The sequence below is a fragment of the Marmota monax genome, unplaced genomic scaffold (assembly GCF_021218885.2).
Source record: "Marmota monax isolate L192 unplaced genomic scaffold, Marmota_monax_Labrador192_F-V1.1 WCK01_AAM20220418_F8-fsc00038, whole genome shotgun sequence".
Lineage (NCBI taxonomy): Eukaryota > Metazoa > Chordata > Mammalia > Rodentia > Sciuridae > Marmota > Marmota monax.
This window is the reverse complement of record NW_026692498.1, coordinates 879,765-1,008,760: the sequence shown is the minus strand read 5'-3', so window position 1 is coordinate 1,008,760 and position 128,996 is coordinate 879,765. Positions and strand designations below refer to the sequence as shown.

Sequence of the window (128,996 nt, the reverse complement as noted above, 5' to 3'; positions counted from 1 at the left end):
CCTCTGGGAAGGCACGAGGCTTCACTCTGCTGGGGAGAGAGGCTCAAGGCTGGCTGGCCAAGGCAGGCCAGAAGCGCCTGCATCCCGCACCTCCTCCGGAGCCAGCTTGTCACACCTGTGTGGGGGTGAAGCAGTGTGCACTCCCGGGGTCCTGGACAGGCAAGGGTGCTGCACACAGGCTGGGGAGTGGTGGCAATGAGGGCCGCTGGGGTTTCCTGGCCCCACTGCCCACCCTGCCCAAGCAGGGGCCTCTAGGCCCCAGCCTTTAAATGTGCTTGTCAAGCTTCCCAGGCACAGGGTGGCCACTGCTGGACCGTGAACAGCCTCTACCAGCACCCTCTACAGGATGCATACGCGGATGCCCTGGCTTAGCGCTTCTTCCCTGTTTGACGGACACTGGGCTTTCCGTTCCCTGTCTTGCAGTCTGAGAATCTGCCCTGGGGTGGACCCCAGGTCAGGGAGCACCAGGGCCTGTGGCTCAGCCAGCTGCTGGAGCACTCGGGAGTTTTCTAGGTCTGCTTGTTTTGTTTGCTGCAAGGTCAGCATCTCGGTAGCCACACCCTGCTCCCCTGGGTCTGTATCTGAGGATGAATTTGTAGAGGTGGAATTACTGGGAAAATGGTAACCCATCTTAAAACCGGAACCACTCCATGCCCACTAGGCTGGCTGTGATGAGAGAGAGAGAGAGAGAGAGAGAGAGAGAGAGAGAGAGAGGACAGCGAGGGCTGTCAAGGACGTGGAGAAAGCAGAAGCCTGCATGCTGAGGGTGGGCTGGAGAAGGGCGTGGCCGCGTGAAGAACAGCCCTCAAAAAGGGGTACGCCCCGTGGTTCCTCAAAAAGATGAAACTAAAATCTCTGTGTGATCCAGTATCCCTCTCCTAGGTACTTGCCTCAAAGAATCAAAAGCAGGGACTCAGATCCTTGCACCTGTAGTCCTCACAGCATCCTCCCCAGCTCCTGAGAGGTGGAGCAGCCCACGGTGAATGAGTGGCAAACAAAATGTGGTCCACCTGCACAGGGGAGCACGCAGCTTTCCAAGGGCATTCTGATGTATCCTGCAAACTTGAGGGCCGAGCTGGGTGAGATGATAAGAGGATCACAGAAGGACACTCACATGAGGTCCCTTCTGTGGTCAATCACAGACACGGAGGAGGAGGAGAGGGACTGGGAGAGGGAGTGGTGCTCAACGGCGCAGCGCTCCAGCTTGGAGGTGACGAAGCTCTGACAGCCGCGCAGTGTGAGTGCCTAAGGCCCCATGCACTAAATGTGGTCAGGATGGGGACTTCTGGGTCTTGGGCATGGTACCGTAATCATGATTTCAAAAGTTTTTGACACATTTTGCTGACTATCACCCCTTGCTTGACCAATGGCCCCACAGACTGCCCCTGGGCTCAAGAGGGCTGCTGGCCAAGCCGGGACCTGTCTTCCCCTTTGTCCACTGTTCCTTTAATGAAGGCCTGCTGTGGGGAGGCCTCAGGATCCCACATGGCGGACCGCCTGGTCCTGGGCTGTCCCTAGTGAGCCTGGGTTCTGACCTCAGGATCCCAGGCTAGTGTTCCAACTGGCTCGTCCCCACCCCGTCATTCCCCAAGTTGCAGGTTCCCAGGGATAAGGTTTTCATGGTCTCCAAAGTTTTCTTTCATATCCAGCCCATTGCTGCAGGGCTGGAAGGACCCCCACCCTGGCGTGGGGTGGGCTGGTACCCTGGCCTGGACCCTCTGTGCTCATGGGCTGCTCACTTGCTGGACCCCATGCTCCTCGGTCTTCCCACAGGTTGGGCAAAAAGCTGGTGGCAAGAACACCTGGGCACCACCCCGGATGTTGCTAGGTGTGGGTCCACTGCCTGGGTGGCCACCTCTCCCCTGCTCCAGCAGCCCTGAGGCCTCTGTCCTTGCTGACCTGGGGTCCGGCGTACTCCAGCCCTTTGTTGAGTCAGGGTGTCCTGCCTGTCCTTGCCCACCTTCTCCTAGATGGAGCTCCTCAGGGGTGGGCTCAGCCCTGTGTTCACTCAGCGCTCAACAAAGGCTTGTGGTAAGGGGGGCAGCTGCAGCCCCAACCCAGGTCCTGCCCTTGGACTGCCTGGGCACCCTCCCATGGACAGGGCAGGACAGGCCCAGTGTGGCCGGTCAGGGTCACGGCTATTGAGACACCCGGATGTGGCCAGCCACCCAGCCTGTTTGCTCAGCCTGCGGGGCCAGTTTACCTCTTCACAGTTGAAGGAGCAGGGAGCAGGGGTAAGGAGGAAGGGACACGGCTGTTCCTGCTGGGAAGGGGGAGCTGGCCAGCGGCCCCCCGGGCTGTGCCAGGAACCTGCCCTGTGGCTCTGACGGTGGAGCCTGGCCCAGCCTGGGGCGAGTCCCTGTCCATCATTCTAGCCTCTGAGCCCAGACAAAGGGGACTGCACAGAGCCTCGGGAGGGCACATCGCCCTGGACGAGTCATCCCATGAGGAGTGAGGGCCTGCCTTGACCCTGTGGGCCATGACACCTTCCCCAGTCCCCTCCAGAGGCCGTCTCCACATCTGCCACCTCTTGCCACAGCTGCTACCAGCCCAAGCCACCGCCCACTGTCTCCAACTGCCCAGCCCTGCTCACCCTCAGCCCTGGTGGACGGCCCTGAGGGCTCAGCCCTGACATAGGGTTGTCCACATGGCCAATGGCCCTTGTGCTGTGGCCAATGCTGTGGCGACAGCCTGCAAGAGTCCCCAGCTCTCCGTCCCTGGCCGAGCCAGGAGTGGGCTGGCAGGGCCATGTGGTGGCTTTGAGGAGCTGTCCCTCTGCCACGGCAGCTGCTCCATTTTACAGTCACACCACAGGGACGCCGTTCGAGTCCCCAGCTGGCTGTCTTCTGGCTTGGGTGAGAGGCAGCCTCTGGTTTTGGTGTTCATTCCCTAAGCCTCTCCCTGTGGTGCTCTTTCCATGAGCCCACTGCCCATCCACATGTCTTCTTTGGGATAGTGCCTGCCATGTCCTCTGTCCACTGATGAGTGGGTTTTCTGCTGTTTGGGGCATTAGTTGTTTAGTTCTTTCTGTGTCTCCGGTGCCGGTCCTTCTCAGGTAAGTGATTTAAAGGCATTTTCTTCGGTCCTCACCTTTTTGCGTTTTTAGTGCTGATGTCCCACTTACCGATTGTCTTGTGTGGCTTGTGTTCTGTTGTCATGTCTGATGAGTCACTGCCAGGTTCAATGACACGAGCGCCCTCGGTTCTCATCTAGGAGTTTCATGGTTCAGCTCTTGTGTCTGCCTCTGGGCTGTTTGGTGCACTCCTGAGCTCGTGGGTGTGAGGCAAGGGTCTAGCTGCCCTCTTGCACCTGCACATCTAGTGTTTCCAGAACTGCGTGTGTGTTGGAAAGACCGCGAGCTCTTGCACACAAGTCTGGACCCAGTTGGCCATGTGGAGTGTTCATTCCCAGCTGCTGTATGCCAGCACCACAGCGGTTTCCTTTGTTGAAGTTTTGTATTAATTAAGTTTTGAAATCAGCAGGTTGGAGTCCTCCAAGTTCATTCTTCTTCCTTGAGAATATTTTGGCTACTCAGGGTCCTATGAGATCGCACATGAATTTTTGGATGGATTTTTCTGGTCCTATTAAGTGCACCACTGGAATTTCTTTCCAGATGCATGGACTCTGTAGATTCTTTGGGTAACATCACCATCTCGTCCATACCAAGTCTTGAGATCCATGAATACAGGTTGTTTCCCATTTTTTTGTGTCTTCAAAATGCTTCTCCAACCACATTCGGTAGTTTTTGGAGTGCAGATCTTTTGCCTGCTTGGTCAGACATACGAATGTCTCCCCTTGTTGGTGCTCTGTGAGTGGAGCCATTTCCTTATGTGTCCCTTGCCAATGCCTGGCAGCTTATAGGGCTTCTATTAGCAGCACAGCCCTCTGTGGAGGTTTCAGGGTGTTCTGCCTGAGGCTGACATCGCCTGTGACGGTAGTTTCACTTCTTCCTTCCCAATCTGGGTGGCTCATGCCTTCCTCCTGCCTCGTTGCTCTGGCTAAAGCTTCCACTTCTGCCTTGAACAATGATCAATGGGGAACCTGCATCTTGCCTGACCCTGGAGGAAGGCTCTGTCATATTCAGTGCTTCCCTCCCAGGTCACGTTCCCTGTGTGTGGTTGCCATGTGAGGATGTTAATGTGGTGCACTTCATTGGTTGATCTCCAAATCTCAAGCCATCCTTGCCTCCCAGGGATAGAAAGCCCTTGGCCGGGGGTGGGGGTTAATGCTTTAAAATCCCACTGCATTAGTCCATTAGCACTTTTCTGGGGTCTTTGCGTAAATGTGCTGGGGGTGCTGGTCTCTCTTCTCCCTTCCTGCAGTGCCCTAGGATGGCTTCACAGACGAGCATCTCTTCCTCCCCAGTATTTTGGAAGGATTTGAGAAGCACTGGTGTCACTCTTTGGTAAATATTTGAAGGCATTCCTGGGAAGTCTGTGGGGTCCTGGGACCTCTCCTGGAACGTTCTGGCTTTGCCCCCTGAGAATTGTGCTTTTGCTATTGGTCACTCCTCAGAACTGACTGTCGGGTGGTGTCCTGGGAGTGGGCATCGTGGCCTGTGCTGCTCACGGTGCCCTCTTGGGATAGTTTTATCTCTGTAGAGTTGCAGTAGTGTCCCTTTTTGCTGCAACTTGTACAGCCGATCCCAAGAAACCAGCGAGAGTTGACGGGAGATAAGAAAATCACACACAGGTACAGAGAGAAAGCTGGGATCGGGGAACGTGCACTCTGGTGGAGACACAGGGACTCAGGAGCTGGCCAGCAAGTCTACTGATATAGGGGCTCAGAATCAGAGGGTCAAAGGCTATGGCGGCGTGGTTCTTTGTGCACCAGAAAGTTCAGGGCTAGAGACACACGTGTTGCCACTTCACAGCTGCAGTGTGTGGGGCTTCCTGTGGCACCCAGGAAGCCCTTGTTAAGAGCATCTGCTGAGCGGGCAGGCTTGAGGATCTCACCGGGGGAACATGCGGTCATCTTGCTGTGCCAGACTCCTCCGTCCCTGCCTCTGTCCCGGGAGCTGGCGTGGAACTCAAAGCCATGAACTACAGAATTCCACGGCAGGCACACACCTCTCCCTCTTGACAGAGCCCACCATCAAGTGGGCAGTCTTCAGTCGGTGAGCTCCACTGGGGAATTCCCAGGAGTGGCATCAGCTCTGTCCAGGGATCAGTTCAAGCCAGGGATCACTCACTGCTCCCAACATCTCTCCCCTTTTTATTTTTTAAGTGTAAGCAATGGGCTATTTTTTGAAGTTCTTAGATGTCTTTTTAACATATTTCAGGGATTAAAATCATTTAAGTAGTTAAGTATTTGATTAGCAAGCCATGTGGGACTTACACAATCAATTTGACTTTCTTGACTATCTTGAATATGATGGTGTGACTCCATAAGGTCCAGACTATCATTCGTCTGCCAAATGCCCATAAGATGATTCTTAACTTTCTCCCAATCCCATTGAGAAGTGTCATATTTTGCTGCTGTGACACAGACATATTTGTAGTTATCATTGCAGTGAAGCTTCTGTTTAAATTTTAGGGCAGCCAGTTCATTACCTATATTAATAACTGCAGCTTCTAAGGCATTTGATTTAATCCCCGACTTGTCTTCAATATCTGCCTGGCTTTGTAAAGCTTTGGAAGTATTCTGAGCTAAATCATCAAGAAAGTGAGCATCTTGAATGCCTTTGGATAAGGTGTAGCAGAGGTCATGAAGGAGACTAAAGCAGATGTCAAAGTGACTATTCCAAATACAACAAAACGAGAGACACTATGTCATCCTGGCCACATGTTGGCACACTCCACCCATTTAGGGAACATACCACTGTAGTAGTATGTTTAGGACAGTAAGGTATTGGCGGGTGCTCTGTAGGAAACATGGTCATTGGGGCGTCCCATTTTTTATAACTCTGGAAATATTTAGTTACATTCCAAGGGCCAGTGACTGGCTACTGGGCTCCCCCATATACTGTCCCATCATTTGGGGACACTTTTTTTAAATACTTTGTTTTATTTATTCATTTTTATGTGGTGTGGTGCTGAGGATCGAACTCGGAGCCTTGCACACACTAGGCAAGCGCTCTACCACTGAGCCCCAGCCCCAGCCCTTGGGACCACTTTTAAACATCCAGTATGTGACTGTGGGACCAACATCTAGGTAGACTCCCACGGCATCCAGTATCATTAAATCCAGCTGAATGAACAGGGGTAATATGTTTTTCTAAAAGGCCTCCCATCGTGTGTGTATCATTAGTAAATATTGGCCACACAGCTGGATGTACTAAAGGTGGATTGGGAAATAAATCCGATAGGTTTCCCCATGAACCCTACTTACCTGAGAGTTTAAAAAGCCAGCATAGCCACAAACGGCGGCTGGGGACTGGGACCTCCCCGCTGGCTGACCACTGCTCAGCCTGATGCACGGGTTCTTCTCTACTCCCATGCTGGCAGGGTGGTATTCCGGGTCTGGTGAGTCCTCTTCCACTTCTTCTTCTTCAACTTCTTGTTCCCCATGGATGTTGGGATCAACATGTCCTGAACGAGCTTCAGTCATTTGAACTGCGGCTCAAGAACCTTCATGATGATGACTAACAGCATGTTCAGGTACCCAAATAGGATGAGCTGCTGTTTCTGACTTCTACCCCACACGATGGCTGGATCTGGCCTGTCCCACTGTTGTGCCTGTGAGTCTCTCCCCAGACCAGACCTGCGGGCCTACTGACGTCAGAGCCGTGTGTCGCTGAGCTGCACTGCGACCCTTGGCATCACAATTTAAAACCAAGAGAGCATAAAAGGGACTTCACAGAGAGCAATGACTTAATGTGTATATTTTACTGATCAGAAAAATTAGCAAATTCACCTCCGAGGCCTGTAGGGATTGTCAAAGTCAACGTTGTTGTTCAACAGAAAAGGGCACCGCAATGAAGGAAGGCTCGGCTTCTGTCTTTTATAGTAAGTTGAGCAACCAAGTTCTGAAAGGGGGTTGAAGGTTTTGGAGGAGCGTGAGCAAGGCTGTTCAAGAACTCCTGAAGATGGCCATATGGCCCCTGGAGGATAGGAGACGTAGGAAGCATCAACAGGCGTATAGGCTCCTGTGAATTGATTCTAGTAAGTCTTGCAGCCTTGAGGGCAGTTTCAACCTTTGTGAATGTAGCCTTGCTCCTGTAGTAAGCCGTCCAGGAGAGGCCAGAGCGGGAACGCCATACACGGTGGCGAATAAAGGTCTTAAATCTCTAGTGGATACATGTGAGCCAGGCCATAACCAGGTGATATCTCCCAATGACTTGAAATTCACTGAGAACATGTGAAACATCAGTTTTAGTTTTAAAATTTTGTGGACAAATCACATGTCTTATAATTAGGCTGCTCAAATATTAGGAAGAAGAGGACTTGTAATCAAAACCTTTATTTAGCTACTTATTATATTTACTGTTTATTTTAAGATCACAGTCATCTTTGTACTCTCTTCTGAACTTAACTTTAAGTGAACTTGAGAGGTTATCTTAACAGGGAACAAGGTGAGAGGCAGAGTCTTAACTCAGGTGAAGTGACCTCTTGATACATCTTAGGTGTTTTACTTATGAAACTGACCTTGATCTCTTTCTCAAATATTATTTTATAAAATTTTTAAATATAATTTTTTGAGTCCATATGAATCAGTTAACATAATTCAGCATTACATGAATCAAACAAGAGAGGTTTTAACCTCCTTTTTTTGGAAAGTGGCAAAATATCTTTACATCCCATATTGTTAACTTTTAAATAAATAATGAAACTTTAAATGAACCTATAAGGCTCTCCTTATTGCCTTTTAAAAATGCACTCAAATTCCCATCTTAGTGTAGAGAGTGACACAAAATTTTATGACTTACATTATTCTTATCTAATTTCAAAATGTTCAATGACATAAAATAAATTTCCATCTGAATTTGATATTTTTATATAAGTCTGTAAGAGACCACTGTTACAGAGAACTTCAGTTTGGAGAACACCAGCTTGGTGAAGTGTTCTCTTAAACCTTATATTTTGAAAACTTGTATAGGAATACGTTTAGAATACAAAGAAGCTGGTAACAGTACCACAATCACACTGATGTTTTTATATTGACTAGGTTTAGCTTTTGAAGAAGAATTTTGGCTTAGCAATGTGGTATAATCCTCCAAATAACAGTGGTTGTTTAACCAGAGTTGGACAAATTTTATTGATTAGAAAAAAATAAGACTATTTTTTTCTAATTAATAAAATTTAACAGACATAAGAAATTATCTTGATAAGTAAGAGCAAATTAATATTTTCAGAAATTCTTATGAGGACCACAGACAAGTCAAGATGGCGCCTGGCACTTTGCCAGAGGGAGTGGTTTGAGAAGTAATGCCAGCGAGCCATTAAGATGATAGAGATTCCTTAATGACTGACTGCTGTGTCTAGATTATGTCAATTAAGTTAAGCTGTGTGTAATCATTAAGATGATGAGGATTCCTTATTGGTTGACTGCTGTATCTAGTTTATGTTAATTAAGTTAAGCTGTGTATTCAGTTATGTATATATACCCCTCCTGTCCTACAATAAACGGCTCCCACTCCTCCACTCCTGCTGTATCAGCTTTCACAAGTTCCTCGTCACTCACCCCCCCCCCTTTATTTCGCCCAGCCAGCCGGGCTGCGGCAACAAATGTCTGTGAAAATGTCAGTTTTTTCTTATTCATTTTTGTAAGCATGTTCCATCCCAGAGACCTGTTCAAGGCCTTCAGCCTTGTAGATTAGGAATTTTCCTTTTAAAAGAGGAAAAGTCTTTAAATTGCATATTATGTTAAGTATATATACCAATTTAATTACAATTTTTTTTAGATTTACCCTTCACAAACCCTTTGTGTCTTACTTAGACATTTTTTTAACTTTTTCACTTTTTTCACACAAAAGACTTTTTTATTTAGAAATATATATATTTTTTACTTTTTATCCCCGAATATGTTTTTATACCTAGAATCTTTAAAACAGACAAACTGGTACAGACAAATTTAATTTTTTTTTTAGCCTGGACAGTGAAGGATACAGGGCAGGTGGAGGAGTGGGAATCACTGTAATTGGCTCAGACTCTTCTTTCCCTCATTGCTGACCTCACTCCAGAGAGCACTGGCCTTGAGGGGTCCCAAAGCCCGAGTCTGAAAACTGAAGGCTTTTTAGGTCCAAATAAAATAGTAGTATTTTATCATCCTTTGAGGATATTTTCTTAATCCTTGTTTCTAGTACAATACATGAAAGTAGAAGTTTAGTCCTTAATCATTTTGTTTTTAGTAAAGACCAGAAACAAAGCAATCTTACTTTTTTCATTTACCAATTTATGAAAACATATTTAATGTTTAAATATCTTAAGGAATTTAAGAAGTTAACAGTGCTTGATTTTATATTTAGCAGTTGATGTTTTTGCATTTTAATTTTGTAAATTAATCAGATGTCTCCTTTAACAAACACATTTATGAAAATTAATCTAATTTATGTGAAGTCTAATTTTCTTATTTTTAACTGTAAAAGCCAAAATATCAGACAAATGTAGTTAACATTATTAATCATCTCTTTCTTGTTGAAGAAAAATTCTAGAAGCAATGAATATTACATTACATTTTATACAAATCAACCCTTTATTGTCTGACCACCAAGAAAGACTTTTTTAAGACATCTTTATTTTTATCTCTTTACCCAATTTATACTGCACTTCTTTTTTAAGTCACGCAAACTAAAAAATATGTGGATCCATTTCTTATTTAAATTTTAATTTATGAGCATTCCTTTATCTATATGCCAATTTTGATGCCATGTATATAATATATAGACACAAGTACATTTATAAACACAATACACAGGTGTGCACACATACACAAAACAAAAAGTTCTTTGTAACTTTTTGTAAGGGGAGCTCCACAGGTAGCAGGCAATTTTATAGATGTTTATAAAAGTTTCTATTATATTTAACCTATTATAAATTAAAATAAAGTCCATCAGACTTATATTATGACTTAAATATAGGACAGGCCTATACAATTGGAAATGCTAGGTGTAAAATCTAACAGCCATTATTGACACTGAAATTAAGCATTCAGATAGCTGGCCATTTGTCCTTGATGGCTATCAGATCCACTCCCAACACCACCATCCCTAGAAAAATTGGCCTCCAAACAAAGACAGAGTGTAAAACCTCCATAATTAGATAAAGTGGAAGTTATCAGAAAAAAATGCATTATTTTAGACTCACAAGATCAAATGTGAATTTACCATAAAATCACGAGCTCAAAAGTATAGATTTTTTAAAAAATAAAAGTCATTTTAAAAATTACATGGTTGTATTTTAGTAAAAGAACATGGAGAACATCTTTCTTTTAGTAAAAGAACCCAGAGAACATCTTTATCAAGCCAGAGTATACTTTATCTGAGATTAGGATCAGTTCCCGTATTTAAAGAATGTGGGAGCCTGTGAAATCCTCAGGAAAAATGTTTTAAGAAAAAGAGTTTATAAATTTGGAATCTTTCCTTTTTTTCTCTCTTTCTGTGCTGTAGCATTAGGGAGGAACTGGTTAGGAGAGCAGGCTGGTAGAGTGTGAAAGCAGATAAGACACCCAGTCCAGGCCAAGCAGCTTACATTTTTTTCCTTTTGTCTTAACTGGTTTTCCATAAACTTTGTAAATCTTGCAGGCTGTGTAATTCATATGATCTAACAGAAACCAAGAAGCAAGGAAGGCTGTTGTTCTTCAACTGTTCATTCTTTTATAAAACCATTCTCCTAAAGCGTGGTGTATGGTCTGTGTCTCCTCTGGAGAGCCCCTTTTCTCTTTTTTCTTCCGCCAGCCTTAAGCATTACTTTAAGTAGGGTGTCAATTGCTCATGTCTCTGCATTACTGCTTCCTCTTTAGGGGACCAGGGGCAAGTAACAAATTTTAAAGACTTTTAACAACTGTGCCTTCTTTGATTTAAGCATAGTCTTAAGCAAAGTAACATAGAGATCCCTTTTATGGGTCCCAGCTGACCCCTATTTCACACCTGACGACACACTTGGGCTCCTTACCTTTTCTGTCTGACGTGTATCCTTGGAAGCATCCTCTCATCTAATCATCAAAATTCCCATGTCCAATTCTCCATATGGGCCACCAAATGCCACAGCCTTCACGGCTGAACCCGAGAAACCAGCGAGAGTTGACGGGAGATTAAGAAAAACCACACACAGGTACAGAGAGAAAGCTGGGATCGGGGAACGTGAACTCTGGTGGAGACACAGGGACTCAGGAGCTGGCCAGCAAGTCTACTGATATAGGGGCTCAGAATCAGAGGGTCAAAGGCTATGGCGGCGTGGTTCTTTGTGCACCAGAAAGTTCAGGGCTAGAGACACACGTGTTGCCACTTCACAGCTGCAGTGTGTGGGGCTTCCTGTGGCACCCAGGAAGCCCTTGTTAAGAGCATCTGCTGAGCGGGCAGGCTTGAGGATCTCACCGGGGGAACATGCGGTCATCTTGCTGTGCCAGACTCCTCCGTCCCTGCCTCTGTCCCGGGAGCTGGCGTGGAACTCAAAGCCATGAACTACAGAATTCCACGGCAGGCACACACCTCTCCCTCTTGACAGAGCCCACCATCAAGTGGGCAGTCTTCAGTCGGTGAGCTCCACTGGGGAATTCCCAGGAGTGGCATCAGCTCTGTCCAGGGATCAGTTCAAGCCAGGGGTCACTCACTGCCCTGCCACCGTCCTTTTCCATTTCAGCCATCGAACCTGCTCCTTTGTCCCTGGCCCTTCCATCACAGGCTTGTCCTTTCCCGGATCTTTCCAGAGAGCCCGTAGGTTCTGCTGGCTTCCCGTGCTGCTTTCCTGTCTCTGCTGTCTCGTCACTGCTCCGACCTTGGTTACCCCGCTCTGCCGGCCTTAGGTCTGGTTTCCCTTCCCCTCCTGGCTCCCGCAGACGCAGGGTCAGCTGCCATGAGAGGTCTTTCCTTCCCACTGCCCGCACAGGCTGCGCACCTTCCCACTCTGAACCCCAGTGTTCTGGGGCCGCGTTGTTTCCCTTGCCTTAGGAATGGTCCGCCGTCCCTTCCGACCCCTCTTCCCACTGCCTGGGTGCTTAAGAGTGCCATGTTTTATCTCCACGCATTTGTAACAGTCCATTTTCCTCCTCTTGTTGATCTGTTGCTTCATGCCTTTGTGGTTGCAAAGCCCACTCCGTATGATTTCAGGCTTTAATTTCACTCTGGCTCCTGGGGCTCAGAGCCCGTGGCTTGTCATGAGTGTGTTGCTCGTTGCTTGAGCCGTGTGTTCTGCCGTTGGGTTGTGTGTGCATCTTGGCTGTGGTGGTGCACCAGGCCTCTGCTGGGCATCTATCTTGTCCCCTTTCTCCATCTGCTGCTGAAAATGAGGTACCAGAGGCCTGCTAGCGTCTGACCCTCCGGTTCTGCCCAGGTTAGGGCTGGGCGGCTTGGAGCCCGGTGCCTGGTGCACACACATTCACAGGTTGAGCGACTCTTCCTGTGTCCCACGTAAGGTCTTTCTTGGTCTCTTGTAGCCTGAGTGTGGATTCTCTTCCCATAGTGCAGCCTCCCCAGCTCTCTTCTGGTGACAGTCTGCAGGGGAACATCGTCCTTCCCTCTGTCCTGTTGCTCTCTGCCTATTTGGAACCTCGGTTCTGGGAATTCTTGTGGATAGCACGGAGGTCAACGGTGGGCTCTGGTCACAAGTCTGCCAATCACTCTTTCCAGGGGCAAGGTCAACATCTTCATCACAGGGTTGTGAAGCGGGTGCTGCTTGTCTTTTTGAGCCTCATTCCCTTCAACATTCCTTTTGTGTCTATTTGAATTTTTGAAGTGACAAATTTCAATTCCCACCTCATTTTATTTGTGGGTATTCTATAGATTTTTTTGAGGTTAGTGTGGGGATTACATATAACCTCCTGAAGCTATAATAGTCTAATCTGAATTGATAACAACTTCAATTGCCTACAGAACTCTACTTCTACACTGCCCTGTCACCTCCCCTTGCATCTCACACATTTAAAACTTGGGTTTATAATTATTTTTATGCATGTGCCTTTTTTGTTGAGGGGGGGTACTGGGGATTGAACTCAGGGGCACTCAACCACTAGCTACATCCCCAGCCTCTTTTTAAATTTTATTTAGAGAGACAGAGTCTCACTGAGTTGCTTAGGACCTTGCTAAGTTGTTGAGGCTGGCTTTGAACTCACAACCCTCCTGCCTCAGCCTCCTGAGCCTCTGGGATTACAGGTGTGCACCACTGTACCCAGCTGCATTTGCCTTTTAAAGCCTATAGAAAATAAAAGTGGGGCTATAAACCAAAATGACAATAATGCTGGCCTTTCATGTTTTCCCATGCATTAAGTTTCCTGGAGGTATTTCTCCAGGTACCCGAGTTACTCTCTAGTATCCTTTCATTCCAGCCTGGAGGACTTTCTTTGGCATTTCTTGTAGGGTGTGTCCAGGGGCCATGCACTCGACAGCCGTTGCTTATCTGAGAATGTTGTACCTTCCCCCTGGTTTCTGGAGAACACTTTTAGATAGGGAATTCCTGGCAGGTGGTTCCTCTCCTGGCAATTTAAACATGCTCCACTGCCCTTCTGGCCTCCCAGGTTCCGGATGGCAAATCTGGTGCTAATTCTGCAGCCCTCAAATGGCACATGTCACTCCCTCCCGGTTGCTTTCAAGATTCTTTCTTTGTTTTCATCTTTTGACAGTCTATCACGTGTCTCAAGGTGGATCTTTTTGAGTCTATCCTACTTGGAGGTCGCCACCTTCTTGGATTTGCAGATCTGTGTGTTTCATTAGATTTAGGAAGTTGTTGGCTCTTGTCTCCTTGGATGATTTTTCTCCCTTTGTCTTCTCCTCTGGACTCTGGTGTGGCCCTGGGTGCTGCGCCACCGTCACTCAGGCTCGATTCACTCTTCTCCAGCCTTTAATTCTTCTCTTCAGGCTTGATCCTTCCAATTCATGTTCAGCTTCTCTGAGTCCCTTCTGCCTGCTCACATCTGCTTTTGAACACTTTAGCCATGATTTCATTTCAGAGTTTTTGGCCCCAGAATTTCTGTTTGGTTCTACGGTCCCTATCTTTTTGTTGATTTTCTGGCTTTATGCAAGCTTTGTCTTGCTGATTTCCTTTGTTTCTTTATTTATGTTTTCCTTTAGCCCTTTGAGCATACTTAACACAGTTGTCCTAGAGTCTTTATCCTGATGTCTGAATTTGCTCAAGGATGATTTATGTCAGTTAATTTTGTTCCTTTGAATGGGTCATGTTTTCCTGTTTCTTTATAAGCCATGTGATTTTGTTTTTGTTGAAAAATCAGGGATTTGACTATTATGTGATAACCCTGGAAATTGGATTCTGCCACCTCTCCAGTGTTTGCTATTCTTATTTTTCTTTCTTATTGTTGGAAGTTGTAAAAACCCACTGTTTTTCAGATGTTTCCAAACTAGTTTTGCAAGGACTACTCTTTGTCATGAGTGATTGCTAAAGATGCAGTTCCTTTAGCTTGTGTTCCACTAATTTTCTAAAACATTTTCATTGGTGCATTATAGCTGTATGTTATTATGGGATTTGTTCTTACGTATTTATACAGGCACACAACATAATTATATAATTTGGCCAATATCACTCCCCAGCACTCCACTCCCGTCTTCACTAATGTTTTAAAAGAGATTTCCTTGATTGACAGAAGTGTCCCCAGAGTTTGCACCCTGGCTGTGGGTTGAAGCCGTCCTTTGACACTGAGGTCAGCTCATTCCAAGCCCAGGGATCAGCGTGTGATGAGGTCTTGCCTGGCATGACTGTGGCCTCCTACATTCCCCTGTATACAGGCTGCTTTGGATGTCCTGATTTCCCAGATTCTCCCTCAGCTCATCTAGGCCTGTGGTCTGTTGGATGTCTTCACCCTTAATCTCTTGTTCCAGGAGTCTGTGAAGCCTCTTGAAGCTTTTCCCACTGGAGTTCCAGATGGAGCCCAACAGAACCGGAGCTGGGCATGTCACACCAGTCTTCCAAGAGTTCCTGTAGCATGTTGGACCAACTGGCCTTGGGCAGGGGGCGACTCTTCAAGACCGACTCATCGATGTCTGGGGAGGCTACGGGTGTGTGAGTCAAGTGCGGCGAACACTCCTCCTCTCCTCAAGTGGCTTCTGCATGTTGGGCGTTTGCTAGTTGCTCAATTTGACTCTCAGCTCTTCTCCAGAGCCCTGGCAAAGGTGGTCGGGCAGATTCTTCTTGCTTTGGGGGTTGTTGTTGGTGGTGGTGTGAATGTTTCCGTAAAGGAGGAAACTTAGAGCTTTCTAGCCCACTACTTCGCTAGCTAATGTATAGCTTTAAAAATATCCATTCTGAAATAGGAGTCTATACTGATAAGTGAAAAATAAATAAATGGATGAGAGGAGAAAGCCCTTTCTATGGCAGAATGTCTCCTAAGAAAAGTGGAGGGAAAAGGGAGATCCTGGCAGACACGAAGAGTAGCAAAGGCAGGCTGAGGGAGCAGGAGGTCGCATGGTCCCCAGTGTCTCCCACAGGCTCTTACTAATTCCAAGGGTTGGGCAGCTTCCCCAGGAAGCGCTGCACCAAGTGGTGACGTGGCCCTCCCATTGGCGGGTCTGATGGGCCGCCCTGGGAGGGCCTGTCTTCACCGAGTCTCTGCCCCAGGGGCTCCCAACCTAAGTGTGGCAGGCCAGGGGTGGTGCTGTGCGCCAAGACCAGCCCACACGCCACACGAGCGACAAGGTCGAGAGACAGGAGGGCTAGGTCAGGTTCCAGAGAGGAGACTAAAGAGGCCACTCCTGTGCCATGTGGCCTTGGATCAGCCTGCGTGGGAGGTGAGCAGCTGTGAGGGACATGGCTGGCTCGTGGGGTCCCTCGTCAGGTCTCTGGTGCTGTGGACACTCCTGCCTCTTTGGAGTGAAGTGGTATATTTCTTACACTCAAGAAGTTCAGAAAAAAACATGTAGGTACAAATAGTGGCACACGGAGCAAAGTGTGTGCTGGCCCATCGGGGCAGGGGGCACGGGGCACGGGGGGCCCCTGGTTCTGTTTTCACAACTAACCTGTAAATTCAAAATTGTATCAAGATAAAAAGTCCCGGGGGTGGAGCTGTCGCTCAGCGGTAGAGCGCGTGCCTCCTGCGTGTGAGGCACTGGGTTTGATTCCGGGCACCACATGTAAATAAGCAGATACAATAAAGGTCCATCAACAACCAAAAAATAAAGTCCCATAAACTCTGTGTGATTTGAAGAATGAGCCATGGGAGGCCAAGAGGGGCCACTGCCATAGCCTCCTGTGGACAGGGACCCCAGTGTGAGGTGGGGAGGGCAAAGGGGAAAGGGGTGAACTGGAGGGTGGGGGGGCGGCTGTCTTGGGGCAGAGCCAACCTGAGCAGGTAGCAGAGGGGCCAGATGCCAGGCCCACCCCGCACTTGGTGTGCCCTCCTCTCCCCTGTCCCACCAGCACCCTGTGGAGGGCTGTGGCCTTGGGCTGCCTCTCGGCAGTGGGCAGGCAGGGCACAGGGGCCGAGAAGTGGGAGCGGATGCGGCGGGTGTGCGTGCAGGACAAAGCCAGAGGCAGGCCCTGCGGCCAACACATTTGCTCAGGATTAGACAACAAGAGGGAAGCAAACATGAGCGGGGGCCCCGTGTCCTGTCCCTGGACAGAGGTGCCAAGTGTCAGTCGGCAAACAGGCCCTCCCTTCTCTGCAGGCACCTGGTGTTGACTCAGTGACTGTGGGGTTTGCAGAGGGCCTGGGGCAGTCGAGGCCGCCTTCCCCAAAGGCCTGGTGCTGAGAGGAGCTGGTACCCAGGCTGGCTGGGCATCCACACCCAGGCTGCTGGCCCCGCTCCCCCGTTACCTGCCTGGGCCCCTGGGGTCAGGGAGACCTTGGCCCAGCCCAAGAGATAGACCCCAGTCCTGGTCTGGACCCGGGGAAGGGGAGACACAGCCCTACCCACAGGCCCAACCCTTGCAGGGGCCCAGGCCCAGGTGTGGCTCCTCGGCCCTGCTTTTGTGCCTGGCTGGGTGTCTTCATGTCCCTGTATTCTGGCCTCCCAGGGCCACATCACCACATGACAAATGTGGATGCTTGGAAAGAAATTCTCAGATGGCTGGAGGTGAGTGTATGCTCCTGAGGGTCACGGGGTCAGGGCTGCCCAAGGTCAGTGGCCAGGAAACAACACTGAACGGTACCCTGGGGTGATCAGGAAGCATGAAGGGTATGGTGAGGACTGGCTTGGGGGTGGCTGCGGTGAGGTCACAGGGCCTCTCCTCCAGCACTGCTCAGCCCCCAGCTGCTGGGGACACAGAGGAGCTGCCACCAGGTCCCCCTCAGGATGCATTGTGGTTTGGAAGAAGGGTCCCAGCCAGGGAGAGCCCCCTTCCTGTAGGTCCACACCCCTGGGTGAACCCTGAGTGTGCACATCCAGGAGCTGGAGACCTGCAGCACAGGACTGCACGTACACACCCACGTGCCGACAGCCAAGGCGTCACCGGCCTCTCCAGAAACAGTTTGGGAAAGTGGTCCAGCCATTGCTGCTGCGGTCCCAGTCGGAGGTATGGACATCGCCCTGGGGACATCACTCTGGGAACAGCTGCCCGTGACATCCTGAAGAAGAGGCTGGGTCTCTATGGAGTTGTGCAGGGGCTTCCCGAGCCTGGCTCAGGTGCCCAGTCCATGGCAGACATGTGTAAGGAGCAGGGGACTTAAGGCACGACCTGCCACTAAGGTTCAGCCCCACCGTTTCCATACAGAACCATCCACATGGGACCGCCTGCAGGCCTGCTCTGAGCAGAACCAGAACCCTCAGTGTTTGTTCATGGTTCCTTTCATGGAAGGCCCAAGAGCACAGCCCTCAGACAAGACAGAACTCATTCAGTAGGAAATACAGACCCCTAAAGATGGAGCCGGAGGGACGGAGAGGAACTGCCCCATCCCGGTCCCATTGGAGGCTGAGGCTGACCGAGGGTGCAGGAAGAGGCCGGGTGTGGGGACAGTAGGGAGCCCCGCCTCACAGCCTCCTCTTGGGTGATTGGGAGAGTTGGGTCTTGAGATGGAGGCACAGGCTCTGCCCTCGTCTGGGGACAGTTAAGGCTCCAGGCTCCTGGGAGCCCGCCTGGCTCCCTGCTCAGATGTCCCTGGGCCTGAAGGGGGACTCCTCTGGGTGGAAACTGAAAGATTGCGAGCCAAAGTGCAAGAGTCGTGGGAGGGGCCAGTGGGTGGGAAGGGCTACCCTGCCGAGTGCCCAGAGGTCCACTCCTCACAGCCCAGGTTGGGGTCTTTGGAAATTGGGCCTCTGAGGCTGTGGCGGGCCTGCTCCTCAATTTGGAAGCACCAAGACACTCACAGAACAAGTCCTGGCTTGGCACGGGCCAGGGGCCCATTGATGGCATAAGCCTGGCTATTCTGGAATGTCACGGAGTCTCGGTTGTTTGCCTTGGAGGAAGAACAGGTCTGCATTGGGCTGTGGCAGCTGTGATCTGTTTTAGGGACCCTTCTGGGCACCCTCCTGTGGCCCAGCTCAGCCCACAAGGCCCCACGTCGGGTGCTGGGGCTGGCAAGGCAGCAGCTGGCACGGGCTCCTTCCTGGGACGACGGCTGGTCCCCTCCCCCAGCAGGGAGTGAGCACAGCCAGAGACCCAGGTCCTGGGCCATCCTCACTCGCCAGGGCAGCTGGGAGAAGCAGGGGGCGGGTGTCTGTGCTGGGACAGTGCCACCCCAGTTTGGGATACAGGACATCAAGTTCCCCCCCGACAGCCACGGATGGGCCTGGGGCTTAGGGGTGGACTGTGGGGACAGTGGTGATGAGGAAAGCACCCGGAGGGACAGGGCTCAGCCAGGGCTCAGCCAGGGCTCAGGAGGCCTGACCTTGCTTGGCCATTTGTGCCAGGTGGAGGCTGAGCCAGGGGGAGTCCAGCGCAGGATACCCTACCCCAGGGTCACAGGTAAGGCCACCGAGGCTGGGACCCCTGGGGTAGGGCTCTGAGCTGAGGGCATGCAGGTTGGGACAGTGGTGGCAGGCAGAGGTGGGTGAGATGGCAGCAGGGCCGTCACCAGCAGGTGAACTGAGTCACTCTGTGACGGAAGAGACAGCAGAGCACGCGCTGGACCTGCCCCGGCAGCTGCTCCGACCCTTGCCAGCCCCCTGCCCAGCCCTGGTGACCACCCACAGGACACGCTAGGGGTGGCCCTCCACGGCCTCAGTTTTGCTTTGTCTGTGAAAAGGTGAAGTCCTGGGCGCAGCCCACTAGCTGGGCTTTAGGAGTAGAGCATTCTCCTCTGAGGGGAGAGAGGAAGCTACCAGCGAGAGCGGCCTGCTGGGGTCTCGTGTCCCGGCCACCCTGTCCTGGGACCCTGTGGGCAGAACCCCTCTGCGTTTGCCCATCAAAGCCCTGAGAGACCTCCCTGCTTCTGCGTGGCTGCCCCTCCTCCCTGCTCCAGGGCTTTGTCACCTTGACCTCTAGGGGGTGGCAGGGGTCTGGAGGCCCCTTCTCCTCCGCCCCCAGACCATTCTCCCTTCCCCCCTGTCCCTGCTTTGCTCTGCCCCTCCGACCTGTGCCACCCCACCCTGCCCTGCCAGGATGACTGCGGGGGCCTCAGTGCCCTGGCTCTGACCCCTGGGGGCCAGGGCTGGGTCAGGTCTGCCAGGCTCCAAGAAGCCCTGGGACAGAGGGTCTTCCCCAGCATGGGTCCCAAGCATGAAGGAGGTGGAACTCAAGTCTGTGGGCCCCTGCGGCAGCCCCCACAGCGGGCCCAGCCCCAGGGCCAGGCTTCATGGGGCCTCAGGGGCACCTAGCAGCTGCCCAAGCCAGCCTGGGCCCACAGCCTCTTCCTGCTCATTTCAAGCGTGACCGGTCATTCCACCCCTTCGCGTGTTCAGGAGGAATGGGAAAGAGGGGCCGCACTGCGGGCAGAGCAAATGGCCCCACCACACTATTGGGACATGTCCTGCTTCTGTGTCTCTTTCTGGAAACAGTGACTTGCATAACCTGGCCTGGACTGTGGGGGCCAGGGTGGGCGGGTGCTGCCACCCAGGGACGTGTGATCCGGTTACTTCCTGCTACCATGCCATGGTTCCAGGCAGGGAGGTGACGCAGGCCTCTGAGGGCTCCGGGGGGTGGAGAGTTAGTCACTGCAGTGCCCACCCCACCCTGAGAGGAAGAGGTGGCTTGCTGGGACACCTGATCCTCTCCAGGGGGCAGCATCACCAATTAGGGTGATGGGAGGTCAGTGGGGTCAGCAGGGCACCCAGAGCAGACCTGCAGGACTGGCCAAGCTCCCAGGCTGTGCTTTGCCCTGCCACCAGTGGTCATGCCTGGAAGGCCCCTCTGCTGCCCCCACCTGGTCACTAACAGAGTTGACCCCCCAAATCAACTCTGTGGCCCACACAGCTGGGAGCAGATAGCCCAAATCAGGTGAGGCAGATGGGGGACAAGATCCCGGGGAGAACACTGGGCACCCTCAACCTCCATGCTGTCAGGCCCTACCAGAGTGACCCCCCACACCCATGGAGGCCGCCTGTCATTAGGCCAGCTGTCAGGGTGAACCCCTTGTAAACCCAAAGCCCAGAGAGGACTGGGTCCAGCTGCACTCCCTGACCTCTCAGAGCAGGAGGAGCTTGGGGGGCCTTGGGGGCCACAGGGCAGAAGGGGTGGGAGGGCCGTGGTCCTCCAGCCAGTCCCTGCCCAGGGGGTCGCTATGTGAACCCTAAGAAGCCAACCTCACCCCCTCCAGGGGCCACACCTCTGAGATTCCAGGCGGTCTGCGTCCCCACTCGGGGCTGCCTCAAGGGACAAGGCCTGCCAAGAACCTAAGTCCAGCCCCAGGACCTGAGCCCTCGACCTGACCTGTCCCCCGTGTGGCAGGCTCAGGACATGCAGCCACACTCCTGCCAACAAAGTGTGCCAGCACGGCTCTGACCTCAGACCAAGCAGCCTAGCCCTGGGGGTCAGGGCAGAGTCAGGGCTGGGTCAGGGCTGGGCCCCTAGCCCCTCCCCAGCTGGGCCTGGTTCTGATAACTGAGGCAGCAGGTGATCGAAACAGTGACATCAAGTTCCAGGAGTTGGGACCAGGGAAACTGCCCACACAAACAAGGGACTGGAGACCAGCTTCCCACGTCCATGCTGCTGATGGCCAGCATGCAGCCTCTCTGGGCCTCATATTTCCCTTTGTGAGACAAGAAACAGACATGAGGACAATGTCCCTGCCCTCCTGATGTCACAGGGACATCTAGATGATGTCTGACCTCGCCCTGCCCAATGTCCACAGGTCAGAGGACTTTCTGCCTAGACAGAGGGGCTCTGGGACCCCTTAGATGTTAGGAGGCCTAGGCAGGACCCTTAGCCCCAGGAGGTGCCCAGGTGTCAGCCCCCATCCTCTAAGGTCCAGCCCAGGTCTCCCCACATGTGGCCAGGACCCAGCCAGCTGACACCTTGCTCTTTGGCATCTGCTCTGACTGCACTCCCCCTGCCCCACCTGTCCTGGGCTGGGGCTGGGCCAGGTCTGAACCCGCTGGGCACTGATGTAAGATGTGGCCCCTGGGCTGACAGGTTCCCTGCCCATTCCAGGCCTGTCTGGATCCCTCCACCAGCTCTGGAGCCTGGGGCCAGCAGTGCCTACCACCTCCACCCCTGGTGTAACTGGTGCTGAGTGACTAAGGCCAGGTGTCTCAGGTGTGCCAGGTGTCACTCGTTCACTGACTCATTCCCTGGGTCTTCACAGAAGAGGGATCCACTAAGATCATGGCAGTTCTGGAGGGTGGATGGCGGGCACAGGGAGGAGCAGGAGCTAGGTGGATTTCCAGGACTCTGTCCACACTCTGCAAAGTGTCACTGGGTCCTCTGTGGAGTTGCTGAGCTCCCTGTGCCCTTGGAGGTACCACACATGCACACACACCAAGCTGGGTACTAGGCAACAGCATCTAGAGGCTCTCTATGGAGCCTACCCCGGGAGTGTGGGTTCACCAGCTGAAGCCACAGCTCAGAGGTCATCTCCTGGGCGCATGGACATGTCCTGATGCCACTTGTGGGGCTGCCTGGATTCAGTTCCTCACCCACTGAGTCATTCATCCATGCCCTAATGCTCATTCATCACTCACTCAATTACTCACTCATCCACTAATTCAATCACTCATTCACTGATTCATTCACTCATTCACTGATTCATTCACTCATTCACTGATTCATTCACTGATTCATTCAATCACTCATTCACTGATCATCCACTGATTCATTCAATCACTCATCCACTGATTCATTCACTGATTCATTCACTCACTCATTCACTCACTCATTCACTGATTATTCACTCACTCATTCACTGATTATTCACTCACTCATTCACTGATCATTCACTCATTCACTGATCATTCAATCAATCATTCACTGATTATTCACTCATTCATTCACTGTTCATTCACTCACTCATTCACTGATTCATTCACTCACTCATTCACTGTTCATTCACTCACTCATTCACTGATCATTCAATCACTCATTCACTGTTCATTCACTCACTCATTCACTGATTCATTCACTCACTCATTCACTGATTCATTCACTCACTCATTCACTGTTCATTCACTCACTCATTCACTGATTCATTCAATCACTCATTCACTCACTCATTCACTCACTCATTCATTGATCATTCAATCACTCATTCATTCATATACTCATTCTCATTTCCTTGCCCATTTATTCATTCATTCACTCATTAGCTCATTCATTCACTGATTTTTTTCACTCACTTCATTTGTTCCTTCATTCATGAGGCACTCTCTGACCCTCCCTGTGCTGTGACCAGATGCCTCTTTGACTCTGGGCAGTAGCTGGACTGTCAATGGCCTCTGCACAGTGACCATCACCTCTGGACAAACCTAAAGTCACTTCCTGTCTTCCTTTTGAAACAGATGGGCACCCCAAGGAGCTGGAGGCAGCAGGGTTCCCCAGGTAGCCCTCACTAGGCCCCTCAGCCCCTAGTGTCCAGCCTGGGGTATGAGCTCCGGGGTCTGGGGCTGACCCCACCCTATTCCTGGGTTTATGTCCAAGTTCAAGAATTCACATGGTCCACAAATTGCAAAATGCTCCAAGTGTATTTATGAAACAGATTGGTCATTTCCTGAGGAGGGGGACATGGGCCCATGGCTGAGGTAGGAGGGCAGCCAATACCCACATCCCATGTTAGTGAGAGCTTTGTGTGATGCTGAAGTCCCAAGGAGCAGGTCAGAGTCATACCAGAAGAGCCCCACTGACCCCACATTCCTGAACAGGGGGGCACAGGTGGATGAGGGCCTCCCCACCTCCATGGACATCTCAAGGGTCAGATCTCCCTTGAAAAGAACATGGTGGGTGGACAGCATGTCCTAGACGGCAGCCACCTTGACGAAGGTGCATGTTCTACTGGCCTTGGAGGATTCAAAGGACGTTTTCCTTGGTGTGTCCCAGAGGACACAGCAGCACTGGCCAGCTCACTGGGGAGGCCTGAGCAGTCCCTCCCAGCTACTGCTCTCTGACTCCTGGCTCTGCTCTTTGCTCTTCTTGGACTCAGACTCCGATGAACCTAGTGGCTGGTGTCAGCTGGTGAGTGGCACTGCTGGCCCAGGCAGCCACAGGCCTCTGCCTGGGTGTAGCTGAAGGTCCGGCTGGAACCGTCGGCACAGGTCAGGCTCACCTTCTTCTGTGAGGTCCGCAGCTCCTGGCAGCACTGGCACTTGCGTTCCACTGTGTAGGAGTCCAGGGAGTACCTGCGGGCAGAGTCTGCTCAGCACCAGGTGCCCTGCCACAGGTGCCACAGTGGCAGCTGCTGCCACGGGCCACCCAGGCCAAGACCCTGACACAACCAGGCTGCACATGCCCCGTGGCCAGTGTCGAGCTTCCAGTTCTCATTCGCCAATTACTTGGGGGCAGATGCTCCCATCAGGGCTGATTCCAGCCATCACTGTGTGTCCCAGGTCCCAGGGTCAGGAGGGACCCACGGACGGCTGGCTGCAGCAAATTACAAAGGGGAGCTGGGATGGGGTCTCAGCAAACACAAGAGCTGATTCCAAACAGGCCAGGCCTGTGGGTCTCAGAATCCTGCTGCCCCACCCCAACTCCCAGTGGCCCTCATGGTATCCCTCTGGGGGCCTCCAGCCCTCTTCCTCTCCCTTCATGGTCCTGCCTATCTGCCCCACCCCAGCTGGGTGGACCTAACTGCACCCCACTGCTGATCACATCTGTGAACACTGCCCCAAGGGACTCCCTGTGGATCGGGGAGGGCGCCACGGACAGGGGTCCCGTACATGGAGGTGCTGTTCCCGCAGTTCCCCTGGCAGTACGAGAGGCGCACGGGCCCGGCCGAGCTGCAGCTGCCCTGCCGGATGGTCTGGTTCCTGTGGTGCAGCATGCAGGACGTCTCTGGGGACAGACAGACACAGGAGGTGAGGCAGTGTCAACACCACCCACTTGTTTCCTGGACCCCCATGGCTGGAGTCAGACCTGCCAGCAGACCCGCCCTCTTACCAACGTGTGGGCAGATGAAGCAGCAGCCGTCGGAGCTCAGCCGGGCCTGGTCCTGTGCCAAAAAGGGACAGCTGTTAGTACCAGGGAGGCCACTCAGCAGCCTACCCAGAAATGGAGGTGCAGAGACGCAGGCCGAGGGCCACAGGCCCGCTGGCCCCACAGAACTCCCGTCACTGGGTGAGCCGCGGCTGGGCGGGGCCTGGAGCTCACCCGAGCGCAGCTGAGTGCTGCACACTGCTTCTCCACGGTCACCACCTCAAGCCTGTCTTGGTGCTTCTCACACCGGTAGGTCACACAGCGGTTCTCGGGGTCTGACCAGGACTCACCAGGCTGAAAGGAGGCAGGGTAAGTGCCCCTCACAGGGAGATCATGGCCTTGCCAGGCACCTGCCTTGGAGAGAACTCCCGAGTGCCCCAGTGCCCCAGGACCCTGCCTGCTCAGTGCCAAGTGCCCCCCAGGACCTGCCCATTCAGTGCTCAGTAACCCCCAGGACCCTGCCCACTTAGTGCCTAGAACCCCTAGGACCTGCCCCCCAAGACCTGCCCATTCAGTGTCCAGTATCCCCCAGACCCTGTCCACTCAGTGTCCAGTGCCCCCATTACCCTTCACTCAGTGCCCAATGCCCCAGGACATTGCCTTCTCAATGCCCAGTGCCCCCCAGACCCTGTCCATTCAGTGCCAAGGACCCTGCCCACTTAGAGCCTGGAACCCCCAGACCCTGTCCACTCAGTGCCCAGTGCCCAGGACCCTGCCTGCTCAGGACACAATGCTTTCTCTGCCTTCATATCCATGGGCAGGGCCTTGCCTGGGCCTTCCTGGAGCTCCCACGGGGGTGTGGCAGCTTTGCCCCCCGCCCACCAGGAGCCCAAGACCTGCTTCTCCAGGCTCCCAGCCCCCCGCCCTGAGGCCCCAGGTGCAGCAGCTACGCACGTGGAGGAAGTGGCCATGGCCTCTGCTGGTGTTCACGACGCAGCTCACTGCCACACACTTCCCACAGCACCGCCCCATCTGAGCTTGGTATTCGAAGCCCTGCAGGGACAGTGGATGTACGGCCTGAGCTCGCGCTGTCTGCCCAGGGGACGAGGGCAGTGGTGGGGCCAGCACTCACCAGGGGGCAGTGGGTGTTGCAGATCTGGGTCTCACAGCTGACCAGGAAACTGCCCGATGGGGGGCTGCCGGTTGCCTCGCACCAGCACCTTTCACACAGGCTGGAGGAGACCATGGCGCCAGGCTGGGGAGTTAGGCCAGGTGTCAGTGCCCTTGGACTGGGCCCAGGGACAGGCCCCAGCCCTCACAGGTCAGCTTCCCCAGCCTTCCCACAGGCCAACCCACACCCCTGGGGTGGCCCTGGTGCAGAGCCCTGTCACAAGGATGAGCCCTCCATAGGGGCTCTGGGGTCACACACTTTGGGGGCCCGGCTAGAGGCCTGGTGTACTCAGGAGGATACCAAGGAGTGGCCAGCTGCTGGGACCCAGTGAGGCCAAGCACCCAGTATCAGCACCTCTGGGGGCCTGGGGCCAGGCTTGGGCCTCAGCCACACCAAGCTGCAGATTGGGTCCATGAAGACTCGTTCCCTGGTCCGGGCAGGGTTCTGAGACATGGTCTGCGGGGGGTCTGCTCTGAACTCTACTTCTACCCCGAGGGGCCGTCAGGGAGCCCAGGAGTGGGAGACCCAGTCCCTGTGGCTGTGGGGTGTCCGAATGCTGGACGGGCCTTACCTGGTAGACGGTCCCGTTGACATTGCAGCCGATTCCGCCTGTCCAGGAGATACACAGGCTGTAACCCTGGCAGGCAGGGACCCAGCCCACCCCACCATGCCACCCGAGACCTCCCCTGTTTGGCCACCTTGGCCTCCTGGGCACCAGCAAGTTCTGATGCTCATTGCTGGAGTCATCAGATCAGATCTGTGCCAACATTCAGCCCCAACAAACCACGGCTTCGTCCAGTTATGCCCTCAGGAATCCCTGGCCAGAGTCCCCAGCCTGCAGCGTCCAGCATGCATGTGCAAGGGTCAAGGACACTCACGGCAGATTTGGCTTGGGCAGCAGGCCCCCTCCTCGTGGGTCAGGACCAGGCGGGAGCCCTTGGGGCAGTGCTGGGGCTCCGGGCAGTAGCTGGTGTTGCAGGCTGCAGGTGAGCGAGGGAGTCAGGGATGGCCCCCTCTGCACCCGTTCCCACCAGCCTCAGGGCCTGCTCCCCAGGGCTCCCAGGAGAGCTGGCAGACCCCACCCTCCCCACACCCCTGCTGGGATCCCCAGAGGGGCTGGAGGGAGGGATCTCCCTACCCCAGCAGTGGATTGCCCTGGCCCCTCCAGCCATCCCCACCAGGCAAGGGCTCACCGCAGACGAACTGGGGACAGCACTGGCCAGCCTTTGGGGCAGTGGGCACAGGCACTAAGCCGGGCAAGGGGCAGGCGGGGGGCAGGGGACAGGGCTTCCTGTGGCAGGTCATGTTCTGGGAGCTGTCCTTGCAGGTGCACTCCTGGCAGTCGGTGCTGATGGTGTGGCCCGGCTGTGGAGGAGGCTTGTGTGAGCCTGCCACAGGTCAGCCTTGGCCCAGGCTGGCTCACAAGGTGGGGCCCGCGGGGGACACCTGGGGCAGCACTCAGAAGTGACAGGAGCTCAGGTTGGCACTGGTACTGGAGACCCCAGGAGGGCCGGAGATGAGGTGGAAAGGGCTTTGTGGGGTGGCCTGCCCCGTGAGGATGGAAGGGGTCCCAAGAAGACAGGACATGGCCAGGCAGGGGCTCAGTACCCACAAAGCAGCTCCAGTGTCACCCCAAGTTGGGCAGGGAAGACCCTTAAGAAGAGGGGCCTCCTCCTCCTGTCGGGCCACTGGCCAATCTCCTTGCCCTTCCTCTGGGCCTCTGGGACTGAGAGGAAGCCCCCAACCCAAGCCCACACTGGCCATTCCAGGGCTTGCATTTCAGGGACCTCCTGCCTCAGCTTCCTGGGGCTCAGGGTCAGGCCACCCATCCACACTCACCTCCACTGGCTCCCCATGGGGCCCCAGGCACCCTGCAGAGAGAGAGAGATCAGAGGTTGCCACCAGGCAGGCACGGTCACTCTGCCACCCCCACCAAGCCCTTGGGGACGTACAGCTGCAGTTGGCAGGCACACAGACTTGGGCGTCGCTGCTGAAAAGCATCGTGTTCTCGGGACAGAAGCAGCCCTCTGTGATGGGACCGGCCTCCGGGAGGGCCCTGCAGGAAGGCAGAGTGGGCTGCAGCCCCTGCTCCCCAGGGCAGCAGTGCCCTGGCCAGGGAGGGGGCCCCCAGGGGGGCTCTGGGGTTTGTTGGACCCACGGTGGGTGGGGTGAGGGTGCACGTACAGGGAGCTGGTGCTGTCCTTCCCATAGCAGTAGGGGAGGCTGGACGGGCCACAGGGCAGGTACACCTTGCCAGCCGAGCAGGTGAACGCTGTAGGGAGAGAAGCCACCCTGAGGGCCAGCTCGAGGTTGTGCCTCTGGGCTCTTGACCCCAACTTCCGGCTGAGCACCACCACTCAGGAGCACTCAGTAACTGTCAGTGGTACCCATCCATCCAGGCTCTGGGCCCCTCAGGCTCTGCTGCTGCCCACCCATGACCACCTGCATCCAGCCCTCCAGAGGCTATAGGACCCTGACTTGGGCTTCCCCTCTTCCTCCAGGAAGCCCTGCCTGACCCCCTGAGCCCACCCAGATCATCTGCCGGACACTCACGGCATGCATGGTTGGTGTGGCCCCTCCAGTCGATGCACACGCCTTCCGAGGCACACAGCGCCGCATACAGCTGCAGTCCAGAGCACACCACGTCCAGGGGGGTCATGTGGCAGTAATCGAAGACACAGCCTTCATAGAAGGACTGCGGGGAGATGACGTGGTGGCAGGGCTGGAAGACCCTGCAGGCAGATGGGGCAGATGTGGTGTGGGCCACCAGGCCACAGCGGGGTCTTCCCGACACAGGACGCCCCAGAGAGCACCAGGTGAGGACAGTGGCCTTCCTCAGCTCTGCACGCACGAGGGAGGGTGTCGGGCCCCCACCCCCTTCCTGCAAGTGCCTCTCCACCAGGCTCCCCATCACCAGGTGTTGGGGAGGTGACCAAGGCCTGCATTCGCGACAGCGGACAGCAAAGGCCCTCGGAGGTTGACCAGCCTGGCTGCAGCCAAGCCCTGTGGTGGCATTCTGGCAGTGACCACCCTACCCAGAGCTCCAGGACAGCATTCTAGGCCTGTGACAGGGCAGCTCTGGGCCTTCCCAGGAGCCTCCTGAAGGCCCTCTTGCCCTTGGCAGGGGGCCCAGCGGGCTGCCCACCCCTGACAGACCCTTACTTGCTCAGGATCAGCTCACAGAGTGGCGATGGGGGGCACTGGACAGGAGTTGTCTGGGGTGTGGTTGAGGGGGGTGTCGGGGTAGGCCCGTGGCAGTATGGCTGGCCAGGGACGTCCACCTTCCAGTGGCCTGACATTGCAGAGCAGGAGGGGGCCACTGTGCCTCCAGGCAGGCGGCACTCGTCCCTCTTGTCATTGGTGCAGGTACCTGGCCAGACGGAGGTGGTCAGAGCTGGACCACGGAGACTGTGCCCTGCAGCACCCAGTGTGTCCTTGCTGGGTCTGGCCGGACATCTCCACCCTCACCTGTGGGACCAGCCCAGGCCCCTCCCCTTCCCGGGCTGCACTGTCCCTCTGAGAAGCCAACCCTAGGTGGTTCCCTCGGGGTGAATGGGTGTGGCCCAGCGACCCGACGCGGGGGCCCATGCAGCCCGGCCAGGTGCCCCAGCCCACGAGCCTGCTGCCCAGGTGCCCAGGCAGGCTCACCACACTGGCCCTCGGTGTTGTTGGCGAAGGTGCTGAAAGGCACTTCCACAGAGAAGATGAGGCCAGAGAACATGACCTGGACACCAATCTCCCGGATGGTCACGTACATCTTAATGCCCACGCGGGAGACAGCAATGCCGTTGCTCTGGAAACCAGGGCTGACCACCTTGTTGTTGAATATGATCTGGACATGGGGACAGCCACCAGGAAGTCAGCACGTGGGCAGGGGTGGGCAGCTGCAGGCCGACCTCCCTCCTGCATGTCAGGGCAGCCCCACCTGGTTGGTCATGACCCCGCCAACGGACGTGCGGGTCAGCACCACGCGGTCCTGGTGGTACTCCACGATGATGGCCTGTGGGCAGGACAACTGGTCCTTGGGGTCACAGAAGTCATTGTTGATGAGCACGCGGAAGTGGCCGTACACGGGTACCACCTGCTGCACCAGCACGTAGGTGCAGTTGTCCAGGAACGTGTAGTAGGTGCCGTCGAACGTGATGTAGTGGGGGTCGCCCCAGCCGCTGCACACACCTGCGGGTGCCGGGGGCTCACCAGAGGCTCCAGGCCTCCTGCATGCCTGGCCCCCCACCGCCCCCACACAGGCAGCTTGGGAGCCCGTCCTCACCGTCCAGAGGCCGGTGGCCAGCAGGAGCTGGTGAGGCCTCAGAGTAGCAGGAGTGGATGCCCTCCCCTTATCCCGGCGGGCAGGGCCCAGAGGCTCTGCAGGCTTCCCTGGACACCCCAAGGTGCGGGTCAACTACACCCATCCCAGCCTCGGGGCTGACATGTTCTGCCTGAAGTCTGACCCAATTCCGCCCTCTCTCCTGGCCCCCCTCCGGGTCCCCAGCTCACACTGGCACTGGTAGTGCTGGCAACAGCCGTCCTGGTCAGCCACCTTCAGGGCTGGGTAGCCATTGGCACAAGTGGGTTCCTTCACCTCTGGACACTTGCGTGGACGCAGGGAGATGATGCTGCTGCCCTCGCAGGTGGCCTGGGTGCAGTTTGGCATGGCCCAGGACTCGCCTTTCTGCAGAAGCATGGGCAGCTGCAGGGTCTGATCCCTGGGGTGGGCCCTCCCCTCAGTGCCCAGGGGGACAGTCCCTGAGGTCCTCATGGGAACAGGGAATGGCCACCATGCTGTCTGCGACTCTCTGAGCCCCATCCTCCCAGCCTCGTGCCCATACCCACCATGTGCCCCGCCACAGCACCAAGCTGCCCCGAGGGGAGGTGCTGTGTGCAGGAGCCCATCCCCAGCCACCGGCCCTGGGTGTGCTGCCCGGTCCACAGTGATGGCCACCTGCCTGGCCCCCACTTCACCCTCAGCAAGTGGTGTTTCAGCCTCAGACCCCATAGGCTCAACTGACCTGCAAGCCCACCCATCCAAAATCCTGGGGGAAGGACCCCCTAGTGCACAGCAGGGTTAGCTCCCAATGGTCAGCATGACCCTCATGAGGACTTGGGGTGAGGAGGCTCTGCAGTAGCCACAGGGCCCTGCTGGGCAGGAGGTGGGCTTACCTCTCTTGGGGGAAGCACATTTGGGCACCCTGTCTCAGGGGTAGACATGGACAGGGACGAAACTGAGGTAGGGGGCGGCGTAGTGGAGGGACAGTCGTGGTCAACCCCTTTGATCACCTCGCAGTCCTGGCTACACAGGGCATAATAGCAATGGCCAGAGAGGTCTCTCTGGCGGTATATGATGGACCCTGCCGACAGGAGACACGGTAGGTTAGCAGAGCTAGGTTGCAAAACAGCAGCACCCTAGGCAAACTGGCCGACCCCCAGGGGGGCAGGGAGCCCCCACCTGAATGCGGTGGCCAAGAGTGCACAGGGGCTCTGGCTACAGGCCATGGCAAGAGTTAGCCCTGGCCACAAGAAAGGCCCACTCGACTCCGGAACAGCACGGCCTTGGCCAGAAGGGAGTCAAGAGTGGGCCTCCAAGGCCTGCCCGAGGGACACTCACCTGCAGGGTACAGCTGGTCCAGCACGCTGCAGAAGCACGGAAGGGTGGATGATGGCGCAGAGCTGGGCGACCACGGGGAGGCCACAGCTGAGGTGGAGGGCACTGAAGAGGAGGGCTCGGGGGGTACAGTCCAGGCAGGTGTCCCAGTGGTCTGGCAGCCGTTGGGGGTGTGGCAGCACAGGACACGCACCTCGTAGTTGAGGCACATCCCCAAGGGCCCCCGCTGCTCCTGGTTGCGGCACACCAGGCCCATGTGGGGCTCGCACTGCACCACCTGGCCCAGGGCCTCAATGCTGACCTCGGGGTGGTTCTCGGCTCGGCACTCCAGCCGGGTGATGTCCTCAGGTTGGAGACAGATCCTCTCTCCCTTGCTCAGGATGTTGCTGTAGGTTTCCGTGTCTCCGCCATGCGGCCCGGGGTCTGGGAAGTCCACGTCGAACCACTTGGTCCAGGTGCACTGTGGCTGGCAGTCGGTGGTCTGGGGTGTGGAGTGGGTGCTCTCAGGTGCTGGAGTGTGGCTGCTGCTGCTTGTAGGGACAGGGGTGGAGCTAATCTTCCCCGTGGAGCTTGGGCTGACTGTGTGCACAGAGGTGGAGCTGGTCTCCCTCGTGGAGCTTGGGCTGACTGTGTGCACAGAGGTGGAGCTGGTCTCCCTCGTGGAGCTGGGGCTGACTGTGTGCACAGAGGAGGAGCTGGTCTTCCCCGTGGAGCTTGGGCTGACTGTGTGCACAGAGGTGGAGCTGGTCTTCCCCGTGGAGCTTGGGCTGACTGTGTGCACAGAGGTGGAGCTGGTCTCCCTCGTGGAGCTTGTCTCCCTCATGGAGCTTGGGCTGACTGTGTGCACAGAGGTGGAGCTGGTCTCCCTCGTGGAGCTGGGGCTGACTGTGTGCACAGAGGTGGAGCTGGTCTCCCTCGTGGAGCTGGTCTCCCTCGTGGAGCTTGGGCTGACTGTGTGCACAGAGGTGGAGCTGGTCTCCCTCGTGGAGCTGGGGCTGACTGTGTGCACAGAGGTGGAGCTGGTCTCCCTCGTGGAGCTTGGGCTGACTGTGTGCACAGAGGAGGAGCTGGTCTTCCCCGTGGAGCTTGGGCTGACTGTGTGCACAGAGGTGGAGCTAGTCTTCCCCGTGGAGCTTGGGCTGACTGTGTGCACAGAGGTGGAGCTGGTCTCCCTCGTGGAGCTTGGGCTGACTGTGTGCACAGAGGTGGAGCTGGTCTCCCTCGTGGAGCTGGGGCTGACTGTGTGCACAGAGGAGGAGCTGGTCTTCCCCGTGGAGCTTGGGCTGACTGTGTGCACAGAGGTGGAGCTGGTCTTCCCCGTGGAGCTTGGGCTGACTGTGTGCACAGAGGTGGAGCTGGTCTCCCTCGTGGAGCTGGTCTCCCTCGTGGAGCTTGGGCTGACTGTGTGCACAGAGGTGGAGCTGGTCTCCCTCGTGGAGCTGGGGCTGACTGTGTGCACAGAGGTGGAGCTGGTCTTCCCCGTGGAGCTTGGGCTGACTGTGTGCACAGAGGAGGAGCTGGTCTTCCCCGTGGAGCTTGGGCTGACTGTGTGCACAGAGGTGGAGCTGGTCTTCCCCGTGGAGCTTGGGCTGACTGTGTGCACAGAGGAGGAGCTGGTCTTCCCCGTGGAGCTTGGGCTGACTGTGTGCACAGAGGTGGAGCTGGTCTTCCCCGTGGAGCTTGGGCTGACTGTGTGCACAGAGGTGGAGCTGGTCTCCCTCGTGGAGCTTGGGCTGACTGTGTGCACAGAGGTGGAGCTGGTCTCCCTCGTGGAGCTTGGGCTGACTGTGTGCACAGAGGTGGAGCTGGTCTTCCCCGTGGAGCTTGGGCTGACTGTGTGCACAGAGGTGGAGCTAGTCTTCCCCGTGGAGCTTGGGCTGACTGTGTGCACAGAGGTGGAGCTGGTCTCCCTCGTGGAGCTTGGGCTGACTGTGTGCACAGAGGTGGAGCTGGTCTCCCTCGTGGAGCTTGGGCTGACTGTGTGCACAGGGGTGGAGCTGGTCTTCTGCTTGGAGCTTGGGCTGACTGTGTGCACAGAGGTGGAGCTGGTCTTCTGCTTGGAGCTTGGGCTGACTGTGTGCACAGAGGTGGAGCTGGTCTCCCTCATGGAGCTTGGGCTGACTGTGTGCACAGGGGTGGAGCTGGTCTCCCTCGTGGAGCTTGGGCTGACTGTGTACACAGAGGTGGAGCTGGTCTTCTGCTTGGAGCTTGGGATGACTGTGTGCACAGAGGTGGAGCTGGTCTCCCTCATGGAGCTTGGGCTGACTGTGTGCACAGGGGTGGAGCTGGTCTCCCTCATGGAGCTTGGGCTGACTGTGAGTGCAGAGTCTGTCTTCTGAACTTGGCTGGTCAGGGTCTCCCTTGAGGTGCTGGAATGTGTGACAGGTACTGTGGTCTGGCAGCCGTTGGGGGTGTGGCAGCACAGGACACGCACCTCGTAGTTGAGGCACATCCCCAAGGGCCCCCGCTGCTCCTGGTTGCGGCACACCAGGCCCATGTGGGGCTCGCACTGCACCACCTGGCCCAGGGCCTCAATGCTGACCTCGGGGTGGTTCTCGGCTCGGCACTCCAGCCAGGTGATGTCCTCAGGTTGGAGACAGATCCTCTCTCCCTTGCTCAGGATGTTGCTGTAGGTCTCCATGTCTCCGCCATGCGGCCCGGGGTCTGGGAAGTCCACGTCGAACCACTTGGTCCAGGTGCACTGTGGCTGGCAGTCGGTGGTCTGGGGTGTGGAGTGGGTGCTCTCAGGTGCTGGAGTGTGGCTGATGCTGCTTGTAGGGACAGGGGTGGAGCTAGTCTTCCCCGTGGAGCTTGGGCTGACTGTGTGCACAGAGGTGGAGCTAGTCTTCCCCGTGGAGCTTGGGCTGACTGTGTGCACAGAGGTGGAGCTGGTCTCCCTCGTGGAGCTTGGGCTGACTGTGTGCACAGAGGTGGAGCTGGTCTCCCTCATGGAGCTTGGGCTGACTGTGTGCACAGAGGTGGAGCTGGTCTCCCCCGAGGAGCTTGGGCTGACTGTGTGCACAGAGGTGGAGCTGGTCTTCTGCTTGGAGCTTGGGCTAACTGTGTGCACAGAGGTGGAGCTGGTCTCCCCCGAGGAGCTTGGGCTGACTGTGTGCACAGGGGTGGAGCTGGTCTTCTGCTTGGAGCTTGGGCTGACTGTGTGCACAGAGGTGGAGCTGGTCTCCCTCGTGGAGCTTGGGCTGACTGTGTGCACAGAGGTGGAGCTGGTCTTCTGCTTGGAGCTTGGGCTGACTGGGTACACAGAGGTGGAGCTGGTCTCCCTCGTGGAGCTTGGGCTGACCGTGTGCACAGAGGTGGAGCTGGTCTCCCTCGTGGAGCTTGGGCCGACTGTGTGCACAGAGGTGGAGCTGGTCTTCTGCTTGGAGCTTGGGCTGACTGTGTGCACAGAGGTGGAGCTGGTCTCCCTCGTGGAGCTTGGGCTGACTGTGTGCACAGAGGTGGAGCTGGTCTCCCTCGTGGAGCTTGGGCCGACTGTGTGTACAGGGGTGGAGCTGGTCTTCCGCGTGGAGCTTGGGCTGACTGTGTGCACAGAGGTGGAGCTGGTCTCCCTCGTGGAGCTTGGGCTGACTGTGTGCACAGAGGTGGAGCTGGTCTCCCCCGAGGAGCTTGGGTTGACTGTGTGCACAGAGGTGGAGCTGGTCTCCCTCGTGGAGCTTGGGCTGACTGTGTGCACAGAGGTGGAGCTGGTCTCCCTCGTGGAGCTTGGGCTGACTGTGTGCACAGAGGTGGAGCTGGTCTCCCTCGTGGAGCTTGGGCTGACTGTGTGCACAGAGGTGGAGCTGGTCTTCTGCTTGGAGCTTGGGCTGACTGTGTGCACAGAGGTGGAGCTGGTCTCCCTCGTGGAGCTTGGGCCGACTGTGTGCACAGAGGTGGAGCTGGTCTTCTGCTTGGAGCTTGGGCTGACTGTGTGCACAGAGGTGGAGCTGGTCTCCCTCGTGGAGCTTGGGCTGACTGTGTGCACAGAGGTGGAGCTGGTCTCCCTCATGGAGCTGGGGCTGACTGTGTGCACAGGGGTGGAGCTGGTCTCCCTCGTGGAGCTTGGGCTGACTGTGTGTACAGGGGTGGAGCTGGTCTCCCTCGTGGAGCTTGGGCTGACTGTGTGCACAGAGGTGGAGCTGGTCTCCCTCGTGGAGCTTGGGCTGACTGTGTGCACAGAGGTGGAGCTGGTCTCCCCCGAGTAGCTTGGGCTGACTGTGTGCACAGAGGTGGAGCTGGTCTTCCGCGTGGAGCTTGGGATGACTGTGTGCACAGAGGTGGAGCTGGTCTCCCTCGTGGAGCTTGGGCTGACTGTGTGCACAGAGGTGGAGCTGGTCTCCCCCGAGTAGCTTGGGCTGACTGTGTGCACAGAGGTGGAGCTGGTCTTCCGCGTGGAGCTTGGGCTGACTGTGTGCACAGAGGTGGAGCTAGTCTCCCTCGTGGAGCTTGGGCTGACTGTGTGCACAGAGGTGGAGCTGGTCTCCCCCGAGGAGCTTGGGCTGACTGTGTGCACAGATGTGGAGCTGGTCTCCCTCGTGGAGCTTGGGCTGACTGTGTGCACAGAGGTGGAGCTGGTCTGCCTCATGGAGCTTGGGCTGACTGTGAGTGCAGAGTCTGTCTTCTGAACTTGGCTGGTCAGGGTCTCCCTTGAGGTGCTGGAATGTGTGACAGGTACTGTGGTCTGGCAGCCGTTGGGGGTGTGGCAGCACAGGACACGCACCTCGTAGTTGAGGCACATCCCCAAGGGCCCCCGCTGCTCCTGGTTGCGGCACACCAGGCCCATGTGGGGCTCGCACTGCACCACCTGGCCCAGGGCCTCAATGCTGACCTCGGGGTGGTTCTCGGCTCGGCACTCCAGCCGGGTGATGTCCTCAGGTTGGAGACAGATCCTCTCTCCCTTGCTCAGGATGTTGTTGTAGGTTTCCGTGTCTCCGCCATGCGGCCCGGGGTCTGGGAAGTCCACGTCGAACCACTTGGTCCAGGTGCACTGTGGCTGGCAGTCGGTGGTCTGGGGTTGGGTGACCTTTGTGCCCACTGATGTCCCTCTACTTGTGTGCACTGGTGTTGGGTGGATAGTGTGCCCTGTCGAGGTGGCCTGACTTCCCGTGGTCACAGTGGTCTTCGTGGTGGCGCTGGTCTCCAGGGACTTGGGGTGTGTGGCGATGGATTTTGGGGTCCCTATGGTCTCGTTCCTGCAGTAGTCCACCAGCTCACAGCATTGGATCCGGATCTCATAGTTGTAGCAGATTGGCGGCAGCTGGTCCCTGTTCCAGCAGATCAGCCCTTCCTCAGAGTTGCAGGTCACCTGCTGTCCCAGCTCTGCCAGGGGCGTGTTGGGGAAGAACTGAGCCCTGCACTCCACACTTGTGGGCCTTTCACAGAACTTATACCCTTCAGATCTCAGGTTGTGAAAAGTGTCAAAATCTCCACTGTCTCTTCCAGGCCCGGGGTAGCTGCCATCCATCCACTGTGTCCAAGTGCAGGACTCCCGTAAGCAGCTCACCGGGCTGATTCCAGAGGTGGTCGGCACATCCGTGACCTGGGAAGTCCCCGGGGGTGATGCAGAGGCAGAGGATGTTCCTGAAGTTGTTTTTGGCCTTGGAGTTGGGTTAGACTTCAAGAAAGATGTTCTGACAGGTGTGGAGGACACCGTGGTACTGGTGGTGGGGACTGTGCCCAGGCCACTCGTGGTGACAGGAGAGGCTGTGGATGGTCCCTCTGAGGTGCTGGCCCCTGTGTTGGTTATCCTGTGCGTGGCTGGAGGGCTGGAGGTGGGGCAGGGCAAGGGGCTGCAGCACAGGACCCTGATCTGGTAGTTGCGGCACAGGCCTGATGCCTGGTCCCTGTTGTGGCAGGTCAGCCCAGCCGTCGGGCTGCACTCCAGGTGCTGACCCAGGGCCTGGAGCGGCACCTCGGGCGCGTCCTCAGCTCGACACTCCACTGCCCTTGGCACTTGGCAAACCCGGAACCCGTGGGCACGGAGGTTCTGCAGTGTGTCGAAGTCACCGCTGTCCACGCCCTGCCCGGGACGACTCACATCCAGCCAGGGGGACCACAGGCACTTCTCCCCACAGTGGGCAGAGGGTGAAACAGGGGATGTGGCAGGCGTCGTCCTGAGGGGCGTGCCCGTGGCTGTGGATGAGGCTGTGCTCACAGGGACGGAGTGCACCGTGCTCTGGGTCGGGTTGGAGCCCACACTTGTGGTCTGCCTCGAGCTGAATGCTGTGGGAAAAGAAGGTTGCAGGCTGAGCAAGGGGCACACGTAGGCTGGCTTCACTGGGTCCTGGCTCTGATGACCTTGCTGTCCTGTTGGCTGCCTGGTGGGCTTCCCCACAGCAAATGGGCAAATGTTGAAATTTGAATGACCAGGGACACACAAGTGAACCTGTCTGCTCAGAACCTGCCCAACAGTGGGCAGGTGGGCATCACAGTACTTCAATAAACAAGTGAATTGACCTCAGTACAGGGCTTCTGCCCCCTGGGCCTGCCCTGAGCAGAAGCCACATGCATCTGGCTGCCTTGTGCTGGAAGCTTCGAGCCGGGGCCTGAGCTCCCCAAGGAGCTGTGGATTCCAGGTCAGCCAGAGTGAAACCCTGGAGCTAGCCCCTTCCCATGGCAGGGAAGGAGGAGATAGTGAGCCACTGCCGTGCCTGATACCCAGGGGCTGCCACCGCTGCCCAGAGCTAGGCGTGAACCTGGCCTCCAGCAAGAGAAGCCACGCCAGTCCGCTGGGAGAGCGACACCCCCCAGGACACCCAAGGCCCTTTGCCATCACCCGTTGTCCTTACTGTGTGGGGACGTGGAGAAGGAGAAGGTGGTCGGGGGCCTGGGGGTGGTGGGGCTGCAGGTGAAGACCCTCCTCTCCACGGTGCCGTTGGCCCTGCAGTGGGCGGAGATGCAGCTGCCCATGCCGTCTGTCGTGTTGTAGATGACGTCCCCCGGGTGGAAGTGCCGCCCGTCGTAGGTGCAGACGCAGGCTGTGGGAGCACAGCAGCCATCCGTGAGATGGCTGAGGCGAGGCAGAGACCCTCCCCACCAGACCCCAGACCCAGGAGGCCACGGCTGCTTACCACCACTGTCATAGGCGCAGTGCACGCCGTTCTCGGTGCAGATGCTGGGGAGAGGGAAGGAGGGCTGGGGCACGGGCGCCAGCACAGCCTGCCCTCGGCCATGCCCACTGCCGGGGGTGGAGTCCCTGCCTAGGCCTGGGACTTCAAACTTAGCTTCCCGAGGTCCCGCCCTCTTGAGGACTCCCCAGTCCACACAAGTGGAAGCCGGGTGGGGGGCCAAGGAGCTGCTGGTGCTCTACCCAACCATGGCGTTGGCTGCCCACCCCTGGGTCCCTGGCAGATCATCTGGCCTCAGCTCCCCCACCACCCCGCCTGTTTGCATCCCAAGAATCCCCCGACCAACAAGTACCAACACTCTTGCTTCACCTCTGAGCCTGGGGAATCCGGGGGATAGCCCCTGAGAAATGCCTGCCGTGGTCCAGAACCTGGACCCAGAGCCACCGGCCCATCATGGCAGACACCACCCCTGAGAGCTGAGGCCCCTCCCCCAGAGACCGGCCCAGGGCACCCTCTGGGTCCTGCAGGCACGAGTCCCGAGGGCTGCTGGTTATGGGCCTGAATCCCCCACGTGCTCTAGGCTCTGTGGCCTCCTGCCAAGGGACTCACCAAGAGTAGCAGTTCTTGTCCGAGGGCACGGTGGCCCCAGGCCGGTAGGACTTCCCGTGGATGCGGCAGGGTGGGGGGGGTGTTGGGGTTGAGCACTTGTCCACACACTGCATCTTGTCCTCATCGAAGATGGGAGCCGACGGGGGGCATTTGGGGTAGCAGCCTGTGGGACAGAGAGGACTGAGTCCCAGCCATGTAGGCCAGCTGGCCACCCCACCCCAGGAGGGCCTCAGCACTGTCCCCAGCCCTCAGCCTTATCCACAACACCACCGTGCGCTAGAGGCTGAGGCCACGGGCTCCTCGTGGGGTCGGGAGAGCGCAGCCCCGCGAGCTGCCCAGGCCTTGGGAGCAGAGCCTCAGGCCTCTCCCACCCACCCCCAGGCCCGTCCCCTGCCCACCTTCGAGGCCCCGCAGATCGTGGAGGCAGCGCCCACTGGGGTTCCGGCAGGTGCGCATGCAGGGCGCCCCGCAGGGCTGGAAGTGCCACTCACACTCCCCCTGGGGGTTGTAGTAGTCGCAGAACAGCGCTGGGGGGGCAAGGAGGGTGGTCAGAGCGGCCTGCACCTGGGGCCTTCTAAACAGACCAGGGCGGGCCAGACCAGGGGAGGCGCCAGGGCCGGGTCTCCAGCCAGAGCAGCCCAGCTGGGCCCTCGTCCCCGGGGCTTCTCTGGGCCAGGCGGAAGCTCTGCTGAGCACTCCACCCGAGGGTGCCTGTCCACCCCTTCCCTTCTCCTTGGAGGCCTTCTTACTCCTCCAGGGACAATGCATGCAGCCAGGCACACGGTGCTGAGCGCTGCCACCTCGGGCCCTGGAGCCCCTGGCCCGTGTACTCACGGCAGACGTCCGGCGTCCTCCAGGACACGCACACGCCGGCTTCATGGCAGGCCTGGGCATAGGCGGCCACAGCGGTGCAGAAGCACTCACAGTCTCCCCCCGAGTCGCAGGCACACGCGTCACCCACGCAGGCCTCGTAGTACATGGTCGGCTCCACCTGAGGGAGACGGGCCTCAGACTCCCGGGAGCCACTGGGCTTTTGGAGGATCTGGCCTGTGGCCACTGACCTGGGCCAGTTTCCACTGGAGCTCAAGAGAGCAAATGCATGGCCTACAGTGGTTTCCCGGCACTGCCTTTGTGCCCACAGGCCAGCTCCCACCTGGCCCACAGGCTCCTGCCCGCCTGGGGCTTCTGGGGCAGTGCTCAGAGCAACACCCCACAGAACTCAGGCCACGGCTGCTAGGAGCAGTGCACCAGCCCGGCCACTGTGGCATGTCCACATGGGCCCCCAAGCCCCAGCTCTCTGTGCTCTTAGCTGATGCTGCCCTCCCCCTCTTGTCCCCTCTGCCTCCTGGGACCATTGCCCGTGGTCCCTCCTCAGCCCAGAGACCCCCCTGCCCTGCCTGGCTGGCCATACGTGGGCATGGCAGGTGGCGAAGGTGGCACTGTGGATGATGCTGCACTGCTTCTGGGCCCAGGCCTTGCGGTAAGGGTTGCTGGTGCAGGGGTCCTTGGGCACCGGGGCGTCCGGGCAGGACGGGGAGAGCTTCCAGCTGTTTCCAAACTCCAGCACATCGCTCACCACGGCCTGGCTCCGCGTGGTGAAGTCATTGAGGGCATTGCCGTCGAAGTTCCCACACAGGCCGCAGACCCTGCCCTGCAGGAGCACAGGGAGAAGGGAGCCTGGGCACAGAGCCCCTTCCTCAGCCCACCGCCACCTGAGCATCCAGCAGGATGGTCCTCCGAAGGGGAGGGGTACGAGGTTTGCAGGGTGGCCTCAGGGCCCTGCTTACACCCTGCTGCCCACACAGCGCCAGAGACTGCGAACTTCCCAGGGGCCACCACGGCCTGCCCTCCCTCCAGCCTCCTGCCTGTGCTGGGGCCACAGCAGCCAGCCTGGTGTGTCCTGTAGTGGGCTGGGCAGTGGCTCTGACTCAGTCCTGGGGCTGGACCGAGACTTAGTGGAAAGAGGACCTTTCCAGATGTGGTAGGTTGAGGTCACACTGGGGTAGAATGGGCCCTCAATCCAATGTCCGCTGTCCTTATGCAAGGGAGGATGTGGACACAGACACACAGGGAGGGCCCACATGGTGACAGAGGATGGGGAGTGGCCCAGCCACCTGACAAGGACGCCCTGCCCAAAGCTGCGACAGAAAGGTCTCTCCTGGGAGCTCAGCCTGCACCTAGCTTGGACTCCCAGTGTCCAGACTGAGGACATCCGCAGCCTGCCCTCCCCTGGGCTGGGACGCTGCAGGACTCACACACCAGGGCTCCCTCCTCGCTGCTGCCCGGAGGCTCAGCCCCGGCATCTGCTCTCAGACCCCATCTCTCCCTCTCTCTGGCTGACTCTGTCCCTCTGCCCCTCCGGTATGTCCCATGGCCCCCAGCAGGGCCTCCTCTGGGCCTCACCTTGAACTCGGGGCTGAGTCTCAGGAAGATGCTGGTCCTCCTGTCCCACAGCAGCACCAGGCCTGCGTCGGTGTCCACCACCAGGTAGATGCCCATCTGGCGGATCGTGTAGGGCGGCTCCTGGCCTGCGCCCTTCTGGACCACCTCCACCTTCCCACTGCTCAGCTTCAGCTCATAGCTCTGTGAGGCAAGGCGTCCCTTAGGTCCGGGGGACCCTGCCCTCTAGGTGCTCTGTGCCACCATGGAGCCCCCAGAGTGCCCCACCCAGCTGTGCCCCCCACTCACCCCCAGGAAGATCTTAATGTCCTTGGAGCAGGTGGTCCCCGTGGTACCACAGGGGACGTTCTCGGTGACCACACGGAAGGCGTCCTTGGCGCTGCCATTACCGCCGCAGTGGTCCTGGGGAGAGGAGGCTGTCAGGGCGGGGCTCGGGTGGGCCTGCAGCCCCCAGGGCAGCTGCCCCACAGGGCTGGGCGTGGCTATGGACAGAGGCGGCAGACCACCTACCTGCACCAGCGTGTACTGGCAGTCCCCACTGAAGGTGTAGCGCTGGCCGTCGAAGGTGAGGAAGTGGCCATCCCCGTACAGGGCACAGGTGGCCAGGCAGGGCTCTTCTGTGCACCGCCACATTCTGTTCTCACAGGTGCTGCAGAGGACGAGGGGTCAGGTCAGGGTACTTCCAGGGGCTCTGTGGGGACCCTCGGTGCTTCCTGGCAGCCAGCCCTCCCCAAGAGGAAGGACCCAGCAGACCAACAGATGCCCAGAGGGTCTCGTGGCCTGGGCCACCCAGAGTCCCCCTGAGAACCTGGGCCATGTGTGTCAGCCCGGGGCCTTGCCAGGGCTTCCTCGGCTTCTGACAAGGACCGTCCCCTGGGGCGCTGAGCCACATACCAGGTGTTGCAGCCTGCCCAGATGGTCTCCCCCGGCCTGTAGCTGGCCCCGTTGTGCATGCAGGGGCAGTCCTCAGCGGCAATGCAGCCCCCGCTCCCGTCGGCCACCAGCCCTGGGGGGCACACGCAGCCCGGCTCACACTGGGGGCTGTACTGTAGGGCACATGGACACAGTGAGTGGTGGGGACAGCTGCCTGGACCTGCATCGTCCTCCACGGGGCCAAGGGTAGGCGAGCCCAGTCAGCAGGCAGGGGTCCTCCAGGGACCCGGTCCAGCGGTTGGCCCGGCTTGGCCACCCCCTCCCCCAGGAGCATCTCTGAGGGACCCTGGCAGGAGGGGCCGTGGGGGACCCTGGCTACCATCAGGGAGACTGTTGGGGCCACCAGTCACTCACACAGGCCAGGTCCAGGGTATGACAGCTCTTCTGGCAGCCAGCTCCGGTGGCCCCATGTGTGGCATTGTGGCAGTCGACGTAGACCATGGGTGCGTCACACACTGGGGAAAAGGGGGGTGCAGGGGACCCTAAGTCCCTCCAGCCAGGCTCCGTGCACATGGCCCCCAGGGGCGGAGGAGCCTGCCTGTGCAGGGGGTGGGAGTGTGGAGTGCCACACTGGTGTGTGTCACTCCGCTGACCTGGGGCAGAGCCCAGGGCTCAGACGGTGCTAGACACAGAGGCCAGTCAGCTGCCGCTGCCCCCTAGCTTGGAGGGGGACAAAGAAGCCATTCAGGGCTTCCCCTGCAGAGGACGGGCCTGGGGACAGCCATGCCCCTCTCCGAGCTCACCTTGGGTGGGCGCTGGGCCCCCGATGCAGGTCAGCGTCCCCTGTGTGCAGGTGCTGTGAGGAGGGGATGGTCAGCAGGTGTGTTCTGGCCAGTGAGCCCCTGTCCCACACCCCTGCGGCACATCTCACCAGACGGCCCCGCTGTCGTGCAGAGACTCGCCGTTGGGGACCATGGAGCCCCTGTGGTAGCAGGGGCAGCTGGCAGCCGGCACACACTTGTCCGAGGCGTCCAGGAACATGCCCTCTGGGCAGGCGCAGCCATCCACAGGGACAAAGCTGACATGGCAGGTGACGTCCTCCTCGCTCAGGGCACGGCAGGTGGGCTGGCAGGTGCTGATGTGGTAGTGGTAGGTCATCGACTTGGGGCAGGTGGTTGTGGGCTTTGCTGCAGGAAGCCAGGAAGAGGGGACACTCAGGATGCTGATGGGCACAGCCAGGTGGGCAGCAGTGGGTAGTCAGGGACCCAGGCCTCCTGGACAGAGCCCCAGACTGTGATGGCCTTGGGCAGAGGACGGGCCTTGGGGGGGGGCGCTCTGAGGCCTGGCGAGGGGGGGGCCCGCTTGCCCGGCACTCACTGCAGACGCCGGCCCTCCATCCACGCAGCAGCACGCCCTTGGCGGCACAGGCCTGCACGTAGGAGGACAGGGCCGCGCACATGCAGTCCTCGCTCTTCTCGCAGTTGCACGTGTCGAACATGCAGTTCTGGGGGCCAGAGCCATCAGGGTCAGGGACTCAGCACACATGTGGCCAATGTCCCCCACCCTGCCAGCCCCTGCCTGGGCCCCCATCTTGGCCTCCTGGGACGCTTCCCTGGGTCCTCCCTCACACCCCACGTGCAGCTGAGCAGAGCCCCATGCAGGGCTGGCCACCCCATGGGGCTGGGGCTCCAGCAAGACCTTGGCCCTTTATCTCTGTGGCCCAGGGGTCCAGCCCCTGCCACGACTGATTCCCTGCTTGGGTCAGCTCCTGCGTCCAGTACAGGGCTGGAGTCCCAGGCAGGCCCAGTGCATGAGTCAGGGGGAGCCCAGGGACCGGCTTGGTCCTGGAACCCACCCTGGGGCCTGCTGGGCTGTTACGCTCCCGAGAAGGCTCAGTGCCCAGCGCCCCTTCTCAGTGTCCCCTGACTCCCTGGGGGCGTCCCCATAGCCCAGCAGCAGGACCTTGACTGCAGGAGTGGTGGGTGGGCATTACCGAATAGTAGGTGCTGGGGCTCACGGTGGCGTGGCACTGGGCGAAGGGGCCGTCAGGGCTGGTCAGCTGTGAGCACCAGTGCTGGGCGTACTTCTCTGTGGGCGAAAGGCAGGCTGTCCATGGTCACTCCTGGGCAACCCACCCGGGGCTGCTCCTGCCCGCAGCAGATAGAGCAGGCACTCGGACACAGAAGGGCCCGTGAGGCCTGGAGGCGCCATGGCTACTGCTTCTCTCCTTTCCTGGGTCCCCAGCCCAGCCTCCCAGTGCCACCACCTTCTAGGGACGTGGGTAGCCACTACCAGGGACGGACGTGACAAGACCTCTCCACCCCTTCTCTGGGTAGGGGTGGGCCACACAGGGAGAGCAAGTGAGCCGGGACCTGCTGGCTGAATGCCTGCCCGGGGCAGGGGCTGGACGGTCAGCAGCACAGGAAGACGGACGTACTCCCCTCCACCCTGCAGCCGGCCCCAGAGCTGCAGGCTGCAGCCACAGCAGGTGAGCAGCCTGGTCGGCCCGAGGCTCCTCCGGACCTGACGACCGGCCGGCAGACACACTGGGCTCCGCTCTGCCCCCGTTTCCTTCTTCCCAGAGTCACCTCTCGGGTGGCAGTACACAGGATGGCCAGCTCACCACTAGCCTGAGGCGGGGACAGCTGTACCCCAGGACAGAGTCAGGAGACACCCAAACAGGTGCACCAGCCCCTGAGTGGTCCTCAGGGAGCCAGCGATGGCCACGTACCGTTCTCCACGCTGAGTGAGCAGGGGTCCTCAAAGCTGCTCTTCACATTGGGGCAGGCAGCCTGGGTCTTCCAGGTGTTGGCGAAGGCGGCACCCGTGCCCTCCACCACCCCGCTGTTGGTCCGGAAGTCATCGGCCTGGATGCTGTTGAAATTCCCGCAGAGACCTGGGGAGGAAAGTCATGTCGAGGCCCTGTGCAGGCTCAGGGACGGGGTGGGCGCGAGGACCCCGGGGTGCCACCTCTTACCACAGGTCAGCCCCCGGAGCTCAGGGGCCAGCCGCACAAACACCTGCATGGTGGGCACCAGCTGGATGGCCAGCTGCACGCCCAGGTTGGTCTGCGCGATGATGAAGAAGGTCGAGGGTCTGAAGAGGGTGACGTTGGCTGCGGACACAGCACAGGGGTTTCACTGGGAGGTGCCGGGCAGGACCCACAGGCAGCCCCAGGGCGGGAGTGGGCCAGTGCCCTCACCTGTGGACACCGGCAGCTGCGTGTAGATCTGGTTCACAAACACCTCCCCGCTGGCCTTCACCACCACAGCCTGCGGACAGCCAGCGAGTCAGCGGGGGCCTGGGCAGACTCCACCACCGCCCCCTGGTCCCTGCAGAGGCTGCAGAGTGTGCCTAGAGCCCACAGGGCGGCGACCCTGAGCTCTGCCCCTGACTCGCTCTGAGTCTGACCTTTCCGAGGGTCACACGTGCTTTTAGCCACGTAAAAACCAGACAGTGTCAGTCCAGCAGAGACCTTGCTGGCCAGGGGTGTGTCCCTCCTTCCTGGGGCCGGGTGGGGCTGGCACTGAGCTGCTCCACTTAGGGACGGTCCCTCAGAGGACCTACGAGCAGGGACACGGCTGGCCGGGGCAGAGGGCCCACTTGCTGTGGCCAGATCCAGGGCTTGGCGGAGAAGCCTGGCAGTGGGGGTCGCGCCCCGTCCTGCCCGTGGGCGACACTCACCGTAGGGCCCCCGCCCAGGCGCAGCTCCACGCCCTTCAGGCAGGTCTCGCTCTCGGTCAGACCGCACCTGCGCAGCTCGGCCAGCACCGTGAAGGCATCGTCGTTGCAGGGCTGTGGGGAGCAACGTGGCGCTCACCTCTTCGGCCTCGCCCCTGTCCTCCAGCCCACACTGCCCCTTGCTAGAAGGCCCCGAGGGCACAGCCAGGCACCCAGGGAGGAAACTGTTCACCGTCTGAGGGAAAGCACTGCCTCCAAACAGGTCCTGGGGAAGGCCCTGGGGGGCTGGGGGGGCTGGGGAGGCCCTGCGGGAGGCAGACCAGGGGTCCCAGGGGCCGGCAGAGGGACAGGGAGCAGACATCCGGGGCAGCGGCTGCCCACCACACTGCCATGGTGGATGCAGGACGCCAGGCCTCGTCCACCCCACAGATGCACCTCGCCAGAGAGCCTGCCGGAGGCCACGACACAGGGACCAGGGCACGTGGGTTTTGCTCTTCAGTGGTGGCCAACACCACGTTGACCCAAGATGATAAGAGGGCGAGCTGGGCGGGGAGGTGGGCAGCTGGGGTTCAATGCACTTTCTGCCCGACCAACAAATGACCCCCAAACTGCTCTAAAAATAAAGCCACTGAAAACCCAAATGCAAGGTCAGAGGGGTCAGGGCACTGGACAGGGGCCACTACACTCCAACCAGCATCCAAGTGACCCAGGCACTCCCTCATGGTCTCCCCTGGTGAAGCCCGGGCTGGGGGGGGAGGGCCAGGGAGGCTGGCCGTCCCAGGTGCCCAGGGCTGTACCTTGGTCAGCACGTAGCTGCAGTCCCCATGCACTGTGTACTGCTTCTCGTCAAACGTGGACAGGTGGGAGCCGCCCAGCACAGAGCAGGTGCCCTGGCACGGCACCTCCTGGCAGCTCCAGCGGCCTCCGGAGCAGGTGCTAGGAGCAGAGGAGAGGGAGCACAGTGTGTGCTGCCCAGGGCACCAGGCCTGCCGCACCCCTCCAGACGGGGCTTCCGGCAGGCTGCGAGGCCACAGCAGACCTGCAACCTAGGCCTAGCCCTGAGCTCCCAGAGGAACTGGCCCTCGGCAGGCTGGGGACAGGGAGGGACCTACCACTGGGTGCAGTCTGTAGAGTAGTTGGCCCCTGGGGCATAGGAGGTCCCATTGTACAGGCAGGAACACTGAGACATGGGGACACAGCCAGTCTGGCCGATGTCATCAAACACCGTCCCTGCAGGAAGCAGGTCAGCTGTGACACAGGTGCCCCCAGGGCCCAGCCAACCTGAGGCCCAGGGGCACCCCCAGCAGGGTCTGAGGGGTCTTTTTTCTATGTTCCAGCCATAGCCATCTAGCACCCAGAAGGCATCTGTGTTTGGGGGGTCCTGTGCCTGGGTTGGCAGGGGTGGGCCCCCAACTGACCCTCAGGGCAGAAGCAGCCGGCCACACAGTGGTCCTCGCAGAGCTGGGAGCGCTGGGGGTTGGAGCAGGTGTCGGTGCAGGGGGAGCCACACTCCTGGTGCTGCATGTTCAGGGGGCACGTCTGGTCTGCAGGGCCACCGGACAGGTGTTCACACCCAGCTCCTTTCCCTCAGGACAGCGTGGAGGGAATGGGCACTGGGGGTAGGGCAGGGCTGGGCACTCACAGCAGAGGTCGGGGCCCCTCCAGTCCTGGGGCAGGCCCCCTGCGTGGGCGCACTGCCGTGAGTACTCGGCCAGCGTGTGGCAGATGCAGCTGGGCAGGTCGGCCTGCTCACAGAGACACAGGTCCTGCCGACAGGCCTCCACGTAGCTGCTGACGTCCACCAGGGCCGCACAGCCCGAGAACAGCTGGCCTCGCAGAAGCTCCTCGCAGATGCCCTGGGGCCAGGCAGGAGTCCAGGCTCAGGGACGCCCTGCGAGATCGCAGGACCACCCACAGCCCCTCCCCCCACTTCTGCCCTGCACTCTGAGGCTTACGGAGCCGGTGGAGCAGTTCTGGGGTGCGGGGTCGGGGTCCCGGCACTGTTCCGTGGGCCCGTCCATCTTCTGCAGGTTCCCAAACTCGATGGGGGTCAGCCTGACATCTGTAGGAAACAGGGAGCTGGCTCTTCCTGCAGGCCCCAGACCCTGCAGCCCAGCACCCAGGCAATGAAGTCCCAGGGGCCAGAGCCCCCAGGTGGGCTTCCCCCTCCTGCCCACCCTGGGACGCTCGGGGGGTCTTGAAATGACTCAAGGAAGCAGCAGGAGCCTGGAGACTGTTCCTGCCGCTGGGCTGGGATGCGCCAGGGGCTGAAAGTGAGCCTGCGCTTCCCTGGCCAGCCCTGTGCAGGGCCTCGCTGGCCAGGGGCAGCTGGAGGCTTGGGCAGGCTCCATGCCCCTGACTGGACACCCTTCTGGGGGTGGGCCTGGCAGCTGGGGGACGGTCAGGGAGGCTGGCTGTGCAGCCACAGTTGGAACGCCACTTCTCGTGGCAACGACGCGAGCATTGAGGAAGCAGGTGCAAATTTCCAGGGAGGCTGCGGGTCCTGGGCCCCTGTCCAGGGCAGCAGCACGGAGGACAGGGTCCTGACTGGCTCTCAGCTTCCCACACGCACCCCTGAGGCAGGCAGACGCCAGGACTGAGTGGGCACGTGTGTCTGCGCACATGTGTGTAGGGTGTGTGCTAGAACCGTGCCCGTGAGCAGGTCTGCATGTGCACACGCCTGTGCACAGGTCAGGCACATGTGTGCGGTGTGAGAGTATGTTGGCAGGGGCTGTGGGACTCTGGGAGACTGGGCCTTCCAGGGAGCTGAGGAGGGGACAGGTGGCCTCGAGGAGCCTCACCGTGGGAAAAGAACTCGCTGAACACAGGGATGCCGTTGAAGTCCCCACAGAGCCCACAGGTCTGGTTGGCGAACTTGCTGTCCAACTCTAGCTGGAATGGGAGGAGACATCAGAGCCAGTCCCAGGACAGGAGGGACCAATCCCCAGAGGGAACGTGTCCCAGGGAGACACAAGCATGAGGCCCACCCAGGAACTGCAGGAAGCTCGGCCCTGAGCAGGGCTCCTCTGTGGGAGCAGACCCCAGGGCTCTGCTGGTCCTGCCCCTCACCTCCTGTGGGGCAGGGTCTCATCCTCTTGCCCCCTTGGCCCAGGGCAGTCTCCACCCTCTGGACAGCTGACCAGGGCAGGCCAGGCCCTTGGAGGACAGGAGGTGTGCACCCCCGCTGGGAAGCCCATCCATCCCGCCTGACCAGCCTCACCCAGAGGACCACCCTGTCCTCCCAGGAGGCCTGTCCTCCCCACCCCGCAGCCTCACCAGGAGGCTGTCATCGTCCTGGTCCCACATGAAGACGAGGCCCAGCCGAGCCGTGACTTTCAGGTTGCCGTTGCTGCGCTCCATCAGGACCCCAGACTGGCTGAAGGGCAGCTGGACCCTGTGGAGAGAGGGTGGGGCTGAGGCGCCCAGGGGCAGGGCGAGGAGGGGGTCACCGCCAGGAGGGTCCCCAGCCTTGTGAGTGACAGGAAATAGCGCCTGGAGGCCCTGGTGTTCTGGAGGAACCGGGAAGGGCCCCGGAGGGCAGGTGGCTGTGTGCAGGGCCCAGAGAGCCTGGCCAGCACCGCTGCCTCTTCCCTCAAAGGTGACGCCCTGCTCACCCCCACCACCACCCCACAGGGTGCCACCCGGGGCTCAGACTCACGGGTGGCCATTGACCAGGACGGAGCTCTCATTCAGCTCGATGACCAGGCCATCGAGCTTCATGATGACCCTGCTCAGTGTGGTGGTGTTGGCCGCCCGGCTGCGGCGCAGCTGCACGTTGAAGTCCTCGTAGGCGGCTCCACAGTGGGCAGAGAACACGTAGTTGCACAGGCCGGGGAAGCGGAAGATGTCGCCGTCGAAGGTCTTGTAGTGGAAGTCGCCCCAGGTGCTGCACACCCGCCCGTTGTGGGCCCGGTTCAGGGCTGCGGGACAACAGCGTGGCCTTTGGAGGAGCTTGCCCTGCGCCCACTGCACCCACCAGGGATGACCCTCCACCTGCCCCTGGAGTCCCCCCTCGTGCTGCTGCCCAGGGTAAGGCATCTGGGGTCCCCTCTGCACCCAGGGAACTCTGGGAACCGGCCATGGCAGTTTGGGACAATTTTCCAATGCTTCCTCACACCCGGAATTGGGGGTTCCCTTTCCAACAAGCCCCTGCAGGTGTGAGGGAGGGGAGCCCAGCTAACCCACACCTCTTTCCCGGCCTCGGGTTTCGCTCACCTTGGACCACAGGGATGGTCCTCAGAGGCGGGGTGTCAGTCATCCTGAGGAGGGGGTCCCCTGTGGAGACAGCAGCTCATGGGATGTGCATACAGCCTCCAGGAGCCAGGGACGCCACTGCCCTGAGGAGATGGGCCAGGGCCAGCGGATCCAAGCTCTGGGCCTGTAAGCCCAGTCTGGCGGCTGCTGTTGAGACCTCCACCGAGCGCTGCACCCGGCCCACACCCAGCGTTCCCGGGCCTTCCCATCCCTCTCCGCTGCAGAGCCCCGGGATGCTGGCCCTCACGGCCCCAGGGCCCGGAACCTGCTGCTTGTATGTGGGGTCTCTTGCTCCTGGGATGCAAAAAGGCCTGGGTCAAGGAGATTAGGAGATTAGGCACTGCTGCTCCTGGTTTGGACTGGTGTGGGAAAGGCCAACAGACGGGGCTTTAACCTGAAACACCCCAAACCCCCGCTTTGAAACCTCTGGCCACCCTCCAGAGCCAGCACCAGAGCCTGAAAGGTGTGCGGGTCGCTGCAGCAGAGTCAAACAGGGAGAGACGGAGGGACCCGGCCCCCAGCCCCGGCACCCGGCTGGCCCTGTGGCGATGGAGCCAGCAGCCTCTGAGGTCCCTCAGAGCCTGAGCTTCAGGGACCCACCCCTGACCGGTACGGGCTGGGCCAGAGAGGCCAGGCAGGGACTGGCCAGGCCATGTACACCAGCATGTCTTCCGGCCCCAAGTTCTGACACCACAGCTGTTGTCTGCTGTAGAGCCAGCCCAAGACAAGTGGCCCCTGGGGACCCTGTGCCCACCCAGGTGGGGTCAGGGGCTCTGCAGGCAGAGGGTAGGGAACAGAGGCCAAGACTCACCACTGTGCCCTGGAAGGGGAGAGAGGTCGGCGCTGTGCTCACGGCCGGGTTGCAGAGAGCCCTGCTGGGCCTGGCCTGCGGAAGAGGGGGCAAACCTGAGGAGACGTGCAGACAGCTGCCTCGGGATGTGCCACCAGGCCTGCAGACGGAGGGAGGTGCGGGGTGGCCAGCGCAGAATGTTCCCTCTGCCCTGTTGGGGGCTGGACATCTCCGTCCATGTGGGCTTTGTCTGAGTCGGGCTGGCGGCTAGAGAGAGACCCCTGGGGGCGTTCCCTCTGCTGGCCCCGTTGAGCCCTTGGCCCGGGCCACCTCACCCCGGCCCTGCATCTCCAGGGACCACTCCTTCACTCGTGTCCCTTCAGTCACTGTGTGGGGTGTGGGAACAGAGCCAGCAGTGCTCATCCTGGGAAGGGACTCCACTGGGAATCAGGACTAGAGGTATGACTCAGTGACCGCTTGTCACAGGAGGCCAGGGGTCGGAGGGCCAGGGTGAGCCGGTGCTTCCAGTGGCTGGATGGGCCAGGATGGCCAGGGCAGCTGGAGCAGGGCCTGCAGGGAGACTGGGTCCTCCATGGCTGCACAAATGTGCGGATTATCCCAGACACTGGCCTGACGCCCCCCGAGCCAGGGTGGGGGGAGGGGCCTGGCCCACCCAGAGCCGCACACAGGAGGGGCTTGGGCAGAGCGTGGACTCACTCCACTGAGCCCACCTCCCAGATCCTACACTGCCCCTGGGGTCCTCGGGCTAGGCTGGGGGCCCTCGGGGACAGAGAAAGAGTGGGACCCACACGTGCCATCCCCCGGAGGCCGCCCCCTCCTCCACCAGCCAGGACGTCCAGCTGTGCTCCACACCCCCACAGTGGGCTGCGGGAGGCCTGGCCTGGGAGGGGCCAGTGAGGTCAGGCCCCCAGCATCAGGGAGCAGTCCTAGCCCTGGAAATGTGCTGGAGGAGGCCACCGGGAGGGTCAGTGGGGCTGGGGGCTCGGGTGGTGCTGGCTGTGACGGGCAGCTCCCCTGGGAGCCCCATTCACCCCTGTCCTTCCCTGCGGGCCCAGCACTCCTCCAAGGGTCCTGGGAGACTTCTGAGCCCAGGGAGAGCCACACTGAAGGGAAGGGGGTGGCCAGGAGGGGCAGGGAGCCCGGCACGTTCTCGGAGAGAGGCAGGAGGCCGGAGCCGAGCCTTTGACTCTGGGGCTGCCCGGTGGAGGGGAAGGTGGGCAGGGAAGGCACCTGCCCTTCCAGGAGCCCTGTCTCTCCCACCCCTGGACATCACCCGGGGCACCGTCAGCAGAGGCCGGGACACCACAGAAGTCTCAGGACCCTGAGCCCCATGACTCTCAGGGCTGGAGGGGTGGGTGAGACGGTTCCCCTTTGGACATCACACCTACCCCAAGACATACCCCAGGCCACCCCCAGGAGCCCAGACAGGCAGGAGCCGGTGTCCAAAGGGCAGAGAGCCGGCCCTGACCAGGCCTGAGCGGACTCTGAAAATGGGCTCCTGCTTCTCCCCTCAGAAGCTTGGCAGCCCAGAGCCCACCTGACCCACCAAGCCAGGCGCTGCTGGAGGGTGGTCAAGGCCACAGGCAGGGGCGCATGGCTGGAACCCCTCATGGACACACCTAGCTAGCCCAGGACCCGGGCAAGGACTCAGCTGCCATTGCCCACCTGGGGCCGGGGCCTCCCCGGGGCTTTGGGGAGCCACCTGGGGAAGCTGGAGGTTCCAGCCTACCTGTGTGCTGGGTGCAGGCCAGGGCCCAGGCCAGGGCCCAGAGTGGGGCCAGCTTCCTCCGGCCAACAGCCATGGTGTGGAGAGTGGGGAAATGTCCCCACAGGTGGCCTCTGAGGAGTGACTCTGGTCAGCAGCAGGCTTTTATAGCCCCGGGGCTGGCTCCAGCCCCAGCCGCTTCCCATGGGTGGGCGGGGCAAGCCTCTGGTCCCCCTCACCCAGGTAAACAGTGGGCGCTGGCTGGTCAGTAGCCGGCAGCAGGCAGACAGGGGTGTGTCTGTGGGTGGGGCCTGGCTTCCCAGGGGTCCCCCAGTCCTGCTGCGGGGAGTTCTCCCCACCTGTCTCCCCATGGGGACCTTCCCTGACACCTTCTGTGTCTGGCCGCCTGACCCATGAGCTCCTGGTGCCTCGAGAAACCACAGCATTTGCCCAACTGGCCAGTGCCCCCCGAGACTGCCACAGGCCCGGCTGGGGGTCATCCTTACCCTCGCTTCCTCCTCAGGGCAGCCCCCAGCCCTACCTGCCCAAGACCCAGCTATGCCTCAGGCTCCAAGCCCCTCGCAGGCCCTGGGCAGCAGAGGGCCAGTTGCCTTCACCGGTGGCCTCTGGCTGTGAAGAGCTTGATGCCCACTAGGCTGGAGAGCTACTGATGGGCCCGAGCCGACTTGGCCTGATGGCTCTGGCTGAGAAGGTGCCATCAATCACATCATGAGCATTGCCAGACCTGGAGTAGGGCCTCGGGGGTCCCCAGACTGTCCCTGAGGCCTACAGGTTTGGGCACCAGGAGTCCTGCCCATCCTGAGGGGCTCCACACGGCCTCTGTCCCCAGCGCTCTCGGGCACATTCTGCCTGCCACCGTGCGGGTGACCCACTGCTCCTTGAGGGCTTCTCCCTGCCCTGGGGCAGAACCTGCCCAGCCTTGGGGGGACCAGAGTCAGTTTTTAGGCCAGCGTTAGGAGAGTGTGGCCCAATGACTAGTCCCTAAATATCAGGGCCCTTCTCCCATGGCTTGCAAAAGGAAGGTCACTGGGGCAGGGGCTGTGCCAGGCCAGTGGAATCTCACTCACCCTGGAGGGCATGAAGTCCGTGGGGCACCTGGCCAGGCAGCAGCCCTGCAAGCCCTCACCCCCGCTGAGCCCCAAGGCCACTCAGCGCTGGGCTCGGGCCTGGCTGAGCCAGGGCCCTCCCTCCAGGATCAGATAAGCGAGTGTTCCTAGAGCCCAGCGAGAAGGGCTGGGGTTGTGGCCCTGACGGAGTGGCCCCTGGAGTTACCATGGAGATAGGGAAAATGTTGGGGCCTGGGCAGGGTGGGGGCCGGGCACGTCCCACAGCATCGTGGTCATGCTGCCGTCAGGCTGCTAATCCTGCCTCCAGCCCCCGGCACAGGAAGCCAGCACCCAACCGCCCCTCTGTCCTGGCAGGCTGTGCCCGGGTGACTCAGTGGAGATTAAGCCCCAGGCCAGCCCAGATCCGGTTGGTTTCGGGCCCCATATTGGGGCAAGGAATGCCAAGTCTGGGTATCCTGCACCCCACAGAGGTGGGGGAGTGGGGGCCTGGGGACAAGGAAGCGCCACTGACCCCATACGGTGGCCCTACTTCCCTTGGGGATGAAAATAGATCTGTCCCAGGACCCCCAGGACCCCCAGGATGCCAGGTGCTCCTCATGGGCAGAGTGGTCAGCCCAGCACCCCTCAGATGTGTGAGATGAACATGACTAGCCCCAGTCCCCTCAAGCAGAGCCGCATGGCTAAGCTGCCCTTCCCACTCTGCTTCCATCCCCACCAGAACAGCAAGACTCTGCTCAGGTCAGGAAAACAAGGCCCGTGGCCCGGCCCGGCCCTGGCCCGGCTCGACCCTGGCCCGGCCCAACTGTCACGGGCCCAGATGAGTGGGATGGGCCTCTGGTTTCAACAACTCCAGGCCCAAGTTGGGGTCCCCCCGACTGTCCCAGCTTGTCACCTTCATTTGCAGGACATGGGGTCAGCCCAGTTCTGGCCAGTAGGACCTGGGGGCCATGCCCTGTAAAATGCCCAGACTAGCCAGGCCTCAGCCTTCCTTCTCCTGCCCAGGAACAAAGGGCAAGGGGCTCTGTCTTGTGAGGCCAGGGGTGGGCAGCTTCCCACGCTCCCCACTGTGGGGCCCACAGGGCTCCGTGGGGCTGGCATGTGGCCCTCCAGGGCAGGAGGCGATGGCCCTTGTGCCTACGTGGACCAGTCCTTCACCCTCTCTATGCCTCGGAATCCTTGGCTGTCGGACCCACTGTGCAGAGGACAAGGTCAGTGCAGCGTGCTCTGAGCTATCCTGGTCCTGGACAGTGCCCAGAGGCCAGGACGCTCCTGCCTGCTGCTCCCAGGGCCGGCACCTGGCACTCCTCAGACACGCTGAACCACTCTGGCACCCACCCCTTTCCTGGTTACATGGCGGCATGTGAAATAACGGTAGGTTTACTAACAGGCTCGTAGGACTCCCGGTCACTGATGCACGGCACATGCCCAAGGGTCTAGGGATGGGCCCACCAGCAAGACCACCAGCAAGACCAGCACTCTGACTGCCAAGTCAGCAGTGTGCGGGGAGGACCCGGCGTCCTGTTTGATGAGACCTGTGTGAAACCTGGAGAGTGATTTCGTGAGCTCTCGAGGAGGAAGCGGGCTCCCTCCTGGCCCTGGGGAGGCCCCTTGCAGCCCAGCGGGGCAACCTGACACTTTGAGGAATTACGGCTGGTGTTGACAGAAGGGGCAGGCTCCCCAGTGGATTTTCACCAAGCCAGGAACTTCCTTGATAAGCGGACGTCATCTTGAGTTTCTCCCTGCTCCGCTTAGGGGGCCAGAGAGGGCGATGGCCGCGGCGGGGCCTCCCTGCCCTGCACAGAGGGAGCTGAGACCTGGCCTGGCTGGGCGGGGTCAGCACCTCAGCACCAGGGAGAAAAGGAGCAGTGTGACTTTGGTTTTTGGTGGGGCCACTCTGATTTGAGCCCTTTGGCACAGGTTTGTTTTCTCTGAATCACTGGGCAAACAGAATTCCTCCCAAGATCTGGCCTGGGCAGCTGAAGGAAGTCCTGTCCCACTCAGACCCATGGTTCTGGCCAAAGCACCAGCTGCCTGCGTCCATGTCCACAGCCAGGACCACATGGTCGGCTGCTGAGAGGGGCTGATGCTGGCCTTGAGCCCCGTGTCTCCCAGAGCCTGACCGGCACCCGCCCAGTCTGCCCAGGTCTCCCGCTCCCCCCACCAGCAGGCCTGGCGCTGGCTCCTGGGAACCTGGTCTTCGTCCTGCTCCTCCTGTCCCCAGGCTCCCATACCTCAGTCCTCCAGCCCCTGACCACCTGTCACCCTCCTATGTCCCCAGCACCTTCAGAGCAGCTCCAAGTGCGTGTGTGCCTACAAATAAATTTGGGGTGGAGGGTCACAGACCCTGGGACAGATCCCCTGACCAGGTCCTCCTTGGGGACCATGGCTCAGCCAGTTTCCTCAGCCCAGACCTTTCCTCCCAACCCTGAGACCCCCAGGACTCTCCGGTAGTGGGAGGCGCACTTGGGACCCTGCCCAAGCACCCTCCACAGCTGTTTTCCCACCCTGGGCAGGGGACCTGGAGCACCACAGGGCCACCTCAGGGTCACAGTGCACAGTCCCTCCAAACGTTCTCACTGTTGATCCCAGGCCACTGGGGCCCAGCGAGAACGTCTGACCCCTGGACAAGAGGAGTCCGTGCAGGGGCCAGGGCCGGCACACGGAAGGGACCGCTTCTCCAGGTGACGAGTTCAGAAGGCCCTCGTGGGTGTGCACCCACAGTAGCCAGAAGACCTGTTCACACACCCGGGTCACAGCCCATGAGCCACCAGCCAAAATGGGCAAGTAACCCCTGTCCATTACAGGATGGACGTGTACACCTAGTGCAGGGCACGCCCAGGAGGAGCAGGGCTCAGCCTTCAGAGGGGATTCTGCACCTGCTGTGGGGACGGGCCCTCCTGGACACAGGCAGGCCCAGAGAGAGAAGCCCTGCGGGATTCCGCTGCTGCGGGCCCCTCGAGCGCCCAGATCCTCCGACAGAGGCAGGAGGGAGCGGGCTGGAGGCGGAGCAGTTTCACGGGGCAGAGCTGGGGCCTGGGGAGGTGAGGAAGCTCTGGAGGAGGCCGCCCAGCAGGGGGCAGGTGCCCAGCACCCTCGGACTGGGCTTGAACGAGGTCAGGATGGGCAGTTTGGGTTTGTGGACTTGACCTGCTTTAATAAATTGGAGACGCGGTCCCACACCTGAGAGCCCGAAGGCGTCTTCTCGGGACTCTGGGGAAAGGTCCTCCGAGAGGAGGCGCTGCTCCCTGCCAGCCCTGGCGCCACGCACCCGCCCACAGCTGGGGTCCTGCTGACCTCCTGCTCGGCCTCACCCTCCGCCCCAGACCTTCAGGGCTGATTTTCCTGGGCCTTCCTGTCCTGGGGAAGGGCTTTCTCCCCAGGGCTGGGGCCAGGCCTGGGACGCCATGTTCTAGGGCCGTGAGTCCAGAGGCATGGGCAGCCATCCTGGATGCCACAGCCAGGTGCCCCGTGTTCACCCTCCTGGACCCCTGAGGAGCCCACAGGTAGACCAGCCCGGGTGCCCAGGATGCGGGCACCCCTGGACTCTGCCTGCCCACCTTCCTGGCTGGGGCCCAGGGGGTTGGCCAGCAGCTCAGCCCTGCACCGCAACCTCGGGCCCACCTCATGTGACCAAGCCCCCAGGGAAGTGGGGGCACCCCCCCACACCCAGAAGGACCAGGGTCAGAGACGTCAGGGCCGGCAGCCAGCAGTGGCCCTGGGGAGAAACCCTCGGGAAAGGACGGCACTGTGCCAAGCAGTGCACACTCATCACGCACAAGCTCAGAGTTGTGAAGCTGAGGGGGAGAGGCGAAGGGCACAGCAAGGACCAGGAGCTCAGCTCAGGGAGGGCAGAGGTGGACGCACTACCCAGAGCATGGGCCACGGCCTGGGGCACAGACGCACACATAGGCACAACCACACACACAAACACACAATCACTCACACGACCACGCAATCACACATGCACAACACACACAAACTCACAACTGCACACAGACACGATCATGCACAAACAACCACACACAAACGCACAACCACACACATGCAAATGCACAACCACACACACAACCACGCACACACCCCAACCACATACACTCACAAATGTGCAAACACACACGACCATACCAACAGGTGCTCACAAATGCACAAACACAAGCGCAGACCACATGCAGATGCACTTACCAAACACACCTATAGACACACAACACACACCCAGGGGCGAAGAACGAGGGAAGGGACCAGGTGAGCCCAGTCTGCCTTGCGGCCTCCACGTGCTGCCTGGCCCCTCCCGTGGCCTGCACCTGGCAGCTCTGTGAGAGCCTTCGCCGCTCCATGGGCTACCACGGCCTTGGCCTCAGCCTCGGCCTCTGCCTGCTCTGCCGGGGGTGTGCAGAGGGGCCTCCTGGGACCCTGGTCCTCCCTGGAGACTCTAGGCCCCTGCCTGCACCGTGTCCCCCCATCCCAGGGCCCCTCCTCCACCAGGTCTCCCTGTCCCTCCCCCACCCTGTCCCCTTAATCCAGGGCCCCTCCTCCACCCTGTCCCCCCTTAATCCAGGTCCCCCCATCCCATGGCCCCTCCTCCGCTGTGTCCCCTTAACCCAGGGCCCCTCCTCCACCCTGTCCCCCCTTAACCCAGGGCCCCTCCTCCACCGTGTCCCTAGTCTTGGGGAAACCTGAACATGTGCTGCTGTCCCCTGTGTGGCCACTGCCCACCTGCTTTGCCTCAGTCTCCCTTGGCAGCTCTGCGTCTTGGCCCGCCGGTCTTGTGTCCCAGGAGCTGAGTGTGTTCCCAGGGATGGGCTCGTGCCCTTCTCCTGTGGCTGCAGTGTGCAGAAGAGCGCGGATGCGCCCGTGTTTGGCACACGGACCCCGTCATCTGACGGACGGCCCCACAGGTGCGCGCCCTCCTGGCCCCTGGGGCGCTAGCTTAGGTGGCGAAAGGGACTTGCAGGAGGTCAGGGGAGGTCTCCAGAGGGGAGCTGGGTCTCCTGGCGGCCTGCAGCCATGACAGTGGCCCATACAGGAGATGGAAGGCCAGAAAAGAAGGCAGGTCAGAGGAGCCCCGGCCTCGGAGTCGAGGCTTGCTGCCTCGCTTCTGCCCCTGCCTCCTTCAGACTGAGTTGTGATAACGCGCCACAGCCTAACAGTGACACAGACAGCCATGCTGGTGGCTCAGACGCACACGGCAGACGCACCCTGGGCAGCCCTCGGGAACCCAAGTGCTGCCCCTTGTGCAGGGTTCGAATGGCGCTCCAGGGAGATGCCCACTCCACGGGCACCTGGAGGCCAGGGCCGTGCGCTGTTCTGTCTTGCCCTGGAGCCCCAGTGGCGCCTTCCCCAGAGAGCCTGCTTCTGTAACTCCCCAATGGGATCAGTCACACTTCCTCTGGGGCCTGATGAGATTGACTCTGGTCCTCGTGGGGACGCCTACGGTGGAGCCTCACGTGACGGGGAACGTGGCTTGTGAGCGGCTTCTTCAGGTGGACTGCAGACCCTTCCTCTGCGTCTGCGGCTGGTGAGGGCAGCAGCCCCCCAGCAGTGGACAGTGTCCCCACCACCCAGTGTGTGCCCTCGCCCTGGCAGCCACTGCTGCTGCTGTCCCTGGAGATGGCCTTTCTAGAAGCACACCACAGGTGACCGTTGGGGCCTGCTCCCTCGCTCTGTGCACCGCTACACGGAGTCTGACCCTCCCTGCCGGTCAGGTTCCACCCCATGAGGCCAGCTGAGGGGCTGAGGGACGGCTCCAGCATGCAGGATGGCCCGGTGCCCTCAGTGGGGCTGGTGGCCAGCTATGTCCAACGCACAGTTAGCTGCCTCGTCCCCTCAGTGCCCGGCGGTGCCACCTCCCACCTCCCACTCTGCTTCCTGTCCTTGTGGCAAGCGGCTTTGCTCCACCCAGGGCTCAGGCCAGGAAGGGCCATCTTGACACAGACCCGGAGCAGTAGGCTCAGCAGCCCACAGGCTGGAACCTCCAGAACTGTGAGCTGACCTTTTCTCTTTATAAGCTGATTAGCTGAGGTATTCTGCTGCAGTCCCGGGAAACAGACTAACACACTAGTCTAGGACCCACCTTCCCGTATGAGTTTTAGAATGACCTGTCTCCAGCTACAAAAATTCTTGCTGGGATTTCGATGGAAATTATATTAAACCTTAATTTGGGGAGAATCGACAGCTTGACTACTTTGAATTCCGCTGGGGCACGCTTGAGCACAGAGTCCCTGTGCACACCTCCGAGCTCTTCCATGGGTACTCTTCGTTCTCAGCACGCGCGTCCGGGCGCCCTCCAGCCCTGGGCCTTCCGTGCTGTCTGAGCAACTGTGGATGGTGGTGCTGCAGGCCAGTGACGGCATGACTGTGGCCAGCGTCCACCCCGAGTCACACCTGGGGGGCATCTTGCACCCTTCCTCTTCCTGAGCACACGCTGGCTCTGGTTGGGTTGGGGTGGAGCCGTGGATCTCCTATCCAGACAACCACGTCACCTGCCAACAGGCTCCACTCCAGCTCCGCCTCTCAGGACCTTTCCCTTCTCCGGCTGAGCCGAGTCCTCGCCCGTCCCCGCACCCTTCGCCTCCCAGGACAGGGTTAGTGCCAGGGCTGTTTGGTCTGGGTTGTACCCTGGTCCCTGTTCTCTGTCTCACTGAGGAAATCCCTGTTTTCCTGAGGTGTTTTGTTTTGTTTTGTTTCGGGCACTGGGATGGAAACCCAGGGCGTTTCTACCTCTGCGCCGCAGCCCAGCCCTCTTTATTCTATTTTGAGGCAGGGCCTGGCTAAGTGGCCAAGGCTAGCCTGGAACTTGTGATCCTCTTGCCTCGCCGCCGAGTCTGGGATCCCAGGCGAGGCCCTGTGCCTGGCTTCCTGGGGCTTTCTGAAGAGTGATCGCCGATTGGCAGGTAAATGGATGAACTGGAGACTACTGTGCTAAGTGAAATAAGCTGATTCCAAAAAACAAAGGCTGAATGTTCTTTCTCATGTACGGACGGACGGATGCTGACTCCCAATAAGGGGGAGGAATAGAAGTTCACTGGGTTAGACAAAGGGGAATGAAGGGAGGACCCGGGAAGGGGCTTGGGAAGACAGGAGAAGTGGGACCAAGCTTCCTGCGCTCACGTGTGAGTACACACCGGGTAGCTCCACATGGTGTTGAAGTCACCCTCCCTGTGTGTACGCCAAAACACTCTCACGTCATGGATATCTAAAAAGAACAAATAAATTTTTCAAAAAGGGTACATGTGGAACTCTGCTGCTGCCAATTAGCCAGCTCCTTCCTGGCCAGAGGGTCATGTGGAGGGGGGTCCTCAGTGAAGGTGCTGGGGGGCTCTCGCATGGACACCCTGTGCTGAGCCCTGGCCTGACTCGCTGTCGAGCTCCACATGAGGCTGGGTTGGCCAGGCAGGGTCTGTCCCAGGCAGGTCTGTCCCAGGCAGGGTCTGTCCCATGCACACTCCGTGGACCTCTGCCCGGTCACGGGCAGAGTGTCCAGTGCCAACTTGGTGCAGCTGGTTGACCACGGTGCTTGGCTCCTCTGCATGCTTGATGGCTTCGGCCGAATGCTCTGCTGGTGTGCGGAGGGCAGTGGACACCTCTGTTGCTCCTGCCGGCTCCTGGCCTCCTGGGGACGGGTTCTGAGCCTTCCTTCCCAGGGCGTCTCGGCTCGCCCGCACTCCCGCAGGATGCAGGTGCGTCATCCTGGGCTGCCCACTCCTCTCTGCCAGCCCTGGGAAACGGTCCTGCTCCCTGCAGCCTTGTGGGTTCGAGGCGGCCTGTGGTCAGTCTGGCTATCCTTCTGCGGTGGGTAAAACGCCGTCTCTTGGGCTTCCAACCCGCTCTCTGGTCCCCACATGCTCGGCCCTGAGGCCTCCTGGAGTGGCCTGCTGGGGCTCTCCTGGTTGGGCTTCCCATTCTGCCCTCTGGGAGGACCTCCGCCTTGCTGCTTCCACTGCCCTCTCAGCCGCCCGGTCCCTTCTCCAGTTATCAGCTGTGCGTCAACGTAACACATTCCCGAGATAAGCCACTTAGGAAGAGATAAGGTGGGCTTTGACTCACCGTTTTGGAGGCCCCGGTCAGGACCCATTGGCCCTGTTGCTTGAGGGCCTGGGGTTGGGTGCTTGTCCTAGTGGAAGAAGAAGACAGAGGACGGGGCCGGGTCCCCCCATCCCCTACGGGGCACGGGCCGGCCACCCAAGGCCTCCCCTGGCCCAGCCTCCTGAGCTCTCCTCCTGCAGAGCCACCCTGGAGACCAAGGCCTCGGCACACGGCCCCAATGTCAGAGCCTCGTTTGCATGACCGCAATCCCTGTGGCTGACCTCCTGCTGGCCAGGGTGTGGGCCAGCTGCTCCGGCTGCAGTGCACTGATGCCCACTCTGGGGCTCTTTCCCTCCACCCCGTCTCTGGGCCCAACCACTGGGGTTTTGTCTTTGCTTTTTTATCTCTCTCTCTTTTTTTTTTTTTTTTTGGTGGGGGGCAGGGTACCAGGGATTGAACTCAGGGGCCCTGGACCACTGAGCCACGTCCCCAGCCTCTTGTGCATTTTATTTAGAGACAGGGCCTCACTGAGTTGCTGAGAGCCTCGCTCTTGCTGAAGCTGGCTTTGAACTCGTGATCCTCCTGCCCCGGCCTCCTGAGCGGCTGGGATAGAGGGTGGGCCACCGCACGGCACCGGCTGCTTTCATCCTTTTGGTTACCGTAATCTCAGCTCTGATTTTCCCTGGTTCTCCTTCATACTTTTGCTTCTCTGCCGGGACTTTCTGGTTCTTCACTGAGACGTCTTATTTCTCAGTCTGTCGCTGTTCTACACTTCAGGCCTCGTAGCAGCTGCCCTGTCTCTGCTGGATGCAGCGCCCATCTTCTCCCCGCTGGCCCCTGCTGACCGCCATGGGCCTTGGGTGGAGATGCTCCTGGTTCTGGGGCTGTGGAGCCTTTTTGTGTGAAACTTGAACATTCTGGATGCTGTTATGAGGCTCTGGACCTTGACCTTCTTTAGCTGACCTCCTAGAGTGGACACTTGGGAGGGGCCCAGGGTGGGCGTTCCACTCTGCCCAGTGACACCTGGGGGAGGGGGCTGCTCACTGCAGGGGTGGGGAGCTCTGCTCCCGGTGGGCCTCATGGACCTTCCTGGCCGGGCTGCGGGGAGGGAACGGCTCACAGCCCCCACCAGTCCCACCAAGTGGTGCTAAAGTCCTGACCTTCCACTGGGCCTGCGGGGCCCTGAGTGGGGTGGGGACGCAGGGGAGAGCCAGCTCCAGCACAGCCCCTGGAGAGCCTTCCAGGCACACAGAAGCAGGAGGCCCCCGGTTTGGGTGGACCTCTAGGGCCTCTGGCCCTCTGCGGTGCCCCCAGAGTCCCCGAGTTTGGCCGGGTGCCCTTTCCTGACACAGGTCCCTGCTCCTCCTCACTCCCTCACCATCAGCGCATTCCAGGGGCAGAGACGAACCAGGCCCCGGGAGCTGTCCCCAGGCGGAGCTGCCCACTCCCTGCCCTCCGGCCCGCCCGCGCAGGTTGGGGTTTTCGCTGCAGGTGGAAGGAAGGCAGAGAGGGCAGACCCACGCTCCTCCTGGACACCTTCCCTGGCTGCTCCTTCCCTCACCTGGTCTGCCCCTCCCCGCCCTCCCCGCGGCTTCCAGGTGGGCCCGCCTTCCTCCCGGCCAGGGCCTCTTCCCTGTGATGGCCGCCCTGGCCTGAGCGCCCACCCCCACCTCTGGTCTGAAAGCTCTGTGTGGAGCGGGCACCGCTTCCCGCCCCTGGGTCCCACCCACCTTCCAGGTGTGTTCCGAATGCTCACTCTGGACCACTCCCAACAGGGTGGGAAGGACCGGGCCTCTGGGTCGCCCCAAGACAGTGTGCTCCCTGCACTCCGTGAGGTCGCCTCAGGCCCCCAGCTGTGCTCCCAGGTACCACCCCTCGTCTTCTCGCTGAGTTGGTAGCCGTGTCACCACTGCTCACATGCGTCCTCCAGGCCCTGGACTTGCAGGATAGCCTCAGGAAACACTTGCTGGCCCTGGGCTTTTACAGCCTTGGGGGCCTGCCACTCCCTGCCTGTCCCTATGGCCACCCCTGAGCTCCCCTTCTGTGTGGCTGAACCCTCACTGCTGGGCTGTGATCCCACTAACCCAGCCCCCACGAGAGGGTCCTGTGTGTCTGTGTGCACCTGGATGGGTGACGGGGGTTCTCAGGAGCCCCGGCCAGGCGGCTGGGCAGCACCTCCTGGCGGGCTTGTGTCCTGTCTGGGTCTGCACTTGGTCACCCTGCTTTTTGCTCCTGTGTTCCTCTTTGTCTGCTCTCCTTTCAGGGAACCAATTGTTTTCTTTTAAAATAAACTTTATTGAAGTCTAATTTAGTATAATAAAATCAATACATTTAAAGTGACTATTCGAAGATCTTTGGCAAACTACATGTATCGCATAACATTGGGTCTTGCTTTTTGATCCAACCTGAAAAATCTCTGCCTTTTAATAGAATATTTAGTTCACTTACGTTTAGTGTAATTTTATGTGATTGATTGGATTCATATCTACCTGTTAGAGTTGTTTTCTTTGTGTCCTGGGTGGTTCCTGGCTGCTCGAAAGGTCTTCTTTGGCCTTTTGTTTTTGCAGCGATCTATCTATCCCGTGTGTAGGTACAGTTAGTTTCTTTGTATTTACTGCACTTTGAGTCTGTTTCTCAGGGTTGGTGGCTCTAGTCAAATCTTTTTCTCTTACATCTTTTCCCACCCTCTTGAGTCCTTTCCTCTGAAGCTCTAATTCTCTGTCAAGTCCATTCGAGGACTATTATATTTCAGATATTGGGTTTCTAGATTTGGTGGGTTTTCTGTTCAGGATTTCCACTGGGTTCCTTTTCTAGAGTTTCCGCATCTGTCCCCAAGCTCCCGTCTCCTCTCTGCTTTCCCTTGTGAGTGATCCGGTGTGTTTATAACGGCTGCTTTACTTACCTACCAATGCCAGCCTGGGCTCTCCGTGGGGCAGGTCCATGATTGCTCTGTTCTTGGTTCCATCACGCTGTCTGGACGTCTTCATTGTGCACTGGACTTGGGTATGATGTGCTGCAGAGCCCTGAGACCTGGCACCCTCCTCGCGAGCACAAGTTCTGTTCCAGCAGCTGGTTCCATTCTTGGTGGGTCCACCTGGTCCCGGGAGCAGTCCTTGCTGTCTGGTCTCTCTTGGTGTTGCCCTTATCCTTCGATGTAGCAGTCTGTCCCTGGCTACGGTGCTCTTCCTGAGCTGTCACCTTTCTGAGTTCAGGGTAAGCCCAGGTTGATCCAGCGGCCCCCACAGCCACCATGAGCTGCACACTCTGCCCAGGCCCCTGCCTGCTGTGCTCCAGCTGTGTAGTGTCTCCCTGTGTGTGGTCAGCGGCCACTCAAGCAGCCATCCTGTCTGCAGTCTCTCCGGACGTCCAGTCTGTCTGGTGGCATGGAGCTGACCTCAGTCTGCTCTGCCCAGCGAGCTGCTGATGCTGGCCTGAGCTCTCTCTGGGTGCCTGCAGACAGGGAGGCTCCGAGGAAAGCAGCCAACACGGACCTCACCCCCGTCCACTGGCGTCATCAAGGGTTGAGCCCCCCCCAATGCTGCCCCCTCTGATTGCGGCTGAGTGGCAGGCGTGTTTGTCAGGTGGGGCTGTTCCTAGCCGCACAGGGAGCCCCTCGGGGCCTTCCCTCCCGGAGTTCCCTCCTGGTCCTCAGGAGCTCCGATGCCCTGGGGCCTTGCTCTGTCGGGTGCCGTGCCCCCTTTCCATGGGCTTTCTGGGACTCTCCACGGGCCCCGACAGCTGGGAGTCTGCTTGCCAGGCACAAGGCTGTGGCCTCCCTGGAGCGCTCACGATGTGGGTCCCCTGGGTCCCTGGGTCACCAGTTGGTTGGGAAATCTGTCCTTGACATAAAAGTCCATGACTTAAAGGAGCAAGGCTCACCCCAGGCTCCGGGGCATGAGCTGTGAGCTGGCCGGGGCTTCCCCACCCACTGGAGCAGGGCCTCTGAGAGCAGTTCCAGGACCAGGCTGCGCCTAGGGTGGCAACCTGCGGTGAGATCGTGGGCAACAGGGCCAGGGGCCGGGCACTTCACAGGTGCATGGCCAGCAGTCAAGAGTAAGAGCACCGCAGGGAGGGCGGACCCGAGGGTGCTAAGTGTCCACCCGGCATTGCACCTGGGCTGGGGAGGCAAGGGGCACTCCTCGTGCAGGGCCAGCGTGGACAACAACAGAGGCCACAGGAGTGAAGGGAGGCCCAGGAGTCTGGGGGGGGGCACTGTGCCTCCCTGGGGTACAGTGGGACTGCCAACCTTGGGTGGCACCGCATGCCATGGAGGGAACAAATGGCTAGTGACCAGCAGCCAGACCGCGGGACGGTGTCACCCCTCCCACCTCCTGACTCTGCCCCAGACCCTGGCCCCCCACTCTCATGGCCCTACTGGGGGGTTCTGAGGCTGGCAGCACAGGACTGGGGCTTTGGGGTGGGGTCTCTAGAACCTCAGGAGGCAGGCTCCTGTCTGCCTCGCCTCAAAGAGGTGTCTGGGGAGGAGGTAGGAAGGAAGAGAGGAGGGGATCAAGGACAGCAGAGAAGGGGGGAGGGAGAGGGAGGGGGAGGGAGGGAGGGAGGGAGGGAGGGGGAGGGAGAAGGAGGGAGGGAGAGGTTGGAGGAGGGAGGGAGGGAGGGAGGGAGAGGGAGGGGGAGGGAGGGAGGGAGGGAGGGAGGGAGAGGGAGGGGGAGGGAGAAGGGGGGAGGGAGAGGTTGAGGGAGAACTTTGGCCAGAGCTTTTGCCGATGCTGACCCGCCCCTCGCAGACAGGAGGCCTGAAGGCCTTTCTTTAGAGAGATGGGCAGCAAGACCTGGCCTCAGCCCAGGACCACAGCCCCAGCTGCCCTCCTCTGGCCCCTCAGCAGGTTCCCTGGGGCCTGAGAGTCCAGAGGGGCTCAGGCCCCAGCCAGGGCTGCATGGAGCTGCCTTCCTGCAGCCTCACTGCCCTGGCCTCCGTGGACCAGGGGCCAGCAGCCTTGCCCAGACAGCTTCTGCCTCGTTGCTGGTGCCCCCTCCCCTGCCCCGGGTGGGGCTGGCTGTCTAGACTGTGGGGCTCCTCAGCCCCCAGCTTTTGTCCCCAGAGCGCCTGCAGCACACAAAAGGGTATTTGCCTTCCCACTCCTGCACCCTGGCTCCTGGCCAGCCTCGGGCCCTGGGCCCACCCACCAGAGGGGCAGACCCGGAGGCCGCGGCTGCATCTGAGGGCAGGATGGAGCCACGGGGCTGGGTGGGTGAGGACAGGCTGGGGAGCTGCACGTCCTGCTGGGGGTGGGGGCCTCATGGAGGGTCTGGGACTCAGAGCAGGACGTGGACGAGTGGCCGTGAGGCTGGGAGAGCATCTTGGGGCTTGGAGGGCTGCACAGATGCAGAGACGTCTGGGGAAGGGGTGGGCAGGGCCGCCCTGGCCGTGCAGGCCTAGGTGGGAAGCCAGGCTGGCTGTGGGCGAGGCAGGACGTGAGGGGCCCCCAGCCCCTGGGCCTGACCCCCCAAGTTCCCCACTCAGCACCCTGGGCCTCTCAGGTGCGCCCAGGCCCCACCCCTCCCAGCCAGCTTCAGCCTCTTCCTCACTGGGCCACCTCGCCGTCCTGCCCCTGTCCCGCCACTCGAGGGGACACCTCCCTGTGGCTGTCTTCCTTACATTCCTAGCTGCTCACTCTTCCTGGCTGGGTGTCACTGTGACGGGCACCTGTCCTGACTGACAGCCGGTAGGGACTCCAGGGCAGTCTCCCCCTCAGCAGGATCCCCTCTGGGACCTGGCCACAGACGTGTGGGGACACTGTCAGCCTTGGGGGGCCCTGGCCCAGCAGCAGACACTGGTGCCTGAGGCCCCCTGCTGGCCCCCTGGACCCCCATCCCTGTTCCACATGTGGGGGACGCCCAGGTCGATGGTCCTGGGAGGGACCCCAGGCCTAGCGCCGCACCAGCGCCCAGCTCCCTCCACTCCTGCCCTGGGTGCCCCACACGCACTGGACAGCAGGACCCTGGTCTGGTGCCCGCCCTCCCCCGCCAGGTGGGAGCTGGGCAGAGCTGCCTCTCAGTGGCTGGGGAACGCCCTCCGGCCTGGGCCCGCCCGCCCGCCCGGCTCCACCTGAGACAACATCCTGGCCTGATAAAGCCCAGGCCCCAGCTGAAGGCGCACACCTCGTTAATCTGCTTATCTGCTGCCAGCACAGCCACGCCCGACAGGAGCCTAGATAAGGGACAGGTCAGGGGCCACTCCCAGGTGTCCAGCAAGGCCAGGGCCCAGGCCTCACAGGCCCCTTGCCCAACTCAGGGGGCAAACGGTTTTGATCCCCCTTCCCTGCACCACACCGGCAAGGGTCATTTTGGAGCCTGGTCTAGATACAAAACAGTGGCCCTGGGAGATGGCCACTGTCCACGTTAGTGGCCAGGGAAGTGTCCATGCCTAGGAGGGGAAGCCAGGGAGTCTCCAACATGGATCCCCTCTCTAGTCTCTCAGCTATGGCAAGGTCCAGCTCTGAGCTGAGTGGCAGGCCTGAGGCAGATGACACTAGACCTCGGTGTCCCTGTCACACCCTGATCCCACCGCCTGCCCCATGTCCGCTCAGGGCCAGGCCCACCAGCCTGAGCTCGAGGTACCTGCATCAGGGGGAGGTGAGAGCCGAGAGGGGAAGGTGCTCCCAGGCTGCCAGAGGCCTGGACCCCGGGAGGCAACCCCCAGCCCCCTCCAGACCAAGGCCACTGAGCACTGAGCCTGCGGGACTGGCCATCCTCCCAGGGGAGCAGCTTTGCCCAGGGTCACACCGCACCCCCGCAGCCCATGCTGACCGCCGCCCCAGGAGGGTGCATGGCTCAGCACTGGGCTGCCGTGCCTCTGCAGCTCAGTCTGTCCATCTGTCCCTCCAGTGGCACCCCGAGAGTCCACACTGATTCCTGCCTGGAAACCTCAGGAACCCAGACCTCAGGTGGACCTCAGAGAGCTCAGAGAGCCAGTGTGGCTGGGCAGTGGGACACGTGTAGGGACGCAGGGGGCACATGGTCGGCAGAACCCGTCACAGCTCAGCAGGCACGGGCAGCCAGAGGCACCCTGTCAGAAGCCTCCCTCGGGAGATGACCAGGGGTGGACAGTGGGCCTGGACTGGGGAGGCGAAGCACAGGGTGGGGGTGGGCCCTCAGCCCAGGCCTTGTTCTCGGGACCCCAGGCCCCTTCCCCACTAGTGCCCTGCTCCCTCCTGGCTCCTGCGGGCTCCTGGACGCAGCAGGCCCTGGCTGGGGGCAGGTCTGCCTGCCCGACTCACTTGTGTTCCCGTGTGAACATCTGGAGCAGCAGGCAACCCAGGTCCAGGACAGCATGGACAGGCCCTGGGCAGCTGGCCATGTGCTTTCCTCAAATACTGGCCACATGCACGCGGCGTCCTTCACCCCCGGTGCTCTCGACCCATTGGACCTGCGTCCAGAGGCCCCTCTGCTACCCGCCCTGCTTTGTGTGGGAGTGAAGCCTGGTGGGCCTCTGGTTGGCAAGGCTGGGGTGCCCCATGACCCTGTTGAACCCTCAAGTGGTGGGCGGGGTCAGAGCCTTGGAGGACCACAGAGCTAGGCCCCCAGGGACCTCCCATGACTCCAGGAGCCTCTGCCAAGGTCCAAACCAGAGTTGTCACTTGCTGAGGCCAGGAGTGAGGAATGTCCTTGGGGTGAGAGACAGGGCCTGTCACCCTGGACACAGGGCCACCCGCCCTGCTACCCCCACCACACTGCCCCACCACAGGCCAGCCTGGGGTTGGGCAGCTTGGCCACTGCTGCTGCAGGGGTGGTGTCTGCCTCGCTCACTGGCCCCGGGGGACTCTGTCTTCGTCATGGGTCACCCAGGGCCAAGCGGGGGTATGTGAGTGGCCCCCACTTCCTTCTTGCCTTTGTCAGCGTCTCAGCTGGGGGTCCGTCTCAGCTGACCTGATCCGGCGTGTGGGGCACACCGCAGAACCAAAGGGCCCGCCTCCTGGCACCGAGGTCCAGGCAGACCGTAAGCCAGGTTGGAAGCTCAGCTGGCACAGGCCTTGGAGGCAGGGTCTGAGGGCGGCAAAGCGGGCGGCCACCTCAGCTCATGGCCACAGGGCCTCTGTCACGTCCCTGGACAGAGATGTGGAACTCAGGACAGATACCCTGGCCCAAAACACTGCTGTCCCTGGGGTGAGCAGATTTGTCCCATGCACAGCCAGCTCGGGGGGCTCCATTCCCAGGACCTTGGGGTTAGATGCCAAGCGGGTGATTGGACAGGGTGCCCAGCCACGGACTGTGTCCCCCTGGACAGTGGGGAAGGCTGCTGGCCGGCTGCAGAAGGGGCTTGAGGGTCTCAAGCCCAGCGGCCTTCTCCCAGGTGGGGTCCTTGAGGAGGTGCACGGGCAGGCAAGGCGGAGACAGCCCTGCACTCCCGAGCAGCTCTGGGAAGCCATCCATCGGTCTTACCCTCTCCAAGGCCTGCCAACTCCCAGCAGCAGGGGACACTGCCCACTGGGACTCCTTCTGTCCCTGTCTTTATGTGGAAGTGAACAGTAACTCTCAGGTATATATTCTCTGTCTACCAAGCCAGCGGTGCCACCTGTCTGCCCTGAGGTTCTCAGAAAGCAAATGCTATGCAGAGGAGGCCAAATGGCCCCAGGTGGTTCCTGGTAGATGTGACGATGACCTTGTCTTGGGACAGGCCCTCAGTAAGACACTGTCTGCTCCAAACCACACCATCACAGTCCCATATCCACATGAGGGCTTCCATGAGGGAGCAAAGCATAACGTGGCCTGGATCAAGCTCAGGAATCCCAGGACACCCAGCTCAGGAGACCCCAGAACACCCAGCTCAGAAACCCCCAGGATATCAGCTCAGGAGACCCCAGGACACCCAGCTCAGGAGCCCACAGGACACCCAGCTCAGGAACCCCCAGGACACTGAGCTCAGGAGTCCCCAGGACACCCAGCTCAGGAGCCCCCAGGACACCCAGCTCAGGAGCCCCCAGGACACCCAGCTCAGGAGCCCACAGGACACCGAGCTCAGGAACCCCCAGGACACCCAGCTCAGGAGCCCACAGGACACACAGCTCAGGAACCCCAGGACACACAGCTCAGGAACCCTCAGGACACACAGCTCAGGAGCCCCCAGGACACACAGCTCAGGAACCCCCAGGACACACAAGTCAGGAGCCCCAGGACACCCAGCTCAGGAACCCTCAGGACACCCAGCTCAGGAGCCCCCAGGACACACAGGTCAGGAGCCCCAGGACACCGAGCTCAGGAGTCCCCAGGACACCCAGCTCAGGAACCCCAGGACACACAGGTCAGGACTCTCCAAGGCACCCAGCTCAGGAATCTCCGGGACACCCAGCTCAGGACTCTCCAAGACACCCAGCTCTGGAGCCCCCAGGAAACCCGGCTCAGGAGCCCCCAGGGCTCACAGCTCAGGAACCCCAAGGACACCCAATCAGGAGTCCCAGGACACCCAGCTCAGGAGCCCACAGGACACCCAGCTCAGGAACCCCAAGGACACCCAATCAGGAGTCCCAGGACACTCAGCTCAGGAGCCCCCAAGACACCCAGCTCAGGAGCCCACAGGACACCCAGCTCAGGAGCCCCCAGGACACCCACTTCAGGAGCCCCCAAGACACCCAGGTCAGGAGCCCCCAGGACACCCAGCTCAGGAGCCCCCAGGACACCCAGGTCAGGAGCCCCCAGAACACCCAGCTCAAGAGCCCCCAGGACACCCAGGTCAGGAGCCCCCAGAACACCCAGCTCAGGAGCCCCCAAGACACCCAGGTGAGGAGCCCCCAGAACACCCAGCTCAGGAGCCCCCAGGACACCCAGCTCAGGAACCCCCAGGACACCCAGCTCAGGAGCCCCCAGGACACCAGGGGGTCAGGAGCCCCCAGGACACCCAGCTCAGGAACCCCCAGGACACCCAGCTCAGGAGCCCCCAGGACACCCAGGTCAGGAGCCCCCAGAACACCCAGCTCAAGAGCCCCCAAGACACCCAGGTCAGGAGCCCCAGGAAACCCGACACCCAACTCAGGAGCCCCCAGGACACCCAGCTCAGGAACCCCCAGGACACCGAGCTCAGGAGTCCCCAGGACACCCAGTTCAGAAATCCCCAGTACATCCAACTCAGGAGCCCCAGGAAACCCAGCTCAGGAACCCCCAGGACACTAGCTCAAGAGTCCCGAGGTCACCCAACTCAGGAACCCCCAGGACACCAGATCAGGAGACGCCAGGACACCCAGTTCAGAAATCCCCAGGACACTAGCTCAAGAGTCCTGAGGTCACCCAGTTCAAAAATCCCCAGGACACCCAGCTCAGAAGCCCCAGGACACCAGATCAGGAGCCCCCAGGACACCGAGCTCAGGAACCCCAGGACACCCAGCTCAGGAGCCCCCAAGAAACCCAGCTCAGGAGTCCCCAGGACACCCAGCTCAGGAGCCCCAGGAAACTCAGCTCAGGAACCCCCAGGACACACAGCTTAGGAGTCCCCAGGACACCCAGCTCAGGAGTCCCCAGGACACCCAGTTCAGAAATCCCCAGGACACCCAGCTCAGGAGTCCCCAGGACACCCAGCTCAGGAGCTCCCAGGACACCCAGCTCAGGAACCCTCAGGACACCCAGCTCAGGAGTCCCCAGGACACCCAGCTCAGGAACCTCCAGGACACCCAGCTCAGGAACCCCCAGGACACCCAGCTCAGGAACCCTCAGGACACCCAGCTCAGGAGCCCCCAGGACACCCAGCTCAGGAGCCCACAGGACACCCAGCTCAGGAGCCCCCAGGACACCCAGCTCAGGAGCCCACAGGACACCCACCTGGGAGTTCCTGAGGCCGCCACCCGGCTCAGGGTTAGGGCCCACCGACAGGGCCCTGTGGATGACGCCCGGGGCTCATGAGGAGCAGGCCCTGCCCACCCAACAGGCCCATGCATAGGACTTTCCAGCCTGCCGCTATCCATGTGTGGACATTGAAGAGGCCTCTGTTGGCCCTGTGGGTTGACCTGGCACAGGTGGGATTCCTGCCCATCCTGAAGGCTCTTAGATGAGCAACCACCCTGCCCCTCCTTGGGACAGCTGTGGCTGAACGGTGAGTCTCATCTGGCTCCTAGGACTGTAATGAGGTACAGTACAGTGAATGGCCGTCCCCAAAAGATAAGCCCAAATGCTGACCTCTGATCCTGTGGGTATTGCCTTCTGGGGGATATTGGCAGGTGTAGATCCCAAAGATCACCTGGCGGGTGGGGGCTAAATGCTAGGACCAGTGTCCTTACAAGGGAAGGGCAGACAGGGATTCGGGACTCAAAAATCATCAGAAGAAAGAAGACAATTGAGCCCCCAGAGGCTGGGTGAGTGACGAGTTCCTGCCGGGAGCCGGGGGACGGACCCTTCCACCTCCTGAGTCCGATGGAGGCCTCCTGGACCAAGAAGACAAATTCCTGTCCTTTTCAACCACCAGTTTGAGGTCATTTGTTACAGCAGACCCAAGAGACATGCAGTAGCCAACGCACTGAAGACCCAGGAAAGGCTGTAGGGTCCACTAGAGCTGAGACCATGTCCGAGTCCCTCCTGGGCACAGCCTGCCCCCAGCAGGCAGACAGCTAAGAGTGACAGAAAAATGCTCCTCCACGCAGACCCAGAAAGCTTGAGCCCTGAACCCATGTCCAGATCACCCCTGAGCAGAGAGCAGACGCAGGGCCCTGTCCTGGGGAGGTGCGTCCTCTGACCCTGGACAGGTATGAAGAGGCAGTAAGTCTGGGAAAAGTTGGCTTGGGCAGCCTGGGTGTGGCCTGCTTGGCCCTTGCTGGCCACACTGCTCTGTGCTGTGTCCTGAGTGTCCCCTCCTCCCTTTCTCTGCTGAGGGGTGGGATGGTCCCAGAGCTCAGAGCTTGTGGAATTGCTGTCCCTATCCTCCAGCCCTCCTACTGGCCAGAACAGGAGCCCAGTGTTGTAAACAGGGTCAGGCTTCCAGGAGGAGACTGGCAGGACGGGAGTGAGAGGTCATGGGGATGGGGCAGAGGGCTGAAGACCGATGGGCAGCTCATGTCCACAGACAAAGCCCCGTGTGGCTTCTCAGCTGGGTAGGGCATGGAGGTCTGGCTGGATAGCCTCAGCACCACCAAGTGGACCCCATGAAGAGCAGGAAGGGGGACAGAGTTGAGCAGCACATCAGGTGCTCTGCACAGTTGGTCTCTAAGACCCCTTGAGCCAAGCTCAGGCAGTCTCCGTGTTGCTGGTGACCCCAGTTATGTCAAGTACCCCTCCCCACTCACCCCTGGCCCTGCTGTGACTTTCCCCCGAGGTGGCTCTGCTCAGGAGATATGAAGTGACCAGGGCCTTTGGGGCAGTGACCACTGGTCCTGGTGCCCAGCATGCTGTCCTGGGCCTGGCCACATGGGCCAGGAGACTGCCAGGGGTGCTTGGTGGGCAGGGCCAGGTCTGCCTGGCTGTGCCAAAGCAGTTCAGATCCTTCCCATAGGCAGCTCCAGCCCCACCCAGCAGGGGACATAGCCCCATCCTTGGGGCAGCCACCTGCTGACCTGGGTGTGAGCTCATGGGTCACTGACATGTGCTCAGTCCTTACAAACCTGCCTTTGCACAGTCCTGTCCACACACCATCAACCATCACCCCGAAAGGCAGATACCACCAAGTATCCCTCAGCTGCCGGAAGAACAGTCAAGACGTGGTGCAGCCGGGCAGCTGGATGCTACTGGGCCTCCAAAGGGAAGGCCGTCCTGACATCTGCTGCCAGCTGGACGGACCCCAGGACACTGCGCCTGGTGAGAGGGGCCAGGCAGCAGGACAGACACTGCAGAATCCCGCGGGGCCCTGCAGCCCTCAGGTCCACAGAGACAGAGAGCCTAGGGGCCGGGGCTGGAGGGCGGGAGTCAGGCCAGAGGGACAGAGCTTCAGACGGAGGAGATGAGGACGCCCTGGAGGTGGGAGGGCCACAGCAGGTGAGTGTGCCCAGCGCCCAGGGTGGGGCACTGCACGTGGTCAGGATGGGGTTGTCTCCCACCTCCCTCTGTTCATACTGTGTTTTGTAACGTGGTGAACTTCGCAGTAGAATTTGCCACCGTGACCACACGTAAGGGCCACGTTCAGCTCTGTGGCTCCGAGTGCTCAAGCTATGCCGCCAGCTGCACCCACGGAGCCTGACCCATGCGTCCAAGCAGAGCCCAGGCTACATCTGAGCTGCGGGACCAAATCCTGAACTTCATGGAGGAGTCCAATGAGAGGACCATCCAAAACATGGTTCCGCCAGCCTTCGGCCGACATGTGTCACGCCCAAGACAGTGACGGGGACATCATGAGGAACTGACAGGGGAGCAAGAGAGGAAGAGGGAGGGCAGACCTGCCCCCCGGGGCTGCATGTGAGTGGGGTCACGGAGCCTTCCCTGACCTACTGCAGACAGAAGCCTGCAGGCCATGCGTTCTGTCTCTTATTCAGCAAATATTTACTGAGCTCTGACCACACACCTGTGCCACTGTGCCCTTGGAGAGCCTCACTGGGTGCTGCAGGCAGAGCCCGCCGGCTGACCCACAGACTGTCCAGGACGGGCCAGGCAGCTTGGCAGAGGGGCCCCGGGGCAGCTCAGCACCAGCCCCTGTGCCACTGCTGCTGCTGCAGGTGGGTCAGTGGCAGCTGCTCCCTTGGGGGCACCTGGAGGACAGCCCAGGGATGACAAGGCACTGCACCCTCGGGGCTAATCCGGGTCTCCTCCAGCTCAGGTCCAGTGGTTCCGGGTTCCCTGGGGAAGCCTGAGTCATGGGCCTGCAGCCCAGCAGGGTTCTTGGGTCCGTGAGCCGTGTACCTTGGCACCAGTGCCAGCAAAAGACGCATTTATTCACAGAAAAGGAAAATATCTTCTCCGGTCACCCTCCTCCCTGGGAAAACAGACGCCCAGGTTATCTCCCCTGGGCATGGGAACGGGCCTGGGCGCAGAGGTCAGGCCGTGGGAAGGAGGACTGCTGCAGTTGACCAGTGTCTCTGGAGCCGTGCTGATCCAGGCCAAGAGGGGGCGAGGTCAGGGGAAGCTGAGGGCAGCAGAGGGCCCTTCTGATGGACACACTTAAGGACAACACCCAGAACTGGAGCTGAGTCCTCGGCTGTCCATCCCCCTCCAGGTGGCAGCCCTGGCCCAGGAGCAGGGATGCCCCCGTGAGTGCCACGGGTGTCTGGGCACCATGTGGACTGGGATTCTTAGTCCACTTGTGGCCACGCAGGAGGCAGGAGGGCCATGCTCACTCAGCAATGCCAACCAAGGCCCAAGAGCAGGTGCCATGGCGCAGAGCAGACAGGGCTGCCCTCAGCCACCTCCAAGGCCTGCCCAGCTTGAGGGACTCCAACCGGAGGGCCTTGGGACACTGCCCAGCTGCCCCCCAGGGCTGTCCTAGTCTGGGGACTCTCCCTCGTCCAGCAGACACGGAGCTGTGTCAGGGCCCCACCCAGGGTGGGAGGATGCCAGTGGGAGATGGACCCAGGCCCCTCAGCTCATGTGAGAGAACGGTCATCAGGCAGTGACCACACAGCCAAGGGCCAGGTGAGGAGCAGGTAGGGGCAGCGGGGGTCTGCTTGGTCCTGGGAGTGGGGACAGCACTGATGAGGTGGCCGTGGGTGCCGGAAGGAAAAGCGGGGTCTCTGCAGATGAGCCAGAAAGGAAGCCGTGGGCTGACCTCCGGGAGGGCCAGGGCCGCGGGCAGCAGGCAAGCTCCTGTCCAGCACCGTCATGCAGGCCCCAGAGGCAGGGGCCTCCCTGGGAGGCGGAGGCCCAACCTTGCTGAGGGGGTACCTGGGAGGACGGTGCCTCTCAGCCCCCGAGCCCCCATGGACCCCCAGACTCGAGACCTCACTCACACTCTGCACGCTGGTGGGAGCTCCGCGTGGCAGGCGCGAACCAGGTTCCTGGCTCTCGGTCTACTGCTCCTGTCACCCTCGAGGCTGCCACAGTCAACTCAGCTCACGTGGCCAAGCCGGGTCCAGGGCCAGCACTTGCCCTCACAGCCCGGCAGGGCAGAGCCACGGCCTGCTGAACAGGAGGAGCCCTGCCTGGAACTGAGGGCCCACCTCGGGGCGGGGGAACGGGGCTCCAGCCCAGGGCCTGAGCCTGTGGCCCCGTGAGGCCGTGACCCACCCTCCACAGGGTGCCCCCAGCCCAGCGGTCCCCTCCCATGGTGGGCCTTTCCTCCTCCGTCAGTCACCACGTGGGGTCCCCGACCACACTATCCCCTGGCCCCCACCGTCCCCCAGACAAGCAAGGCCCAGCCACTGGCCCTGCAGGATGCTGCCCCCTTCTGCTCCAGAGGACTCCAAGCCAGCAGCGTCCACGTGAGGGAGGGCACACCTAAGGACGTGTGGGAATACTGGAGGCAGGAGGGCAGGGGGCGGGGACCCGCGCCCCCCAGACAACGTGGCCAGGCCACGCGGGCGCACCTTGTTTGCACACAGGGCTGGCCCAGCTGCCTGTTTGGCTATGGGATTTGTGGGGTTTCAACGAAGCTCTAATGACCAGGTGCTGGTCAGCGCCCAGGCTGGTGGGCAGTGGGGAGCTTCCCACCTGCACTGGAACTCAGTGCAGTCTCCCTTGAGCACCCAGGAGGCCCCCCCACCCAGAGCCCCACCCCAGAGCCAGCGCTGGGGTCCACCGGAGCCTCCCCATGCTGGACGCTCAGAGCCCCTCAGGGAGGGCCCAGGCCTGGCTGCACCCAGTGGCCCCTGGCAGCTCTCTCCAGCCCCTGCCACCCCACCTTCTTTCTCTCAGCCCCTGGCAGATTCTTCCAGAATCATGGGCTTCCCCATTTCCCTCCCCTGATTGGTCCCACTCAGCTGGACACCCAGTGGCCCTCACCCTGGCCACCCACCATCCTCCTCCCTTATAGCCTCACCGCCCTCCTCCACCAGCCCCGACCCTGCTCCATTCCTGGAATGTGCCTGGGGTCCACTCTATGCCCAGCCCTGGGAGCTGCCTGGAAGCCCTGCCTGCCCCTACTGGACCCTGCATTGCCAACCCTGTCCACCCCAGGAGGAGGAAGGTTGTGGATGACCAGTGACACCACAGCAGCCTTTACACCGGGCCTCCCCCTTCTCGGCCCCCACGAGGCCTCGGTGCACACTTGTGCTGGCCAGGGGTGAGTGGTACAAGCTGGTCTGTGGGAACTGGCCCTAGGTCTCTGCATTCCTGCTGACCCTGCACAAAGTACCTCAGGGAGGGGTGTCCCTCTGACACATCTGTGAGGGACATGCCCCAGGGTGCTGCTCCTTGTCCTCAACAATCCCCAAACACTGGGCCCTGTTCCTCGGCCATTTACCTGAGGTGGGGGCTGGGCCAGGGCTGGCCTCCAGTGGGGCACGGCTCAAGGGACCCTCCCTCCTCTGCAGCTTCCGGGTCCAGTCTCTGTCAGCGCCTTGAGCTTCCCCTCTCCCACGCTGTTCACCCACCAACCAGGCTCTGGGACTCGGGGTGCAGGGCACCTGCTGAACTGGCTGCTGCCTGCACGGAGCTGCTACAGGCCTGATTTGGGGTGAGGACAGGCGTGGGGACAGTGGGCTGGGATTTGAACCTAGGGCTCGGGACCCACTCCATGGGCCGGCCTGGGTTCTGGGGTCTCACCACCTCCGGTGGCCCAGCCTACCCCCCCCCCGTTGTCCAGAGCAGCCCAGTGAACCTCCACGTACCCTGGGGGCCAGGCAGGCAGCCTCCAGAGCGTGCCAGACAGCCTGGCCTGGAGGAGGCCCAGGCCCCCGTGGGGACTCCGTGCAGGCCGCAGCAGCACCTCCCAGTGGCTGCCCGAGTGTGGCTCAGCCCCTGGCTTCTCCACCGACCAAGGCGGCAAAGGAGAGCACAAGAGCCCAAGGGCTACCTGCACCTCTGGTGTCCCCTGCACCTGCATGGCGGGGGCAGTTAGCAGACCAGAGAGACAAGCGGCTCTGTCCCCCGAGGAGACAGGTGAGCCATGCCCCAGACCCATCAGAGAGGGTGGCGGGTGGGGAGCCTGCCCAACCAGTCTCTCTCCAAGGCACCACAGGGCCCAGCAGGTTCTGTATGTAGGACAGTCGGGGGTCAGGTCCAGTGCCTGGCCCTGGCTGAATTCACCCAGGGATGAAATTCCCCAAAAGCCTCTAGCCTGTCCACTGAGAGCCGGCTGAAGGCCTTGGGCCCGACACTGTGGTCAGCAGAGTGGGGCTCGTGCCAGACCTCCAGAATGTGATGGGGCTCCGACTATGCCACAGGGGGTGACACGGGTCGGGGCTGCCCACAGCTCTCACAACCCCGCCCTCCTGCACAGCGAGGCCACCTGGGGGACTCTGCTCCCTCAACCCGCGGGGAGCACAGGACGCCACAGCCCCCACCCACACCAACCCTGCAGGAAGGAGGGACCCCAGGCAAGACGGACCTCAGGGACGAGAAGCAGAGAGAGAGAGATGGAGAGGGAGACACAATGCAGAGACAGCCAGGAGGAGAGACCACAGCGGAGACAGAGACAGAGAGACATCAAAACAGAGACAGCTGCAGATGAGGACTGCCGCACCTGCTGCCCACGTCCACAGCAGCCAGGAGGAGGCAGCAACGAGTGTGTGGACACAGAAGGCAGTCCCTCCCTGGGTTCTGGGTGGACGGGGACGGTCACTTGGGGCAGGGGTGCTGCGCACACAGAATGGTAGGCAAAGTGGTTAAAGGGGAAGCTTGCTGTGTGATTTTGCCACAATTGGAAATTGTTTTATTTATTACTTATTTTTATTTATTTACTTATTCACTCATTCATTCGTTCACTTGTTTGGTGTTGGGGACTGAACCCAGGGATGCTTTACCACTATGCTACATCCCAGCCCTTTCAATTTATTAATTTAGGGCCTCACTAAGTTGCCAGTTGCTGAGGCTGGCCTTCAACTTACAAGCCTCATGCCTTAGCCTCCCGAGTCCCTGGAATGACAGACGTGGCCACCACACCTGGCTGAGCAGTGACATTGTTAAAGCGCTGAAAGAACTTTGAGCCCAGGCCTGAAGTCCAGGCAAGGTGCTGGCCTGGGAGACTCAAAACCGATGCTCCAGCAGGCATCCAGGGAGGACCCCACACGGGAGCACGTCTGAGAGGCTCTGCAGCGTCCGCAGGCAGGGCAGGAAGACACCTCCGGGAAGTTCAGCCGCCCTCAGAAGAGGCCGGGTAAGAAGGCGGCCACGGGAGCCACCGCACACTGGCATTGGGCCCTGCACCCAGCACCACACAGGCAACTGGGGTGGGGGGGAGCTGCCTCTGCCTTCAGATGCCCTCCGGCTGCTCCTGGGGGCCTCTCCGCCCTGCACCTGGGGAAGAGCTCCCATGGGCTCCCGGGCAGGGCTGGGACTGGGCCACACGGGCCACATGGTCACTGTGGAGTTGCCACTTCCCTGTCACAGCCACCGGGGAAGTGGCAGGAGAGGGACAGCCGCACCAGCGGTGGGGCGGGGGGTAACCAGCCCCAGATGGCACCCTGCACCCCTGGCACACGCTTATCTGGCTTATCAGTGAGTTGACCACAGCTCACGCGGGAAGGCGCACAGGAAGTCCTTTCCATCGCTGGGTAAACTTCCGTGGCCTGGAGCGTGGCCATCCCCCGACACCTGGCCAGGAAGGCCCCGAGGTGCCTACGTCTGGCAGAGGGTGGCCGTCCTGCTCCGGGCTCTGCTTGGGCCCCGTGCCGTGGGTCGGAGGCTCTGGGGAGCTGCACTCTGCACAGCGCACGCTCTGCCCACCACCAGAGACCCCCATCCTGGGCTACTTCTCAGGCAGGGCCTGAGGCCTGCCACCATGTGGGCTGGGTCAGGATGGCTCAGGCTGGTGTCCAGGTGGCACTGGGGCTTTTGGTCTTCGTGTGAGGTGTGGGGACACTGGGCGGCATGGGGGACAGGTACCCATAAGCACAGGGGCCAACAGGGCCTTGGTGCAGGCCACACCAACTTATTCTGTGACTGACTGTCCTGCTGTCCATGTGGGCAGCCTGCCTCATCCCCTGGTGAGGGCAACTGGTCGGGGGCTGTGCCTGGCCAACTGACCCGTGTGGCTCCTGTTTCTAAGCCCAGACTGAGGCCAGTCACTTAGGCCGTGGCATTGCAAGGGCCTCAGAGTCAATGAGGGCAGCCAGACCAAGTGGTGAGCCAGGCTTGGGTGCCCGTCTCTCCCTGGAGGCCCCTGAAGCCACATGTCAGAGCCCTGGGGGACACAGGCTCTTGGTTCACTGCCCACCCTGCAGAGCAGCAGCCAGGCTGCTCTTGTGACGTTGGGCCACAGAGCCACCTCCCCTGCCCAGGGAGTGTGAGGACACCTGGGTGACTCACTGGCCATGTTAAGCAGGGTTTCAGGGCCCACAGGATGGCTCAGTGGCAGCCCCTGAGATGAGAGGACGCAGGGAGGAGCCCCTTCAGCCCAGGACCAGGACCGCTCTTGCTGGCCTGGGCAGATGGGCCGCCCACCCGGAGGAGGCCGGGGAAATGCCCAAATGCTGTGCAAGGGCAGGGTGGGCTTGGTTCAGGCTGAAAACTGCCAGGAAGCAGAGGGAGGGGAGAGGGAGGCAGGGTGGCTCTACCGGCTGGCTGCCCAGCAGGTGGTCAGCACCCTGAGACTGGAAGCTGGGAACTTGCGGAGCTCAGGAGTAATGCTGTGCATCCAGGCAGCCTCTGCTGTCCAGGGCGTGAAGGCCATCATCCTCTGAGGTCATAGCAGGGTCCCCCGAGCCAGCAGCCTAGGGCTCTGCTGACCCGTCCACATTAGATTAAGGCAAGAGTCAACTCCTGAGACCGTGGCTTGGATGTCAGGGAGGGGAGCAAGGCTGATCCACACCCCTGCTCCGCCCAGTCTCCGGAGGAGTGGACGGGAATGCCAACAGCAGCAACTAGCAAGCTCCACGGTGCAGAAGTCGGCCCTGGACGCTGAGGCAGTACTGACCAGTGCTTCCAGAGTCCATTGCCCCACACCCAGGGCTGGAGGTCGCAGATCAAGGGGCCTCGGGCTGAATCTTCTCCCTGGGTCCTTGCCGGGTCCTGGGCCTGCCCTGTTCTCCCTTCTTAGCAGAACACCTTGGTGTGGGATTACACCACCCCCGTGCCCCCTCAGCTTTATCCCCCCTAAGAACCTGTCTCCCAGCCCAGGGGGGAGGCTCCAAGATGCAGACGTCGTGCAGGAGACCCGGGCAGCCGCATCAGTCCACCAGAGCAGAGTGGGAGGCCAGGGTGGCCGGCGGGATCCTGCCAGGTAGGTCCCAACTGGACACTGTCCATCCTGTAAGCCTTCCTGGGCCTCCTCTCCAAGGTCTGCCTGGCCCCGCAGAGGCTCTAGGGGCCAGTCACACCACTCCAGGGGCAAGGTGCTCGGATCTGGCATCTGGTCACTGGCCAGGGCCTCAGCCAGGATGGCTCAGTCCAGGGGGGAGTCGTCCTCAGGGGAACCAGGGCCCAGAGAGCGACAGGCCCTTGCCCAGGTGGGGGGGGCTCGGCGCTCCAGCCGCGTGGCTGCAGCGCCCGTGGCCCAGGCTTTTCAAGATGAGCCGTCTCAAGCACCCCAAGGAACAGAGGAGGGCAGCACGCACCCCACCTACTGACCACGCAGCACTCACCACATTAGCACACCGCCAGTTTTCCTTTGGTAAATCAGAGGTCCCAGCAAAGATGGGGCACCCCGCCCGTCCTCTGCGGAGGCAAGGAGGTCCTCAGACATCTTCACGCGCCTGCCACATTAGTATTGGAAAGGGGTCACTGCGCAGGCCGGCCGAGTCCGCAGGGGCCACTGTGCCCGAGCTTGGGCGCTCTGCAGCGCCTCCAGGAGCCGGAGACGTGTGGACTCGACGGGTTGGCTCTGCTGCTGGCCACTTGTGTTCCCAGGTGATGGCGGGATAGGATAGGCGTCCACTGTCCACAGGAGGGGGGCCACCAGGCGCCTGTGAGCTATGGGGAGGTGGTGGGGCCTTTGTGGGTGGGGCCTGCTGGAGAGAGTCGGTCACTCTTTAGAGGTGAGCCCCGAAGGGAGCCCTCACCCCCTTCCTGCGCCCCCTTTGCTTCCCGCCACCACTGGGAAAAGTCTCCTCCGCCACCCACTTCTGCCATGATGCGCATGCTTCCCAGGTGACCGTGGAAACCTGAAACCGCAAGTCAGTCAAAACAAACCTTTTCCCTCATTAAGTTGATTATCTGGAATATTCTGTTGCAGTGGTGGAAACTGAGTAACACAAGACACTCTGGACACTGGTCGTCAATAATCACAGAACACGTGGAAATCATCTTTTTTCACTTCCTGGCTTATATTTTTACCTCATCACATTGATGGTTTTCAAACACAATTTCTCCAGTGTAACATAGTCAAATGCATCAGTCTCTAATGACTTGTGGTTTTAGTGATTCCAGGTCTCAGTCTACTTTCAGATGCTACAACAAAATACCCAATGCTGGGTAGGAACTTTATAAAGAAAGAAAAGGGGTTTAGCTCACAGTTTTGGAGGCTGAAGTCCAAGATCAAGCAGCTGCATCTGTTCTGCCTCTGATGCGGCCCCAGCTGCCTCACAGCACGGCCGGAAAGCAGGAAGAGACACGGTGCAAGGTCAATGAAAAAAAAGCTTGTATTTACAGCAGAAAACCCAAGCTGGAAGCAGGATGGAACAAAACCCCACTAAAACAGCCACGCAACCTGTGCAGAGCCCCAAGAGGCAAGTGGCGACGTCAGGCCGTCCTGAGAAGACGGCGGCTGTGCGAGAGGGCACTGACCCCGGGGCTGGCGGGTGAGTGCCCCTCGCTCTGCAGCAACCCCTCAGCGGGGCCTCCTGCCAGCCCTCCTGGCCCCAAGGCCACACGTGGACACTGCGTGTTTCTCTCGGGGTTCCGCGGTCTCGTTTTCACAGTTCACTGTTTAGAGGGCCTGGTCCTTAGGACAGCGGCGTGCTCTCCGTGTGGACCGGCTCCTGACCCTGCGCCTGGGCCAGCTGCCTGGGGCACGCCTGCGCCTTGCTCTTCCACACCCTCGGGCTCCTCGCAGACTTTTGGACCAGCTGCCAAGCCCCAGGGAAGACAGGGGCCGTGAAGACGTCTCACCGGGTCCCTGGAGCTGGCCACAGAACCCGACCTCAGGTTCCGAGGCCGAACCCCGCCCCTCCCAGCAAGGCCTCGGGTCTTCTCAGGACGCGGGGTCTGGCTCACTCCTGGGGTCTGCTCGGGTTTTGCGGCTCTCTTGGTGGTTTCCCCATCACACTTGCACTTGGCGCACTGGTGAAGATAGATGGGCCTTCTGTTTGGTGGGCTGGTTCTCCTCCATGAGTCTCACTGGGCCCATGCCAGCCCTCTTACTGCCTCCACAGCAGAGCCTCAGACAGACCCTCTCCTTCCCGTCCTGAGGTCCGTCGCCTCTCTTCTTGCTTTATTGCCCTTAGCAAAGACTGAGAGCACACGGCTGCAGCGACCTGTTCCCAACTGCCTTGGGAAGGGCAGAGGCCCCAGGGAGCCCGTGTCGCTGTGAATCCTTGGAAGAGGCCCCTCCTCCTGTGAGGGACGCCTGCTCCCCCTGTGGGTCCCTTGGTCCTGTTTTGCCTCCACTAAGATCAGCGCAGGGCAGAGGACCGCAAGCTTCCCCCTGGGAGCCTGAGGCATTGTCCTGGGGATTAGGTTAAACACACCTGTCAGCCAGGCCCAGTGACACTCACTGCCACCCCAGGATCATAAATCTGAGGTCAGCCTAGACAACTTAGCAAGATCCGTCTCAAAAATAAAAATTAAATTACATTTAACTTAAAAATAAATGCACAAGTATATTTAGTAGCTCCTGCCACACCCAAAAAATGTGTGAGATGATAGATGTGTCAGTCTACTTCACTATGGTGACGTTTTAGTGTTTGCATCCCATGGCATCATGCTGCAAACCTCAAATGTACCCAATAAAACTTATTTCCTCAAATGTCCTGTGACATTCCTGAAACTTCAGGAGCCACCAAGTGTCTCTGGTTCCCTCTGCTGCCCAGTGGAGGTATTGCCATCCCTGCGCCCAGGGCCACAGCCAGTGCTGGACCACTCTGGGTCCTGGACACTGGGAAGACCCACTGGGTGGCTTTCTCTACCAGGACTGATGGCCACCTGGGAGGTGAGAGTGGCCTCATTGCCTGGGTCCCGGACACAGATGTGGAGCAGGCGCCAGCCAAGCTGTAGCTTCAGGATGCCTGAGGAGACCTTGACTGTCACAAGCCCCAGGACTAGGCAGCCTCTGTCCCCTCTGGCACCGCAGGGCCCATCCTGACCAGTTCCTAAGATAGCCAGTTTTCTGTGGTTGAATCATCCCTGAATTCCATGAGAGAAGCCCTATTGCCGATGTCTTGGATGGGAGAGTGGGAGGGGCTTTGCACGCAGCCACCCCCAGTCTACCTGAGTGTCTGACCAAGTGAAGGAGCTGGCATCTCTGGCAGGACCAGCCCAGGGCCACTAATTCTGCCCAGTGCTAGGCTGTGCTTGTGGGTACATGTGCTTCTTACTCTGAACCCCTGAACCAGCGAGGCCAGCCTCCAGCCACAGGCAGCCCTAGACCCAGACAAACCCCGCCCAAGGGGACATGGGGACAGGCACACGCAAGGTGGGCGAAGCCCCAGAGAAGGGGAGAGAGAAGAGCTGGGTGTGCACTTCTGTCGCCATGTTCAGAGATGGCGGTCTTTTATGCCGTCCCACCCTCCTGGGGTGCAGTAGAGAAGGGCAGGAGGAGCGTGGCCCAGTCGGCCCCTGGCCGCAGCTTGGGATCCCACATGCCGGTACACTCCCTCGCCAGGCAGCGCTGTGTGAAGAAGTGAGATTCAGCTGCAATGTTCTCCCTTGTGCTGATCTCAGAGACGACCTTTGGCATCGAGATTATACTAGTCTCAAAAACAAGATGGCTAAGCGCTCCCACTTTCCCTACTCTTCCAGTCAGCCATCTGGAAGAGTCTGGGTAAGACGAGCGCCGTCAGGCCTCCAGTCACACCGGCCCCCAGCTGCTCACACTTGCACCCACACCCACGACCATACGGGTCTGGCTTGGCTGTGGTCATGGGCCAAATGGTGGCCCCCAAAAATATCTGTCCATGTCCTCTTCCCTGGAACCCCTAAATGTGACACTCTTTGGAAAAAGTGTCTTTTCAGATGTGATTAAGAAGGATCTCAAGGTAAGATCATTCTGAACCCAAGGACAGTCTTTATAAGAGACGCACAAAGGAGGATTTCCTGCAGAGACAGAGGCAGAGCTTGGGGCCACGTGGCCACAGCCACGGAGCACCTGGGGCTGCAGAAGCTGGAGGCGGGAAGCACCCCCCTGAGCCTCCAGAGCAGGGCAGTCCTGGGGAGACCTCGGCTCGGCTCTGGCTTCCAGGGCCTGGGAACGAACTCGTGCTGTCTTAAGCCGCGGATCCTGTGCTCCTATGCTCCAGCTGCCCCGGAACCCACACAGCCCTGTGCATGCCCTGTGCAGGCCACCTGAGCCCTGGCCCTGCTGGACATGGGGAGGACGTGGCTCCAGCTCCCAGCTGTTGCCGCCAGGCCTTGGGACAGACCCACAGGGGACAGTGGGGATGGCCGCTGAGCCAGCCCAGGGGCCGACTGCAGACAGGAGCTGAAGAGCGTGGTTGTCCCAGGAGCTAGGCTTGCCTTATTCTTACTCTTATGCGATTGTGCGTACACCCAACAGGACGCTCCACTGGGGAGTGTGGTGTTATGAGGTTAGTGATGGCATGCAATTGTGTTACCGGCACCACACACAAGGCAAGGGACCTAAAGAGCTCATCTGTGCCACCGGCAGTCCATTCCCTGGTCCTAGGTGTCACGTGGCCTCCGTCTCTGTGATTCTACCCACGCAACTGCCTAAGTGTAGACCCCGCAGTCTTCCTCGTGTCCTCCCGCAGTATGACGCCGCGAGGCCCCTGCCGGCCGCCCTGGCCCTGGCTCCTTCCCGTGGCTGAGCACGCATCGTCGCAGACCTCGCTGCCTCGGGCCCCAGGTTGCTCCTGGGTCTGGGAGTTTTGAACGCGGCTGCCTTCAGCATTCATGGACCAGCCGTGTGGCTTGGGCTCCCTTCCTGGTAAACTCCTGGCTGGACACGGCCATGGCCTTGAGGCACAGGAGCGCTCCACGCTCCCAGCTGCCTCGCCCCGTGGCTTTCCCTGCGATTACTGGGCAGGTCCTAACGCTAAGCATCTTTTCATGAACTTACCAGCCAACTGGTACAGGTACCACCTTTATGAGAGCCCCATGAAGGCCTAGGCCCACGCTTTGTCCATCCCGCTGCAATGGGCCACAAGACTTCTGGTGCCCTCTGGACACAGGATGCAGCTTCCCACTTGTATTTGCCAACTACTCTGCTGACAGAGGATTGATATCTAGAAAACTAAAAAGAACTCAGAAAACTGAAAGCTGAATAACCACGTAACCCAATTAATAAATTGGCAAATGAGCTAAACAGACACTTCCCAAAAGAAGTAGTTCAAATGGGCAACAAATCATGGAAAATGTTCAACATCATTAACAATTAGGGAAATGCAACTCACAACCACAGTGAGCTGTGTCCCACACCCGTCAGGAGGGCAGCCATCAGGGTGTGAACAACACGTGCTGGAGGATGCGGGGAGAGGAACCCTTTACACTGTTGGTGGGACTGTGAATTAGCACGACCCCCGTGGAAATCAGTAGGGAGGCTCCTCAAAAGACCAGGCAGGGAACCTCCATGTGACCCAGCTGTCCCACTCCTCGGTATTGACCCTGAGGAGTTAAAGTCATCTTACTACAGTGACACACACACACCACGTTTATAGCAGCACCATTCACAGCCACCAGACGACGGAGCCAGCCTAGGTGTCCCTCGATGGACGGGTGGATAAAGAAAATGTGGTGGACATGCACAGTGGAGTTTTAGTCAGCCACAAAGAAGGAGGAAATTACGGCATGTGCAGGAACATGGAGGGAGCTTGAGAGCATTGTGTTACGTGAAATAAGCCAGACTCAGGTCAAGGGTCATGTGTTTTCTCTCATAGCAGAGGCTCGAGAGGAAAAAGGAGAAGAGACCGTGGGTGTATCTCATGAAAATCAAAGGAAGGTCAGCAGAGGAAAGGACCAGGGGTGGGGGGAAGGGAGGAAGGGGGAGTGCAGGGGAGGGACACTGGCCAGGCCATGCTGCTGCATTGTGTGTGTGGACATCACATATCGAACCTCCAACAACAACCTATACAAGTACCATGCACCTGTTTAAAATACGGAAAAAGAGAGAAAACTAATAATAATAATAATAATAAGACAAAAGTAGCTTGCCAATTGCTTCCAAAAGGACCGTGAGGGATTGTATGGGTATTTCGTGACTCTTCAGGTAGATTCAAAGAAGGCAGCTATCTCACCAATATCAAACCTTCTTGCCCATGAACTTGGCCTATGTCTCCTCTTATTTAAGTCTTTTTAAATTTAGCTTTGGGATGTGTTGTGGCCTTCAGTTCACGTTTCTTGCACCATCTTGTTAAATGTCTTCCCACGGGTTGTGTTTTTGATACTATTGTAAGTGGAGTTGTTTGCTTTGACTTGATCCCTTTACCTAGACACACGATAGGCTCCTGCAGGCGGAGCTCGTTGGTGGGGGCTCTGTGGGCTCTGCGGGGCCACCTACCCACACACTTTGTCTTCTGCACCCCTGGGTGGCCCTCCCGCTCTGTGGTCCATGGTCCCCCAGCTGTCTTGCTGGTCCTCAGGGCTGCGCAGTCCTTCTCCTCTAACTTTGCTTTTCTCCTGTGCTGTGTTGACAGGAGAGTCGCCCTGGCCACCCCTTCCTGGGACGTGCTGCCGGACGGCCTCACAACATTCCTCTCTGGGCTCTGTATCTCTGCTCCTGGCAGGCACCGACAGCTGTTTCTCACCACATCACTGCTTCTGGAATCTGGAGAGATGCAAACCTGCAAGATGGGTTGAGAGATGTTTCCCTCAGCAGCTCAGGAGGCTGAGGCCGGAGCATCATGGGTTCAAAGCCAGCCTCAGCAACTTAGCAAGGCCCTGTCTCCAAATACAAAACATAAAGAGGGCTGGGGATGGGGCTCAGTGGTTAACAGTGCTCCCTTCTCACTTATGTTCTGGAAGAGTTTAAATGGGGTTGGTGCTATTTCTTCTCTAAATATTTACAGAATCACAGATAAGGCGTCCTGAGGAAGGCCTGCAGGTGATGGATTCGGTTTCTAAGACAAGATGGGGCTGATTCCTGTTTCTTCTTGGGTCAGTTTTGTGAACTTGTTTCTGTGGAGGGACGTGTCTGCCTCATCAAGTTGTCAACCCCATTAGCACCATGGTCTCCCTTTCCCCTCTGAGTCCTTGAGAGGTCTGTGGGATGTGTAGCCCTGTCCCACGCTTCGTCTGTGTATAGTCCTCGTTCTTTTTTGCATGATCCTCCTTGATGAGGTTCATTCGGTTTTACTTCTATCTCTTCAAGGAGCCAGTTTTCCATTTCACTGATTCTACCCGTTCGGTTCTGTGTGCCTGGAGTCTGGGGTTTGAAGCCGTGAAGTGGGTGCTCCCGGAGGCCCCTGGACGGGTGTGTTAGCCTCATTTGTTCCAGCTCCACCTGCTCGTCTTCCGCTAGAGTGTTGAGGTAGAACATGGGCCATCGAGACTTCCCTCTCACCAACACAAGAAAACACGCTGTGAAGGTCTAAGGAATACTTTTTGATAAGTTTTGCTTTCATTTTTAGTCTATTTAAAACATTTCCTAACTTCTCTTGAGCCTCCTCTTTGACCCGTGGGTTATTTAGTGTGTGTCCCAGAGGCTGGGGTGTTGCTCAGTGGTAAGTGATCGCCTAGCCTGGGTGCTGTCACCAGCACCGCAAACAAAAAACAAGTGTGTGTCCCAATTCCCAAATTTAGGGGGATCTTCCAGTCGCCTGTGTTGTTACTGTCTACCTTAGTTCCATGGTGGCTGGCTAACGCCTTTTGTGTGAGGTTGAGTTTAATGTCCGGGGGTTTTATGGCCTAGGTTGGTCAGGGGCCTGTTCTGGGAAGGAGTGGGCTGCTCTGGGGTGGAGTCCCTTTATGAAGGGTTCAGCACGGAAGGGCAGGCAGGGGCCCAGCTGCACCCTCACCCATTCGGTGGCCCCTGGAGCACCCGCTTCACAGCGGCAGGCCCAGAGATAGATCCAGGGACCTGCCAGCACCTTCCTCCTCTTCCTGACCAGGGCTCTGTCCACAGCAGCCTATCCCACCCTGCAGGTCACCGCCATCCTGGGGCTGCCATCAGGGCACACTCTGGCAGAGAAGTGACACATTGCCAGGACGGGCCACACACGACTGCTCAGGGCCCCTGCCCTCCAGCACCAGACGGGGCGTGGAGTGGCTTTGGGACTCGGGCCTTGAAGACTTCATGGAAGCACTGGCTCTGAAGCACCAGGCCCCGCATGGCCATGCCAGAGGTGGCCAGCCCACGTCCCCTCAGCACATCTGCTCTGCCAGAGGACCCAGTGGCTCTAGGGTGGGCCCAGGCCCTCTGGCTTCCCAAGAAGTCCGTAGGCCTAGACACTGCGGGCTCTGGGTCCCCAGAGGGGGCTGGCAAGGACAGCTGGGGCACTGGGAAGACTGCCACACCTGAGCAGCCTCCAGGACCAGGGAGACACCAAGGCATGGGCACCCTGACAGGCCCTCAGCCCACTGCCCCTGCCACACAGCTGCTGCCCTCCCTGGGGTCCAGAGGTCAGGTGGGGAGGGAACCGGGCAGAGGTGGGACAGCCTGGGAGGGCAGCTGTCTCGGCCCAGCCCCGAGGAGGCCTCGAGTGGAGAGAAGGAAGAGGGGCTCTGGCCTCTGGCTGGCAGCTGTGGACCCCGCACAGGTGCCGTGCGCCCCGAGGGCACTGCAGCAAGGCTCCGCAGTGAGACTGGGTGCTGGGGCTCTGGCCTCCTCCGGGACACCTGGGGCTCCCCCAACACTGCCTGCTGCCTTGAGAGAGGAGGTAGGGGCTTCTCTGCACGCACCTACAGATGGGCAGCCTCCACCAGCCTCCATGAGTCCCAGACAGCCAGGGCCTCAGCTCCCAAACACGTGAGGGCACTGTGTCTGAGGTCACACACGTACGCGTGGCCAGCCGTCCACTGTGCCTTCAGGCCAGTGGGAGGCCTGGCGGGCTCTGCCTGGAAGCTGCCTGCAACCCTGGCCAGCCAGCCACGGCCACTTCTGGCCAGTTTGCAGCGGGAGCTGATTCTCTTGGCTTTTGCGGGGTAGAAACCCAGAGAGATCCACACACACAGGCACACACTGACCCCACAGCTCGTGCTGGACTAAAATCACCCCAGCAGCAGAAAGCCTGGGAAACGGCCATGAAAGACCCTGGGACCGTCTCACAGGCCTGAGGTCAAGCTGCCCAGCCAGGGCTTGCACATGCAGAGAGCTTGGGGCTGGTTTTTCTGGGCAGTACTGGGCAAGGCCAGGATCCCTGGGTCCTGTGTGCACACTGGTGGCCGGACCGGTGGGGGGCCCAGGGTCCTCTCTGAGGCACCCCACCCCCACACCCCTGGACCCTGCGGACCAGTGGCCAACGGGCATCAACTCAGACCACACCAGTACAGCATCTCTGCCTGAGTTTATTATCAAGAAAGCAAAAGATCTAACAGAGACTCAGAAAATAAATATCCGCAGAGAGGAATCCAAGCTCAGGGGCGAAGGGGCGAGGCAGGTCAGCGCGGGGGCAGCGCCTCCCGGCTCACGCCCTCCCTAGGAGCCGGGGGCTGGAGCGGCGGACGCGGCTCTGCTGCGCCAGCGGGAGCCCGCACACGGAGTCCTGGCACAGGCAGCTCTCGATGTGCGTGTAGGTGTGAGCCAGCGTGCCGCCGTTGGGGCAGTCCAGCACCACCTCGCGCTCGCTGGTCCTCTCCTCCTTGCAGCAAGAGCACCTGTGGTCCAGGGCCTGGGCGTGCACCGAGTACCTGGGGGCGAGGACCGGGTGAGGGGCCGCCTCCCCGCCCCCGGGCCTCTCTTTGGACTCCCCCGGGCTCCCCACCAGGCACAGGCTTAGCCTGGGACTCACATGGCGAAAGTCCCGCAGGACCCGGAGCAGTAGTTCATGGTGACATTCTTGGTGCAGCCGGCCCTTGAGATCTCCCTGATTACTGGGATGGTGGCGCAGGGGACCCTGGTCTCGTTGAGAGGGATGCCTGGGAGGAGGCCAAGGGGCAGGGGTCTCACACAGCTCTCACTTCCTCTCCTCTGCCCAAGTACAGCAGCCCCCAACCTGGCGCCACCGATCCCCCAGGGGCAGCCCTCAGCCTGCAGCTCCCTCCTGCCTCTTCCTGGGCATAGTGTGAGAGAGGACGGCACAGCAGGCACAGGCTCTGGGGCACCCTCCTCTCTACCTTCCTCCCTCCAGGGGCTCTGTGGCACCCACCCACCAGGCCGTGCCTGCCAGACGGTACTCACATCTCTGGCAGCATCCATTGGGCATCAGTGTGATAGAGCCCTGGGGGGAAAGGAGAATGAGCCCGGGTCCCCCAGACTTCCCGAGTGGATGGGCACCCCCTTCCTGACCCGGGGTTGGGAAGGGGTGGTTCCTGCAGGAGCCCAGGACAAAGCCTCCTGGGCAGCTGCAGCCAGGCCTGAGGCCAGGTCCCAGCACTGGACCAGCCATTCAGGAACACTGGGGGCCCCACTCTGGGCAGAGCATGGTAGACCCACGCCCCAGGGGCCCACTCACTGGGACACAGCGGCTGGGGTCAAAGTCAGGGCAGGAGATGTTGGAGACGGATGAGATGAGCTGGTTGTGGACCTTCATGCAGCTGTAGAACATGCACTTGTTGTTGGGGTTGCTCTGAATGTCCCCGGGCTGCAGGCAGAGAGCATCAGTGAGGACACGTGGGAAGGTCTTGCAGCCCAGAGACACAAACCAGGACAGAGTGGGGACACGACAAGAGCAGCTTTTCAGACCAGACCAGCTGCAGGCCCAGCAGCACCAGGCAAGTGGACAAGGGGTCTCGGGACAGGCGCCTGCCTGCAGCCCACATAACCAAAAAGGTTCTGTCCCCATCCCAGGGAGCTGTGCCCAGACCTATGAAGTGCCCCATTTGGGAGAAGGACACTTAACGATGAAGCTAAACAAAAGATCTTGAGACAAGGTCATCCTGGATTAGCGTGGCCCCAAAGCCAGGGGCAGCATCCTTATGAGAGGCAGAGGAGGAGACAGACGCAGGGAAGGAGCCACTTGGAGACGGAGGCAGAGCCTCCCCGTGGCTCCCCCTCCCCAGCCCTGTGAGCCTGGACCTCAGAGCTGGGCACTCCAGAACTGGGAGAATCGAGTCCTGCTGGCTAAAGCCACCGCACTGTGTACATTGCTGCAGCAGCCCCAGGACCCTTGTCCACAGCTGTACCCAGAATTGGGGGACTCGGCCAGCGGAGCCAGGGTCCCCCTGTTCTCTGCTCCCACCCGCTCTGCGGAACCTCCCAGCCGTGGGTGGTGTCCCTGGCGCACCTTCAGGATGAGGTACTGGCTTTGGGGCCTGTTGATGATGCAGTGGGTCTGCTCACACTTCTTGCAGCACTGGCCAGGGGCCTCCACAAGTTCAAAGCCCTGTGGACAGACAAGGCCCAGGCCCAGCTGCAGGCTTGTCCTGCACCCCAGAGGCACCTGGGGCTGCTGGGGTTGCCTGCCTGGAGAAGCTGCAGTCCAGGTAGGTGCCAAGGTGGAGAGGCGGGGACGGAGTGGGCAAGGAGAGCACGGAGGAAGTGTGACAAACTGCGTGGCAGCGTCAGGGCCTGTGTGCTTCTCAGGGAGCGGGGAGGAGGTGCCCTGAGGAGTGGGGAAGGAGGGCAGCTGGGGCTTACAGGGTCACAGGAGATGTTGCAGGGCACATGGGTGCAGGTGACGACATTGAGCTGGGTGCTGTTGTCCACGGCATGGGTACACACGCAGTCCTGACACTTGGAGGAGTACACTGGGGAGCCAGGCTGCGGGCACAGGCAGGCGATGAGGACCTGCCCGGCCCCGGCCACACCCCTCCCCACCCACGGGGAGCAAGGGCCGCAACCTCCCCTCCCTCCTCCACCTCCCCACTGCCAGCCCAGGGCTCACCTGGTACTCTGCGTTCTGGTGCACACACACACCCTTGGGCACTGGGGAGAGAGCAGGAGAGGCCCTCAGAGGCTGTCCTGAGTGGCCACCTGGCCTAGCCCCAGCTCAGGACATATCCACAGACAGGACCCCCGAGGGTGCCGCTTCCCGTAGCCAGCCCTCCCGCACAGCCCAGCCACGCCAGCCAGCCTCACGTACCACAGGAGTAGACAGGGCAGCACCTTCCGGCCACCATCCTGCTCTTCACCTGGAATCCTAGCGGGCACGAGGGGGGCTCCTCTCTGCACAGGCTGGTGTTGCACTCTGAAGGTGGATGCAGACTCCTAAGGAGGGTGCTTCCCACCGGCAAAGCCCCACCTCCTGCCACATAGCACAGGGCCCCTGCACCCCGGGGGGTTCCCCTTCACCCCTCCCAGGCCAGCCCCTGCAGGGGGATGTCCAGGGGAGCCCCACAGCCTCTGGGATGGCCACATCCTGAGCTCCCAGGGCAGGGGCTGCCCACAGGGTGCCCGCTGCATGACAGTGGGGCCCAGGGTCCTGCCTCCCGCTCCGGCTGGCCTTACTGCACAGGGAGATGCTGCAGCAGGTGTCGGCAGGGTCGACCTCGGTGACGAGGTAGGTGCCGTCCTCCTCACACTTGACGGGAGCCCTCTGGCTGCATTGCTTGGGCTGGCACAAGATGCCACTGCCACCCTCCAGGCAGACGCAGTCCTTGCAGTCGAACACAAACCGCTCCCCAAACTGCGGAGGAAGCACGTGGGCTGCTGAAGCCAAGGGCCCCACCAGGCCCCGCCCACCACCGTGCCAGGGCTGCAGGGCGACCCATCTGTGGCCAGCCAAGCAGGAAAGGGCTGTCCTAGGCAGCTGGCCAAGGGGTCTTGAGGGGAAGCCACATCCCTGCCCTGCCCACCCCTGGCTCACAGGCCAGGCTCTGGGAATGACAGCAGCTGCTCTCTTGGGGCCCCAGGCTACCATCCACAGCCGTGACCTGCTCACCAGCACCCACCAACACGGGCCTGGTGTGGGGCCAAGGCACCTCTCAAATCACTTAGGTTTGTGCAGAATTGAGCCAGGAGTGAGCCTCAGGGCCATGACCCTACCCTGGAGGCAGACCACACCCAGTGGCCTATGTGTCACCCCAGTGCTGACAGACCACACGATGGTGGGCAGGCAGGGGGATGCACAGAGAGAGGGTCGGCTGGGGGTGTGGATGATGGACAGATGAATAAATCCATGACCAGGTGATAAGAGGATGGATGGATGGACAGATGGACAGGTGGGTGAGTGGATGGACAAGTGGGTGGAGAGATGTTTGGATGGACAGACGGACAAAGAAATGGACAGTGGATGAGTGTGTGGGCGTCCCTGCTAAATCAGTATCCCAGGGTTCAGTGAGTGATTACTCAGTCTCATGTCCACTGGACCCCACTCCACTCCCCAAAATTCAGGGGTTTTGGGAGACCCCCAGCACAAAGGGGAAGACCTACCTCTCTGGGCACATTGTCGGGTCCCACACAGCCTGGAAGAGGAAGGAAACACCTGTTAGCACAGCTTGGTACTGTAGGGAGCAGGGTCCACCCTGGGCCCAGCCCCATGGACACTGAGGAGGGGCGGGGTGGGTGGCATACCGCAGGTCTTCACGCAGACATCGAAGCCCGGGGCGTAGCTCGTGGTGCCTTCGGGGCAGTAGCAGCCCTCCACCAGGCTGCTGGAGTTCTGAGGGGAGGAGCTGAAGGAAGAGGATCCTCAGGGGGGCCTCTGGCTCAGGGCGGTGGGATGGGGAGGGAGCCACCTGCCAGCCCATGCGTCGGGGACTCGTCACACTACGTACCTGGACTGGCAGGTGGGCTCCTGTGGGGGGCCACAGGCCCGGTACTCCCTGTGAGATGGGCACGTCACAGCTGTAGAAAGCAAGGACCAGAGGGCCACTCAGGAGGGCACATCCCCAGTGACAGCTGCCCGCTCCCTCCCAACCAGGACCTCCCCACACCAGCAGAGGTGGCCAATGACTCAGTGCTGTGGCCCCTGTCCTGCCCTGGTGGGTGCCTGGTGGGTGCCTGGCTGGGGGGCGTGGTCACGCTCTGGTCAGCTTGGAGGCCGGGTGACCACACCCGCCTGTCCCACACCCCCACCCCGGCTGCCCCCGGCATGCTCAGCCTGTGGCCATCAAGGGGTGCCTGTGGCTGACAGCAGGGACAGGCCTGGAGGACAGGAGGCCCACACCCACCGACCTCACCCTAACCCTGACCCAGCTGGGTGCAGAACTCCACACCCGGCCTCCGGGCTGTCCTTCCCCACCTTGGGACCCAGCCTCAGCCCTGGCTCAGCCCATTGGGTCTAACTCCAGGCTTCACAACCAGCAGATCTGGAGAGCCTCGTCTGGCCTGCAGGCCCCCCGGGCGGGGCAGGGGCAGGGGCACTTACAGCAGGCCCCGTGGGTGTGGTCCCGCCAGTCAATGCAGACGCCCTGCTGGGCACAGAGGGCCGCGTAGGCCTGCACACTGGCGCACTCCAGGCCAGAGCCAGGCACGAAGCAGCTGTCAAACACGCAGGCGTCGTAGTAGTGCTGGGGCGGCAGGGAGGCGTGGCACTGGGAGAACAGGCTGCGGGGCGAGTTAACGCTCTGGTCGGCTCCAGGCCAGGTGACCACACCCGCCTGTCCCACACCCCCACCCCGGCTGCCCCCGGCATGCTCAGCCTGTGGCCATCAGGGGGTGCCTGTGGCTGACAGCAGGAGCAGGAGCAGCCGGAAGGGACCGGCCTGGAGGACAGGAGACCCACACCCACTGGGCCCCAGGGGGAGTGCTGGGTGCCCTGAGCCTCCCCAGCAGCCCTGGAAGGCCCCCTGAAGCCCAACCCCGCACCGACCTCTCCATTGCTGCCCGCCTCGGGAGGCCCCCTTCCATCTAAGCTCAAACCTGGCCCCCCAGAGTCAGCCCTGAGTGCAAGCTCTGTGCTCGGCCGGCTGGGCCACCCAGGGCCTCTGGGGCAGCTAAGCTGGCACCACCCAGGAGGCCAGGAGAGCAGGGTGCCCAGGAACGCTGCTGGCCTGTGGGAACAGGGCCTGGGCCTGCGCCCTGACTTGGGCCAGACAGCACCGTGCTCAGCCCTCCAGCTCCCCGCTCGGCTGGGCCTCGCATCCTCCTGGTAGGCTAGGCTGCTTCCTGGGGCCCACAGCTGCCCAGTGGCCAGGCCCGACAGGCCCAGGCAGGTCACCTGTCCTTGATGAGCTGGCAGAGTGGAGACGTGGTGCAGTTCTTGGGCAGTGTGGAGTGGCTGCCCCCTGGCGTTGTGAGGGCCGGGCGCCTGGTGGTGAAGCTGCCGTGGGGACAGTGTGGCTTGGAGGGATCATTCACCACCCACTGGTCAGCTGCGGCCTCGCAGTTGGAGGTGATCTCCCCACTTGGCAGCACACAGTCGTCCGCAGTGCTGTTGGTGCAGGTGCCTGTGGCGGCAAGGATGGTCCCGTCGCACCAGCACCAGCCTGGACCGTCGGGGCCAGGGTCGTCCCTGGGAGACCACCCCTCCCCCCGCCCAGGTCCCTCGTGGCCAGCCCCCTCCTGTGGGCGCCCCACAGGGACCAAACCCAGGACCACACCACAGCGCCCCAACAGAGGGGCAGAAGGCCCATGCCCGCCGCTTGAACAGGCCCCCAGCTCCCAAGGTGGGGCGGGCGGGGGCTGCGGAGCTCACCACACTGGCCCTTGGTGTTGTTGCCAAACAGGCGGTAGGGCAGCCTGACGGAGAAGGACAGCCCATTGTAGGAGATGAGAGCGCCCAGCTCGGGGATGTCCACCACGAAGCTGATGCCTGACTCGTAGACCTGCAGCCCGTACTTCTTGTAGGGCAGGGCCACCGCCTGCTTGTTGACCTGCACCTGCAGCCAGCATTCCTGGTCAGGCGCCCCGGCAGGAGCTGGGGGCAGCCAGCTAGAGGCCTGCCTTGCCCAGCCTCGGTCACCTCTGGGAGCCGTGTGTGACGCAGAGGCCCATCTGCACCTGCAGGAGGGCAGCCCTGACCACCCGCCCTGTCCCCGGGAGGAGCTTCTGCCGAGACCTGTGCCCGGGCGGGGCTTGAGTGGTGGGACGCAGGGTCCCTGAACACACCTGGAGAAGGCACGCTGTGTCCCCAGGAGACCCCGCCCCATCCCACCTTCCAGCCCGGCTCCGGGGAGGCTAGGTAGGGCCCTCGCTGCCGTCCTCTGCTGTGGGGACCTCGCTCAGAGCCCGGCCTGCTCGCCCACTGTGGACACTCGCCGGGCCCACCCCACGCACCTGCACTTTGAGGGGCATCATCTGCGTGGTTTGCATCAGCACCTCCTGGGTCTCGTGGCGCACGATGAGTGTGCGGGGGCAGGACACCTTGTCGTTGACGTCACAGTGGTAGTTGTCGATGTAGACCCCAAAGTTCTCCACCTGCGGGGTCACCTCCTCCACCAGCACGTAGGTGCAGTTGCCCTGGTAGCTGTAGTACAGGCCGTCGAAGGTGACGTAGTGCGGGTCCCCCCAGCCGGTGCAGTAGCCTGCAGAAGAAGCTCAGTGAGCTGGCGGACAGGGGTGGGGACCGCAACGGGTCACAGTCAGGATTCAGGGTCAGGTCGGGAGAGCAGGCCTGAAAAGCCTGGTGCACTTGGGTGTGAGAGCAGGCTGGACCTGGCTCCCCACCATCCACAGGGCCCTTCCGCAGGACAGGGCCTCGGTGTGGAGCCAGAGGGGCCCCTCTAACCTGGAAGGCCTCCTCGTTCTGGGGAGGTCCCCAGACCTGGGGAGGAAGGAGTGCGAGAAGTCCCTGGGCCCTGCGCCAAGCCTGCAGCAGGTGCTCAGCCCTCGGACTCTGCGCCCAAGGGCATGCGTGCTCCCAGGAGACCAGCCATGCCACCCTCCACCAGAGAGGGAGTGGCAGGCAGTCCCCGAGCGACTGGGAGGGACTTACAGTCACACTCCCAGTGCCAGCAGCAGCCGTCGGGGTCCAGGACGCGCACAGGCTTGAGGCCATTGGAGCAGGTGGGCATGGGCGGGGGCTGGCACTCCTTCTCCACGATCTCCACCACGTTGTCGTGCTTGCAGATGGCCATGGTGCAGTTACACAGCCACCAGGTCTCGTTCTCCTGCAGGACGAGGCCCTGGGAGTCAACAGGCTGCACGTGGGCAGCACGGCAGTCCTCTCCACCCCAGAGGGGCCGCCGGCAACAGGGCCTCGTGGTGGCCAGCCACCTGGCCAGGCCTGGAGAAGGCCAAGGGCTGCAGCGGACCCTGCACTGCAGATGGTGCAGGGAGGGGGAGGAGCATCTCGGACCCCTCAGGCCTCGGACGCATGGACACCCCTGGCACGAGGGAACGAGGCCACCCTGGCCCACTGACCTGTCTCGGAGGATCGAAATCTAGGCACCCAGTGGGCTTGGTGGTGCCGGGTGTCGGCTGGGAGGATGTGGTCGCTGGCGTGGAGGGCTTGGGTGTTGAGGGTGTCAAAGGCGTGGCCACCGAGGACGGAGTGGGCACCGAGGATGTGGGCGTTGGGGAAGGCGTGGACGGGCAGGACCAGTTGAAGTACTGGAGCTCACAGTCAACAGAGCAGTTCACATAGTAGCAGGTGTCCCCGATGGTGTTGTTGTACACCACGTCACCTGCGGGGAGAGAGAGGTCCAGTCCCCATGCCACCCAGAGGCAGGGTGGCCACCTTAGAGGACGCAGGTCCCGTGGAAGACAGAGAAGGTACTGCTGTGGGCCCAGACAGTCATGCGCCCCAGGGGTGCCCGTGTGACTGTCCCTGGGCACATGCTACAGGGTTGGGAAGGGGCCTCTGGGAGGTGACCAGGCTTAGATGGGGTCCTCGGGGTGGAGCCCTGGGGTGGTATTAGTGGCTTTAGAAGAAGAGAACAAGGCTGGAGCCAGCTTGCTTGCCCCGCTCGCCTGGGAATGCCCTCTGCCACATCAGGAGGCACAGACGACCTCACCAGGTGCTGACACCACGCTCCTCCCAGCCTCTAGAACCGTGAGCCAAATAAACCTCTAATGTTTAAAAATGATCTAGTGTCAGGTAGTCTGTCATGGCAACAGAAAATGGACCAACCACCCTGACCAGGCTCACGAGCTGAGGGACCCTGGTCCCTCTTTCCAGCCAGATGTCCCATTCCACCCTTATCCTCCCGCCTCCTGAGCAAGTTCCTGGCTTGGACCTTGCCTGGTCCTTAACCTGTCACATTAAACAGGGATCAGACCCAGCTTCGGCTGCCTAGTGTTGGGGGTGGACGGCCAAACACACCTGGGATGTAGTACGTGTCGTTCAACACGCAGCAGGTGGTGGAAGTGCTCATCTCCCACGGGGTGCTGGGGGACTCGATCGGGGTGGACGTGGCCAGGGTCCCCCAGGAGGACGAGGTTCTGGTGGTCTCCCGTGTGGTCGGCATGGTAGAGGGGAGCCCTGTCCTGGTGGGAGTCCCCACGGTGGTTGTCGGCACAGTGTGGGGAGTGGTCTTCGAGATGGGTGTGCCTGTAAGGACAGGTCGTGAGCTGAGGCCGTCACTCCTCTTAGGTGCCACGGGGACCCGACAACAGGACCACAGAGGGGAAGGTGGCCGGCTGGCTGCAGACCAAGGCTCTGGAAGCCACCACTCACACTGTGTGCCATGGGAGGACTACAGGGGAGGCCGAGGCTCAGGGCAGCAGCAGAGCTGCAGGAGGCGCTGCAGGGCTGCAGGCTGAGCGTGCCGGCCCCTCTGGCCTCCTCTGCCACGCCAAGGCTCCAAAGGCCCAGGCAGGGAGGCCCAGGCAGGGAGGCCCAGGCAGGGAGGCCCAGGCAGGGAGGCCCAGGCAGGCCTTGTTCTACACAGCCCAAGGCTCGCCAAGGGGCTCTGCCCACGCGGCCCAGGCACAGATGATGGTCGGGGCTCCCTGCACTCAGTGATGGTGCTCAGAGGGAAAGGCACGCAGAGCCAGCCTCGGCCTTCCCAGGGCCCACCCTCCTGGGCAGAGCAAGGGCAGCCCCCCGAGGCACTGAGCCGGGCCAGCCCAGAGCTGTGAGGCTCCCTGGCAGAGGGCGGCTCTCCTGGGAGAGGAGGGTGGGATGCGTCTCCTTACCTGAAGAGGGTGGGGTGGTGCCCGAAGTGGAGGCCTCAGGTCCAGGAGTGCTGCCCGTAGTCACAGCGGCCACAGGGGGTGTTGTTCTGGGTGACGCTGTGGTGCTAGAAGGCTCCTTGGTGGTCAGAGGGGTGCTGGGAAGGGTGGTGGACTCCGTGGAAAGGGAGGGGGTTGACTGAGTGGTCACGGGGGTGGAGGGTGAAGTTGCAGGTGTGGACGCGGTTGACGCTGTAGTGGGTACTGTGCCCGTAGGGGTGGGAACCTCTGTGCCAGTGCTGGTGGGAGTGGGAGTAGGGGAGACAGTGCTCGTAGCAGCAGGAGTGGCTGTGCTTGTAGCTGTGGACTCAGTGACAGGGGCAGTTACAGTAGAGGATGGGGTTGGGGTGAGTGTAGTGGTAGAGCCTGGGGATGGGGTCTGTGTGGTGGTGGATATTGGGGTTGGTGTCACCGTGGGGGTGGGTGTTGGACTTGGGGACTCTGTGGTTGTGGTGGTGGGTGTAGGTGTTGTGGTCTCAGTGACGATAGTAGTGATGGTAGATGTTGGGGTTGGAGTCTGTGTGGTGGTGGATATTGGGGTTGGTGTCACCGTGGTGGTGGTCTGTGGGCTTGTGGTCTCTGTGGTTGTGGTGGTGGGTGTAGGCGTTGTGGTCTCAGTGAAGATAGTAGTGATGGTAGATGTTGGGGTTGGGGTCTGTGTGGTGGTGGGTATTGGGGTTCGTGTCACCGTGGTGGTGAGCGTTGGACTTGGGGACTCTGTGGTCGTGGTGGTGGGTGTAGGTGTTGTGGTCTCAGTGGAGATAGTAGTGATGGTAGATGTTGGGGTTGGGGTCTGTGTGGTGGTGGATATTGGGGTTGGTGTCACTGTGGTGGTGGTCTGTGGGCTTGTGGTCTCTGTGGTCGTGGTGGTGGGTGTAGGTGTTGTGGTCTCAGTGACGATAGTAGTGATGGTAGATGTTGGGGTTGGGGTCTGTGTGGTGGTGGATATTGGGGTTGGTGTCACCGTGGTGGTGGGCGTTGGACTTGGGGACTCTGTGGTTGTGGTGGTGGGTGTAGGTGTTGTGGTCTCAGTGACGATAGTAGTGATGGTAGATGTTGGGGTTGGGGTCTGTGTGGTGGTAAATATTGGGGTTGGTGTCACCGTGGTGGTGGTCTGTGGGCTTGTGGTCTCTGTGGTCGTGGTGGTGGGTGTAGGTGTTGTGGTCTCAGTGAAGATAGTAGTGATGGTAGATGTTGGGGTTGGGGTCTGTGTGGTGGTGGATATTGGGGTTGGTGTCACCGTGGTGGTGGGCGTTGGACTTGGGGACTCTGTAGTTGTGGTGGTGGGTGTAGGTGTTGTGGTCTCAGTGAAGATAGTAGTGATGGTAGATGTTGGGGTTGGGGTCTGTGTGGTGGTGGATATTGGGGTTGGTGTCACCATGGTGGTGGGCGTTGGACTTGGGGACTCTGTGGTTGTGGTGGTGGGTGTAGGTGTTGTGGTCTCAGTGATGGTGGTAGTGATGGTAGATGTTGGGGTTGGGGTCTGTGTGGTGGTGGATATTGGGGTTGGTGTCACCGTGGTGGTGGGCGTTGGACTTGGGGACTCTGTGGTTGTGGTGGTGGGTGTAGGTGTTGTGGTCTCAGTGAAGATAGTAGTGATGGTAGATGTTGGGGTTGGGGTCTGTGTGGTGGTGGATATTGGGGTTGGTGTCACCGTGGTGGTGGGCGTTGGACTTGGGGACTCTGTGGTTGTGGTGGTGGGTGTAGGTGTTGTGGTCTCAGTGACGATAGTAGTGATGGTAGATGTTGGGGTTGGGGTCTGTGTGGTGGTGGATATTGGGGTTGGTGTCACTGTGGTGGTGGTCTGTGGGCTTGTGGTCTCTGTGGTCGTGGTGGTGGGTGTAGGTGTTGTGGTCTCAGTGACGATAGTAGTGATGGTAGATGTTGGGGTTGGGGTCTGTGTGGTGGTGGATATTGGGGTTGGTGTCACCGTGGTGGTGGTCTGTGGGCTTGTGGTTTCTGTGGTCGTGGTGGTGGGTGTAGGTGTTGTGGTCTCAGTGATGGTGGTAGTGATGGTAGATGTTGGGGTTGGGGTCTGTGTGGTGGTGGATATTGGGGTTGGTGTCACCGTGGTGGTGGGTGTTGGACTTGGGGACTCTGTGGTTGTGGTAGTGGGTGTAGGTGTTGTGGTCTCAGTGATGATAGTAGTGATGGTAGATGTTGGGGTTGGGGTCTGTGTGGTGGTGGATATTGGGGTTGGTGTCACCGTGGTGGTGGTCTGTGGGCTTGTGGTCTCTGTGGTCGTGGTGGTGGGTGTAGGTGTTGTGGTCTCAGTGACGATAGTAGTGATGGTAGATGTTGGGGTTGGGGTCTGTGTGGTGGTAGATATTGGGGTTGATGTCACCGTGGTGGTTGTCTGTGGGCTTGTGGTCTCTGTGGTCGTGGTGGTGGGTGTAGGTGTTGTGGTCTCAGTGATGGTGGTAGTGATGGTAGATGTTGGGGTTGGGGTCTGTGTGGTGGTGGATATTGGGGTTGGTGTCACCGTGGTGGTGGGTGTTGGACTTGGGGACTCTGTGGTTGTGGTGGTGGGTGTAGGTGTTGTGGTCTCAGTGACGATAGTAGTGATGGTAGATGTTGGGGTTGGGGTCTGTGTGGTGGTGGATATTGGGGTTGGTGTCACCGTGGTGGTGGGTGTTGGACTTGGGGACTCTGTGGTCGTGGTGGTAGGTGTTGGTGTTGGGGTGTGGGTCGTGGTAGTCGTCGGTGTGGTGACAGTTGTTGAGGTTGAATTCTCTATGGTGGTGAGAGTTGGGGTAACGGTCCCTGTGGTGGTCTCAGTGGTGGTGGTCGTAGGCGGTGCTGATGTGGAGCCACAGGGTCTGCAGCACTGGACGTTGATCTCGTAGTTGAGGCAGAAGGGCATGGGAATGACTCCGCCTGGCCTTTGGTCTTCGTTTCTGCAGACCAGTCCTACTGAGAGGTCACACACCACTTGCTGCCCAAGCTGCTGGACTGGAACCTGAGGATACATCACTGCTCGGCAGGAGATGTTAGCTGCCCAGCCCAGGGCACAGACACCTCCAATTGATTCAAAATCTCCTCCTGGCTTGTCAAAGTTGGGTTTTCCGGAGTCCAGCCAGCCAGTCCATTCGCAGTCCAGACAAGGAGGGGTGGTTGTCGTGGTGGTGGTGGAGGTTGGGATTGTTGTCACCGGGGGGGTGGGCGTTGGACTTGGGGACTCCGTGGTTGTGGTGGTGGGTGTAGGTGTTGTGGTCTCAGTGACGATAGTAGTGATGGTAGGTGTTGGGGTTGGGGTCTGTGTGGTGGTGGATATTGGGGTTGGTGTCACCGTGGTGGTGGGCTTTGGACTTGGGGACTCTGTGGTCCTGGTGGTGGGTATAGGTGTTGTGGTCTCAGTGACGATAGTAGTGATGGTAGATGTTGGGGTTGGGGTCTGTGTGGTGGTGGATATTGGGGTTGGTGTCACTGTGGTGGTGGTCTGTGGGCTTGTGGTCTCTTTGGTCGTGGTGGTGGGTGTAGGTTTTGTGGTCTCAGTGATGGTGGTAGTGATGGTAGATGTTGGGGTTGGGGTCTGTGTGGTGGTGGATATTGGGGTTGGTGTCACTGTGGTGGTGGGCGTTGGACTTGGGGACTCTGTGGTTGTGGTGGTGGGTGTAGGTGTTGTGGTCTCAGTGACGATAGTAGTGATGGTAGATGTTGGGGTTGGGGTCTGTGTGGTGGTGGATATTGGGGTTGGTGTCACCGTGGTGGTGGTCTGTGGGCTTGTGGTCTCTGTGGTCGTGGTGGTGGCTGTAGGTGTTGTGGTCTCAGTGATGGTGGTAGTGATGGTAGATGTTGGGGTTGGGGTCTGTGTGGTGGTGGATATTGGGGTTGGTGTTACCGTGGTGGTGGGTGTTGGACTTGGGGACTCTGTGGTCATGGTGGTGGGTGTTGGTGTTGGGGTGTGGGTCGTGGTAGTCGTCGGTGTGGTGACAGTTGTTGAGGTTGAATTCTCTATGGTGGTGAGAGTTGGGGTAACGGTCCCTGTGGTGGTCTCAGTGGTGGTGGTCGTAGGCGGTGCTGATGTGGAGCCACAGGGTCTGCAGCACTGGACGTTGATCTCGTAGTTGAGGCAGAAGGGCATGGGAATGACTCCGCCTGGCCTTTGGTCTTCGTTTCTGCAGACCAGTCCTACTGAGAGGTCACACACCACTTGCTGCCCAAGCTGCTGGACTGGAACCTGAGGATACATCACTGCTCGGCAGGAGATGTTAGCTGCCCAGCCCAGGGCACAGACACCTCCAATTGATTCAAAATCTCCTCCTGGCTTGTCAAAGTTGGGTTTTCCGGAGTCCAGCCAGCCAGTCCATTCGCAGTCCAGACAAGGAGGGGTGGTTGTCGTGGTGGTGGTGGAGGTTGGGATTGTTGTCACCGGGGGGGTGGGCGTTGGACTTGGGGACTCCGTGGTTGTGGTGGTGGGTGTAGGTGTTGTGGTCTCAGTGACGATAGTAGTGATGGTAGATGTTGGGGTTGGGGTCTGTGTGGTGGTGGATATTGGGGTTGGTGTCACCGTGGTGGTGGGCGTTGGACTTGGGGACTCTGTGGTTGTGGTGGGTGTAGGTGTTGTGGTCTCAGTGACGATAGTAGTGATGGTAGATGTTGGGGTTGGGGTCTGTGTGGTGGTGGATATTGGGGTTGGTGTCACCGTGGTGGTGGGCGTTGGACTTGGGGACTCTGTGGTTGTGGTGGTGGGTGTAGGTGTTGTGGTCTCAGTGACGATAGTAGTGATGGTAGATGTTGGGGTTGGGGTCTGTGTGGTGGTGGATATTGGGGTTGGTGTCACCGTGGTGGTGGTCTGTGGGCTTGTGGTCTCTGTGATCGTGGTGGTGGGTGTATGTGTTGTGGTCTCAGTGAAGATAGTAGTGATGGTAGATGTTGGGGTTGGGGTCTGTGTGGTGGTGGATATTGGGGTTGGTGTCACTGTGGTGGTGGGCATTGGACTTGGGGACTCTGTGGTTGTGGTGGTGGGTGTAGGTGTTGTGGTCTCAGTGACGATAGTAGTGATGGTAGATGTTGGGGTTGGGGTCTGTGTGGTGGTGGATATTGGGGTTGGTGTCACCGTGGGGGTGGGCGTTGGACTTGGGGACTCTGTGGTCGTGGTGGTGGGTGTAGGTGTTGTGGTCTCAGTGAGGATAGTAGTGATGGTAGATGTTGGGGTTGGGGTCTGTGTGGTGGTGGATATTGGGGTTCGTGTCACCGTGGTGGTGGTCTGTGGGCTTGTGGTCTCTGTGGTTGTGGTGGTGGGTGTAGGTGTTGTGGTCTCAGTGACAATAGTAGTGATGGTAGGTGTTGGGGTTGGGGTCTGTGTGGTGGTGGATATTGGGGTTGGTGTCACCGTGGTGGTGGTCTGTGGGCTTGTGGTTTCTGTGGTTGTGGTGGTGGGTGTAGGTGTTGTGGTCTCAGTGATGATAGTAGTGATGGTAGGTGTTGGGGTTGGGGTCTGTGTGGTGGTGGATATTGGGGTTGGTGTCACCGTGGTGGTGGGCGTTGGACTTGGGGACTCTGTGGTCGTGGTGGTGGGTATAGGTGTTGTGGTCTCAGTGACGATAGTAGTGAAGGTAGATGTTGGGGTTGGGGTCTGTGTGGTGGTGGATATTGGGGTTGGTGTCACTGTGGTGGTGGTCTGTGGGCTTGTGGTCTCTGTGGTCGTGGTGGTGGGTGTAGGTTTTGTGGTCTCAGTGATGGTGGTAGTGATGGTAGATGTTGGGGTTGGGGTCTGTGTGGTGGTGGATATTGGGGTTGGTGTCACTGTGGTGGTGGGCGTTGGACTTGGGGACTCTGTGGTTGTGGTGGTGGGTGTAGGTGTTGTGGTCTCAGTGACGATAGTAGTGATGGTAGATGTTGGGGTTGGGGTCTGTGTGGTGGTGGATATTGGGGTTGGTGTCACCGTGGGGGTGGGCGTTGGACTTGGGGACTCTGTGGTTGTGGTGGTGGGTGTAGGTGTTGTGGTCTCAGTGATGATAGTAGTGATGGTAGATGTTGGGGTTGGGGTCTGTGTGGTGGTGGATATTGGGGTTCGTGTCACCGTGGTGGTGGTCTGTGGGCTTGTGGTCTCTGTGGTTGTGGTGGTGGGTGTAGGTGTTGTGGTCTCAGTGACGATAGTAGTGATGGTAGGTGTTGGGGTTGGGGTCTGTGTGGTGGTGGATATTGGGGTTGGTGTCACCGTGGTGGTGGTCTGTGGGCTTGTGGTCTCTGTGGTTGTGGTGGTGGGTGTAGGTGTTGTGGTCTCAGTGACGATAGTAGTGATGGTAGGTGTTGGGGTTGGGGTCTGTGTGGTGGTGGATATTGGGGTTGGTGTCACCGTGGTGGTGGGCTTTGGACTTGGGGACTCTGTGGTCCTGGTGGTGGGTATAGGTGTTGTGGTCTCAGTGACGATAGTAGTGATGGTAGATGTTGGGGTTGGGGTCTGTGTGGTGGTGGATATTGGGGTTGGTGTCACTGTGGTGGTGGTCTGTGGGCTTGTGGTCTCTGTGGTCGTGGTGGTGGGTGTAGGTTTTGTGGTCTCAGTGATGGTGGTAGTGATGGTAGATGTTGGGGTTGGGGTCTGTGTGGTGGTGGATATTGGGGTTGGTGTCACTGTGGTGGTGGGCGTTGGACTTGGGGACTCTGTGGTTGTGGTGGTGGGTGTAGGTGTTGTGGTCTCAGTGACGATAGTAGTGATGGTAGATGTTGGGGTTGGGGTCTGTGTGGTGGTGGATATTGGGGTTGGTGTCACCGTGGGGGTGGGCGTTGGACTTGGGGACTCTGTGGTTGTGGTGGTGGGTGTAGGTGTTGTGGTCTCAGTGATGATAGTAGTGATGGTAGATGTTGGGGTTGGGGTCTGTGTGGTGGTGGATATTGGGGTTCGTGTCACCGTGGTGGTGGTCTGTGGGCTTGTGGTCTCTGTGGTTGTGGTGGTGGGTGTAGGTGTTGTGGTCTCAGTGACGATAGTAGTGATGGTAGGTGTTGGGGTTGGGGTCTGTGTGGTGGTGGATATTGGGGTTGGTGTCACCGTGGTGGTGGTCTGTGGGCTTGTGGTCTCTGTGATTGTGGTGGTGGGTGTAGGTGTTGTGGTCTCAGTGACGATAGTAGTGATGGTAGGTGTTGGGGTTGGGGTCTGTGTGGTGGTGGATATTGGGGTTGGTGTCACCGTGGTGGTGGGCTTTGGACTTGGGGACTCTGTGGTCCTGGTGGTGGGTATAGGTGTTGTGGTCTCAGTGACGATAGTAGTGATGGTAGATGTTGGGGTTGGGGTCTGTGTGGTGGTGGATATTGGGGTTGGTGTCACTGTGGTGGTGGTCTGTGGGCTTGTGGTCTCTTTGGTCGTGGTGGTGGGTGTAGGTTTTGTGGTCTCAGTGATGGTGGTAGTGATGGTAGATGTTGGGGTTGGGGTCTGTGTGGTGGTGGATATTGGGGTTGGTGTCACTGTGGTGGTGGGCGTTGGACTTGGGGACTCTGTGGTTGTGGTGGTGGGTGTAGGTGTTGTGGTCTCAGTGACGATAGTAGTGATGGTAGATGTTGGGGTTGGGGTCTGTGTGGTGGTGGATATTGGGGTTGGTGTCACCGTGGTGGTGGTCTGTGGGCTTGTGGTCTCTGTGGTCGTGGTGGTGGCTGTAGGTGTTGTGGTCTCAGTGATGGTGGTAGTGATGGTAGATGTTGGGGTTGGGGTCTGTGTGGTGGTGGATATTGGGGTTGGTGTTACCGTGGTGGTGGGTGTTGGACTTGGGGACTCTGTGGTCATGGTGGTGGGTGTTGGTGTTGGGGTGTGGGTCGTGGTAGTCGTCGGTGTGGTGACAGTTGTTGAGGTTGAATTCTCTATGGTGGTGAGAGTTGGGGTAACGGTCCCTGTGGTGGTCTCAGTGGTGGTGGTCGTAGGCGGTGCTGATGTGGAGCCACAGGGTCTGCAGCACTGGACGTTGATCTCGTAGTTGAGGCAGAAGGGCATGGGAATGACTCCGCCTGGCCTTTGGTCTTCGTTTCTGCAGACCAGTCCTACTGAGAGGTCACACACCACTTGCTGCCCAAGCTGCTGGACTGGAACCTGAGGATACATCACTGCTCGGCAGGAGATGTTAGCTGCCCAGCCCAGGGCACAGACACCTCCAATTGATTCAAAATCTCCTCCTGGCTTGTCAAAGTTGGGTTTTCCGGAGTCCAGCCAGCCAGTCCATTCGCAGTCCAGACAAGGAGGGGTGGTTGTCGTGGTGGTGGTGGAGGTTGGGATTGTTGTCACCGGGGGGGTGGGCGTTGGAGTCGGGGACTCCGTGGTTGTGGTTGTGGGCGTGGGCGTGGGTGAGGTTGTGGGCGTGGTCGGTGATGGTGTTGGTGTGGCGTGAGTTGTGGTTGTGGGTATAGGTGTTGTCGTGGGCGTGGGCGTGGGTGTGGGCGTGGTCGTGGGTGTGGGCGTGGTCCTGGGCGTGTGCGAGGTGGGGCATTCCCACCATGGTACGCAACAATTCACCCGTATCTCATAGTCATAGCAGCGTTCGAATGGTCCAGTCAGGAACTGGTCTTCGTTTTTGCAGATAAACCCAACGGAGAGGTTGCACTGTACGTTCTGGCCCAGCTCTTCCCAGGAGAGGTGGGGCTCCGTGGCCGACCTGCACTGTATGTCCTCTGGAGCCTTGCAAACACTGTCAAAGGTCTCTCGGTCACCACCATCGCTGCTGCTGCTCGGGTGGTCCTCGTTGATCCAGTCAGTCCAGAAGCAGCAGTGCTCTAGAAGCAAACCCCCCCCCCAGTGGTCATTTGCATCTGGGCACAGGCACCTTCAAGGTCTCCATGCCCAGAAGGGCTTGGGACCTCCATGACCATCCTTAAGGTATGGCTGCCCCTCCTGTCATCTCTAAAGGACCAGTTTGCAGGACAGGGCTTAAACTGACTTCACCCTCATTTTACAACTATAATATTGAGGCCCAGAGGACAGAGGCCACCCCAGGCCATGTCTGGGTCTGACAGGCCCAAACCTTGAAGCTTCAGGTAGGCACCCCTTCCGCAGCTGTTCCACATCCTAGTGTCAAAAGGGGGGGCTGTGGTTGTGGCTCAGGGTACAGCGCTCACCTAGCACGTGCAAGGCACTGAATTCGATCCTCAGCACCACATAAAAATAAACAAAATAAAGGTACTGTGTCTGACTACAACTAAAAAAAAAAAAAGAAAATTTAAAAAGGAACAAAAGGAGGTACCCGTAGAGCCACAGCTCCAGGAAGGGGGAGTATGGACAGGCCTTGTCTCTACTCTTGGCCAACCGCATGGTCCCTCACGCAGGTCCAGCCCCTCCTCACTAGTCCCTGGCCTGAGCAGACAGTAAAGTTGCCCAAATACACCCATCACTGGTCCTTCAGCAGAGAAGCCCACCAGCCTCGCAGGCCCCAAGCAGCCTCCTGGGGGTTCTATAGATTTTGCTCATCTTGGCCCTGTTTGTCACCGTGACATATTGCAGCGTCACTTACTTGAAGTTGACGGAACTGCAATAGAGAGCGGAAGGGTCTCGTTACCCAGGCCGAGACCCTTTGACTCTCTTCACTTTTCAGTGTGCCTTCCTGTGTCTTGTCACACCCTGGTGGTTTGTCCAGTGTGTCCATGATTTTGACCACAACAAACAGGAATTTAAGGAAGTCCTCTGATTAGGCCTTAAAGGCATCTTTGCAGGGACACAGGCCACATGGATGTTACCTCATCTGGCAGCTGATCTGCAGACAGAAGCTGGCCACCCAGGCCACGTGGGCTGCAGGGGAAAGGCAAGGTCCCCAGCAGAGATCCGCGGCCATGGGGCCTCACCTGGGCTGGTGAAGGGGGTGGTGGTGGTGGTGGTGGTGGTGGGGACAGAGGAGGTGGTGGTGGGGACAGAGGTGGTGGAGGAAGTCGGCGTGGACGGGGGTGCCGTGGTAGTTGCACACATGTTGAAGTGCCTCTCCACTGTCCCATTGGGGCCACAGAACTCCCAGTAGCAGAAGACACCATCCTGAGTCTGGTTGAGAATCTTCCCTGGGGGGAGGAGGCCAGCCATCAGCACGGCAGGTGGAGGCAGACTCACACCTGAGGAGACACTGGGTGCCCCCAGTTCCACAAGTGCCCCAGCAGGACCCCTTTCCTGGATCTCCTCCCCTTGAGGAAGGGGCCTCATCAGAACATAGGAGACACAGAGGGAGGGGCAGCAGATGTTCACCATGAGGCACCGGCTCCCATAAGAAGGGACTCAGCGTGTCACAGGAGCCCATGGGCTGCTGCACAGCCCAGCAGGTCTGAACATGTCTGGGCACCAAACAGGTAGAACCCAAGAGGACAACCCCACGCAGGCCAGGCCCATGGATGCAGGGACGGGGCAGGCTGCAGGCTTCCTGCCGCAGAGGTAGCAACAGAGGACAGCTTACCTTCCTCCGGGTGGCAGACCACATGTGAGGAGTCAGTGCACACACTGCAAAGCAAGCACAGTGGCTGCAGGCCTCCTGCCCCTCCCTCCAGGCCTGCTCCCAGTGCAGACCCCATCCCCAAAACCAGCTCCAGAGGAGCCCCACCCATCAGGTTCTAAATGCGGGCAGAGGCACGGGACAGGTAAGATGGGAAAAAGCTGGAACAGGCAGGTGACATTCATGTGCATGTGTGACTGTGTGCACCTGCGGGACTGTGTCCATGCATGAGTACAGGCACGCACTCTGTGTGTGGACGTGTGTGTATGAGATGCATGTGGCTGCGTGCACACGCATGGGTATGTGCACCTGCATGGAGCAGCATGGGATTGTGTGTGTGTGCTTGTTATGTGTGTGTGTGTGGCGTGCCTGCGTGTGCACCGAGCCCCCGCCTGACCCCTTGCTTTGTGGGCTTGAGTACCAGGATGTGCAGATGTCCTTCGTGGGAACCAGCGCTCCAGGGGGGTAGCGGGTGTCCCCAACATAGCAGCCACACTGGTCCCCAGTGACACACTTCTTCAGGTCCTCATCGTAGATGGGCCTGTCCGTAGGGCATCGGGGGTAGCAACCTGACGGGCACAGGGCAAGGGCCTTGGACTTCCAGGGAGGTCCACTGGAGCCTCCCCAGCATCCCCACCCATCAGTCGTGTCTCTCGGGGTGTTCCTCTGGCAAGGCCAGGGGACAGAGAGGGCTGGGTCTCCCCACCCCTGGGGGTCCTCTGCCTAGCCAGCCCCTCTCAGGGCTGTTAGCTGCTGCTTCTCTGATTCTCCTTGAGGAGCTTCAGGGCAGCCCAAGCCCACTGCTCGAAGGACACATTCTGCCACAGGTGAGCCTGGCCGCCCCCTGGGCCTCAGATCTGCAGACCTCAGGCCTCCCGCCAGGGTTCCCATGGGTCTCCAGCCAATGGCAGCTTTAAGCCCCACGACGCCTACCAGCAGGGCTACCTCCTGCCCCCAAGGCCCTCCCTGCTCACCCTCCAGGTAGGACACAGAGATGTTGGAGTGGATGCCGTTGATGGTCCTGCAGGTTTCAAAGCTGCGGTTCCCACACGGCTCATAATGCCACTCACACTCGTCCGGGGGGTTGTAGTAGTCACAGAATATGGCTGGAGGGAGGACAGGAGGATAGCGACAGGGTCAGACTCAGCAGGATGCAGGCAGGGGTCCAGACAAAGGTGAGGCTGGGATGGGGGAGTGGGCAGGGACACGTCCAGCCAGGTCTGGACAACCAGGTCTCACAGTGATCCCAGGAAGAAGCATGATGCCCAGGAAGCATGGGGTTAATGACATACGTGCTGTCACTTGGAGGGGAGGGAGTGCCGCCTGCCCCCAGCCCTCACTGCAGCCCCTGGTCAGGACAGTGGGCACTCACGGCACAGATCCGGTGTCCTCCAGAACACACAGGCCTCCGCCTTGGTGCACTCCTGGGCGTAGGAGGCCACGGCAGAGCAGAAGCACTCGCAGTCGCCCCCCGTGTCACAGGAACAGGAGTCCTGCACGCAGGCCTCGTAGAAGACTGTGGGGTCCACCTGAGGAGAAGACGTGGTGTGCCCTGGGCCCTCGCTGCCTTCATGAGGCCAGGACCCTGCGTCTGGCCCTGGTCGGCCCAGGGCTCCAAAGTGACTCATAACTGGGGGTGTCCAAAGACACCCTAACTGTGCAGCCCTGGGGCTTCGAAGGTCTCAGGATAAGATGGCCATCCTAAAACCAGTCCTGCCCTCTGTTGCCAGTATCTGGGGCCATCTGGTCATTAGCCCCTTACCTGCCTTCCCTCCCTCCATTGTGAGCATGTAAGTCAGAGAGGTAGAGGGAGGCTGGGTCCAACCAGGAGTCTCAGAGGATCACCTGGTCATCTCCTCATGTGTCCAAAGAACAATGAGAAAGGAGAAAACTCAAGGACAAGTACTCCACAGGGAGCCACTCCCCAGAGTGCCCTCAGCGCAGGGTAGAGGCTGCAGGGCCACGACCGCGCCCCTCGCCCGGCCCCGCCCAGGCCCGCAGCCCCGCCCACCTTGCTGTGGCCCCGCCCAGGCCCGCAGCCCCGCCCACCTTGCTGTGGCACACGCTGAACACGCTGCTCTTGATGATGCTGCACTGTTTCTCAGCCCAGGAGCGGCGGTGCGGGTTCAGGCTGCAGGGGTCCGGGATGGTGCTCACGTCTGGGCAGGTGGAGGCCTCCTTCCAGCTGTTCCCGAAGTCCAGCTCGCTGCTCACCACCATGTGGTCCCGCGTGGTGAAGTCGTTGCTAGTGCGGTCATCAAAGTTCCCGCACAGGCCGCACACAGTGCCCTGTGGGGAAGGAGCATAGGCTTCACAGGCCAGGCAGCTGGGGGGGGGGGGGCAGCACAGTTCAGAGGCCACAGAGGGGCGGCCCTGAGAGGGCTGGCCGGCGGGGCGGCCCACCTTGTAGGACGGAGCCAGCTTGATGAAGATGGTGGTCTTCTTGTCCCAGATGACGATGATGCCGGTGCTAGCCTCAACCACCAGGTACTGGCCCACTTCCCGCGTGGTGTAGGCCACCTGGTGGCCCTCCTCGAGCTGGACCACTTCCCGGCGCTTGTCCTCCAGCTTCAGCTCCGTCCTCTGCCCAGAGGAGAGGCAGGTCACTAGCAGTGTCCGAGGGTCCCCGAGGGCTCTGGGAACCCCAGGGATGGGCAGCACTCACCCCTATGAAGATCTTGATGGCCTTGGAGCAGGTGACGCCAGTGGTGCCACAGGGGACATTCTCAGTGATAATGCTGAAGGAGCCTGTTGAGGAGTTCTGGCCGCAGTAGTCCTAGGGGCCAGTGGGTGAGGTCAGCTAGCTCCAACTCAGACCTGGCGAGGGCAGCCCCTCATCGGGTGGCTGGGGATAACAGTGGCACCGGGGGTGCCAGGGCTGGGCCAGCCAGCCAGGCCTGTCCTGATTACACATGCGTGTGCACACACAGGTACTTCAGCAGGAGGGTCACGGAACTGGAGAGGGGGCTTTACCGTGCCCACCCCTCTCCCAGCCAGAAGCCCAAACCTTGACCAGGTGGGGCCTGGGGCAGAGGACGGGCCTCCCACAAGGTCTCCTGCATCTCAGAGCCGGTAGAGCGGGGACCGTGGGGACGGTGGGGCAGGGCAGGCCTCACCTGGACAGCCACGTAGGAGCAGTGTCCATCAAAGTCATAGTGCTTCCCGTCAAAGGTGATGTAGTGGCCACTCCCGTAAATGGAACAGGTACCGTGGCACAGGAACTGGGTACATTGCCAGCGTCCTCTCTGGCAGGTGCTGAGAATAGGAGAGAAACCTGAAGGGGCCAGAGCCCAGGGCCCCACCCCTGCTCAGACACCAACCTGGCTTAGACCCTGGGTTGGTGGAGACAACTCCTGGCAGCCCATGCAGGACACCGAACAGCACCCACAGCAGCCCAAACATACCCTGCACCCCACCTCTGCCCCAGGGCCAGGGGCGGACATGAGAGACTGCCCATCAGCTGAGCCAGAGCCACCCCTGGCCCTGTAGGACCCAGCAGGGTACCCTCAGCCAGGCCACTTACCAGGTGTTGTTGCAATCTAGCTTGATATTGTCCCCAGGGGCGTACAGGTCCTTGTTGTGGACACACGGGCACTCCTCCTCCACCACACAGCCACCCCGGCCATCATCCAGGAGCCCCTCAGGGCAGACACAGCCACTGACACAATCTGTATGGTACTGGGGGCAGCAGAGGGGGCTTCAATGAGACCAAAGCTCCCTCTGGGAGTTGGGAGGACACAGTGGGAGAATCTCTCCCTGGCCCCAGGCCTCTCCCCTCCGGCCGACATGTGGGCAGGAAGACAGGTGAAGGTGGCCTGCCTAGAGCCGCTAAACTGGCCCCTGTTCCCAGGGGGCCCAGAGGCCACCACTTCCTTCCCACAACAGGGGCAGTGTCAACAAAATCCAGTATCCATAGGATTCAGCATCCGGACCTGGTGGACAGGGCATAGAGGAGTCTACCTGCTCCCTCCACAATGGCTCAGCCAGAAATACCCCACCCAGCCCACCCAGCCCACCCACCACAACCCTCCCCAGCACGCACATAGCCAGCAACCAGCGTCTGACAGCTGGTGGGGCGGGGCTCTCGGGTGGCCAGGGCAGTCAGGTTGTTGCAGTCGACAAGGATCTTTGGGGCCGCACAGCCTGTGGGACAAAGGGGCTGCCTGAGCTCACGCTGAAGTTAGCGGGCACGGGTGGGCAGGAGAAGGAGTAGGGGAGCAAGCCAAAGGGCCGGTGGCCATGCACAGAGCAGCATCCACTTACTCTGGCCGATCAGCTTGACCTGCGTACAGTGCAGCCTCCCATTTCGGCAGACACTGGGAAGGAGAGGGGGATAAACAGGGCCCAGGAGTCCTCACTCGGGACAGTCAAGGAAGCTGCCCCTGCCAGTCCCCCGCCCCAGGCCCATCTGCACCCATGTCTCACTCAGAGCAGAGCTCCAGAGGCAGACCTGCCCCACCCCAGGCCCCCCTGCCCAGGCCAGACACCCACCAGCGCTCCTCCTGCCTCAAGACCACATCCCCCGCCTCCAGGTAGAGGCCTCGGTGGTAGCAGGAGCACTTGGCCAGGGGCACACAGCGGCCCTTCTCATCCAAGAAGGTGTGGTCAGGGCAGCCACAGCCGTCCACGGGCGTGAAGCCTTTGAGACAGTGGGTTTCCCCCTCAGAGAGTGAGCGGCAGGTCTGCTGGCAGGTGGTCAGGTTGTACAGGAAGGTCTGAGATTTGGGGCAGGAGCCCACGTCCTTGTCTGCAGAGAACAAGGGACCAGAGTGAGGCACAGGAGAGACCAGCTCCCAGCTCCATCCCCGAAGACTGTCCCTGAGCCTCGCTCCATCAGGGCAGCAGCGCCCATCCGACCAAGAGACCAGGGAGGGCAGCCGCCCAGGGACGCCACAGCTGCCACAGCTCCTGACCACCCCCATCCCTGGTTCCTGAAGGTGCCCACTAGGAGCCAGCTGCAGGAGATGACCCTCCCTTGGGCCACCCGTGCTCAGGGCCCAGCCTCAGGGGGCACTCACTGCAGACGCGCTCCCGCCAGCCCCACAGCATGACGCCCTTGGTGGCGCAGGCCCGCGCATACGAGGACAGCGCTGCGCACAGGCAGTCCTCGTTGTTCTGACAGTTGCAGGTGTCATACTTGCATCTCTGGAAAGCAAACGGGGGGGGGGGCAGTGAGGTGGAGCCCCGGGTGCGACCCGGCTCCCTGTGCACTCAGCACACACGCCCGTCACCCACTGGGCACGCCAGGCAGGCTCTGGGCATGGCACATGGCATGGGGGAGGGGACTGACCTTGTAATACTCAGTGGGGTCCACCGCCAGGTGGCACCTGCCGAAGGGGGTCTCCGTCTTCTTCAGGAGGGAGCACCAGTGCTCCGCATAGTTGGCTGGGGAGGCAGGTGGGAGCCTCAGCAAGGCCAGGCCCCTCACACGCTCCGGGTCCAGCGGCTGGCTCGCCCAGGCTGGAGCAGATGTGGCCCCCAGCCCTGGCCCCCTCAGTCCCTCTGGTCAAATACCCTGGAAGCTCTGGGCAGGGTGCACCCTGCTACCTCCTCTCTCTCCACCCCAAGGGGCCAAGAGCCACCAGGTGCTGTGGGGTGCTGGGTGGAAGGCGCACTGTCCTGGCTCCGGGCCAATCTCTGGACGAGGGTCACCACCCAGTCATGAGCCAGTCACCCCCCATCATGTCACTTGGCAGGCTGCCACCACCCACCCACCCTCACCCACCCCTTGTCCCACCAGGAGCCCCGCCTGCCCGCCTCGCTGGCCGGAGCTCAGGGACGGCAGGCCGTGGGCGCCGCGGAGCCGAGCCTCACCACTCTCGATGTTGAGGGAACAGGGGTCATCCAGCCAGTCCAGCTTGTCATGGCAGCTGGCCTGGGCCTTCCAGCTGTTGGCGAAGCTGGACCCCGTGGCCTCCACCAGGCCACCCGCCGTCCTGAAGTCGTCACTTTCCAGGCCATTGAAGTCCCCGCAGAGCCCTGGGGGGCCAGGACACGGTTGGGAGGGGTCTGGGCTGGGGGGGGCACCTGGGCGGGGAGAGCCAGGCGGGGCCACTCACCCTGCACCTGCCCCTGGGCAGCCTGGTCCAGCGTCACGAAGAGCTGCATGACGGGCACCAGCTGCACCTGCAGCCGCAGCCCGAGGGCCGTGTTCACGACGATGTGGTAGGAGGAGGGTTGGAAGATGGAGAAGCTGGCTGCAGGGAGGGCACAGTGAGGGCACGCACCCTGGTGCCGCAGGGGGCTCCCTCCACCCACGGCAGAGGCCCGCGTGGCCCAGTGAACAGGGACCCTCCCCTGCCCAGCCTCCTGTGCCCCAGGCCCCCAGCTGCCCACATCCCAGCAGGTCAAGCCGACCAGACCAGCTCTGGGTCCCCTCCCCTCACCAGCCACGTGGGGCAGGGTCACTGCCAGCTCGTTGAGTAGCACGCTGCCATCCGACTTGAAGGCCACCACCTACAAGAAAGGCCAAGCGTATTCAGGGCTGAGAAGGCTTCAAGGAGTCTGGAGCCCTGGGGGGACAGGCAGGGCACCCACGTTCTTCTTCCTGTCTATCAGCAGTGCCACTGTCTTCAGGCAGGTCTGCTTATCCGTGGAGCCGCAGGGGGCCAGCTCGCCCAGGAGGGTGAAGGAGTCGTTGTGGTCGCCCTGTGTGGGGAAGGCAGGAGGGTTGTGGCCCAGAGGCAGGGCCCAGCCCTGAACCCAGGGCTCCACAGTGACTTAGAAGGGAAGCCCATTTCTCAACACCCTTCACCACCCTAGGGACAGCCCCAGGCCCCCTCTTCTCAAGGGCCAGCCAGTCCCCTGCTGGGAGGGCCCAGGGCCCCCAGCTCCACCCCACCCACCTTGGTCAGGACGTAGTAGCAGTCCCCATGAAAGGTGAACTTTTTCCCATCGAAGGTGGTGATGTGGGAGCCACCCTCCAGGGTGCAGGTCCCAGGGCATGGCAGGTCTTTACACACCCAGCGGCCAGCATGGCAGACACTGTCGGCCATCAGAACACAGGGTCAGGGCTCGGGGACGCCCCAGCCTTCCAGGCCCTGTGCCCTGGACCAGCAACTCACCATTGCTCACAGTCATTGGTGATCTCCTGGCCCGGCACATACAGGTGCCCGTGCAGCTTGCAGTGGCACTGGCTGACGGGGATGCAGCCGCTGCCCGTGAGGTCATCATACACAGTGCCTGGGACAGCAGGGGAGGTGAAGTCACCCTGGGCGGCTCAGCCATGCCATTCTCCCCAGGGCGGGGCTGCCAGCCTGGCTCCCACCCCAACTCAGCAGGCACCCGCCCCCCGAGCACAACCTTCTGGGCAGAAACAGCCGTCCATGTGGTGCTCCTCGCACAGGCTGCTGACCTCCAGGTGTGAGCAGGTGTCCACGCAGGGTGAGCCGCTCTCCAGGTAAACCATGTTCCCGGGGCAGCTCTTGGCTGGAAGTGAAGGCAGCTCCGTGAACAGGTGATCCCACGAGGGCAGAGCACGGTGGCAGGTGGCCATGTCCAAGGGCCTCAGTCTCGGCCACTGGAGTCACCTGGCTCCCCACAGCTGTGGCCCCCGGGGACTTGGCACAGACCCCTTCCCGGGGCTCCCTAGACCCAGGGAGGCTGCCACTGGCTCTGTCTCGGGCCACTTACGGCAGAAGGAGGCCGACCTCCAGTTCCCAGGCCGGCCGCCAGCGTGGGAGCACTGACGGGAGAACTCGGCGAGGGTGCTGCAGACGCAGGCCCCACCCTGCGGGCACCGGCAGCGATCCTGCATGCAGGCCTGCACGTACAGCTCCAGCGGCAGCCGGGCCTGGCAGTCTTGGAAGGCCGCATCGGTCAGCAATCTCTCGCACTCAGCACGCTGGCAGGAAGGACGTGGGGGTGGGCAACTGCTCACAGCTCCCCTCTCTCCCCACAGCAGGGTTCCCGAGAGCACCCACAGATGGGGGCCCCACCCAGAAACTCTAAGGGCCCCCAGGCTGGGACTCACGTGCTTGGAGCAGGACTCAGGTGCGGGCACCTCCTCGGGGTCCTCGCACACCACCTCAGGCTTATTGATCTTCTGCATGTTCCCAAACTCAATGGCACTGAATGTGACGCCTGGGGGCACAGCTGGTCAGCGGTCAGCAGCTCCACCCCTGCCTCCACCCCACAGAACCCCAGCCCAGCGCTCACCTTCAGAGAGGAACTCCGAGTAGGACGGCAGGCCATTGAAGTCCCCGCAGAGGCCGCAGGTGTGGTTCTGGAACCTGCTGTCCAGCTCCAGCTGTGGGGAAGTGGGCAGGTGAGTGGGCCCAAGGCCTTGGGGAGCCCTAGGCCAGGCTGGCACCTTAATAAGGAGCAGCAGGGAATAGGGGCATCTACCACTGAGAAGCAGCGTGTTGGGGGGCGGGAAGCTGAGGGCCAGACAGCCCCAGGGCCAGGCAGCCCCCAGGGCCAGACAGCCCCAGGGCTAGGCAGCCCCCAGGCAGCCCCAGGGCCAGGCCACCCCAGGGCCAGGCAGCCCCAGGGCCAGGCCACCCCAGGGCCAGACAGCCCAGGGCCAGGCAGCCCCCAGGGCCAGACAGCCCCAGGGCTAGGCAGCCCCCAGGCAGCCCCCAGGGCCAGACAGCCCCCAGGCAGCCCCCAGGGCCAGACAGCCCAGGGCCAGGCAGCCCAGGGCTAGGCAGCCCCCAGGGCCAGGCAGCCCCCAGGGCCAGGCCACCCCAGGGCCAGACAGCCCAGGGCCAGGCAGCCCCCAGGGCCAGACAGCCCCAAGGCTTGGTGCTGCCCGCTGTCTCCACCACCTGCACCCTCCTAAAGTCAACCAGGACTTGGCTGGTGGAGGAGCCCTGCACCCCAGGGGCCAGGATGCTGGTACCCACCATGAGCGCGTCTTCACGGTTCCACATGAGGGAGAGACCAGCGCGGGAGTAGACCTTGGTGTAGGCCTCATTCTTCTCGATGAGCAGCCCAGAGCTGTAATGTGGGGTGCTGACCCTGCGGGGGCACCACAAGTCACTTGCCAGCACCTGGCCCAGGGCCCACCCTTCTTGTCCTCTCCGGGTCCTGCTGCCCAGAGGGCACTGAGGCTGGGTGCATGGTGGGAGATGGGGGATAGCTGCTGGCCTGGCCTCACACTGGGGCCACAAACAGACTTGGCCAGGCCCAGGGGGCACATGAGAACACCTCTTCTGGGCTGGCCAGGTTCCTTGGGGCAGGACCAACTCAGACTGCTCATCTCCTTTCACACTGTGGGCACTGTCCTGGGCAGGACCCTCCCAGGAGCCCTGAGAGTGGGGGGAGAAGGAGGCCAAGCCACCCAACCCCCTTCCAGGCCCTCTCTCAGTCTGCGTGGGGCGGGGCTTCAGCCCCCACCCACCCATCACCCTAGACAGTCTTGATGCTCTCGGGGACCTCCCCCCGGGCACCTGCCTCACCCAGGGGCCCTCCTGCTCTCCACCCACCATGACCCAGGCCGGGCAGGCCAGGCAGGGTAGGAGCTCAGCTAGAGTCTAGTGTAGGAAATAGAACCCCTGGGGCAGGAAGAGGGCAGGCCCGCAGGTGGGAACCCGCTGGACAGGAATACATTTAAGAGGGCCTCATTGTCCCAGAGACAATGAAGGGACAATAGCTAGCCAGGGTGGGCAGCTCCTGAAACCCTACCCTGGGGAGCAGCTCTGGCAGCCTCCAGGCTCCCCAGTCCAGGACCACTGGCCAGCTCCAAGGGGAGAGACAGCTAGGGGCTCCCAGGGTGAAGACCCCTGTCAACCTCCAGGGGCCTCAGCAGTGTGTACAGAGGGAATTGTGACCCGAGTCCACCCTCAGGGCTTTCCCCCGGGCCACCAACCGGAGCAGCAGGGCCTCACAGGGACTATCTAGACCACAGAGCCCTCCCCAGGCTACGGGATGGGACGCTGCCCAAGCCCACTCACATGGCCCCATTCACCACAACCAGTTGGTGGGTGAGGTAGATGGTGTCATCCTTGATGGTCAGCAGGATGGACTCCACCTGGGGATGGCCCCCACCCTGGCCCTGGCTGCGCTTCAGGTGCACGGCAAATTCCTTGTAGGAGTCTCGGCAGTCGGAGGCGAAGTTGTAGTCACAGAGGCCGGGGAAGCGGAAGACGTCACCGTCGAAGGTCTTGTAGTGGAAGTCACCCCAGGTGCTGCAGACGCTGTGACCATGGCTTCGGGGTCTGGCCTCTGTGGGGACCGTGGGGGCACGGGGTGAGCCACCCAGGCCCAGGGAGTTCTGCCCCAGTCCACCCCAAGCTGGCCCCAGAGGTAGCCATGTCCAGAAGGCCCCCCCACTGCAGGAGGACCTCTTAGGCCTGGGTCACGGCCGGGGTCTCAGCCCCAGGAGCACATCTCCAGCTGCCTGGCCTGGGGTGCGACCCAGCGGGCGGTGAGGGCCGAGGGACTGTCAGGCACCCTGGTCACTCTGTCCACCTGATGCAGAGCCCTGATGGAATGGAGGTTCCCTAGTCTTTTGGGCTGAAGTGACCCTTCACCAGGTGGACACAGCCCCTCTTCAGAGGTGCCGCCTAGGCCTTGACCCGCCAGGGCTGTCCTGGGACCCCACACTCCCCCACCTCGGAAGCACCCCTCAGGTGTTCTGCTGATCTTCCACTGGGCATGGGGTCCCCTGGGCCCCTCTGGCCAGGTTTTCAAGCTCAAAGGGACGGCAAGGGCCGCAACAATTCATCCAGGCAGGAGCTACTCTGGTTGTCCAGTGTACGCAGTCCAGCGGATGCAGGCAGAGGGGACCAGCCCACTCCCAGGCGCTGTGCCTGCTCCTGGATGCCTGCCTTCCTGTGCCAGCACTCTCTGCCCATCCCCTGCCCACCTCACCAGGCTTCTCACCTCTCTGGAGTGCAGAGCCTCCAGCCAAGGCCAGGGCCAGGCAGATGGCCACTAGGCGGGCCAGTTGCAGCCCCATGGCGGCTCTGAAGGGCACTGTGGGAGAGCACCCCGGCCTGGAGTCTGGGACTTATATGCCCCAGTGGGCCGTCAGAGGGCGGAGGGCAGGGGAGGGGCAGAGGGTGGGGGCGTTGGCCAGATTATCAAGAAAACAGCTGTGGGGGCTCGTGGAGACCACAGTGGGAAAATATTGATTCAGGTTATCTGCATTTATCTTTTTATGACTCCCTGGGCAAACTCGGCCTTCCTCAGGATGCAGCAGCCCAATTACCCAAATGCAGAACACACCCAGGGCGACCCTCCCACCCCTCCCAGCCACTAGCGGACCAGGCCCCAGGGGACAGGGTAGGGGCTTTCCCACCGGAAGCGTGTCCTGGCAGACTCTATGGGCCCACTCAGCCCACCAGACCACAGTCCAGTGCCCCCCCGCCAACAAAGCCCAGGATGAACAAGGGGCTTTGGAAGATCCATGACCAGCATTTACCAATCTCTTTCATTCCCGGGACCCCACTCCTCCCCAGGCAGTGTGGACTGAGATGGCCACAGGTCCCCAAAGAGCTCAGGCCTTTGTCACCCCAAGGCAGCCAAGCCCACCCATCAGGGGTCCAAACTCTGGGGAGCGGGCAGGACTTGGCCACCTGTACCTTCCCCGTGTGCAGGCAGCCTATGAGCTCCCGTGGGGCCTGGGGTCCACCCCGCTGCAGGGAGCTCTTCGCCTGGGTCAGAGCCCAGCTCTGTCCCCTCCCTAATCCCCCTGTTTTCCTAGCCTCAGCCAGTCTCTGGAATTACATGTAATTAGAACTTGAGGAGCACCAGTCCAGCCAGGGACACTTGCCGGAACCCGGTCCCCTGGAGCATGGAGGAACTGGCTCAGTGCCTGGAATGCCTGTCCCCGAAGGAAGGAGGCCCAGGTAGGGAGGGTGCCCCCGCAGCAGGCCCTGCCCTCGCAGACGCCCCCACCTGCTGCTGCTGCCCCTGGGGATGCATGAGGACGGGGCCTGGAGGGGCAACCTGCCCAGGCTCCCCTGGCCACACCTCATTCAAGGCAGTGGATCCTGCTCCAGGGAGAACAGTGGCCTCTGATGAACCTCAGGCTCTCTGAGCCCAGCCCAAAGCTGGACATTGGTGCCTGGAATCCCCCCAGGAACCGTGTGTAGCCCTTGAGCATATACCAGCCCCAAACCCAAACCCACCGAGGGTGCCGGCTCTCGAGGCCACACAGAGAGGGAGAGGCACCCACTGGCACCCCCCCTGGAGCAGGAGATAAACTAGAATCTGGAGTCCCTCCCCTCACTGCATTTTCATCCTCCTGAAAACAGAGACAATCCCGAATTTAGTTTCAGAGTTTAGCCGGAATGCTCACAGTGGGCTCAAGTCGGCCTCAGATGCCAGTCGGGGGGGTCCTGAGCTCCAGAAACAGTGAGGAGGGATCCATCTAATGGTCATGGAGGAACTGGATCAAGGGCACTGTGCCTCTTCCCCTGGCCACACTGCTGCCCTGGTCAAGGGCCACACAGGTGGTGACCTGGGCTAGAGGGGAGCCCTTGCTAGGGCCAGACTTTCTTCACCACCAGCGTCAGAGCCTGTGTTTTGATGCCACCTCACTCTCAGGCCTCTAGACCACTACAGGAAGGACCCTCAGGCCATAGGGACAAACAGGACTGGAGTGGAGTCCTTGCACTCTAAGGATGTCAGGGGCAAAGAAGACCATTAGCCAGGGGCCTGGGAGGAAGCCCCTCATCTGGTCCCACTGTGCCCACTAGTTCTGGCCTGGGGTCCATCCTCTCAGCCAGGACTTGAGCACAGGGACGCTGAGTGTGTGGCCTGGGTAGGGATTAGGGAACTGAGCTGAACACTATTGTACCACTTCCCTGCTTAGGCTGCACATGCTGGCACCAAGCCCTGAGGGAACCCAAGGAGCAACCCAAGAGGCAGTGATTTTCCATGCCAGACTTTCTCTGCTTTGGTAGGGATTAGAGGAATTCTAGCCAGATAGGATGCTAAGCACAGCAGCCCCCTGCCCTTAGCTCCAAGAAGGTGGGTCCTTTCTGGATGAAAGGGAAATCCTCCTGATGGAGAATGTTGATACTCCCTGATGGAGAAGGTAGATCTTAGAGAGACGATAGATCTTCCCTGGATAAAGAATGTGAGATCCTCCCTGATGAGAAAGGTGGGTTCTGCCTGATGGAGAAGGTGGGTCCTCCCTAATGATGAAGATGGGTCCTCCCTGATGAAGAAGGGGGTCTTCTCTATACAGGATCCTCCCTGTATAGACAAGGTGGTTCCTCCCTGTATAGACAAGGTGGTTCCTCCCTGTGTGGAGAAGGCGGGTCCTCCCAGATGGAGAAGGTGGGTCCTCCCTGTATAAAGAAGGTAGTCCTCCCTGATGAGAAGGTGGTTCCTCCCTGATGGAGAAGGTGGGTCCTCCCTGATGAGAAGGTGGGTCCTCCCTGTATAAAGAAGGTAGTCCTCCCTGATGAGAAGGTGGTTCCTCCCTGATGGAGAAGGTGGGTCCTCCCTGATGAGAAGGTGGGTCCTCCTGATGGAGAAGGTGGATCCTCCCTGATAGAGAAGGTAGTCCTCCCTGATGAGAAGGTGGTTCCTCCCTGATGGAGAAGGTGGTTCCTCCCTGATGAGAAGGTGGATCCTCCCTGATGAGAAGGTGGTTCCTCCCTGATGAGAAGGTGGATCCTCCCTGATGAGAAGGTGGGTCCTCCCTGATGAGAAGGTGGGTCCTCCCTGATGGAGAAGGTGGATCCCCCCTGATGGAGAAGGTGGGTCCTCCCTGATGAGAAGGTGGGTCCTCTTGATGGAGAAGGTGGATCCTCCCTGATGAGAAGGTGGGTCCTCCCTGATGGAGAAGGTGGGTCCTCCCTGGTGGAGAAGGTAGTCCTCCCTGATGGAGAAGGTGGGTTCTCCCTGGTGGAGAAGGTGGGTCCTCCCTGATGAGAAGGTGGGTCCTCCCTGATGGAGAAGGTGGATCCTCCCTGATGAGAAGGTGGGTCCTCCCTGGTGGAGAAGGTGGGTTCTCCCTGGTGGAGAAGGTGGTCCTCCCTGATGGAGAAGGTGGGTCCTCCCTGATGGAGAAGGTGGATCCTCCCTGATGAGAAGGTGGGTCCTCCCTGGTGGAGAAGGTGGTCCTCCCTGATGGAGAAGGTGGGTCCTCCCTGATGGAGAAGGTAGTCCTCCCTGATGAGAAGGTGGGTCCTCCCTGATAGAGAAGGTGGGTCCTCCCTGATGGAGAAGGTAGTCCTCCCTGATAGAGAAGGTACTCCTCCCTGATAGAGAAGGTACTCCTCCCTGATGAGAAGGTAGTCCTCCCTGGTGGAGAAGGTAGTCCTCCCTGGTGGAGAAGGTGGGTTCTCCATATATATGGAAGGTGGGTCCTTGCTGGATGGACAAGGTCAACCTGTATCCCCTTTATGTAGGACAGTGGTGGTGACCCCAGCCCTCTGGGCTCATCAGAGGGTCTCGAATGGGCCTGTGTGAGCTGTGGTGTCAGGTGGCCCAGCAGGGAGCTGGCAGTGAGAGGCAGCCTATGGTGGGAAGGGGCTGGCGTTGAAGCAGATGGTGGTGAACAGGACAGTCAGCCCAGGTGGCTTCACTGCCAGCTTCTCTATTGCTGGCTGAGGTCATCAAGTGCCCTTAGCTTATGTCGGGGACCAGGACAGTTCAGAGTCAGGGGAAGAGACCCAGGGTGAAAATAAGCTGGGAAACGCCCCACCAGGGCTGCAGAGGTCGAGATGCACAAGGTCAGAATATCAGACGGCCCTGAAGTGGACGGACACAAGGCCCATGGCCGTCTGCTGGTCAGCCCTCTTCTCAGCACAGGTGCAGTGTGGGCAGCTGCCACCGCCTCAGTTGGATCTTCAGCCCTTGGCCCCGGGGTCCTCTGCCATTGTAGCTTTCCCACAGGACAAAATGGGCATGGTGACGGGGAGGGGGCTTTGACACAGCAAACTGTGGGAAGAATGTGGTGCCCCGGTGAGAGCGACAGCCCAGCTAGCCACCGGTCCAACCCGGGGCAGGCTAGACCCAGAGCCAGGGGGACAGAGTGCCAGGTTCCCTGCCGGCCCCACGCCCCGCAGTGTTTACCTGGACAAGACACTGTTCCCAGGGAGGACGTGGGATTTACAGCCTGAGCCAGGGAGGAGCAGCAAGGACGTCACGGGCTTCTGAGGTGACTGTTCCACTTGGCGTGTCCACCACTGACTCATCAGGAAGCAGATGCCTGGGTAGAGCTGCTGGAGGAGGACAGGAATGGGGAAATCAGGGAGGATACCCTGTGCTGTCCACCTGGCTGGGCCGTGAGACCCAGGTCAGTCAGATGTTAGTCCTGAGGTTGCTGCAAAGATCTTCAGAGGTGAGCAGGTGGCCCACCTGAGCAAGGTGGGCCTTGCCCAGTCCAGCAAAGACTCTGAGGGAGAGGGCATTCTGACCATCACAGCGAACGCCACCATGTGCTCTCTGGGTTCGAGCCGGTTCCAGCCTCTGAAGACCCAGGACTGGGTCTCCAGCTGCCGTCCTGCCTGCAAGTGCCAGACCTGCAGCTCCCATCAGGTCAAGAGCCAGTTCCTTCAAAGGACACCCCAGAACACACTCTGTCACACGCTCCCTACTGCCTCTGTCCCTGGAGAACCGTGACAGACGCACAGTGAGTGGCTGACACTGTCCGGCTCCTCTGGTGTGGTGCAAATTCTGCCCGCCCCACATCCCCTCTTCTTCCTTCCCTGTGCTGACCTCCCTGCCACCACGTGGCTGTTCACTGAAACCATCCCATGTGTCCGCAAGGTGTGTCACTCGGGCCACTCACTACGACACCATGATCACCAGCCTGATGACAGCCCATGCAATGGAAGGGGGGACTGAGCCGCTGAGGAGGAGGGAGGAGGTGACCTGGGGAAGACAATCCACCACAGTGTGCCAAGCCCACCTGTGACGATACCAGAGTCCCACTGTACAAGCAACGTAACACGCCAATTTTAAAAATAAGAGTAGAGAGATCAGTGGAGGGAATATCAGAAGGAGGACAGGAGGAGGAAGGTGTTGGTGGGAAGACCCATCAAATCATGGTGGGTAACACTGTGATTCTGCAATCTACACAATTGGAAAAATGAGAAATCATACCCCAATGATTCCAATGAATGAACTGCCAAGATCATTGTAATCTCATGTGTAGCTAATAAAAGAAATTATGGGGGGGGTGTGGGAGCATCACAGTGACCCCACCCATGTGCTCTATGTTAGGTCATGTGGGAGCATCACAGTGAACCCCACCCATGTGCTCTATGTTAGGTGCATGTGGGAGCATCACAGTGAACCCCACCCATGTGCTCTATGTTAGGTGCATGTGGGAGCATCACAGTGACCCCACCCATGTGCTCTATGTTAGGTCATGTGGGAGCATCACAGTGAACCCCACCCATGTGCTCTATGTTAGGTGTCTGTGGGAGCATCACAGTGAACCCCACCCATGTGCTCTATGTTAGGTGCATGTGGGAGCATCACAGTGAACCCCACCCATGTGCTCTATGTTAGGTGCATGTGGGAGCATCACAGTGAACCCCACCCATGTGCTCTATGTTAGGTGCATGTGGGAGCATCACAGTGAACCCCACCCATGTGCTCTATGTTAGGTCATGTGGGAGCATCACAGTGAACCCCACCCATGTGCTCTATGTTAGGTGCATGTGGGAGCATCACAGTGAACCCCACCCATGTGCTCTATGTTAGGTGCATGTGGGAGCATCACAGTGAACCCCACCCATGTGCTCTATGTTAGGTACATGTGGGAGCATCACAGTGAACCCCACCCATGTGCTCTATGTTAGGTGCATGTGGGAGCATCACAGTGAACCCCACCCATGTGCTCTATGTTAGGTGTGTGTGGGAGCATCACAGTGAACCCCACCCATGTGCTCTATGTTAGGTACATGTGTGAACATCACAGTGAACCCCACCCATGTGCTCTATGTTAGGTCATGTGGGAGCATCACAGTGAACCCCACCCATGTGCTCTATGTTAGGTGCATGTGGGAGCATCACAGTGAACCCCACCCATGTGCTCTATGTTAGGTGCATGTGGGAGCATCACAGTGAACCCCACCCATGTGCTCTATGTTAGGTACATGTGGGAGCATCACAGTGAACCCCACCCATGTGCTCTATGTTAGGTGCATGTGGGAGCATCACACTGAACCCCACCCATGTGCTCTATGTTAGGTGTGTGTGGGAGCATCACACTGAACCCCACCCATGTGCTCTATGTTAGGTACATGTGGGAGCATCACAGTGAACCCCACCCATGTGCTCTATGTTAGGTGCATGTGGGAGCACCACAGTGAACCCCACCCATGTGCTCTATGTTAGGTCATGTGGGAGCATCACAGTGAACCCCACCCATGTGCTCTATGTTAGGTCATGTGGGAGCATCACAGTGACCCCACCCATGTGCTCTATGTTAGGTGCATGTGGGAGCATCACAGTGAACCCCACCCATGTACCCTATATTAGGTACATGTGGGAGCATCACAGTGAACCCCACCCATGAGCTCTATGTTAGGTGCATGTGGGAGCATCACAGTGAACCCCACCCATGTGCTCTATGTTAGGTGCATGTGGGAGCATCACAGTGAACGCCACCCATGTGCTCTATGTTAGGTGCATGTGGGAGCATCACAGTGAACCCCACCCATGTGCCCTATGTTAGGTACATGTGGGAGCATCACAGTGAACCCCACCCATGTGCTCTATGTTAGGTACATGTGGGAGCATCACAGTGAACCCCACCCATGTGCTCTAAGTTAGGTGCATGTGGGAGCATCACAGTGAACCCCACCCATGTGCTCTATGTTAGGTCATGTGGGAGCAT

At 60.1% G+C, this 128,996-nt stretch overlaps 3 protein-coding genes across 10 annotated transcripts; 1 reads left to right on the top strand and 2 right to left on the bottom strand.

Moving 5' to 3' along the window:
• Positions 1 to 23,113: 23,113 nt before the first annotated feature.
• Positions 23,114 to 52,760, bottom strand: Muc5ac (mucin 5AC, oligomeric mucus/gel-forming). The gene is given in 52 exon segments (XM_058579342.1): positions 23,114 to 23,557; positions 23,560 to 23,740; positions 24,278 to 24,392; positions 24,498 to 24,549; positions 24,708 to 24,827; positions 25,428 to 25,526; positions 25,606 to 25,728; positions 26,216 to 26,253; positions 26,523 to 26,624; positions 26,838 to 27,009; positions 27,484 to 27,515; positions 27,597 to 27,700; positions 27,829 to 27,916; positions 28,198 to 28,376; positions 28,807 to 29,014; positions 29,293 to 29,476; positions 29,570 to 29,820; positions 30,142 to 30,316; positions 30,805 to 30,992; positions 31,250 to 31,750; positions 36,260 to 37,458; positions 37,700 to 37,714; positions 38,043 to 38,220; positions 38,314 to 38,357; positions 38,920 to 39,082; positions 39,318 to 39,446; positions 39,754 to 39,910; positions 40,331 to 40,570; positions 41,323 to 41,502; positions 41,608 to 41,721; positions 41,830 to 41,968; positions 42,214 to 42,365; positions 42,607 to 42,707; positions 42,996 to 43,048; positions 43,124 to 43,379; positions 43,570 to 43,696; positions 44,186 to 44,280; positions 44,924 to 45,088; positions 45,170 to 45,307; positions 45,395 to 45,464; positions 45,877 to 45,987; positions 46,671 to 46,809; positions 46,989 to 47,103; positions 47,292 to 47,417; positions 47,516 to 47,729; positions 47,829 to 47,935; positions 48,675 to 48,765; positions 49,150 to 49,267; positions 49,532 to 49,793; positions 50,089 to 50,148; positions 50,939 to 51,013; positions 52,668 to 52,760. Coding segments are annotated over 52 exon segments (8,211 nt in total). The 5' UTR covers positions 52,741 to 52,760; the 3' UTR covers positions 23,114 to 23,464.
• A 12,862-nt stretch (positions 52,761 to 65,622) lies between these two features.
• Positions 65,623 to 84,549, top strand: LOC124093316 (proteoglycan 4-like). 8 transcript variants are annotated; one of them, XR_009226823.1, is made up of 7 exons: positions 65,623 to 65,742; positions 77,586 to 77,834; positions 78,085 to 78,227; positions 78,357 to 78,652; positions 78,993 to 79,277; positions 79,556 to 82,558; positions 82,884 to 84,549. XR_009226823.1 is itself a non-coding variant. In XM_058579340.1 (7 exons), exon 1 carries the CDS (start codon positions 70,324 to 70,326, stop codon positions 72,190 to 72,192), a length of 1,869 nt encoding a protein of 622 aa, XP_058435323.1. In that variant the 5' UTR covers positions 67,846 to 70,323; the 3' UTR covers positions 72,193 to 75,079; positions 77,586 to 77,834; positions 78,085 to 78,227; positions 78,357 to 78,652; positions 78,993 to 79,277; positions 79,556 to 82,558; positions 82,884 to 84,549. The 8 variants fall into 8 exon arrangements, 6 of the variants coding, with proteins under 6 accessions (XP_058435323.1, XP_058435321.1, XP_058435322.1 ...); XR_009226822.1 differs by having other exon boundaries at positions 74,307 to 77,834; XM_058579340.1 differs by lacking the exon at positions 65,623 to 65,742 and adding an exon at positions 67,846 to 75,079.
• Positions 84,550 to 91,308: 6,759 nt separating this feature from the next.
• Muc2 (mucin 2, oligomeric mucus/gel-forming) lies at positions 91,309 to 122,144 on the bottom strand. Its single transcript, XM_058579674.1, has 50 exons — positions 122,069 to 122,144; positions 121,138 to 121,408; positions 120,088 to 120,202; positions 119,399 to 119,489; positions 119,214 to 119,323; positions 118,874 to 119,084; positions 118,544 to 118,669; positions 118,306 to 118,423; positions 118,087 to 118,225; positions 117,779 to 117,889; positions 117,628 to 117,697; positions 117,301 to 117,438; positions 117,056 to 117,220; positions 116,532 to 116,626; positions 116,260 to 116,386; positions 115,733 to 115,988; positions 115,505 to 115,557; positions 115,284 to 115,384; positions 114,765 to 114,919; positions 114,358 to 114,496; positions 113,907 to 114,017; positions 113,645 to 113,824; positions 113,291 to 113,530; positions 112,614 to 112,770; positions 112,216 to 112,347; positions 111,663 to 111,810; positions 111,206 to 111,249; positions 110,613 to 110,819; positions 105,177 to 109,550; positions 103,956 to 104,873; positions 100,818 to 103,652; positions 100,003 to 100,161; positions 99,102 to 99,364; positions 98,674 to 98,848; positions 98,016 to 98,263; positions 97,435 to 97,618; positions 96,958 to 97,186; positions 96,166 to 96,344; positions 95,573 to 95,642; positions 95,370 to 95,470; positions 95,229 to 95,260; positions 94,305 to 94,482; positions 93,940 to 94,044; positions 93,742 to 93,782; positions 93,495 to 93,617; positions 93,142 to 93,240; positions 92,371 to 92,499; positions 92,097 to 92,136; positions 91,708 to 91,834; positions 91,309 to 91,606 (listed from the first exon to the last, which is right to left on the bottom strand). Exons 1-50 carry the CDS (start codon positions 122,142 to 122,144, stop codon positions 91,384 to 91,386), a joined length of 14,718 nt encoding a protein of 4,905 aa, XP_058435657.1. The 3' UTR covers positions 91,309 to 91,383.
• Between the last annotated feature and the right edge of the window lie 6,852 nt (positions 122,145 to 128,996).

Bases quoted from the DNA above. Each gene is read 5' to 3' on its own strand.
- Muc2 (XM_058579674.1), bottom strand. From the start codon at position 122,144: ATGGGGCTGCAACTGGCCCGCCTAGTGGCCATCTGCCTGGCCCTGGCC. The intron at 117,890-118,086 runs GTGGGTGGGGTG...TTCCCCACACAG, and splicing joins GCTACTACGTCCTGACCAAG to GGCGACCACAACGACTCCTT. The intron at 93,618-93,741 runs GTGAGCCCTGGG...CTGTGCCCGCAG, and splicing joins ACCAGAACGCAGAGTACCAG to CCTGGCTCCCCAGTGTACTC.
- LOC124093316 (XM_058579340.1), top strand. From the start codon at position 70,324: ATGCAGAGGAGGCCAAATGGCCCCAGGTGGTTCCTGGTAGATGTGACG.